The 144179-nt window shown below is 39.0% G+C and overlaps 1 protein-coding gene across 6 annotated transcripts; it reads left to right on the top strand.

The window, feature by feature from the left end:
• Positions 1-64723: 64723 nt before the first annotated feature.
• Positions 64724-124700, top strand: Lmo3 (LIM domain only 3). 6 transcript variants are annotated; one of them, XM_051173214.1, is made up of 5 exons: positions 68110-68322; positions 68527-68592; positions 73816-74029; positions 113757-113882; positions 124517-124700. In XM_051173214.1, exons 3-5 carry the CDS (start codon positions 73824-73826, stop codon positions 124620-124622), a joined length of 438 nt encoding a protein of 145 aa, XP_051029171.1. In that variant the 5' UTR covers positions 68110-68322; positions 68527-68592; positions 73816-73823; the 3' UTR covers positions 124623-124700. The 6 variants fall into 6 exon arrangements, with proteins under 6 accessions (XP_051029172.1, XP_051029171.1, XP_051029170.1 ...); XM_051173213.1 differs by having other exon boundaries at positions 68110-68417; XM_051173215.1 differs by lacking the exons at positions 68110-68322; positions 68527-68592 and adding an exon at positions 64724-64850.
• The last annotated feature ends 19479 nt before the right edge of the window (positions 124701-144179 follow it).

The following is a 144179-nucleotide window of genomic DNA, read 5'->3' as shown; positions in this document are numbered from 1 at the left end:
TTTTATACTTTTATGGTGTGATTGATTATTGCAGAGCTTTACTGAATTCATTGGTTTCCACAAGTATTTTTGTTGAGTCTTTAAGATTTTCGGCATGAATATATGATCATGTGCTCTAAACAGAGAGAACTTTTCTTCTTCTTCTTCTTCTTCTTCTTCTTCTTCTTCTTCTTCTTCTTCTTCTTCTTCTTCTTCCTTCTCTCTCTCTCTTTCTCTCTTTCTATGTGTGTGTGTGTGTGTGTGTGTGTGTGTTTTCCCTTTGGCTCCTGTGCTCTTTGGGTAGCCTGAAATCCAGCTCCCAAAAAAAAATTCACACTTATTCTTTTCTTATGAATGCCCAGTCTTAGCTTGGCTTATTTCTAGTCAGCTTTTCTTAAATTATGCCACCTACCCTTTGCCTTTAGGCTTTTACTTTTCTCTATTTGTGTATATATTTTCAGTCCTTCTTACTTGCTGTGTGGCTGTGTGTCTGTGTGGCTGTGTGGCTGTGTGGCTGTGTGGCTCTGTGTGGCTGTGTGGCTCTGTGTGGCTGTGTGGCTGTGTGGCTGTGTGGCTGTGTGGCTGTGTGGCTGTGTGGCTCTGTGTGGCTGTGTGTCTGTGTGGCTGTGTGGCTGTGTGGCTGTGTGGCTCTGTGTGGCTGTGTGGCTGTGTGGCTGTGTGGCTGTGTGGCTGTGTGGCTGTGTGGCTGTGTGGCTGTGTGGCTGTGTGGCTGTTTGGCTGTGTGGCTGTGTGGCTGTGTGGCTGTGTGGCTGTGTGGCTGTGTGGCTGTGTGGCTGTGTGGCTGTGTGGCTGTGTGGCTGTGTGGCTGGCCCCTTCTTTTCTCACCTCTTCTTCCTCCTTCTCCTCTTGCTCCTCTATCTTTTCTTCCCAGATTTTTCTCATATTTATTCTCTTTACCTGCCAGCCCCTCTATCATTTCGTCTTCCTTGTTATTGGCTGCTCACCTTTATATTAGATCATGCTGGTGTTTTGAAAGACAAAGTAACACAGCTTCACAGAGTTAAACAAATGCAACATAAAGGAATGCAACAACACGTCTTTGCATCATTATACAAATTTTCTACAGCATAAAAAAAATGTAACACATTTAAAACATATTCCACAACATTTCCTAATTTGTCTAACCATTTTAGCTAGGCTTTCCAGAATTAAGTTGAATAGAAGTGTCATTAGGAAACATCGTTGCCATGTACCAGTATTTCCAGGACAAACCTCTCCCATCTTCCCATTGATAATGAGATGAGCAGTGTGACTCCACACTCCTTTTCTCACACTCTGAGAACTTATACTCTAGGGGATATAGACATGCAATACCAGAGAAGGTTATAGCAATTATATCAAATATGCTGAGGTCATAAACACGGAATGAGATGTATTGAGCTTCTAATGACCCTCATGCTGATGACAACTCAAATGAGAATGAGAGAAGAGTTCCATGTGACTGCAGCATGGACAAAAGAGGTTCAGCATAAACCTAGAGGACCTAGAGGACCATCATCCCTTCTTCATGTCACTAGCATATGATTTCACACCCCTTCCTTATATGGGTTCCCTCAATTTTAAATCAATTATCATGGCAAAGAATGTCTTATATCTCAGCCTTTTCCTCAATTCCCTGAGGAGTTTTCTACTATATTATGTTGGAATATGGTGTCGACCTCAGGCTAGTCCCCTAATTCCTAAAGTTGAAACATTCTATTTAACCACTGACTTCCCTGTCTAACTACTGTGTCCTGCTATAGATGTGAACTAGGGTTCTTGATGGACAGTTCACCAGAACCAATTGCAATGGGTTATGAAACCATTTCAAAGGGAAAGAAGGCAAGAGAAACAGATGATGTTTCTATACATTATTGAACATCACTTAGTAGTAGCCAGTAGACTGCAGGATCAAGGGAGTAAATGTAATACTGAATTTCGATTTTCATAAATACCTCATCCATATTGTTTCATTCAGACTTTGACAGAAGCTTATTCCTTGTGTAAATCTGAAAGTCAGTCATTATATTAGTTGCACTATTCTCCTTTCAGATGAATAATGCTTCAAGAGTTTAATAAGGGCACAGTGGCCTGCCTATAATCCCAGCACTCAGGGGGCAGAAACTGAGGCATCCCTGGAGCACACTAGCTAGCACAGTTAGCTAGAGTTTCAAAGAAGAGACCTTGCCTTGGTAAATAAAGGGGAGAGAGATCAGGGAAGACAACTAACATCATCTAGTCTAAACATGCGCACACACACGCACACACACACACACGCACGCACACACAGTCCATACATGCAACCACTAGCACACTCGTGAACATTGTATACTGCCTTGGGTATCTGTATGTGTTATTCTTCTGTTTACTAAAACAAAACTAAGAATAACAGCACCTACCTCATAAAATTTGTTATGAGAACAAATGAGCTAATATGCATAAATGACTTCAAATAAATAGTACCTAGAAAACAGTAAGGGCACAATAAATACTAATTAGCATTGTAATTACTACCGATGCCTAAAACCAGAGAAAAAGTAAAAATTCATATAAAATATAAATCCCCAAAGCAATATTATGAAATACATATAAGTACTTTAGTGATTAACATTATAATGTCCTAATGTATTTCTCACGATTTATAAACTATTAAAAACAGAATTCATGAGCTGGAAAAATGGCTGAGAGCACTGGTTGCTATTTCAGATGACCGTGCTTCTATTGCCAGCACCCAATCCTAGTTTGTAACTGTCTGTAAAGCCAGTTCAAGAGAAATAATGCCCCCCCCCGGGACTCCATGGGCCAGATACGTGGTGCACAGACATGCATGCAAACCACCTATTACACATAAAAACCAAAAGATTTTAAAGTAGTGAAAACATCACTCCAGTTACCACAGCACAGCCACGTCATTATTGTGTTGAAAGCATCAAATGGTATTTGCCTGGTTTAGCTTGTTTTACTGAGGACCGCTCTAAAAAAGATAGTAAGAAATGGCTCAAGAAGAGAGCGTGAATGGTTGTACCAGCTGGCGGCAGAGAGGAAGAGTAGGCTGATGTGTGCATTGATGATGCAATGAAACGGGCTAATTAAAAGCAAACAATCAAAACAGCTTTACCATTGCACCAGGTGTGTGCATCCTTTTTATGAGTTTATGGGTATTTCTTTTAATCCAAAACCAAGTATCATTTCAGGACTACATATAACACATGGATAATGCCTTGATCTAATTCTTTCAACACACTATGCTAAGCTATGAAAACAGAATGCACTCAGCAGACGTAATTTTCATTAGCTAATAAATGAAAACATCGTTCCTTATCTTATGTGATGGATGTATTAATTCATTTCTACAATAAATCTCATATAATCATTTCTGGCCTAGAGAGGTGGGTCAGTGGCTAACAGCGCTCACTGCTGTCTCAGAGGACCTGGACTTGTACCCACATGGTTACCCAACCACAGGTAACTCCAGTCGGAGGGATGAAGCCCACTTCTTACCTCTGTGGGCCCTGCAGGCAGGAAGTGCACATATATACATTCAGGTAAACACTCGTACACATACAATAAATATTTTATAAATTTCAAAAAAAAAAAAAAAAAACCACATAATGGCTTTGGCACAAAATAAACCTTAAATGACCAAATGGATAAACTAGAAAAGAATATGTAAAAGAAAAATAAAATAGTTTTAAACTAGTTAGATTGACTATTAAATCTAACACTGATAACAGCTGAACTATGGCTATTATTCACTCTAAATTCAGACAAAATATACCCATTTCTTTAACACGACACTGTACTTCCTCCCATAGTTGAGGACATCCATTATGTGTTAATGCAACCAACTTCAATTTCAACATCTTGTACTACTGTAGAAATTAAATAGATGTTTAATACATTTCTTTTTGTTCATTTTCCAGTTTTAAATGTATTATCCAGAATACAGAAGAAATAACTTTTCCATATCATCAAATTTTATCTCTGTCCTTCTCTGAATTCTTTTCATTTTAAATTATTTCCCTCTGTCCCTTACTGTTCTTCCCACAATGTTTTTTCCCTCTAAGTAAATAAATAGAAAAGAAAAATAATCAGGTTTACAGTAAGTCTAAGATCCTTGACTTTTTACCAATATTGACAGGGCACCAAATTGAACTTTAAATTTGTGTTTCCAAATAAACACCTACTTACAAGGACTGCATTGAAAGGAAACTAATGAAATTCCAAGGTGCTCTGGGTGGCTGTTTTATTCTGATCGGTGGTAGATTGCACTATTGACCAAATGTCAGACAAGCAGCGATACAATGATTGAATAAAAGTGTATACATAATCGGAGCAGAGAACTTTGCCAGGACCGGCGTTGTTGAATTTCTCATAATGCTACAAGAAATGCTTTTTTTATATATATATAGATATACATACCTCTGCTCTGAGTGCAAATAATATGCTTTTCTTCTTTCTGGGCCCCCTCCTAATTTTAGTGTTGCCTCCAGATAAAATAATGATGCAAGGTGCCGTAGCTAGAGACACTGATGGAATATTTTCAGCCTAGATATTAATCTGTTATCAGTTCTGTAGGTGTGAAATGTGATGAAGATGACAGAGAATCATGCTCCACAGGCCTCAAGTAATTTGCACCAAAGATATTTAGATCTATCTTCGGGCACTGCAGATCAGTTATTATGGGAGGAGAAAAGCCCTTGGGGAGTCTACCTTGAAACATATTTCAAATGCCAGGGGAGTTGCTTGAAAATTGGGTAATGAATGAAATTCTGATTGCAGAAAAAATCACTTTGGAATGTGACTGTTGCAGCATACAGCTACCCTGTGTAAACCTTAAACACTTCACTTAGCAACTTGGGCTGAGTTGTGCAGATTCTACAATGAATCGTAAAACTGATTTCTGGCTTACTCCTTTTGTACCAGTCAGTTGAAGTTGGTTAAATATTGGCAAAAGACACTCATGGTTATGTTTCCCTCTAATTTAAAAAATGTCATGGTAAATTCATAATTTTTGACAGCCTATAGATAGCTTATAACAACTTCATCAAAGAAATTTCATCTTTGTCCTCATGACTCTTCTTACATTGGAGAATGCTTCTTAAACTCTACTGAGTAGTCCTCAACAATTATAAAGTAAATCCACTTCTCAACAAGGTTATACTTTCAATCTTAATCATCAAGCTGGGATCAGGAAATGTCAAAATTGTTTCCTCTTAGGAAACGTCTCTGAAATACTCACAAATGATTTACCAGTGTAGCCAAGTGATTGTTTGGTACCCAGTCTTGTTTTTCAGGAGGATAGCATGGTTATTTACACAGGCAGGCATCTATTACGAACACAAGTACAGGTTTGAAGCAGCACTCCAGTTGGAGGAGAGACAGCTCAGCAGCTAAGAGTACTTTCTGCTTGTCCACAGCACCCAAGTTTGTTTCCTTTCCGAGAAGCCATGAATTCTGGGTGGCTAGCAACACCTGTAACTCAAGCTGAAGGGGTTCTGTTGTCCTCTTCTGGCCTCCACAGACACTAGCATTCATGTGCAGATACAAAAAGACATGCAAGTTATAAATAATTTAAAAAAAAAAGATACTGAAATCGTCAAGAAGACACCCACATCTGTACATAAAACTCAAGGCATGAAACTGAATTGTATAATTCTTAGATAATGTCAGAGCAGGACATATGTCATATTTGCTTTCAGTAGGTAATAAATCTTGCAGACACTATGCTTGTTTCTTTTGTTTGTTTGCTTGCTTGCTTTTGTTTTTGTTGTTGTTGTTGTCTCTTTTACTATGTGGTTCCTGGGAAAACTCTGGTTGTCAGGCTTAGTGGAAAATGCCTTTACCCATTGAGTCACCTTGCTAGCTTTAGAACATATTACAGGCTATAAAAACAATTCTGAAGCTATAGTGGCTAAAACTTAATTTTTAACTTTCCATGCTGGATATACAGATATGTCACCTTCCAACCCTCCATGTACGTATGTGTGTGTGTGTGTGTGTGTGTGTGTGTGTGTGTGTGTGTGTGTGCAAAAGCAAACAAACAAAAAAACCTTTTGCCCTGCTGGGCTTTGCTTCAGTAACTCGGTGGTTGGCTCTGCCAGGACGTGGTCAATCGTCATTCTATTAAGAATCATCAAGCAGGGTGTGGTGGCACATGCCTTTATTCTTATAGTTCCAGCACTTGAGAAATAGAGACAAGCGAATCTGTGAGTCTGAGGTCAGACTGGTCTATGGAGTGAATTCCAGGACGGCCAGAGCTATTCTGAGAAACCTTATCAGAAAAAAAAAAAAAAAAAAAAAAAAAAAAAAGAGGGGGTAGGGAAGAAGAAAAGGAAGAAAACCACTGGTAGACAACCCTGGATCTCCATCCTTCACCTCTGCCAGGCTCTTGTTGCTCTAAGGGACCCAGTGGGGAAACTGAGTCTTTGTGTTTCAAGCTACCAGGGTGTCTGAAGCCACTGCAGTGAGAACAGTCATTTAAGTTTATCCAGCTGTGTAGGAGATGATGCTGTGAGGCATCTGACTCTTGAAATGTGAAATGCTTTGTTTCTTTTTCTTTTCTTTTTTTTTTTTTTAAGTCTCTGTGGCACATTTGTAAGAGAAATGGCTACCAACCTAGGATGTAACTCTCCATGAGACCTATGGAGCACTTTAAAAATGATTTTACTTATATGTTCTCTCCTATAGTATACCCTGAAAGTCAGTTTCTCATCTCTCCTTTTCTCCCGATTACTTCCTCCCATCCCCTCTCCCCCAGATCTACTCTCCCTTTCCCTTCAGAAGAGGGCAGGCCTCCCAAAGATGCCAAGCATACATAACCTATCACGTTATGATAAGACTAGGCACATCCCCGAATATTAAGGCTGGGCAAGGCAACCTAGTAGAAAGAATGGCAAAAGAAGTCACTGACAGCCTCTACTCCCAATGTTAGGAGTCCCAAAAAGAACACCAAGAGATCCATACAGGCTCCCTGATTGCTGGTTCAGCCTCTGTGAGCCCCTATGAGCCCCGGATTAATTGATTTTGTGGGATGTTTTCTTATGGGGTCCTCAACTGCTCTGGCCCCTACAATCTTTCCTTGCCCTCTTTTACAGGATTCCCCAAGCTCTGGGTATTGTTTAGTTGTGGGTCTCTGCATCTGCTCCCACCAGTTGCTGGATGAAGCCTCTGTGATGAAAACGCTAGGCTCGGGTCCATGAGTGTAGCAGAGTTATCATTAGAAATCATTTCATTTTACTGATTTTTTTTTTTTCGGCTGGTCGATTTTCGTTTTATCCTAGGTTTCTGAAATACCCGGTCTCTTATTCCTGAACCTTCAGGCAGTGTCGGGGTGGGTCTCAAGTTGAACCAGTTGTTGCTTGGCTACTTTCACTAGTTCTGTGAAACCTTTATCCTAGCACATCTTGCAGGCAGGAAAACTTGTAGATGAAGGTTTGTGGCTGGATTGGTGTCCCAGAATTACTACATCTAACAAAACTTTCAATCGTCATATATAGGAAAAGCAAGGTATTCCATGATATAGTCAAATTTAAACAATGTCCACAAATCCACCTTCACAAAAGGTATTCAAAGAAAACCTCTAACCCAAGGAGGGTCACTTCACCCATAAAAAATACAAGCAATACACACTCTCTCACCAGCAAAACCCTAAGAAGGGACACACACACACACACACACACACACGCACGCACGCGCGCGCACACACACACACAGTGTGTACCACCATCACCACCACCACCAACAACATAATAACAGAAATTAACAATCATTGGTCATAGATATTTCTAAATATCAACAAACTCAATTCCCCAATAAAAAGGCAGACTAGCAGAATGGTTGGGAAAATAGGTAATGTATTCTATCTTCATAGTGAGATTTATCATCCAAATCAGTGTGTGTGTGTGCGCGCGCGCGCGCGTGTGTGTGTGTGTGTGTGCGTGTGTGTGTGTGTGTGTGTATGCATGCATTATCACTGATCATGAGTCCTGGAAGAAAGACCTCAGATTACTCCTCAAGCTTTTCAGCCTAGAAAGACATCTGAGCACCAGAAGGTTTTCCATGAGTCCAAGACCATAGATATGCCTGCAGAGCTGGCAGGCCTGAACAACTCTGTGGAGCTGGAAAAGAAAGTAAAGGAGAGAGTGACCGGGGTAAGTTCCTGCGGGAGATCAGCTCAGAATGACTGGGAAACGGCGTGAACAACACCGTTGTAATGAAACTCAGAACATAGAAGCCAAATCTCTCCAAAAGTACTTAGACGTAAGTACAACGGGGGACGAGGCAAGGAGGGGAATGGCGCACAGAACTCGAGAGCATTTTGTGCACGAAAGCAGGACATGGCTGTTACGTTCAAGGCACCAGTGAGAGAAGCGGATGTCTGCTACAGTGTGGAGAGAGGAAACAATGCGACGCCAAGCGCTAAGCAAGAGAGGTAGCAAAAATTTGACTTTAATTCCAAATGATAGCAGAAACCATATGAGTGAACTTAAGGACAAGAACTGCTTTTCTAATGTAGCGTAATTTAAACGTAATGTGTAGTTAAGAACATGAATGGAGAAGAGGGTGAAGAGGTGGCTATTGCCATGCTGCCAGTGAGGAATAGCAATGGCCCTGATCAAGGTGCTACTGATGAATAATATATGATGATGTTTGGACACTGAACACCTTGGGAGATACTAATCAGTTAGATAATTGGGTGTTGAGGAACAACTTTTAGGATTATATAAGATTGCCGCTTGAAAAGATTGTCCATGGAAAGATTGAATCATACCGTTAAACGTCCAAGCAGAGATTTCAAATAAGCAGGTGCAAACTCTACACTAGATGTTAGGCAATTAGTAAACAGGTGCTGCTTAAAACTCATTCGGGGGAGCCAGAGATGGCTCAGTAGTTAAGACCATATATTGCTTTCTCAGAAGCTCTGAGTTCACTTCCCAATACCCATATTGTACATCTTACAGCTACCTGTAGCTCCAGCTTGAGGGTCTTGTGCACCCTCTTCTGGATTGTCACACTGGCATTGGCACACACACACACACACACACACACACAAAGATAACTGAAAACAAATCCTTAAAACTATTACACTAAAGGTTGGACAAAATACTCAGGGCTGGCGTGGTTGCTTTGAACACATAAAGTCTTGGGTTCAATGTCTGGCACTGCAAACATGTGAAATCAAAGAAAAACAAAGAAATGGATGCAGATGGAAGGAGAAATGTTATTAACCTTAACTTTTTTTTAAAAACATTCAAACACGGTGGGAATGAATTGAAGAGAAAGAACAAAGGAGATCAAAAAAGATAACTGATACGTTAGGTACAAAAGATGATGATGTCAATGGAGAAGTTTTTAATCTCCTATAATGTTAATTATTGCTACAAATAGACCTTTCATTCGCTCAATTTGTTAGTGATTTAGAGTTAGGAAGCTCTCACCTTTAATGGTTCCCACATAGAAACTGATCACATGACCAAGATCAGACAGGGGTTACTGAGATGAGCTCCCCACTGGAGTTAGAATCAGCTCCAGATCCAGCAAAATCACTGTGTTCTTGAAGAGAAATTGATGAAGGCGTGCACTAAGTCTTAATTTTATAGTTTTTATGAAGCTCAACTAACATACCGGATATACAATTGCCCCCCCCCAAATGACTGGATCATCTTATTATTTTAAATTTGATTTTGCATTAAAATTTGGTTTGCTTTCGTTTGTTTCCTGTATGTAGATTATTTTTCTTTTGGTATGACCATGCTTTCTTTCACACAATAAAGCTATCACAGAACAGAATAACAGAATTACTAAAGAATCGCAGAATGAAATCTTTATACAATATATATTTAGTATTTTTAAACATTTTATTGCCTTTTCCTCTTGTTCCCCCCAAAAATGACAAAATTGATATTTTCTCCCTCTATTTCTAACGCAAATCCATGAAAAGTCTTAATGACTAGCTAAGACCTTGAAAACTCCACCCTCATTTAAGTCCATGTTCTCACGTGGTAGTGTTCATTGGGCATGTATTCCAGTCTGAACAATAGACCCAGTCATTAGGGCCTCCCAATTTTAAAAGCAGTTTTTCAACTTCTAAAATCCCTTCTTAGATGATCTGTGAAAAGTGCCTTCCACACTCTGAGGAAGTAAAATGCAGAAATGTTCACATTCATGAGACAATAGCTCTGACTGAATGCCGTAAAATGAAATATGCTCTTTCAGTTTTTCTTTCAAAAGAAAAATTGCATAAATAATACATCTGGTTCTTGCAATACCAAACAAGCACAATAGCTACTTTACAGCTTTCATCTAAATGAAGGCCATCTTTTTCATTTCATTTTATTATGGAACCCTTAATACAATATCACTCCTTCTGATTGGCCATGAGGCGCCAGATAGATGGCATCTTGCCCACTGCCAATGGAGGTGCTAATAACACTAGAGTGTCGGGTGACACCTACACAGTGAGTTATGAGTTGATAAAAACTGAAAACTAAATAAAATTTCATAGTTCTAGGGGTAGCTAATGGTTGGTTTTGATTATCAACTTGACAAAACATAGAATCCCCGAGGAAAGTTGTCTCCATGAAAACTTGTCTAAACCATGTTAACTGGATTGAGAGGATGAGTCTACTGTGGGTGACATCACTCCCTGGAAAGGGGATCGTGAATTATATAGGTGGGGATGGGGGGAAACAAACTGACAGCAAACAAGCATGCTTACCCTGATAAACTGCCCTCTGCTCTTCGCTGTGGATAGCACATGACCGACTGCCATGACTTTCCTAAAATGGTGGGCCCTGGAACTGTGAGCCAAAAGAACCCTTGATCCTTAAGTTGCTTTTATCAGGTCACTTTATCACAGTAACTAGAAACAAAATTAAGAGAGAAGGCCCTGTCTCTTTCTTGGAAAAATTCACGTAAGGCCTTACTTCATTATAGAACCAAGTCCACCTAAGAATCTGTGAATCAATGAAGAAAATAGAAATTATATACATACCAGACCTGACTAAGGATATAGAAGCCTGTTGATAGACTGCTATAGTAATTTAGCTTTTTAGCAGTCTATGTTGGAAATATGGGGGTGGGCGGACCCAGGTATTGTTTTGATTAAATCTCTTTTTTTTTTTTTGTACCTGTTTTCAATTCAGGCAGGAAAGAATTGTTTAGGGGAGGAATGAAAATAATGGCAAAATTAGATTTTCTAATTATTCGTGGATTTAAATTATCCTCACTGCTGTGGCCTCTGTCCCATGACAACAGATAATTGAGAGCCGGCTGTAATTGACATATTAAGGCGTTCTTTTATTTAAGGCAAATAGAAGTACACATTTAAACATTAGGCTTACCCTCTAGGTAATCAGAAGCACATGGCAGATAGCCACCAAACAGAGGTTTAAAGGGATTTACTGACTTGGAATAAATACAGTCCTGTAGAGGGAGGGTAAGGAAAGCTCAAAGTAACCCATGGCTAGCAGCTGTACTGTATGGACTTAGCAGCACAAGATTTAATTGCCCATGAAAAGGAATTAAGTAAAGCAGTGTAACCTGTGATTTCTTAGCCTTTGTGCTGGTGTTTCTTTTGAACAGAAGGGCCTTTTCAAGGCTCGCTGTATGATTAAATATAATCTTAACTTTATTTGGAGGAATGTAAAAATACTCAGAGTGTGTGATGACTTTTTTCCAGGCTAACAGAAAATGAGTCAAAACTTGATACAGGGCTTCACTACACTATAATAGGAGGTGGGTATTTGGCAGGAGTAGGGGATTCCATCTGCAAACTGATAACAAATCAGCTGGGTGATCTTATGCCAAGCCATTGTGTATCTTGCTGTCTTGGGTTTCTAAGTCTCCTGAGTGGGAATTATGTGTGTCCAACTAACTAATAGGTGTAAAGTGTTAGAGGAATGTGTATAACAAATGCACAAGGAGTCTTAGTTTTGGAGATGGCTCAATCAGTAAACCTGAGTGTGGACCTCAGTACCTATGTTTTGCTTTGTTTTGTTTAAAAAAAAAAAAAACAAAAACATGAAGGTCAGTGGCAGATGTGACCAAGACAGGGAGATTCCTGAAGCTCATTGGTCAGCCAGTACCACTAATTAGCCTATTAGCGAGCACCAGGTTATTCAATGGGAGACCTTGTCTTAAAAGATAACATGGAAAACTAAATGACGAAGGCACCTGGATGAGGCATTGGCACATGTACATTAATCTATATGCTCACTAACATACATACATATACTATACACATGTATACCACAGAAAGAAAAGTGTATTAGAAGGAAAAAATATTAACAGTATTTTGTGGTTGTCAGCATTATATCCCAGTAAAATTAAAAAAAAAAAAAAATCAAATTGAGTTACAAATTACTGCTACTGAGACAGAGTTAGATTTGGAGAATTTAAAATATATTCAGCTTCTAATATTTGTGTTTGCTTTTATAAAAGGCAAATTAAAACACTGGCAAATGCCTTTTAATTTAATTTTTAATTCTTATCCCTTTAGAGACTACACATAAAATATTCATTTATCTTCCATTTCACTTTGATAATATATGCTTAGCAATTAAGCACTTGATGTGCTAAGAGAGAAAAGTATTTAGGTTAAGCATGAGTTCTTTGTAGAAAGCCAGCTTTGCAGGAACTTAGTTATACTTCTTACTCTACAGAAAAAGATGAAGTAAACTTCTAGTTCTTAGACCCTTAGAAATATCATGTGTCCCTGCCCCCTTCAATACATCGCTGACATTAAAAATACACCTTAATTTTATCATTCATACACAAAGTGTTAAGCAGTTAGGAGGCTTCTCTGGCTATGCATTCATGCCATTTTAAGTCACATTAATACCCAAATATGCAAATAAAAGCCATAGATTTTTCAAAAGTAGATTGGAGTAAAACGTCAGTAAATACAATGAGCTGTGGGTGTATAAAACTGTTATAACAGTAGCATTAGTGGGCTTTCCTTGTATATTTTAATCTACTTTTATTTACAGTAGTTGGTTAATTATTACATTAAGTAAATTGTAATATTTTTAGATACCTAAAAACTAATATAAGGACTTGGTAACAGATCAGGGCTGAAGACGAAAGACAAGCTTTTTTTTTGTTTGGTTTAGGTTTTGTTTTGCCTTGGCTTTGGGTTAGTTGGGCTTGGTTCTGGTTCTCTCTATGTAGCCCTGGCTAGATTGGAACTTGCTACATAGACAAGGCTGTCCTTGAACCTTGAAGTGGGATTACAGGTATGCGCTGAAGTTCTGATTTTCTTGAATGCAGTCGTCCTCTCTCAGAACCAGATGGTTCATTTGCTCAGAGTGGATGTCTCTTTGCAATAATTCCAACAGGATGATGATGGGAGATGCCATTATGTATATATGTTTCTCATACTGGTTAATAATAAAGCACTGTTGGCCAATAGGAAAGGAAGATAGGAGGGACTAGGAGACAAGGAGGAAAGAGGAAGTAGTAAGGAGGGGTCAAGACAGAGAGTCTGGAGAGAGCAGTATGCGGCAGCCGGCTCCCGGTAAGAAGAACACGTGGACATACATAGATTAACACAAATGGGTTAATAACTAAGGCAGAGCTAGCCAATAAGAAACTAGTACCTGGCCAATAGCATTGTATCAAATACAGAGTCTCTGTGCATTATTTGGGGCTGGCGCGGTGGCGGGACAAGACTGACGGGGGGGGGGGGGGGGGGAAAAACCATACTCGTTACAGGATACCATTGACTGTCGTTTTTTCGTGGGCCCAATCTGGTCCCATTATGGTGCATCTATTCCTTTGTCTCTGAAATAGTCATTGACAACTTTACCTATAAATAATTGTAATATTTTGAGAGAAAGTCTCACTGCATGAACAAGTTTGGCCTTGAATTCCATATCCTTCTGCCTTAACCTCCAGAGTGCTGGATTCCAGGCATCCATACACATAATTTTAAATGAAGACACTATTACTGACTTATTGCTAAAGCTTCATGAGGCTGCAAGATCTGGATTGGAGAGAACAGTGGAAGTGAGAGGCAAAGGAGACTTTATTTGTTTATATTTTCTGCTTAATAGAAAGGTTGCAAAGTCTGAAACAGGGTCCCTGGGCTAATTCTAGCTTCACAAATCATTATAACTTATTGTTTAAATTAGTCATACTTCCTCAGCCTAACACAATCAAAATTACTCCTCTCAAGAATGGTTCTACCTCAACTTGAATGTATAACCACAATTTATTTTCCCCAGTATAGGCATTGTTCTATATGAGGCAATAATGTACAGGTGTTGTGTTATAAATTAATGATATTAATTTCATGAGTAGTTTGTGAAACAGAAGATGTATGCACATTTCGATATAAATTATATAGAGCGTGGTGGAGTTTTAGCTATTGGAGGTAGAGCTAACTTCATCTTTGCAAGCACTGCACACCACATTAATGTGAAATTAGTTTATCATTATATAAAGTTTCCTTACTTGCTATTTACCTAGTATCTGGGAATTGAGATGTATTTGTATCATGGAAAGCCTGTGCCAGCATGGTGATGACTCACTAGCCATACTCCTGGAGCTCCCTGCTCCACTGATAATTTTACTGCCTGGCAAAGGACCACAGGAGCCTGGCATGCTGGCTCCGACCTGTAATCCAGCTACTTTGGAGGCTGATGTAAGCGGAGTGCAAGCTGAAAACCTGCCTGAGCGCTAAAATGAGTTCAAGGACAGCCTAGGTAATTGAGTAAGACCTTGACTCGATATCATTTGAAATATTTTAAGTGTAAAAGGAGATTTGGGGATAGAGCTCAGTGTTACAGTGCTTGCCTAGAATGTTCAAGGCCAAAGACTGACATCCCTAAATGAGAGACAGACAGACAGAGAGAGAGAGAGAGAGAGAGAGAGAGAGAGAGAGAACAGGGATTTTGTCAAGATTTGACCTCTTTATTAGTTCATGGTATTATCTACAAAATAGTAAAAAATATTGCGTGTTAAAACTGTGGGAAAAGCAAAAGTAAAGCCTGACTTCTAATGAACTGTGTAGTTCATGTATATTAATAGCAACCCTCAAATGTGTTGATGAGCAGGTAGCATTATATAGATGTATATGAACTATACTTGCAGTTCATTAAATGCACTGATTATCAGGTAGTGTTGTATAGGTGTATATGAACTAATGCTGTGTAGTTCATGTATATTAATAACAATCATCAAAAGCATTGCTGAGCAGGTAATGTTATATAGGTGCACATGAACAATACTTCGATCAGTACTAAACACTCTCTACAGAGACACTAAAAACAGAGTCTGATACAACTCTCAGAGTTTCTTGACTGCAAAGATGTTCTCCATGTTTAGAAGTAAAATGCCCCCCCCTTTTCTGTAATAAAAAGAGGTTGGATACCCTCTGAAGGGGGAATTATTTCCTCGTTGCAAAATGGATCTAGTCTTTGGCTCCAATAGACCTTAAAACTCCTAAATATATGTTTCCTTTACCTTCACAATTAATGTCAGAATGTATGTTTAAAGTCCTATTAACAATATTCTCTCTCTTATGAATTGCCGTCTTTTCTTTCACATTTTCATTTATCAAGGTTATAATAAATTATATTGTAAAGGGTAACATTATCCATGTCTGTGAAAGATAAACTAAATTAAATGGACAAACAGATTAGATATAAAGCAGGATATTAAGAGATTATGGGATGACTTCCCTCGAGATCTTTATAAACAGGGCAGATACTCATCTACCTAAAATAGTTTAGGTAAAGTATGCCTGAAGCTAGCAGGATAAAGCAGAGAGATAACTTCCACAATTCTTCCCCAGCTATATTTTCTCCCAAGATTTCATTGTTTGCCCTCTATATCTGTACTAGCATCCTCTTAGCTTTCTGAGGAAGCTTTTAGATAGTATGACTTTTTGATTTGCTGTTTTGTTTTGTTTGTTTTGTTTTTTTCTTTCTTTCTTAATGTTAGTAGACTTTCCAGCCAAAGAAACAGAATAGTAGTCCAGGAGAATTACCACAATTAAAAAATGTTAAATACGTGAGCCCTTCATCAAGACATCATGGCCAGACAATCAAATGATTATGGATTTTAAAATCTCAGTCATGTAAGTTAAAAAAGGAAAACAAAACATCATATGTACCACATTATTATATTCTTTAATACTAAACAAAAGAATAAAACTTACTCCCTCTTTTAAAAATATAGAAACAACAATCCTCAAAATAAAACTAACCTCAATGAATGGTTAACAGGATCCAGGCCCATCAGCCTCATGAAGGCCTGCTGAGACACAGATGGAAGGAAGAGAAATCAGCAAGGGAGAGGCGCCCCCTGGAGGAGGGCAGTGGGGGTGGCAGGACATTTGTGATTGCCCAGGAACATAGGTGGGATCTATGTCCATTCCTTTTATAATTTTTTTTTCAGCATTGAATTATTATACGGAAGCATACAAATTTCTGTATAGAAATGGGTAATTAGTTATTGTATAAAGCTTACTGGGGGGTTTCATTACATAACAAAAAATCCAGATGCTCTTTCTGTAAAAGCATCTTTTAAAAATTGGACTAAGATGGTTTCCTGGTAGTCATTCATGCACAGACATTTCTATTCTAAGTATTAGTGTCACCAAGGATACTTTTTAACTGGATTTTATCTATATAATTATGACATTTTCAAGTATTCTGATAATTTCACTAGTTCCATATATGAGTTATCTCTTTCACTGCAACATAAATGAAATGGCTTACACAATCAATCTTTCTCAATATACCAAGTCGAGGGTTTCCCCACAGTCTGCATTTCTGAACTGGTTCACTATTTATTTAGGATATAGCCGTAAATTTTTCTCTGGAATGCAGGTTTTTATACAGCCAAGAACGTTTGTAGAGTGAGAAACCAATCAGTAGAGATTTCTAATTGCATACATTTTGGCTAACACTGTGAAGTATTGCTGACTGGAGAAAAATGGCTCCCTATCATGCATGAGGAGCAACATTCATCTGAAGGCCATGTGATAAGAGACCATTCCTGTCTGTCTATGAGCATATATTTTTGTGTATTAATGATTGGCTTTCCATAACTCAGATTATCTGAATTAATGTGAAGTTTGCTGGTTTTGTACTACATCAGAATGGTGGGTACAGAAGGATATGTAAGAATCACAACTTCAAAATGCACAGGCATTTTTTTTAAAAAATAATTTTTACAAGTGATTTTCATTTACCACAAAGAGAAAATAGCTGTATGTCACAAACACATATGCAGCTAATACCAGAATCTACATGACGTCCTTCTATATATATATATATATATATATATATATATATATATATATATTTCTCTTATTTGTTGATGAATAAAACACTTTGGCCGATAGAAGCAGGAAGATAGGTTGGACTAGGAGACAAAGAGAATTCTGGGAAAGGTAGGAAAAGAGGCACCAAAGACAAACCCCATGGATGGACAAGAAGGATGGGATGAGCCAGGTGTTCTCTGGTAAGACAAGGCCATGTAGAAATACATAGATTAGTTGTTATGGGTTAATAATTAAGACAGCGCTAGCAAACAAAAAGCTCTAGGCTTCTGTCAACAGTTGAATAATTAATATATGTCTCTGTGTGCTTATTTGGTGCTGAATCTGCAGCAGGACCTGGCAGGAAAGAGAATCCAGCAACATCTACATGTTGTCATTTTATCACGGTGGGAAACATAGAAGGAAAATGAGCTGAAAGTCGGTTGTTTTTTAATTAAATCACTGTAACACTGATAAACAGTTAGGTGATATGGCTATCCATTAGCAGAATGTAAGTACCCCGTATTTATATTGTTACTTTGTTAAAAGTAAACTGAATATAAATAATTATAAAAACTGAAGTATGGTGAAACATTTTGTTTTAAAACTTCAATTCTAAGGAAAATATGTTATTATCAGGTATTCGGCTATATTTTATTATAAATGAAGATGAGAGAAGATACCTATGATAATTTGTGTACCACTGTGAAACATGTATGCAGCCAAAGGTGCTTACTGCTTTATTTATCTTTAACTTACACTATAATTATTTGATGAAACTTTTCCCATGTAATTGATATGATCCAAGGAAAGAAAAGTTATCCTTAGGGAAATGTCATGCTTCTTACAGAAATCATTCGATATGTTTAGAAATAATGCACTTTCATATAATTCATCTATCACTTTCTGTAAGGAATGCATAAATAATCAGTATTCTTGAATAATCCTTAGTGGGGACCTCAGTCACATTCTGTAAGTCATTAGCTCAGTTAACAAGAATTCAATGCCAAAATTGCATTGGTGTCTCTAGACTTTCACCCTACCCACCCACAAAGTAAATGAGATATTCATTTCTTTGTGAACAGTTCTTATATTCATTCATGTTATATAACAATGTAAAGCCGGAGTCAAGAGATAAAGATTCTTTAAGACTTAATGCAATCTAAAACTGATAGGCACGGTAGCCATTTTATTCTCCCAAGAAGCAGGCATTTGGCTCTATTCATTTCGACACAGTCCACGCTTGAAAACTATGTGTGGCACAAGGTATCGGCAAAGACACAAGGAAAATATTAAAATCAGTGTAGGAGTGACAGGAGAAATGGAGAAAGACAGATTTCTTCAGCCTGATCCTTCACGATTCCCTTGTAGTTACTGAGTGTATAAATTTCAATCCCGCCGTACAACTGAAGGGGAAAAACATGATTATCATATCACTCAAAGCTCAGCAACCTTAACTTCAGCTCAGGATAAATTCTCTCTCTATGAAGGGGCTTTTAATACTCTTCTTCTTAACAGAAGCATTAAATTCTGTACGATTAAAAACGTATTCACCCTTGCTTTGTTAACATAGGTTTGCGTTTGTGAAGTATAGCCATATCTTACCCATCATGGCAAAGATGTAAAGCAAAAGATGTCTTCTAATCAGATTCTTGAAGCCATCTTTAGAAAACATGAAAACTGTGAAGAGAAATTGTTGTGGCCCCTTCGGCTTCTCCACCTAATACACCATGTTTTTCTTACTAGCGAGGAGTAGGAAGCTGTAAGTAGACATTATTAGAACTGCTTGGTTTGGGGGTTTATTTAACAGAATTAGTGGGTAGCTAGCAGAAGTATGAGCAAAGAGAATGATTCCTAGTAGACCAGAGCCCTGTAAAAAGGAAATAAAATGAATTTGTCACCCTAGTATCATAACGAGATCTTGAAAATTGTTTCTAAAGCAGAAAAACAAGGCAGGAAAAACCAGTTAAATTAATAATAATCAATCCAATAATCAATCGTGGGCCGGGGAGGAGCTTGTGGAGGAGTTCTCCCATTCCTGCTGAGCTCGTGGATTGTGATGGCTACGGGTGGGAGGAATTGGACAGCGGGATTTAGCATCAGAACTTACCATATACTTGTATGAAACTGTCAGGGACCAAGCTCAGCACAGGTTACGTAATAATAACACAGCACCAAGGTAGTATCAACGGAATCGTCATCTCTTCTTTCCCAGCTTAGGAGGATGACTATGACAAACAACAGTCTAAGCCAGCGAAGCCGAGCCGTTTTTAAATCCACCCTCTTTAGTACAGTTATTATTTTTTAGTTCTCAAAGAGTCTTCTTTCTCCGGTACATGTGCTTGGCTCTCATCAGCACTAATGGGAATTAACAAGAAAATGGACCCTTAATCATTTCTCTTACATTATGGGAAGGCATGATTTGCGGGCTTGATTAGAGTGGGAGCTGAAGATATTACAAGGATTTGATTCTCTTCTAACATGTCCACTGCAGTAATTCAACTGGAAAATCATTAGGCTAAAACCTCCTTTTAGATACTTCACTGCTGGCATCAGTACAGAAGCGAGTGGACAAAACAATGCAGAAACATGAACAGTGTCCAGTAACCAGCTATTTACCAGGGGAGAGGTTATTCGATCTCTTTGGCACGCATTTAGTGCTTGTTTGATATAAATTACTTACAATACTGCTCTCAAAGTAAAAACTTTTCTTCCTCGCCCACAGTCAGTTCAGGAAAAGTATTTTGACCTAAGGTTTTAAGACTTAAACACTTCTAGGAAGATTTATTGTTGTGTGGCTGTGGCGTGTATTTGAAAATTCAAACTGAGAGCAGACGCTAATCTATGTAAGAATGCTTCAGGCAACACCGAGTGTGTGTTCCTTGGAGCAAAGCGGACTGAAATCTGAGGACAGAGGCTCCCTAGTGCCTGTTATCTGAGGACACTTGCCATCACTGTGGGTTCTTGCTGTCTTTATCTGTACTGTTTCCCGCGCCCCCCCCGCCCCCCCCCCGAAGACATGTCTGAATCTTCTCAGCCCCTCCCGCCTGCCACAAACCACACTCTTCTGAATCTTCACAGCCCCTCCCGCCTGCCACAAACCACACTCTTCTCGGTCTCTTGCATTTCAGTGTCTCTCACGATGGGGGTCGCAAAACAATCCCAGTGGGGAAAGAATGTCACTTTAGATGGCCACGATTTTGTGTTTGTTGTTGTGGTGGTTTGGTTTTAAATTGGGAGATTGGTATGTGAGATGACTGCACTTCATTCTTTCATCTTCAAGATGGCTAAATGTTTAATTGCAGAATGATTGCAAGAATATTCTCTATATTCATCTTCCAGAAATTTTGTTGTAGCCAAAGTAACAGAAATTTAACTCCCAGGAAGGCTCCTGTAAAGTAAGATAAAATGCTGTTTTTGTCTTATTAAGAGTTTTAAGAAAATTAATTTAACCTTAACAATAAGAAAACAGTGAATATCATTATCCAGGAGCAAAATATAGTTCAAGTTTAGTAGGTGCTCCACAAAAATTGGGCTGTCATTGTAAATCTCAAATATTGTACCTGTCATAGAATGAAGACCACAAAATGTTCAGTAGCATGTAACTTGAAACACTATAATAAACTTTTCACCTAACTGTAAAAAAGGTACCTTAAAGATAGCAAATATCCATGACTTTTATACTCGAGATGAGATCCAGAATAAGTTTAAGCCTTCAGTAATTGGATTCATTTCAGTAATAATCCCAAAACCAGGGGTTTAAAGGGGCTAGAAAAAAATAGAACAGTAGCAATATGACAATATTAATTTCCCTAAGGTATATATAGAATGAAATATACTTAATCTACAATTAATTAATAATTACAATATTTTATTTAAAATGACACCTCAATAAAATACATATTTGTGATCATGAAAATTTATTGGTTATTTGAATGGTCACACAAGTTATATTGTGAGATAATATGAAGGTAACACAAGTTAGAAACTTGGCAGTTGCTGCTAAGGTTTATTTGTCTGAGTAAATGTCTTGCTAATAGGGCAGGCTGGCCTGGAACTTACTATGTATCCTATGCTGGCCTTGGAGGTTTTGTTGCTTCAGCCCATTGTTCAGGGTGAGCGTGAGGGAGGGGACAGATGAGCACTGCCGTGCTTACCTTGTAACAGGCATTTAAACAAGCTAAAAGCTAAATGCAACTACATCTTGAAAAACAAAGTAAATGTAGGAAAGCAATAATGAGGTAGCAATAGGTATGTATTTAACAAACAAAAGAAAGTTTAAATAGAAAAGTAATAGGTCATAGCGGTGAAATCACACATTAACAAGTTTGTCCAGCATAAGACATGATATTAGCAATATAAAAACAATGTATAATTTTAAAACTGTGACAAATGACCAATAATTTATGTGATAAGATACTGTGCTAAGTCAGTACAAAAATGACAAATATAGAGCATAACAACACATGCATAATCTACAAGAGAAAATAAAGAATTAACAATTATAGCAAAAACTACTTTTGCTAAGAAAGTATGAAATAAAAATTAAAACAAAATCTCATTATATTTAATTTATAAAACAGTTCTTTAAACAACAATATAATATAAAAATTGTGCACAGAAGTATAATTATTTGATATATAAATTGGTATGAATTGTATGGCAGTAGTTACACTGAAAATTTTATGTACGTTATTTTATATATATAGTAATTCTACAATAAGGAATTCACCTTGAAAAAACAAAACAAAACAAAGAAACAAAAACAAACAAACAAACAAAAAAAAAACAGTAACTTAAGTCCCTTACAAGTTTCACAAAGAAACTTGTGTTTCTTAACTATCCACAAAGATAGGAGTACCTTTCATATGCACAATATGACTCTCATGGGGCAACATTTCAAAATGTCTTTTAAACTAAATACATGAAAAATGCTCAGGATAAAGAGGACAAAAATATATAATAGCAGGTTTATTTAATGAATGGCATTTTTGTAAAGTAGAAATCTGGGATCAATTTTTGATTATACTTATTTTGAAATAGCTACTAAATGTAGATAGAGTAATACAACAAACTCTAATGGCACTCGCCCAGACATAATACACGCTGCCCCCTGTCGTTTTAACTTCAGCACAGTAGCTGAGCCTTAATTTGCTATTACAGGCGGGGATTGCAACTCCACAGTTACCTCCCTGCTTCTTTGCCAGTGGCTTGGCTACTGGGGTCACAGCCAGATGGGAATTCTGTACCTATATGTGCAAAATCTGTCACAGCCCCTAAAGGCAACTTTAACTAAATCTCTGTTGTCCTGCATATAAATAAAACTTGAGGTTCAAAGGCTGGAGTGAAAACCCGCCAGCTCAGAGAGGTTGAGTAGCGACTAGCTGACCTTCTCTCCTTGCTGGTGTCTCCCCAAAAGAACCTCCTCTGCTCCACCAAACAAAAAACCCCACGCCACGCAAAATCCCTCCCTACTACTTGCTCTGCATCTCACTGTATCTTCCAGATGCCTTCAGATGATCTATGATCACTTTCTTTCAACTAGTTGCCAGCTCAGCCTCCTGACCAAGGTTAGTTTTATTTAGTTAATACAAATGCAAAGTTGGGGTTCACCTTTGCACAGATGCCAAGGAGGTCATTCAAAAATGCATGTGTAGCTATGTTGTGTTCGCACACCCTGTGACCCCTAAGGCCCTCCAGGGGATGTTGCTCATTAGATATTGTCTGAATTCTTTTGGGGGAATATTTTATGATTAGACTCAAACGCTTTCACTGACTTTTTCCTCCTGCCTCATTTCCATTAAGATGTTTGTATTTTTTTTCTTTGTCTATGATTCACGGTTCCTAAATAACGCTCAGTCTTTCTGTGTTTGTAATTTTGCATAAATGGTAGCTACAGTTCGAATGTAAAATGCCAACTATGCACTTACATGCCTGGAAATTTGGTCACTGCCTTCTAAAACAGCATGTTTTGGAAGGCCATGGAAGTCTCAGTAGGTTAGTAGAAGGCCATGGGTCACTAAGTGCAGGACTTGAGGTTTTACGGGCTGACCTCACTTCCTGCATGCTCTCTCTTTTCTGACTGTAGATACAGTGTGCTACACTGCCCCATGCTCCTGCCATCATGTTCCACCGCCAAAGTACGGCTTTACCTCTTTTCAAACTGTAAACCAAAATATACACAGCCTCCCTTCTGCTGTTTCTTTTCAGGTATTTGGTCACATAATGAGAAAAGTAACTGATGGAGAAGCAGATTCCCTAGTATTTCCACTTTACTTTCTAAGTGCTTATTTACAAATTCTTAAAGACCTGTAATTGAGATATATATATATATATCAATTCATTGTTTCATAAACCAGTTGCTTATAATAGTTGGCATGAGTGTACTAAAGACCATTTACATTCATAATAAATTCAAGTTACAGAAAACTGATTTATACCACAGGAATTAAAGAGTAGGGTTTAAAAAAGGCCAAATATATCAGCTATGATTTATGTATTTTCATATTTAAGGTTTTTTTAAATATGCTATAATTTAAATAGAATTAGTTTGTTTTTTAGCTTACTACTACCTTTCTTTCTGATTGATTTCTAAGCAACCTTCCATTTTGTGCTAGTATATCATCAAATTGAAAATAAGATCAATTTAAGTCTTTACTATAGTAAACATTTGTCAATCACCGCATCTGGTGGAAAGGTAAGATATATTTGTTTTGCAAAAACAAACAAGTGGTAAAATCTGGAACAACTTCAAATATTAAGACATCCCTATTTTTAAAAATATGGGCACATTTCTTTCATTTATTGATGAAGATATTATGGTCAATAATTGAAGTCTAAAAATATGAGGAAAATGTTCTCACTAAATATTCTTTAATGCGGGAATTTCTTCAAGCAATGTGACTTTAATTTTTCATTATTTTCTATTTGTGAGTTTAGCAGTTAAGCAATAAAATGAAGGCATAAGTCACATTGGGAAAAAATACAAGATGATTTTAGCATCAAAAATAGAAGCTACTGCTACTTATAAAGTTGTAATTTAAATAAAATAAATGTAATAACAAACAGAATAAAATATTAATGGCAGAGATAAAAGAAAAGGCAACTACAGCTTAAGAATTCAATGATTCTCTATTCATTTAAGATATATAGAAGCATTAAAATATTGTTCAAATAGATATGTTTAAAATTATAGTATGGTGAACTTATGATTTATCCTGAGTTGTTGATAGCATCCATCAAATCTCATGTTTTATTCATGTGTTGGGCAATCGCTATTGACAATTAGCACCTACTAATTCCAGACTTGTTGACTTAAGAAGTCCTTTCATTTACCTAGTTTTATTTGATTTACAGAGAAGACCTTTGTAAACCAAACACTTAGCCACATGCCTAGATACAGAAAAGATGTGTAGAGGTATGTGTGCTTTAAAAGGAGAACAGAGATTCCAGTATTGTGTGCATTTCAGACACCTGCCAAATGAAAGGAGATATGGGTGGCATATAAATGCATGATACATGGCACCAGGATAGATAGAAAATATATGGTAAATGAATGAGTGGATGATAAGTAGATGATGACGAACATAATAGCCAGAGATAGATAACAGATAATGCCCTGGTTAGGGTCACTATTGCTGTGATGAAACACGATGAGCAAAAGTAAGTTGAGAAGCAAAGGGGGTTTAATTTGGCTTACCCTAAGATATCATAGTCCAGCACTGAACAAAGTTGGGACAGGAAGTTAAGGAGGCCTGGAACCTAAATGCAGGAGCTAATGCAGAGGTCATGGAGAGCTGCTGTTTACTGCCTTGCTCCCCATGGCTTACTCAGTCTTCTTTCTTTTAGAATCCAGGACTACCACCCCGGCAGTAGTCCTAACATAGCTGGAAGCTCCCTCCTCCATCAATAACTGAATAAGAAATTGTCCTTCATGCTTGTCCATTCTTACGGAGGCATTTTCTCAACTGAGGCACCCTCCACTCTGATGACTCTCTCTTGTATTAAGTTGCAACTTAAAACTACGCCAGCACAGATGAGTGGATGGATGAACAGATGGTGACAGATAAGTTGGTGGTACATTTTTTGATAAATGGGAGAACGGATGTGTGATAATTTGAGAAGATGACAACAGAGTAACAGATATGTAATAGATGAGCAGTGTAATGAATAGTTTTAATTGTCAGCTTTGTAAAATCTAGAATCAGCTGGGAAGAACGTCCCGATGAAGGACTGTCTACATCAGAAGGCTGTAGGGGATTGCTTTGATTGTATTGCCTGGTATTGTAAGACTCTACCACCATCTGTGGGTGGCACCATTCACTGCGCTTGGGTGCTAGACTACATGAGTGGAGAAAGTGAGATGAGCATGAGCCAAATGTACACATTTACCCTCTGCTCTTGACTGTGGACATGAGGTGACTAGATCCCTACAGCTTCTGTTCTATCATTTGAGTCCTGAGGCTTGAACTCACATCTTCCTGGTTAATGGCAATAGCTTTTAACCATATTCCAGGAGCCTAGGGGGAAATGTTGTCAACTAATTTTTAATATATTTCTTCATCATCATTCATATAAAACATGGCCCTTATTCATTCACTTTGCTCCTTACCTTGTTTATGTCTACATCTTCCATTATGTTCCTTCCACGGATTTACAAGGTTTTAATGAGATCCAACTTGGCATACTTTTCACTTCATGGGTCATTTGTGTTATATCTAAAAGCTCCTCAACAAACCCTTAGACTGCCTCCTGTGGTGTCTTCTAAAATTTTATAACTTTGCTATATATGTTCTAGCCTGCGATCACCTTAGGGCTAATGTTGGTATATGAATTGGATTGAGGAGGATGTGAATATCTAAAATCTGCAGAATTTTTTTTTAAAAGACAATCTTTTCACTATAAAACTGTTTTAATTACTTTGTCAATAATAAGAGTGCCATGATTTTGTTTCTTTTTTCATGATGGTCATTCTGTTTTGCTGACATTTGCTTAAGACAGAATGTTGTGTTATAGTCATATAATAAACCTAGAGTTCAAGTTGTGTTCATTCTTTTTTGACCTATAGTTTTAGTTGCTTACTTTTTACATTTGCATATAAATTGCAGAATAAGAATGCCAATACCGAAATAAATCAAGAGATAGAATCCTGACTTATATTGCAGGGATATATAGCTCAGGTTGGAAGCTGGCAACCATGCTTCTTGCCCAAAATATAAAATACCTCTCTACGGACCAACAGGATGGCTCAGTGCATAAAGGTGCTTGACTATAAACCAGACAGCATGAGTTCAGTCCACAGGTCCCATAAAGTAGGGGGACACTGACCTCACCTCAAGCAAGCTGTCCTCTAAATTCTGACTTCTTCATGTGCACCATGGTACACACATACCCAAAGACAGGCTCCTCCTTCTCTCTCTCTCTCTCTCTCTCTCTCTCTCTCTCTCTCTCTCTCTCTCTCTCCTTCTCTCTCTCTTTTTTCTCTGCCTCTCTCTTACACACACACACTCACACACACATACACTCACACAATCAAAAGTATTTAACTTTTACAAATTTTTAGTTATACCTTAATCAAAGCATTCGGGGGCAGAAGCAAGCTGATCTATGAGTTCAAGGTCAGCCTGGTCCACATTATAAGTTCCCAGCCAGACAGCAATACATAATGAGACCTTATCTCAAATAATAATAATCATTATTATTACTATATATTATTACTATAATAATAATGATGTTTAATTAAGTATCTCTGTATAGACTTATCTCTTATATGGATTTTTATTTCTAGATAATTTATGTTTTACTGCTGATTACATGGTATTCACATTTTAAATTTAGGATTGTAGTTGGTATATAAAAAGGCATTAGCATTTGTATAGTAAGCCTTGTGTCTGTCAAGGTTTCTGTTTCTGAGGACTTGCTGTTGTCATTGCTGTTAGTTATTGCTCTTTGTTCTGACTTTTTTTGAGGTATTGGGACACGCACAATCAATTATGTCATTCTCAAACAATGTTGTTTCTTCTTTAGTGATGTGTTTCTTTTCCTCTATTTTATTTCCTCTATTTTATCACTGCTTCATAGAAAAGTCTGTCACATATTCTATAGGGCACTCAGGAAAATGACTGCTAAACTTTGCCAAGACTAGGTAGAACAATCCTTCAAAATTCCTACCTCATAAAAGAGTTTCCCAAATATTCTGGGCCTATAGACTAAAAATTGGATGCCCCAACATTGCATCAGAACCTTGGGTGATGGTTCAGGCAGCCAATGTCTCTGTCAAAGGTTTTGAAGTGGCTTGCATTACACTTCCTGTTTACACAGGTGATATTATATCCTTCTGGGGTCTTTGTTGGAGTTAAAGACTAGGTAGTTATAGTTTAGTCTTCCTTAGCTATTATAGAAGGTAAATTAGGTACAGAGCTCTGAACTCATCAAGATAGAATAAATAATGGAATATTTTCTTCAAATATGCCAAATACATATGCATTGGACATTGTAAATACAATTCTTAAATTCATAATTGTTTCTATTGTTTATATTTTTACTATGTTACAGTTAAAACCTTTTCTTTTTATTTAGACAAAAAGGGGAAATGAGGAATATTCCTTTACACTGTGTAAAAATATGTCACTGTGATTGATTTAATAAAAAACTGAATGTCTAATACCTAGACAGAATTTTCAGGGTAGAAAGGACTCTGGGAAGAAGAGCAGACACAATAAGCCACCAGGGATTCAGGGCAAGCATCAAGGGCTTTACAAAGCAAAGGTAACTGAGCCCCATAAAAGAACATAGATGAAAAGATAATGGGCTAGTTAGAAACAAGTTTAAGCTGTCAGCTGAGCCTTCATAATTGATAAGGAGTCTCTGTGTGATTATTTGGGAGCTGAAATCAGGACAGAGAAACCTGCCTACACTCTACCACGACAACACACACAGTTCTTTTCCTCATTTTCAGTGTTGTCTCTAGAGTTTGTGGCACTATTTGCAGTTCATATATGTCCACTCTCAGACAAGGGTGTGCTAATTCATGTGTAATACGAGCTTCTCTGTAGAAGAGCATGTGATGTGTCTTTTTTTCTAGTCTGTCATCATTCACTTCACATACTCTTGTGTTACAATCACCTTGGGCAGAACTGTGTTCTTACTACCAGGTGTTAGATACAGTGTTTGACGACTGGAGGACTATTGTTATTTTAATAACACAGCTATGAAAATGAAAATACTTAATGTTCTTAATGTTTGAAGCTTTTCTCCCTTCTTCACAAATTCCATATTTTCACATGTTCCCAAGCATCTTATCTGTGTTGCCTAGCTCTTAAGAAATTTCTGTTAATACGTTTCCAACCAGGTCTACTAGATGCAAATTCTGATGTTTGTTTTTGTTTGGTTGGTTGGTTGGTTGGTTTGGTTTTCTGTGTAATACTGTTTCTCTAAGAAAGGATTACCTTCTCTTTCACTTTAGAAAAATAAAATTTTAAATTGTTGCATATGTGTGTTGACTTTTCTTACCTGTCTGATTTGTTATGATGTCTTGACATTTTACTACATGAGGTTCAAATTGTACAGTTACAAGCCACTATGTCTGTAGCAAACTTCATGCACTACTTCAGGTCTTTGGAACATTTTAGCTTTAATGGAGCATCACTGATTTTCTCAAGGCTCGTCCCTTTCAAATCTATCTCCAACGCTGCTGTCAGAATGACTGATCATAAACTGACATTTAACATGACTTACTTTTTATTTCTTCATTCTCTACAGGAAGAAAATACAGAGTGAACAGGCTAATGTGAAATAGAGGCCTGTGAACCTGTGTTACCCACTAAGCTTTGGTTTTCTCAGAAAAAGCAAAGCTTTCACTCCTGCCATTCAGAATTAGTGGAAACCTTACTATGTGAGGCTCTCAGGTCTCAAGTAAACATAAATAAAACATGGATAGTAGGTAACAGTTTAAATCATGCGAAGGGTTTTGGCTTAAGGAATGAAAACACGTTGGTAGATGAGAATGCTATCTCTAGAAAGATGCTCTACACTCAGCACCGCTACCAGACAACACTGTTTTCAAACACCTGCTCAAGGCTGTTCCAGAATAAGAAGGGTAGACTTTTTCTCCCTCCATGACAACTAAGTGCCAGAGAATGGACAGAGAATAGACAGAACAAAGCTTCTTAAATTTTAGCATTTTCACAAACCCCCCTTACCTGTGAAATTCTCAAGTGACTCAGTGTGTATATATACTCAGTGTGTATATGTGTGTGTGTGTGTGTGAAATATGTATATAAATCAAACATTTGCTGATGAGGAACTATTCAAACTTTATTTTAAAACAATTCTTTGGTATACATAAAATTTTACAATTTAAAAATTTTCAAAATATTCATATAGATATTCTTGTTTGTTTTTACATGGGGAATTGAATCTTGGCAGAACACACTGCAGGGCATAGACTGTCTTCAACCTTTATTTGGGTGGAGATGATCAATAATTAGATTTTATAGTCATTGATGCTGAGAAAACCACTTGACGTAAATGCTCAGTACAAAATTGCAGAGAGGTGTTTAGTGCCATTGAAGAAATTGATGAAATTTGTGTTCTAATCCCAAGCCAAAATTCCTTTCATCTTTTATAGAACCCAAGTCGGCAACTCAAACAGCTGTTTTTGAAATCAAAGATTCAAGCAAAACACAATGTGAAGACAGGCTAACTCAGTACTTCCTGGCAGGGTTTTGAATTGGCTGTGGGTACATGACATTCTTACCAAGAGAATGAAAATTCCTGTTCTTGATGTGAGTGTGCTTCTTATATTAGCAGTTGTATATATTACTTATGATTTATTAAAGCTTACCTGAGGATTCAGAAAGCTAAGTCAGCCACAAGTCACAGAAGCCAGGCACACTCCTTTAATCCCAGCAACCAGAACTAGGAGGAGGTGGTACACACCTTTAATCCTAGGACCAGAATTAAGAGATGGATCTCTGTGAGTCCAAGGCCACCCAGATCTACACAAGAGCGAATCAGTCTAAAAGAGAATTTTAGCTCACACCTTTAATACCAACATTAGGGAAGTATGTAAGACAGAAGCAAGGTCTCAGATTCCCTTTCCTACCACACTGAGGAGAGGCGGCAGTTTGAGACTTGGTGAAGAGCCCTTTCAGCCTGAGCTAGAAGTGAGAGCTAGTGACTACTTGCTTTGCTTTTCTGATATTCAGCTTGAAGCTTGAACCACAATATCAGTCTGGATCCTTTTATTTATTTGTGTTACACTTGGCAAAGAACTAAAAATCAAAGTATATTTGCATGAAGGACCTTAATGCCATCTTCATTTCAAATAGCCCGAACGGGGAGTCAATCTCAATACCTACCATTAACATTTCTGAATGGATACATAGACTTGAGTCAAAAGCAGGAAAGGATAAACCATGCAGAGTCAAAGAAGCCAAATAATAAAAGATGTTTATTGAGGTTTTATTCATCTTAAAAACACAATTATCACAGCTACTAATTAATCTATAATGACAATAGCTGTCTGAAAATACATGTAAAGAGAAGGAACCATAGAAGAATTGAGGTATTACAAGAGGTTATGGGAAACTTGGAACAGTAGCAAACATGCAATTTTCTTTTATGTAGGAGAATTTTTACAAATTTGTTAAGTACATACTTTATTTTTGTTCACTGGATGTTAATTATACATCACCAAAACTGTTTAAAGTAGTTACCCCTGAAGAGTATAGATGGTTGTCTTAAAATCTAGGAAGACAAAGCCCTAGCAAACTTATTCTGGAAGAGTCCTCAGGGCAAAGAGGAAAGAGGAATGAGAGAAACTCTGGACATTGTTGGATTCTGTCAGTTGATCCTGAGGCTCAATGGCAGGGGAAAAAATGGCTGCCAGAACTCATGAGTTGTCTGTGATAAACTTGAGGGTAAAGATGTGGTCAGAAAAGAGACTACTGGGTTTTTAACCCAGGAAAGTTGTTAATATCTAGGAAGAGATTGTAAATCTCTCCTTTACCATCCACAGATTGATCGTCTTAAAAACTTTCTAGCAGTTTCTAGCAGAATTCTACCCCACCCAAACCTGGAATGATCTTACCTGCTTCTTATTCCTGTCATCCAAAGATACAAAGTCTCTGACTATGGTCTGTCACCTCTTGATCACAGTCTACAATAATTTGATACTTCTTCCCAACCAGTTCCCCTTTGGCACCTTATCTAGGTCTGTGCCTTCTGGAATTCCATTGCTTTTTAAAAATTATTTCTCTTTGTTTTATTGAAAATAGATTATTTTCTCTCATAGTGTTTCCTGATGGTGGTTTCAACCCCCCTCCACTTCTCCCCATTTTCTCCCACTCCCCTCCAGATCCACTCCCTTTCTGTCTCTCATTAGAAAAGAACAGGCATCTAAGAGATCACAAGCAAACAAAACAGAGTAAGAAGAAATGAAAACTTCCACAACAAAGCTGGACACAGCAACTGAAAAGGGAAAAAAGAGTCTGAAGAGCAGGCAAAAGAGTCAAAGACCTATTCATGTCATAGTATGAATTCCACAAAAACAGTGAGCTGATAGGTATAATATATAAACAAAGGAACTGGTGTAGAGCCATGTAAGCCCTGTGTTTTCTGCTTCAGTCTCTGTGAGCTCATGTGTACCTTGCTTAGTTCATTCAGAGAGCCTTGTTCTCCTGGTGTCCTCCATCTCCTCTGACTCTTACAATCTTCCTGCCTTCTCTTCTGCAGGAATTCCTAAGCTCTGAGAGGAGGGATTTGATGGAATTTAGACTCTCCAATTTAGATTCTCTCTCTGCATAATGCCTGACTGTGGGTCTCTGCATCTGTTCTCATCATCAGATGGAAGCCTCTCTAATGATGACTGGATAAGGCACTGATCTATGTGTGTAACAGACTATCATTAGGAGTCATTTTATTGTTTGTTTTCCAGTCATGTTTGGTTTATGCTAGGTCTTTAACTTATCTAGTCTCTGATTCTTGGTTGTCCAAGATGTGTCAGGTATGCCTTGTTTCTCATGGACTGGACCTTAAGTCAAATCAGACATTGGTAGGCTTGTACTACAAGTTCTACATCACCGCTTCCTTACATATTTTGTAGGCAGAACAGATTATAGATCAAAGGTTTTGTGGCTGGATTGGTGTCCACATTTCTCTTTCAGTAGCCTGCAGAATATCTTCCCATACTAAATAGACTAGAATGTAAGGTGAAGGCTCAACCCTACCCACAGGGACACCTGCCCAATCATGTTCCTTGAAGCTTTATTCCAGAAATTGAAAACAACCTAAATGTCCCTCAGGTGAAGAATGGATAAACAAAATGTGGTACATTTACACAATTACCCCACTGTTAAAAAAAATCACACTATGTGGTAGTGGCACATGCTTTTAATCCCAGCACTCAATAGGCAGAGGCAGGCAGATCTTAGTGGCTTTGAGGCCAGCCTCATCTACAAAGCAAATCCCAGTACAATCATAGCTCCTCCACAGAGAACCCCTGCCCAAACAAAAAATTCTAAATAAGTACCTGCATAAATTTTAAAATGTCATCATGAAATTCACAGACAAATAGATAAACTAGGAAAAAAAAAGTATTCTTAGTGGAGTACCCCAGACTCAGAAAGAAAAATATGCTATGTATTCAATTATAAGTTGGTACTGGACATTAAGTAAATGGTGACCAAACTACAATCTAAAGTTCCTGAGAGGTAACACTGTGGGGTCCAAGGGAGACACACAGATCTCCTTGAGGAGGGAAATAGAATAGATTTTGTTGATGGCCTGGGAACAGGTGGGCGGGGTGGGCAGGATCAGGTGGTGAGAGGTGGAGTGAGAGAATGAGGGGAGAGGTGGTGGGAATTGGGGGACATTTTGGAGTGGTGTGGAAACATAGTGCAGTGGAGACTTCCTGGGATCTATGTAGGTGAACCTAATGAGGCCTCCTAGTAATGGGGGATATGGAGTCTTCAACTGGCCATCTCTTGTAGCCAGGCAAAGCAACCAGTGAAGGGACTAGGGAGCATTCAATTGAGTTGTGAGCCAAGGGGGTCCCATGGAAACCCTGAAACAATCCAGGGTGATGCTAAGACAAAGGTTCCTCTCTGCGAAGTAACAGTGGGGCCCCGTTGCTGAGGAGAACACCCACATGAACTCAGTGATCACGGAGAAGTCAAGCTGGTGAAATTCTATTTCTTTATATACAAGTTATTCTTCATCTTCTGCTTCTTCTCAGAACATTTACCTGCTTTTCCACTTTCTCAACGTGCCAAGCACTGTGAGGAAGAAAATAGACACCCATCTTAACTTCTATTTGTTTGATTTTTTTTTAAGTGATAATGTCACGCATTAGTTGTTATTGTTGGGTTCTTGGTAGCTAGCTACATACTCTTGATATCTCCTTTATGTGCTATGTATTATCCCCCTGAACAGAGATCTAAATTCATTAAATATCTAAACCACTCTAAATGTAGTAATGGTGGTGAGTACCCCCAATATCATGTGCACAATGTACCCAAGGCCCTGGTTCCACAGCCACCTCAGTCCCAATGAATTATGACCCAAAAATCAATCAACCACAGTAACCAGGATTTCCATTCTTACTGTTCTATAAGGCAGAGCATCTGAGTATAACAGAACACAATGGTTAGTAATTTAAGTATAAGAACAAAGGTGTACTGAGCTATAATGCCAGTGTCTTATACCAGGCTTTAGTTCCAACTGAAGTGCATCCAACTCCCTCTTCTGGCCTTCGGGCGCACCCGAACAGACATACACATAATTTAAAAAATAATGTTAGAAAACAAATAAAACACACCATTTTGATGAAGTTTGGTAAATGAGACAATGATGTGAAAATATAGAAAGAGGTTCGAAAAGCAACAGGACAAAGTTTTATGTTGGCAGATAGAAGCGTGACTGTTATCGCATGTTCAACCCACCGAGGAAAGCACCCATGACCAGGGCCAGCGATGGGACACTCTGTAGCTTGGTACTCTGCCAGCATCTTGTGACTATCAGAAGTGGCCAGAATAAATTTGTTTCTGGATCAAACTCTTTGCAAGACTAATTGTTTACTCAGAATTCAAGGAGTGTGTGTCCTGAAGCAAAATTCCTCACTGCTTTCTCCTTCTGGAGACTTCATCTTTCAAACTAGTCTCAAAGGTCTGCTGAGATCTTGTCTGTCACAATGAATAGGGTTAAGTAACCATATCTTTCTTGTGCCATCTTCTCATACCATTATAATACTTATGTGAATCATTGCCTTTCCTTTCAAAATAACCAGTGCCTTAGAAGAAAACATGGTAATCCATTTTACGGGACATTCTCCAAGCCAGCTGCTCACATATCATTGGTACAAGAGGCTTTAATACAAAGGTCATGACCTCTTCATTTCCACATCTGCACTGAGGCCTCTGAGTTACATAGAATTTATACTGTTTTCACTTTGTATGAGTGAATGGAGTTAACTTTGGATTAAGGCTAAAAATTTAAAAGACATACTATATGAAGTAGGCTCAGCAGTAATTCCTTCTGATGAGCAGAGTGGGTGTGAGCCTACACTCTCCTGCCACTGATAGATAGCATCTCCAAATCTCCAACACCTTTGGAGAACATTGATGCTGAATGTGTGTGTGTGTGTGTGTGTGTGTGTGTGTGTGTGTGTGTGTGTGTCTGTACCTGCTAAGATATACATGTTAAGATGCACGGTCGGTGTGGTCAGAATAGTGTAGAGTGCATGAGAAAAGGAACCTTCCTCATCTTGGATCCTATAGGGATCAGACAAATGGGCAGCTGATTCCACAAAACAGCACATAAAGATGCTAGAAAACAACTCAGCATTTCAGGGGACTTGGGTTCAATTCCCAGTGTGCACACATAGTGCCTCACATCTGCCTGTAACTCCATCCCAAAGCATTCCCCCCCCCTTCAGACCTCCAAGGACACTTCTCACAAGGTATGCACAGACATGCATATGAGCAAAACACCCATACACTAAACAATATAAATCTTAAAACAAGAAGAACATGAGATAGTTAAGAGAATGCCAAAGTTGGAATTCAGGCATACCTTGATTTTGTTCAGAGCAAGCCAATTCTGACCAAATATAAGTGCCACGTATCAGGATATACAATACAAAGTTCACCGAGGTTCTGGAAATTTAACATGATAACTTATGTTGAAATGTGATAATCTCTGTTTCCCAGACTGTTAAGACATAAAATGACACTAAGAAATTATTATGGCTATTTAATTGAAAACAACCAAAGAGATATGTTTAATTACTAGGCTTCTGGGTAGATACAGAAAGGAAGTGAAAATGAGATTTTTAAACAATGGCAGGCACTGGCCTTGTAATTATAGGTTGCCAGCCTTGACGGCTACTGTTACTGCTGTAAGTTCTCAGTTCCGTTTGTCCTTCCCACAGTCTGCACGTCATTCATAAACCTGACCAGGATGTCTCAAAATGTTTCCACACCTGATGACCTTTCACTAGAGAAAATTTTATGTGGTTTGGGTAAATAAGTATACCAATCAAATACTTACAGATAATAAAGCATAGTAATTTTACTTTAATGTATGTCTTCAACATATATAATATAACATACCATTTATTAAAGCTGAAAACAATCTGTACACGGATGAGACAGAATAATAATAACTAAGAGTAGCAGTTTTTTTAACCTAAACAACTTTGTCTAAAATTTTGACAATACAAGAAATGGCACATTCTACACATTTTTCAGAGTTGATGGATGTTTTGATTTGACTCATGTTACTGAATTGTATAAAACAGCTGAGGTATAACCAGGGCTATTTCAGAAGCTTCTGGAAACACTGTCCTTCTGCAAAGCAAAAATTCATTTAATGGCTTGTTTCTAAATGAAACTCAAGCCAGCAGCAAATCAAGCACAAGTTTTTACAGTGGAACAGTCTGACAAACGGATCCACAGATGTGCTAATGGGACCCAAGCTTGGGACTGATAGTAATAGTTGGGAAGAGACTTAATTTCCAGGAACAACACCACCACGTGTTTGGAGGGGCAGAATAGAGTGTGGAGCATAGAAACATTGTCATTTCGGGCAAACGGTGGTCTTTACTCAGAGTCAGATATTTCTGACAGAGTTCCTTCGTGCTCTGCAATGTGACAGCATGTGCCACACTTGGTGAGAGTGTTGTGCATTTGGAAGCTAGGCATAACGGAGTCACACAACACAGGCTCACCTCACCGCATGCACGCTTGACTTTGAACAAGTGCTTGATCATCACCGTGGGTTCAGAAACCTTTCCACAATTGAACAAGCTGGAGGTAAACCAACTACTAGGAAGGAGAAAGGGGAATGACTACGTTGAGGGTTACAAATACGTGCTGTTTGAAACTCGGTTTGCTTTTATGATGATGGAAAAAACCCTGCCCCTCCCCACACCCACAGGGATGGCAATCTTTCAAACAATTACAGTTTCTTGGTGTCCACCATGGGATCCTTAATGAACATACCAATTATAAAGCTATAACCTCCAGATCCAACAAAGAATTCAGTGAGTCAGCACACAAGGACTGCAAGGGGACTCCATGGGTAAAGGACTTTGCTGTAGCTTCAAGGACCTTACTGTAGCAGGGGAGAACTCACACACGCACGCACACACACACACACACACACACACACACACACACACCATAGCACAGGTACATACTACACAAATAGTACAGAATATAATTTTCAAGAAAACTACAAACAAGAGAAGAGGCTACCAGATGACCCTAAGTCGAACCTTGGAATAAAAGCAGGAGCTATGTCCTTCAGTATAAAATGAATACAAGCAAGTATTATGTTTAAAAAATGTTTGACTGTAATACTTATTCATATATTCATATGCACATGAATTTATGTTTATTATTACTAAGGTATAAAGTTTCCAAAACATAAAGGAAGTTATAAAATATCAAATGAGAACGGCATAGTGACATTAATTCCACTACCAGGAGCTCTGTGACGCTGCGTCCAGCCTGATCCACAAAGAAAGAGAGTTCTAGGCCAGCCAAGGCTTTGTAGTGAGAAACTGACTCATTAAATCAATTGACTAAAATCATTCAAAGTAAGAAACTTTAGTGAAAATACCAAATCTAGACTTGAGTGGGTCCCGAAGCTTACACAGTCCAGATGTCTCACTCTAGAGGAGGAAGCTGTCACAGAAGCAATGCAGCCTGCTCACCGTGACATAGCTCCGAGGCAAGATGGCGAAAGAAGCCCTGAACCCCAGAGTGAGGGTTTTCTTGTGTGTTTGTTTCTGACTGTTCTTGTTTTGGCAGGCTGACTAAGGTACATATGATTAACATGCCTGACACCTGTTTCTGTTTAGACTAAACGTTTATATGTTTCCAGTGATGGGAAAAAACAAAGAGTGATGTCTTATGACACATAAACATTGTGAAAGGCTACAATGCCGGTGTCTCTAAGCAAAGTTTAATCTGAGAGGTGCTACGCCTTTTCATGGGAGCAAAGGCTACAGGTGTTTTTTATAGAAGAGACGGCATTGCCCATCATACTGAAACATGGACTCCTTCCTTCGTGGGAAAAAGGGACCTGAGAAACTAATTTACAAAACAAATCCACAAATTAGTTTTCTTCAGCTTCCCCTCAAATAAATAAATTATAAGTATTCAATTCCAAGCTTTAGAAGCCATACTAAGAATGTTGCTACCCAATTTATTCCCCACATGCCCTGGTCTTAACTTGCTCTTTAGTTTAGGCAAGTTTAATTTGACCGTATAGGCACTTTCAAGTGAGCTTAAGCAAAAGAGAATTTACTAAGGCTCCAGCTGAACTCAGGGAAATTCAGACTCAAACCACAGCAAAGCCCTCCAGCAGGCAGGTGCTTATGGGTGTTTCTACATTTTCTTGTAGCTGCTGTTACTTTGGAAGTAAAAATGCAATCACATTCTTCCTGGTGCTACATCATGCCTGACACCGTGCTTGACACAGTCAACTCCTCACAAGTGTTTCTTCTCCTAAAATCCTGTGTTATTTTTCGAACTTGACTTTGGACAGGGTCCCAGGCACATACTGTTGTTTGAACTCAGCTTTCAGCTCTTGTTAGCCAGGATCGGCTAAAGGATTACTCAGGTGTTTATTGACACAAATACCCTAAAACACAAGTTTCCATAGTCTGAATTCAAGTTAAGGGGATGTATGGAAGTCTGTGATTCACCTTCTCCAAGACCAAGAATTCAATCTCCTCCAATCTTCCATAATCTGACAGATGGTGCGTGAATCTCTCTCTCTCTCTCTCTCTCTCTCTCTCTCTCTCTGTGTGTGTGTGTGTGTGTGTGTGTGTGTGTGTGTGGAGGGGGTGCTATTTCCAGGGACATTTTCTTTGGAAGCAGTAATGTTTAAGAGACCGCATCTGAGATTGGTTTTTCTTTATTTCTGTATATCACCTTTTTTCTCTCTGGTGAGACAAAATCCTTAAAGGAATTGAAAATCAACTTAGCTTTCATATCCATAGTGGTCCCTAATATAACTCATTTATGGGGGCTCAAAATCATTTACAACATAATCATACCTAACAGCCAGCATAAAAATATCTCAACAGCAGTATGGTTGTTTGAGACCAAAAGTATGAAAAACAAACAACCATGAAAAAAGCATGGCCTATTTTCCTAAGTATGTGTGTGTGTGTGTGTGTGTGTGTGTGTGTGTGTGTGTGTGTATGAGTATGTTTGATATTGAATGTGTGTATATGAGTGTGTGAGTAATGTTTAGTTTTCATAGGAGTTTGTTTATGAGGGTTAGCATATTTATATATATGTGTGTGTGTGTGTGTATGTGAGTGTGTATATGTGGTAGTATGTTTACCTATGATTGTATATATTGAGAATATGTGGTAGTATATATATGATATGTGTGTGTGTATTTATGAATGTATATGTATGTGAGTTTGTGTGTGTTTGTGCTTGTATATTTCCTGAAGAGCTGGGGATCAAGAGTACTCTATTATGGTTCAGTAGAGAGATTTTGACTTTAATATTTCATAGCTTGGCATTAAGACTTACTAATGCAGAGTGTGTAGTTTTAGACAAAGACAGAGATTCTAGAAATAATTCCAAAATAAAGCCAAGAAATAATTTGCATATTAATCACTACTTTTTCTCAAGTGCAAGAATGAAAACTAGTAAGACATTTTCAGTCAAAGTTCATCTCAGGGTACCCCCAATCTGAAAATTCTATATTTGGAATCCCTAACTCAAAAGCAAACCTATGGGACCAGAGTTTATGCTTAGTGAGATAGTGCATTTCAGAGACACGAGATCTGAGGTAAACAATCCTTAACTCTCCAAATGAAAAAAAAATTAAATTAAAATAAATGAATACTGTAGCTGTTAAGTGAGAATATGCAAGACAGGGTAATGGCTTATAAAGCAACATGACAAAGATCAATACCTGAAGCAGAAGCAGCTATTGTTTTACTTCTAGAAAATTGAAGATAACCACAATTCAGAATTTATCGTCTACAGGATAAGCAGTTTCCAATTTCACGTTAAAAACATCAATATAAATATCTCAAATATTTCAAGTACCATTTCTATCAACCAGGATTAAATCTACCTTTCCAGTTCAGAGGGCAAATGATTTTAAAACATTATATATTTGTCCTCATTTTATAGTTCATTTATAGAAAAAAAAGTGATTGAGCAGAGGAAAGGACACGCTCTGCAAATGTGAGGACCTAAGTTTAAATCCCAGTATTCACCTAAAAATAAAAAGGGCCAGGTGTGGCTGCTGGTGCTCCAAACCCAACACTAGAGGCAGAGGCAAGCAGATGTCAAGGCCTTACCTGCCATCCCACACAACATAATACGTTTCTGGATCAGAGAAAGATCCTGTCTCAAGGGAATACAGTGAGGCATGGCAGAGAAAGAGGACCGTTGGTTGGGCACCTACAGGCACACATACCTACACACACCACATGCACACAACAGACAAACAAAGAAACAAATCAAGCTAACGAGTTGCACAGGTGATGATATTTCTTACGCTAATTTATATAAGTGGGATGAAATGTGATCACCCACAATGTCATAGGGCTTTAGAAATAGAATGGACGCACCTATGTGATAAGTGACAAAGTTTGTTTCCTTTCATCTGAGCACTGACATACGGCAATGATGGTGTTCATGTGTCTACTCCATAGCATCGCTTAAATGTATCCATCTTCATCTGACATATAAATAACAAAATATAGCATTATCCTTCCTAAGAGAAACTGACTGTATGAAAGTTCGACATATGGGGAAATGAAAACATGCCCACAAAAGTCAAGGAGAAGCGCTTATGATATGACATTAAATTCTAGATCTAAAGTTGTTCTGGGAATAGTTATTTACACTGCTGGTAAATTTCATATTACAGGTCCCATTCTATTGAGTACTTTCCTCTTATTCCCATCATAAAACACACACACACACACACAAAACAAACACTTGTCTAAACACAAAAATCCTATCCTAGACTTCTCATATCTCTGTGTTTAAAGTGCCCACAAATTGCTGCTACCTGTAATGAAATGTGTGTGTGTGTGTGTGTGTGTGTGTGTGTGTGTGTATGTAACCAATTTTCTTAATAAGGAGGAATCAGATTCAGAAAATTTGTGTGAATTGTGAATGATTCAAAAATATAATTTCATTAAATCCAACCATATTTAATACTGAGCTAAACACGTTATTTTAATCATCCAGTTTTCCATTTACTATATATTTCTCCTAAGGTTAATATACCACAAGCTATACCAATGAACACACAAATCCTGTCTTTATTGTGTAATTTAGGGTTTATAATTGACTATTTTCCACCCTTATTCTGTTTTCTTCTACAATATAACTATTCATAGAAAAAGACCAATATTAATACAGTTCATTTACTGTAGTGCACCCCATTACATATCAATAAAACACTCATTATTGGGTCTGGAAAGATTGCTTAGCATGTGAGAGCATAGCTTTTACAGAGGATTCCAGTTTGATTCCTCAAGCCCATGTTGGACAGCTTGCATCAGCCCCTAACTCTATCTTCAGGGGATCTGACTTCCTTTTCTGGCCTTCTCCAGCTCTATACTCATGTGCACAAACCCACACAGAAATGAATATATACTAATAATTAAGAGCTCAACATATATGGCTTGATGTAGTGGTGCACACTTCACTCCCACTATGTGTTCCCAGCCAGCCAGGACTGCATACTGAGAATCTATGCAAAAAAATAATTAATTAATTAATGATGAACTATATTACATATATAATATTGTGCAAACCATCAACACATATGGATGTTTATCTACCATACATTGAATGATTTCATCTGCCATTAGAGAATATGAACTTGAAAATTCTCCCCCTCAAAACCATACTTGCCCCCACAAATATTTTAAGAAATCCAAGTATGTCACTTAATTTTATGGATCATTAATTTCTACCAAAGTCAGGAAGTCTCCAGTCACATGTAAGAAAGATAATCGCAAAGACTTGAGTTGTGGCCACAGCTATATTTTGTATACATGCAATGAATAAAGACATTAAGTTCATCCTCCCAGCAGGCAGATATATCAACTGCCTACGTCTTCCACCCAGGTGACAAATGAAAGCAATAACAACTGGCCTTTTTCTTCCTCATGTAAACTCTTACTCATGCAAGAACACACTCACAATAAATGCCTCTCCTACAGAAGCAAATCCTTACATCCTCCCAATCACACAAGTTAGTGGGTAGAGAAAAATGAATTGTAAAATGCATTATGCCACCATTACAATTGAACTTATGGTTCACCATTAGAATGAATTTAGTGCTTGCCCACTTTGAGAAATACCAAAGAATTTACCCCAGGCCTATATACTAGATCTGATTGAATGAATTGTTTCCTGTTGGTTATTTATTTATTTTTAGAGTTGATTTATTTTATGTATATGGGTATATTCATGCCTGTGTGTATGCGTGAGCAACACATGCATGCCTGGAGCCCTCAGAGCTCTGAAGAGGACGGTGAGTGCCATGGAACTGGACTTACTGATGATCATGAGCCTCTGTGAGCTTGAAAAGCAAACCCAGGTCCTCAGTAAGAGCAATGTGTGCCTTTACCCTCTGAGCCATCTTTCCAGACCCACTTGTTGCTTATTTTTCTTAACATAGTATTCAAGGGGAGTTCATGGGAGTCACTATTCTATTGCAGTAGCATAGATAGGAGAAAACTGTGACCCAAAGAATTGAATATTTTTCTTTGTGTGTGTGTGTGTGTGTGTGTGTGTGTGTGTGTGTGTTTATTAAGGTTTATTTTAAATTACCTCCTGCTTTTCCCCGGCAGATGTAGATTTTGAATGTGACAAAATGATTTGGGTCCTAGAAACAATTAGTATATTGCAGAATTTATTTTTTAGCCACATAAATTAGCTTGGAAACTATAGTTCAAATCTGCCTCGTAGTGTTTTGTTTCTTTGTTTCTTTGTTTTCTAAGGTAAAGGTGAGATCAATGCCAGGCAGTCACTGTGAGTTGCAAACATACAAAAAGCGGTTGCGGATAGCAACTGCCCATGGAACTATGGCCTCTGTCCTCTCTTCTGTGAAAGAACTTCCCTGCACATGGCCAGTTCCCAATTCAAGAGGTCATCTCTGGGGTGTAGTACAGAACTGTACCCCAGTTCCTCCACCAGTGGAAGAGTCCAGTAGGCCCACACCAAGATGATGTGGACTCACAAGCAGGGTCATATAAGCAGCATTATTAAACACATTCATGGTGAGACACTAGGGAACAGGAGAATCTAAAGAAAGGCACCACGCGATCTAAGAGTTGTGCTGCTGCGTCTCACTTTAAACATAAATATTCCAGGCAACCAAATGACACGTCATCTGGCTAGTGAGAGGTGAGAACAAGGAGAAAGTTCAATGGCTCATTTAAGAAATAACAGCACAAGAATTGAAACAATGCCAAGTTGCAAGCAGACAGACAGACAATAATGTTAAGACCTGCTTCGATCCGTCCGAAAGACAGGATGGCAGGGGAACAAGGAAGAAAAGATTTCAGGGAGACAGCGAGAGAAAATATATCATTCCGTGCTGAAAGAAAACATTGTCTTATCATCTGTCCTGCCCAGGGTAGGTGGGCTTAGAATTGAAGTCTTCTTTTTATAGCAAGTAAATCTCAGGGGTGTGTGTGTGTGTGTGTGTGTGTGTGTGTGTGTGTGTGTGTGTGTGTGCAAAAACACATGAAGGTTTTATTGTGATCATACATACAACAGACATGTACTGTAAACTGAGTTACCTCCTGCTTCATAAACCAGTATTTCAAGAGATCTGATAAATGTGAGTAATAAGTTAAAATATAGTATTATAATCAGTGGTATTAGCCTGTATATAAAATGCTCATACATTCTGGATCTAAGACCAGGACATATGAGATGATCTTCTGCCATTTGTACCTAATTATTAAAAAGATTATTCAAGGGATACATCGACCGTTTGACATTGATAGGTGATGTGTTCCTTATTTTTAAAAGAACATTTGAAAAACAATCTGGACTGATCTGGAAATTCCAGAATACCACCAATAACCAGAGATTTCTTAATTTCAATTAAAATTATACAAAAATAAAATTTTAACCTTAAAATCTTCAATGACTTGCTGAAAAAAAAATGTGTGTATTTTGTTTGGATTGACCTGAATATCATGATTCCCAAAACTTCGGTAAATTCTGTTTTGGAAATCACACTGTGTTTCTAGTTCAGCTACAAATGACATTAGAGAATGATCTAGTATCTTCCTTCCCATCCTTGGTACAGATATTAGAGGAAGCCTTCTTCAACCATTCAAAAACCACTAGGCCCACAGCATCTTTGGATTAGGATTATGAAACTTTTTTAAAGAAAACATTAAAAAAAAACTATGCAATTTTCTCTAATGTTTTATCTTAATTGCAAATATTTGTCTGCTAATTCATTATACATTCAGATTTTAATTTGGTGCCCAACCTAGATTTTAAGTTTTTCACTTTTCAGTTTCACGATTTCCATATGAAATCTGAGAGGATTTAGCCATGACCTTGTCATTACAATTCATCATAACGACATCAATGTCAACTTGTCAATGCTCTTAGAAAAATTTAAATACACAAGAATGATTAATCCACCCATTACAAAATCTTCAAATTTTGAAAAAGTGACATTTCTCCTTAGTAGTAAATGCTTATCAAGCAGAAAACTTGGGTTAAATTCCCAATGTTACCAACAGGAAGAAAAAGAAAAAAAAAAAAAAGACACTTTTTATCATAATAAAGCAGTTCTCTGAGATGTCTTAGTTATGCCAATTTTAGTAACCATGAGTGCATGTTTTCAAATACTTCTCTTGGGCTGGAGAAATGGCTCAGCAGTTAAGAACACCGGCTACTCATCCAGAGGTCCTGAGTTCAATTCCCAGCAACCACATGTTGGCTCACAGCCATCTGTAATGAGATCTGATGCCCTCTTCTGGCAGGTAGGCACACATTCAGATAAAGCCTTCCTACACATAAATTTAATATGTTATGAGAAAAAAAGCATCACCACACAAAAACAAAGAAAAATTTCAAAGACTTCACTTTTGAAAAATGTGAGGCTAAGTGTGGGTAGTGTCTAAACTTTAGAAAACAAACCAAAAGAGGATAAATATTAGACAAGGAAGGACAGATACAGGTAAAAGGAAACACACGTCATGAGAAAACGCACAAAACTAACAATAGTCTTTTTCTGTTTTTGTGATGTATATGTAAATTCAAATGGAGAGGGTGCCTGAGGTAGAAACAAGTTTTTAAAAAGTGTTTGGCTGTTTTACTTTATCTTATGAGTTTTGTCTGCCTGTCTGTCTTACACCAGGTATGGTCCTGGCAACTATGGAGGTCAGAAGAGGGGATTAGATCCCCTGGACCTGGAATTACAGACAGCTGAGAAACACCCTGTGAGTGTAGGGAACCAGATCTGAGTCTTCTGCAAGATCAGCAAGTGTTCTTAGCTGCTGAGCTACCTTTCCAGTCCCCAAAACAGCTATTTTGGCTTTCCAGACACCCAGCATGTGTTATTCTCAAGAGGCAGTGATTATATAAATCGGGCTTTCTTTTTTAATTTCACCTGTCTCTAGTGTAATAGGAATGAGGCGGGACTAGTCCCTGCATGAATACACTTAGAAAAATCATTTGTTTGTTTTAACTTGTACTCTGTAACTTGATTTTTCCCCCTTTTCTCCTTCTGTTTAAAACTACATCAAATCACTCTGATGTTGTGTTACTTAACTATACTGCTATGCAAAAGGCATTGAAGAAGAAGAAGAAGAAGAAGAAGAAGAAGAAGAAGAAGAAGAAGAAGAAGAAGAAGAAGAAGAAGAAGAAGAAGAAAATCGCATTATTTAGCATGAAATGGATCCTGATGCCTTCAACAATTATTCTGGGCACAAAATCTGTTCAGTTGAAGCTACATCATTTTATTTCAATGTCACTAAAAATAAAAGTGCTCCCATGGCTAAGCTGTGGTCACTAGAATTTAGTGGCTCCTTAGTTATATCTTAAATGTCATCTGCACTGCGTTGCAGTATAATGTGTGGGACACTCTTTGTCCCATCCCTTTGCCCTTGGGTTACTACTGCACAGAGTTTTCAATGAATCACACTCATTTATTTGAAGTTTGGAGGTTTATTATATAGCTGAAGATCAAACCACATAACCACAATGACACTAACTCAATGGCTCATTGAATTGCTAGCTGGGCCAAAAAAGCAATGACCAATGAACAACATTCAAATATCTTCATGAAAAGTTTCTTAAAAATGAAAACAATATTTACGTGCCATATTTTAATGGCATACCATAGAGAAAAAATGTCCAGAGAAATAAGAAATGTGCCATTCTTCTCAACAAACTCCTTTTTCAATCAATTATTCACTTTTTTTCTGTAAATTTTTATGGCTACTCAAAACTTTAAAGCATTCTTTAAAATCACTTATGTGACTATAGAACAGAATTTCTGTTGTTAAAGAGAAAACAATTTCTGCAAGCTCCACAGAAATGTCACTACATTATAAAATGAATAAAATAGAATACAAAATAAAGCTCTACTGGAATAGCACCTGAGGTGTGACATGTGACACCGGTTGCTTGTTACATTCATGGGTTCCTTCACTAGCCAACTCTATTTGGTTCCTGTGATTTTGATGGAGGAAAAATCAAAGGGAACCCTGAGCTCTCTGCCCTTGAGTCCCAAATTAGTTTAGATCTGTGGTGCCAGAGAGAGAATTTCTGATTTCAGAAAATACTGTAAATTTATATCAGACACTTACTCAATGAAAAATATAAGACAAATTCAAAATGTAAGTGCTGTTTAGTTTTACCTTTCCACTGTTGGCCTCTCTCTCTCTCTCTTTCTCTCTCTCTCTCTGTCTCTCTCTCTCTGTTTGTGTGTGTGTGTGTTTGTTGTCATTTATTTTTTCAATGTTGTTTTTGTTTTTGCTCAAGACAGAATTTCTCTGTGTAACAGACCTGGCTGTACTGGAACTCACAGAGATCCACCTGCCTCTGCCTACCGAGTGCTGGTATTAAAGCTGTGTGCTATTTGATGCCTATAAGAAACCTGAATCAGTAGTTAGGACAGATAATAATTACTCTTACTCAGTGCATTTTCTAAAATGATTTTGCTTTGAAAACTTTACCCTGAAGACTCCCCACTACAATTTTTACAGATAAGCAGTTCCTGAGTCCTTACCCTGAAGTATAGATACACTGACTGCCTACTTTTGAAAATATTCTATCGTTTTATAAACGACAGTGTTAATGAAAAGCTAGAGTACATTCTGTTAGCATACTGAAGTCCATGATCAACTTTTTGCAAGCTATTGTTATTTTCTACTATCCAAGTGTCATTTTCTTCTACTGAAACTATTTTAATTGAGATCAACTATTTGCCGTACAGCATTATAATTAAAAGTTGATTAATAATTGTGACCAGTATCAAAATGGATTAGTGGTTATACTTGTGTGTGTTTGTGTTGCATTAGTTATTTTTATATATTAATGCAACAAATAACCTGACAAAGTTATTTAAGGGAGAAAGGATTTATTTTTGTCTAAAGTTCAGAAGTATGGTCCTCCATGGGGAGAAGTTATAGTGGCAGCCAGTTGAAGTAGCCGGCCACGTTGTACCCAGAGACAGCAAGAATGACAAATGCTACTGCCCAGCACATCCTTTTTTCCCCATTTGTTTTTAAAATTATTTTTTCTTATTTTACTTTTTGATCCCAGTTCCCTCTCTCTCCCATGCCCCCTAGCCCCCCCTCCTATTCCCCACCCACTCCACAGGAAGTGAGGACTTCCAGGAGGGATCATCAAAATCTGCCAAGTCATTTGGAGCAGGGACTAGACCCTCCCTCCTGCCTCTGGGCTAAGGGAGTATCCCTCCATGGGGAATATGCTCTCAAAGTCTTTTGTGCACTAGGAATACATCCTGGTCCCGCTGTCAGAGGTCCCATAGACTGCCCAGGCCCTATTGTGCTAAGTTTATGAAATGGTAATTCCCCCAGTTGAAGGGGGGATGTCCCTAATCTAGATAATTACCCTAATCTAGATAAACTCTCAAAGGCACTGGGAGGCTTGTACTGGGGCATTCCAGATCTCAAACTGACCATCAGTATTTACTATCACACATGTATTCCATCAGAGCTACAGCCCCAGCCTAGGACATATATTCGGGTAGTTTGGAGTAAATTTTCTAATAAACTAAATTTCCCCATATCTACCATTACACGTATTTTAGTTTTGTTCTCTATACACAGCCCTGGCTGTCCTGGAACTCACTTTGTAGACCAGGCTGATCTCGAATTCACAGAGATCCACCTGCTTCTGCTTCCCGAGTGCTGGGATTAAAGGTGTGCTTACAAATATTTTAATAGGATGTCCTTATTGAGGCTTGGGAGGTAGCTCAGTCAATAAAGTAATTGCACATGCAAACTTGAGGTCTAGAGATCTGCTCCTCAGGGCCCACATAAAAAGCCCTATATATGGTGGTCTGTAACCTAATGCTGAGAAGGGAGAGACCTGAGAGTCTCTAGAGCTTGGTGGCCAGCTAGTCTTGTCAAATTAAAAGAGCTCCAGGTTTGGTGGGAAAGCATGTCTCAATAATAATAATAATAATAATAATAATAATAATAATAATAATAATGTGGTAAATAAAGGAAGGCCTTTATTTAATTTCTGGTCTCCACACGTATGTGTACACACACAGCTATGAACATGCAAACATCTGTACACCACACACACACACACACACACACACACACCCAATGTTATTATTTGTTTTCAGTTCATTTTTTTTAATCTTTATTAATATTGTATGTGTGATCTGCGTGCCATGCCTTGCATGTGGAGGTCAGAGGACAACTTTATAAAGTTGGCTCTTTATTCTCCCCTACGTACTTTCCATGGTCAAGCATGGGTCCCCAGGGTTGCAATAAGCTCCTGCTCTGCTGAGGCATTTCACAGGCTCAATAACATCTTGGTTAGGTCATGTCTAGTTAGTTATACCTTTTCTCAGTTTTACTTCATATAGTTACTTTCTAGAAAGTTCACTTACTGGAAATCACTCAGCCAAAATGTCCTTGGGGTTTAGATTACCAAAAATCCGTGTAGCCAAGCGTGGTATCTCTTGAGATAAGGTGATTTGCCACAAACTGGAGGCCGATCTGGGCTACAGAATGATTCTCATGGTAGCCTGAACTGGAGAATGAGACCCTCTGGCAAACAGACAAACAAGAGCTGGTTCTTTCCTTGTCGAGCAAGTATAGAATCACATCGAAGATAGAGGCTAAGACAACAAGGTGAAAGTTCAAGGCCAGTATGGGCTGCAAAGTGAATTTAAAGTAACACCAAGGCTCAATTTTAAAAAGTTAAAATGTCTGGGGGAGTGCAACACAGTTTCACAAAAAGAGAAGGGGAAGCTTGCTTTGAATTCAGGGTTGTCTGCATTTAAGTAATGTTCCCAAATCTGGAGTAACACACACATTCTACACCGAAGAGAAAGAAATACAGCAGAATGGGACTGAGAGATCACTATGCATGAGTCTTGAATGCAGAACTCTGTAGCGACCAATATTTCAACAGATTGTATTTTCTGCATCATCGCACTTCCTTTGTATTAAAAAAGCACTGAGTGTATTCTATCCCTTCTGCATAACCGGCATGAAACAAAAGCTTTGGATTGAACCAAATAAAGCATAAGAAGGAACTTGGGAGAGTTACACATCTCGCATCTCAAAACTCAGGAGACTGAGGCAGGAAGACCGGCCTGAGTTTGAGACTAACCTAAGGGAAACACAAAATTCCAGGGCTACAGAACAAATCCCTGTCTCAACAACAACAAAAAAAAAGACATTACTTTTTTAAAAAATTAAAAGCAGGATTTTTCTAAATCTGTAATTTAAATTTTTTCATTGTACATTCATTATGTATGTTACTGATTATACAAGGACATTTTCATATGAGCATATATTGGGCACACTGACAATCTTCTCCCATATCTCAGTTCTACTGCGCAAGCCTATTGAACTTTGCCCTCTTTTCCTTCCACATTCCTGCCATGTATCCATCCATAGGTTTATGAATCTACATAAAATAAAGGAAACGATGAGAGAAAATGTATTTATCTTCCTGACATTAGTTTTCTTTACTTAATGGATTGACATAACTGCATTCCTCTATTAGGTTGAAAAACTTCCTTTATGTGGAGTTTGACACATTTTCTCGCCCTTTTTCTGTTGTTGGAACAGCAACCTAGGTTGTTTCAATAACTTAGCCCTTGTGAATAAGTCCGCAATGAGCATCGCTGAGCATTTGTCTCTGTGATTTGTTGACTTGGAGTTCTTTGGGTCCACACTCAGAAGAGGTAGAGTTGGGTCATGTGGTAGATCCATTCCTCGTTTTTTTGTTTAACCTTCATATTGAATTCTTTAGTGGCTGGAGTGGTCCCTTCAGTAGTGTTCCGTTCTGAACACATAATCACCAGCATTTGTTATTTCTTTTCCAAACAGCTTCCTTTCTGACTGATGTGAGGTCTTTGGAATCTCCATGTAGTTGTAATATTCAATCTCTGAGAGCTGAAAATCAAACACATTTGCATATGTTTATTGGCTGTTTGTACTTCAATTTTTAGAACTTTCATTCATTAGCCTATTTCTTGACTAGACTGATAGACATATAGCTAATAAATAAAGATTTCCTCCAATTCCGAAAGACGAATTTTCACTCAACTGTTTTCTTTGCTATACAGAAGCTTTGGAATATTCTGAGGTCTCATTTGTCCCTTGTCATTCTTTCCTGAGTGACTGGAACATTTTTCAGAAATTCATTGGCTATGTTTTTGTCTTGAAGGGCTTTCTGTACTTTTTCCTCTAATAATATCAAAGTTTATTCACACGTATGTATACATGTGTATGCGCATGTGTATACACACGTATTTAGATCCCTTGCTCTCATTATTTACATCCACACTATATGGAGATATCCTGTTTTCCAAATACCATTTATTGAAGAAGTGGTCTTTTAGCCATTGTATATTTTTGGCACTTTTGTCTATAATTGGTGGTTTAATTTTTTAACCAAAAATATCTAGAATCTACTGAAGCTACCAAACAATTAAATAACTAATGTTGATGCTTCTCAAACTATTCTGTAAAGGAGGAAATGAAGGAAAGTTTCCCAATTCTTTTTCACAAAACCAGCATTAAACTGGTATCCAAACTAGAAACACACACACACATACACACTGGAAAAGAAAATTATAAACTAAGTACCCTGAAAAACACAGATACAAAAATTTAAATAAAATTCTTAAAAATCAAGAGAAAGACTACATTAGAAATACTGCTTACTGGGTTGGGTTTGGTGATGTACACCTTTAATCCCAGCATTTAAGAAACAGAGAAAAGTGGATCTCTGTGAGTTCAAGGCCTGATCTACTTAGGGAAATTCAAGACAGACAGGAATATATAGAAAGATCCTGTCTTAAAAGAAGACCTTTACCATGACCAAGGCGACTTCATCCCAGAGATACAGATTGTTCAGCTTATCAAATCAATAATTGTAATACAATATGTAAATAGATTCAAAAGCAGAAATAATATCATCATCTCAATACAGATACAGAAAGATTTATGACAAAACTCAGGATCCTTTCATGTTGTACAGGATAAATACAAAGAATATGTCTCATTATACTACAGGCAACATGTGACAAGCCTACAGGCACTATTATACTAAGTGGGAAAAATATAAAGCATTTCTACTATAACCAGGAATCAGACAAGTATATTCACTTTGTCTACTCATTCAATATTTGGCCTGAATTATTAACAGGAACATTAAGACAAGAGAAGAAATAAGGGATACAAAGGAGAAAGGAAGTCAAATTATCCTCATGTGCAGATGAGAGGCTTCTGTAAATCAGAAACCCCAAAACTCCAACTATGAACTCTTAATACCTTTAGGGTACAGGTTAACCTACAAAAATCAGTAGTCTTCCTTTATATCAATGACATGTTTGTGGAAATAATCCCATTCACAATTGATTGAAAATAAACTTACAAAATACCCTAGAAAAACCTAATGAAGAAAGTGAAAATCCTCAACAAGGAAAATTTGATAACCCTGGTGAAAGAAATTGAAAAAGACACTAGAAATTGGAGAGGTGTCCCGTGCTCAGTGATTGGAAGCATTCATATCGTGGAAATAGTTGCACTACCCAAAACAATCTATTTAGTCCGTACAATCCTCATCACAATTCCAGCGACATTATTTAGAGAAATATGAAAGTTCTTAAGATGGGTGGGTAAGCCTATGAGACTCCAGATAGCCAAAGGTATGATGAGCAAGAATAACACTGGAGATACCTTCATACGCGATTCTGAATTGTACCATAGAACCACAGTACCCAAAACAGAATGACACTGGAACGAAAATAGAAAATGAGATCAATGGAGTTGGAATGTGAATTTAGAAGAGGTGGGGAGTGTGTGGGAGACTGGGGTCCCAGCAAGAGCGCGGAAGAGGCAACCTGGTTGGGCAGAGTAGATAGCACATTACAATAACACATGTATAAAAACACCCATCACTGCGCATGCCTATTAAAGATTAAGTTTTATAAAAATTACAAAAATGAGGTACATATAAAAATATTCTGACGTAGAATGTAACAATGAAAAAAAAAGGAGATAGCTAGAAACTCCACCCTTGATTTAGATAAGGGTCATGTATAAGGTGCCCCCCCCCAAAAATCACATGGTATTTATTCCATATATATTCCTAATTTTCATGTATCAACTAAAACAAAATTAATAAATATAGGTAGAAGGAGCAAGAGAACTGTATAGCACCCGATGGTACTCATTTAGAGCCGGGGCTGGTGGCTCACACCTTTAATCCCAGCACTCAGGAGGCAGAAGCAGGCAGATCTCTGTGAGTTTGAGTCCTGGTCTACAGAGCAAGTTCCAGGACAGGTGCCAAAGCAATACAGAGAAACCCTGTCTCGAAAAACAAACAAACAAAAACTGCTCATTCAGATCAGTAAACAAAATTATATGTCAGTAATATTCCATTCTTTTTTACACCATTATTCAGAATTTCTGGGCCTTGGGTTTAGCTTCCTTACTGTCTGAACTGTAATAATTCCAGACTTAAAAAAAAAAAAAAACTCAATATTTAGTAACATTTATGACCTACACATATTCAATATGTGAGGAGATTTTAAGGCATTGGAATAATTAGTGTGAGTGACAACCCGAGAAAATACGTGGAAACCTGAAATAGAAAGGCAGGATGTAGGTTTTAGAAAAATATAGTATATTCAAATGGCGTCTCTGCCAAACACTGATGAATACTAATGAGATTTCCTGCTGGACATTTTCCTCCCTGGAGGTCTCAATTACCCCATCTATTAAATAAAAACAATCACAGCTTTTATATTGTTAGATCTTGTGAGGATTAAGACAAAATGGAGAGGGCTGGAGAGATGACTCAGCAGTTGGGGATGCTGGCTGCTTTTCCAGAGGACCAAAGTTAAGTCCCTAGCACCCATAGGGGGCAGCTTACAACCACCTCTCAAGCTCTGGGGATCTGATACCCTCTTCTGGATGCCATGAGCACCTACAAAGAGCAAATGTTTTCTTGCTAATACGGGTGTGTCACATACATACACATAAATAATACCATTTTTCAAAATTAACATAGAAAACATAGGCTAGGCCAATCTGTAAGTTACCCACGCAATAAATATTGGTAATAATTTAATTGAAATTTTCCATTAATTGTGTATTTAAACATACAAGTTCCCATGACACTAAGTTGTTTATTTGTTAGTTTGTTTGTTTATTATTATAGGAATTGGTCTTTGGACATCAGTATGGGCACAGCTAGTAGAACACAAGAAAAGGATCTATTAAGGCATCTCTTCCCTAAGCCTACCAAGCAACATGATACTATAAAAAAAAAATTGCATTCAGAGACATAAATATTTCTTTATAGATACCTTTGGTAGAAATGATTTGAATTTTTTCTCATATTATTTTAACTTAATGATTATCATTTTTTTTTTCATTTCAAACTATAAATGAGACTATCCCAAGTAAACTTTTATCATGGGGTTTTCTAAAATGAGGAATGTATAGGCTATATGCATGCCTTTACTATAATTGTTGCTATTTAAAAGCAAATCAAATTGTGAAACCCTGTTGCCAAAAGTCAAATTTCAATTCCACAGGACACCAAAGAACATTTCTCAGCCTTTGTTGAAACAGACATTTGTTTTAACTACATTACAATGATAATATGTCAAATAGAAAGTAAAGAACATGCTGGGAAGTGGTGGTGCATGCCTTTAATCCCAGCACTCGGGAGGCAGAGGGCAGGCGGATCTCTGTGAATTCAAGGCCAGTCTGGTCTACAAAGCTACACAGAGAAATCCTATCTCAAAAAATCAAAACAAGAAGACAGCGACAACAACAAAAAAGAAAGTAAAGAACATACAGAAACAAACCTGTTATGACTCTTCCATTAAATATATATATATATATATATATATATACACACACACACACACATATATATATGTTTATTTTACTTTATGTGTTTATGCACACACCTGAGCATATTATGTACACTATACATATGCAGGGGCCCCTGAGGTCAGAAAGGGCATTTGATCCCCTAGAACTGGGGTTGCAAATGGTTATGAAGCATTATGTGGGTGCTGGAAACTGAACTTGAGTCCTCTGCAAGGGCAGTGAGTTTTCTACGAAGCAGCTCTCCGGTTTCTGTGCTTACAGTCTCTATACTGCCTCACTGAATTCTTGAAGAATTGTAAATGGATCTCAAAAAATTACAATTCGAATTTCTATTTATTCTCAGAGAGGAACTTGATTGCCACAAAATCCACTTTCATGCAGTTTGGCATTGAAGTAATATTGATATCTAATAATATGTATTTAAATATGCAAAGAAAATAAGAAGTAAGAAGAGAAACATATATATAATTTTATTTCAAATATAATAATTTCTAATTACAGGAAAGACCATGTGAATATGTTCTACCATGAAAGAAACTAATTTGGAAAAAAAAAAAAAACAAAGTAAACCACAGACATTAATAAATATGCAGATGAATTATTTTCAAACACATACAAGAAATTAGGCTGCTAATAAAAAGCATTTCTAACTAACAGACTTGTGTTTCTTGCTCTAACAAATAGGTAGGGATCTTTTGAAATTAGCCCCATTTGTATCACACAATGTGTTAAAATCTTTAAGAACAGCTTGGCTAAAAGCCTCGAGCAATCTTGTTTACACCATTACCAAATCCTCGCTTCATAGATCATACCAAAGTAAATTTCAGCCTAGCCTAGTTCAAATTATCATAAATTCTGAATTATATTCAGCATTTAAAGCTGGAAGGGACCTCAGAGATCTTCAAGTGAGGTCTACGGTAATGAGATTTTCCTGGCTGCTACTTCTAAAATACATTCCATATGTATAAACAAATTCTTGACATTGTTGCCTATTTTCAAAAGTGTTAGTGACAATGATTGTTGTCTTTAAAAAGCCTTATCTTTGCAAATTGATAAAGAATTTTACATGTATTCAGAAGGCTTCACTGTTTGCATGATTTGAAATCATTAGCAGTATGTTGCATGGTTTGTGCTGTTTACTTAATGTTTTGTTTATTTATCATTTGATATTATTGGGATTTGCTTGCCCTAACCCTATCAGTTTGGGGGTAGCTGCCCCCAGCTAGCAGTCTAAACAGACATCATCTACAAATAAGGATAAGCAACCATTTTGAGGAGTTGTAAAGTGTCAAATCAGAACTGTGAGACGGATCTGAAATCACTAGCACTGGGAGCCACCATGTGGCTTCCTCACACATGAGAGAAAGCTCACAATTTCACCCTGGAGTTCTACTTAGATGTACTGCGAACTAGAGGGAATCAGAGAGAAGGTGTGTACAGAGAAAAGCGGAAATTCACATTTTGATATTTGAAAACTGGTTCTCTCCTTCCCGGGCGTCCTGAATGTATAGTCAAATTCATAGAGACTTGTCTGGAACCTTATGGAAAATTCACCAGAATATACTCTCAGTTCTGGCAGGAAGAAACGGAGTCTTAATCACGTGACGGCCGTATGCCTTCTTATCCCGCTCCCTCGTGTAAACTTCTTTAGTTATCCATGCAATAAATATTTATCAAATACCAACCAGGTGTCCAGCATATGGTATATCTCCAAGAGGAATGCAAAAGATGTGTTGGGCAGTTTACAACTTTAAAATGTATGTTTGATCATGGAGAAGAGTGTTCTTGTGGGTCAACTGAATAGTAGAGTAAGCATGCAGGGGCTGTCAGAGTTACATGGAAAGGAATACCCGAGGATGTGGAGCTCAGTCGATAAAGTTTTTGTCTACCATGCGCAAGTACTGTGTAACCCAGGAAGTGAAGGACATATTTGTAGGTGGGGAAGGGAGGAGGCAAGAAGTCAGAGTTGGTGTCACCCTCTGCTGTGTAAGGAGTTCCAGAGATAAAGAGCGCCCTCTGTCATAGAGACAGAGAGAGAAAAACAAAGAAACAGGGCCAGACAGAATTTTATTTAGAACAGACTAAAAGGCATGAAACTATATGCTGTAGTAGAAGATAAATCTAGACCTGAGAGACCCCCAGATGTAAGAAATGCCTGTGTCTCTGAGTTTGAAAAACAACCTCCACCGTTCTGCCCCAGGACTGGGGACCAACTCAGGAACTCCTGAGAGCTAGCCAGGTCCGTGCCATGCACTAAGCTATAGCCCAGCCTTCTGATCTTATGCTTTTTGTTTTTGTTTGTTTTGTTTTTCTTATTTGGTTTTGTTTGTTTGGCTGTTAGTTTTTGTTTTTATTAAACAAGATCCCATTAAGTTGCTGGCCTTTCTCTTGGCTAAAGCTGGCTTTGAACTTGTGACCCTCCTGTTTCAGCTTCCTCAATAGCTGGCATTATAGGCCTGCACCACAAATATAGGTATGCCTAATTTCCTCTGTACCCCACTCTTATTGGCCTGCCAGGAAAACAATTCCTGAAATATAAGGTGAATACGGAATACTCTCTCTTTGAACACATTAGCCTTACATAGTGGTCATCAGTCAAGCATGACTATTTAAATTTAAATTCATTAAAATTAATAAAATTATAGTTTCACATGTGGCTAGAGGCTGGAGTATCAGGCAGGACAGAGAGGAACACTTCCATCACTCAAGAAAATTCTGTCAGACAAATCTGTGTGATACTCTATTCACATCAAGATTAACCTTGAGGAAGGGAAAGACTGAGTTCAGGACACAGAAAACTTACTTTGATGGTCAGGGATCCAAGGCAGAGGAAATCTTCCTGTTCGAAATGCCTCTGTGGACTCAAAACGTACTTCAGCGTTTTCAAAAGCCCTTATGGTATTGAGAACTTGACCTCTTCAAAAGGGCCACTGGCAATGGGACCAGAATTCATTGTTAGTTCTTGAACTGGCATTTTTGGAACCTATTCTCTTCATAGGGGGAATATCTTGTTCAGCCTAGAAATAGGGGGAGGGGGATTCTGCCTCAAAGAAAGGTTTTAGAGTTCATTGACTCCCCATGGGAAGCCTTACCCTGTCTGAAGAGTGGATGAGGGCTGGGTTGGGTAGAAAGAGGGGTTAGCATGAAGAGAAGAGGGAGTTGGAACTAACTGGGATTGGTATGTAAAGTGAGATTTTTTTTTTAATGATTAAAAAAGATGGACCAATTGGTGTGAAGGACACAATGTAAGAGAAGTAGAAAAGGGATGAGCTGGAGGAATATGAACTAGCTCATTTGCAGATGCCAAATATCAGGATAAAATCTCAACAATCAGTGCCAGGGCAATGGCTCAGTGGATGAAGTACTTGCTGGAAACAGTGGGTACCAGAGAGTGGATCTCCAGAATCCATCGAAAAGCCCGGCAGGCATGGTGGAACATGCAAGAGGCAAGCACAGGACCAGATAGCTAACTAGATTAAATGACTTTCTCAATTGAGAAAAATCTATGTGAGTATTGAAAGGACAGAAGGATGGAGGAAGACACACAATATCAATATTGATCCTCCATATGACTATGAACACACATGTGCAAAGTATCTCAACACTGTTTCAGCTATTTGCTTCACGGTTGCTATGGGAAGACAGTATGCAATTGAATGGGCATGATGGTTTGTCAATAAAACTTTATTTCAAAAAAAATGAACACTGCCCAAGTACAAGAAATTGAGAAGTGTAAAAAGGAATGTAATTTGTGGGTTGACAAATATCAAGTGACATCTTGTCTGTAAACACAGGAAGCTGTCTCTTGGACTGTTAAAAGCTTGGGGTGGCTTGTTTTTAAGAGCAAATCCATAATCTCTAAATGGATGGATTTGACCTGGAGCCCACTCCACAGGTGTGGTCTCATCAACAGAGAAGCTTCCTCCTGCAGCAGGTGGTCATATAGTGAGATATTCACTTTGTCTGCTTCTATGGCACTGACCACGCCCATGGTGGTGGAGCCAGGGCAGAAGTGACCTATAGAACTAGGTCTGAGGCAGAGCCAGGGAGTGCTCTCTTGCTGGACTGGAGAGGAGAGCATCCAGAACCTGCTGGGGTTTATCTGTCTAGGTTGTAAGTTATTTCTCCCTGAATAAACACCTATTCGGCCTATCTGTTTATCCTGATCCTTATTAAACCGCTATATGGGAACAAATACAGAGACCTTCAGCCAGACATTATGCAGAGAATGAGAGACCTTAGAACACACATCCATAAAGAGGACGTCTCCATCCAATCCCTCCCTTTAGAGCTCAGAGAACCCCAAAGAAGAGAAGGCAGAAAGAGTATAAGAGCCAGGGGAGGGGGAGGACCCCAGGTAAACATGGCCCTCAAAATCAACATGTTCAAAGCACTTACGAGCTCACAAGGCTCAGGCAGCATGCACAGGGCCTGCACAGGTCTGCAGCAAGTCCTCTGCCTGTATATTATGGTTTCCAGTTAACTGTTTTTAATGGGCTTCCCGCGGGTGTCAAAGAGTCCATTCCTTGTGCCTTCTCATAGGCTCTTTTCCTTATGTTTGTTTTTCCACATCTAAGGTGTTACTTTGTTTTATTTTACAATATTTTATTGTATTAGTATACCTTAGAAGCCCAAGAGACAGACAGTGAGTAGATCTGGATGGAAAAGGAGGTAGGAAAGAACTAGGAGAAGTAGAGGGAGGGGAAATCATAAACAGGATATATTATGTGCAGAAGAAAAAAGAAAACACTTCACTTTTAATAGAAAGGAAAAAGGAAAAACTGATGGTAGTAGTTCCTCTGTTGAGGTTCGCTTTTCCTAGGTATGTCAAGAAGACAACTAAAGCTAATTAGGACTAAAATACAAGGCAAAATTCTGAATTGTGTCTTCTATGGAAACAAGAGGGTACAAGTCAAAAAGAAACGTACCGGCATTATGAATGCAATTTGTATGTGTATGTCATGTTAATACTTTTTCCAGGCTAAACTTTCTAGATTTCAATGATGGATTTTGTTACTTAGAAGAGTGTAAAGGTTTAGTCTTTAATTTTCCTTTCCTAGAGAGACATGGTGAAATATTTAAGGGTAAGGGGCACAACATCTCCAATGTATTCTTAAATATTTCAAGAAAAATATGCAAGTGTACAAAAACAAATAAATGCAGCAAATAGTGAAGTAAATAGGGCAACACATAAATAATAGATGAAATAGGGTAAATGGGAACCAGGAGAAGGGCCTTATACTGTTTGGCAATCTGGTCATGGGCTTCACATTCTGTTAAAATGCAGGTACCTTAACTTCCCTTCCTCTATAATCAGATTGATGACTACCTTAATTGCCATTATAGAGCCTTCATCCAGTAACTGACAGAATGCAGAGATTCACAGCTAAGCACTGCATGCAACTCCTGGAGTCCAGTTGCAGAGAGGGAGGAGAGATAATATAAACAAAGGGGTCAAGACCATGTTGGGGAAACCCACAGAATCAGCTGACCAGAACAAGTGAGATCTCACTGACTCCAGACTGACATCGGGGAACTTGCATAAGATGAACGAGACTCCCCTGAATGTGGGTGACAGTTGGGGACCTTGGGCAGTTAGTTTATGAGACCACTGGCAGTGGGTCCAGTAATTATCCTTAATGCATGAACTTGCTTTTTGGAGCCCATTACATATGGTTAAATACAAATAGTATTAAGTAGCATGATCAGGATTTTCTTTTAATCAACAACTTACATTAACATTGTAAACACTGTGTTTAAGAGAGACTTCCTTGTTTAATTCAAATCAACTTGACCCCCATTTAATAAAAATCTATTGTGAGAAAAACATTCCATTTATTCCTATGTGAAATGAAAAGTACAATTAGACAAAATATAAATTCTAGGGGTGTTTAGTTGAGCAGACAGTACAGGATATAATTACCTTACAATAAAGCACACAAAAGTTCAAGAAGTCCAGGAACTGAGCTGCTGGGAGATGTCATTCTGTAAACACATTTCTCTTATTGGATAATGAATAAAGCACTGTTGGCCAACAGGAGAGCAAAATAGGTGGGACTAGGAGACAAGGAGGTCTCAGAAGAGGTAGGAGAAGATGCAACATGTAGGACCGAGAGAGCAGATCCAGACCCTCTCTCCAGTAAGACCACGTGGAAACACTTAGATTAATAGAAATGAGTTAATATTTAAGACAGAGCTAGCCAATAAGAAATGCTAGTAACAGGCCAACAGCTTTATCTCTAATACAGCATCTCTGTATGTTATTTGGTGCTGGCGTGGCAGTGGGACCAGGCTGGCAGAAACCCTACTTGTAACCCTGAGCAGACCAATAACATGATAAATGACCCTAGGCTAAGTAGTTTAATTTTTTTTTAGATATTATTTATTCGCATTTCTCAAGAAGCTTCTAGAATCTAGTCGCCATAAGAGATGCCTTTGGTACCTTGTCACTAACACTTGCCCTGGCCTTCATGGGTTCCAGGGTCTAACCAAAAGAAAAAAAAAAGTGTGTTTGAACTTTGATTGAAATCCTTCTACCCATTTCTTGGATTGGAACACCAGAGTCAGGGTTCAAGATAAGACAATTAGACAGTGTAAATTCATTGAAAGTCAAGTACTTGAGAGAAATAAAGACAGAGTAGACCGTGCAGTTCTATGGCTACTGGACTGTATACCAGACCTGGCTCTCAGCCACACACAAATGTAAACTTTCCCAGCACAATCCAGACTCACAGAGGAGTAGTCAGTGAGTTGTAAATCAAGTGTCATGTCTTTCACATTGTATACATCCAACCTCCAAAGAATTCAACCAAGATAAACACATTAAATTTTGTCTCTGAAATATGAAGAGATGTGACAAAATTTTTTTTTTTTTAACTTTTTTGAAAGGATAGGAATAAATGTTGGCCTAGATTCCCAAAGACATTTCCATCTTAAATCCAAAAATATGGTTTGCATCTATAGATGCAAACTTACAAAAGTTGTTCAGGAAGTAGCTGGGTCACGACACTCATCTTTTAGTTGGTTTTCCATCAAAACAAGTCTATTGCTACACCCATGCAGTTGTGAAAATTCACAAATAATTTTGGTAGGCCATTTTGAATTCTGATGGTTTTTCCAAGTCTCTCTTTTGTTGTGCAGTATTATTTAGGATGAGAAGTTTGCTTCAGTGGGGTGACTCTGAGAGATATCTCAAGCCTACCAGGAAGGCTGTGAGGTTTTGCTGTTTGCTCTTATAAGCCAAAGTAGTGCTTGTCATAATAATCTGCTTTTCTTCTTAAACATGTTGCCCAGGCTAGATCCTATAAATAAGATCTCAGCTGCACTTTCTTCTCAAATTATTATCCATAGTCCTTTGAAATAAATAAACATGTATGTGTGTGTGTGTATATATATATACATATATGTATATATATGCATGCATGTGTATATGTGTGTGTACATATGTGTGAATGTGTGTACATATGTACATCTATGTGTTTGTGTGTATGCATTGTGTATATGTGTATGTGTGTATATATGTGTACATATGTTTGTGGATGTGTGTATGTTGGTATGTGTGTGTGGATGTATGGATGGATGAATGTCTATCCCATGGGAGGGGTGTCAGTGAATTAAAACTACATTTGATCGTTTAATAGTTAGATGAGTCAGATGGGGGCATGTGAAATATCTGTTATTTGTCAGCTGCTTGGAGGACCATGAGGAGAGCTAGAATGGACACTTTGCTGGGGGAAGTAATCTCATTTTAAATTGATGAACATTTTCTTTCTAATGGCTGCTAACAGAATGGTGTTTATTGTGTTTTACATTAGGCAGAAATAACCCCAGATAAAATATAAATAAATTGTGGGGCTCCCTCTCCCTTTTTTTTTTCTTTCTTATATTATTGAGATGTCAACCATTGGACTACGGGGTTTCATTTTCTGCCTCCTTGAATTAAGATACTGCTTCACCATTTCGTCTTTCTAAGGCCTGCCAACACCCTTGCTACTCCGTAAATTTGTTCATAAAATGTCAAAGGTATAAAATATAAATAAAAAATAAAAACCCTGCTGCAAAGCTACTCTTATAAGAATAAATGTGAAACTGTAAGGGATTTTTGCTGTTTTGTTTTGTTTTGTTTTGTCAGTAGTTGGACTTTGCTTTCTTCAGAAGTCTTCCTTGTTCATACAGTGAGGTTCTCAACTCAAGCACTAGTCATATGGAAGACAAATTTATTTGATCCATCACTGTAGCTCTGGTTACAGTACCTATTTTTAGGCTACACACTGGTATGTGTGAGGCAAGAGAATACTTGGAATTTATTTTTGAAAGGAAAAATTATAAGCTAGATAGGATTGGAATGGATTAAGCCCATTACCCTTTTAAACAACCCACCTAGTGTGAACCTACTGTGCCCAAGGACGGCTGTATGCGTGTGGGTGAACTCCTGAGAGGGCAGGAGTGGGCAAATGCCGAAGCAGCTTTTGGAGTTATTGGGGGAATTCCTCCTGAGCATTCCAACGCCATTTAAAACATCATGCAGAACCCGATGCTGCCGGCTTCTAAGTGCTATTTCAAAGCTCGCCAAAAAAAAAAAAAAACCACACACACAAATACTAACACTTTTCCTTAGGATACGTGTTCACATTCAAAATAAAGAAGAGTGAGTGACCTGGGTCCTGGAATAGTTGATGCCACATTTGTCTTCCATATTGGAAAATGAAAGAGAAGCCCAGTCCCCTGTGAAGAAGGAACTGTACAAGGAGCCAGGGTGAACTAACTGCTTAGCACACCTACCCAAAGAGACAGTGGGAAGGGCTTCAGGAGAGCCAAGAGTGGCCTGCTTGAAAGATGAGTGTTTGCCTTGTGGTCCTAAGCTTTTATTCATCTCAGCATCCAAATCCGGTGGGGGAAGCAGAGGGGTGGGCAGCTCACTCCAGTTCTGTACCTTAGTCCTTTGGGGATTTCAAAAGAAAACAATAACAACAACAACAACAACAACAAACAAACAAACAAAAAACAAGAACTGAATGTAGCTATGAACTCTGCTCATCTTCAAACTAATGGGTTCTCGCCTCCCTTCCCACAGCACACCCCCCCCCCACTTCCTAGCACCCTTTGTCCACTTTTATGAATTAAAACAAGCACACACACTTGCACACACAGGGAATCCTGCCATTAATTAAAGGACTTGTCAGCCCCAATCCCAGATCCTTACAGTGCAGGAAATGTGCCTCCTTTTAAGTGCAAAACCATAACATTACCATTTCCCCAAGTGCGCTCTGTTTTGGGCTGCTTTCCTAATTAGAGGGATGCTAACAGCCGTGCTGATTGGCATTATAAAAGCACCAGTTCGGCTTCATCTGTCCCAGGTGTGCCGTGTAATTTTTTTCTTCTCACTGGTTCAGAGCGGCACCTCTCTCCTTCATTGTTCCTTAAAGTTTTCATCTGAGGAATTAATACAGATAAAAAGACATTAGAAAGGAAGCGGCCTTGCCAGGGCTCATCACCCAAACCTTTTATCAAAAGTACAAACTATACAAGTTAGAAGATTTTTTTTTCTTTTTACCCTTTTGTTTCTGAGGGTTAAGGGAGTGGGAGGGGATGGTGTGTGGAGAGGAGAGCCGAGAGGCTGGGGGAGAAACACCGCTCTGTCAATGGTCTGAATGCACCATTAAAATTGGCGTCACTACAAAGGTTAGAGCAGATCTAACTGTCAATACAGTGAGGAGAGTGGAGTCCGGTAAGGGGGAGCTTTGGAGAGAGACATACTTTGATATTTTGGAATGTTAGAAGGGTGAATGTGAAAAATTGGAGGTTGGGGATCTAATTACCCAACCATAATTGGGGGCTAGGGAATAAGTTGCAGTCCTCTCAACTCACCGCAGATCAATTATGTTAAGAGAACATCTGTAAGTAGAACTTAATGAGGTCCATTAGAGCAGCATGTACAGCCGCCTTTAACAGTACTTGTCAGCTTCTTGGATGAGCTGAAGGAAGCTGCTAACTAGGGACCTGGCGAGGTGTTTAAATACTGGAGGAGCCTCTCTGGCCCACTCAGGGTTTGTATGCAGTTCGGGAAGAAAGTAAGAAAGAGGAAAGCACGCCAGAAAAACCAAGGAAGGCGGAAGCAGGAGCTCTTTCAATTGTGTGGCTGCATCTCCAGGCGTGATGGTGGGAGTGTGTGAGCAGGGGACCTTGTCAACCTCATTCCTCCCTTGACTGACATCTTTGACTGTACCTGAACTTCTAGAGGAGGGGTGCTGTCTTCCGCCCACCCACAGCAACAACCTGTCTGATACACTTAAAAAAGAAAAAGACTTCGACCCCACAGAAGCATCGGTGGGAGGCTACAGAAACCACTACTGAACATCCCCACACACCCAAAAGTTATCTGTGAGGTGTGTTTTGCAGAAAGAGACGGCTGAAAACTTGAAGATATATTTAGGAACAGGCACACACATACACTGTTTCCTCGTGCAAGATCTCTTTTGAGCAAAGGTAAGTAACATATGTCTGATTACCCCCTTGAAAACCTCCTCCCCCATTTCGTCACACATCCCCCTCACCATCCCCCTCGTAAAGGAATCATAATGTAAGGGCCCAGGAAAAAAGAGTGTACCTTTTTTTTTTTTTTTTTTTTTTTTAAGTGTTAGGGTATGTAGGATGGATTGAGTTAAATTCTCTCATCAAATGTATGATAAGTTGCAGGAACAGGGGGCAGGCAAAAGATAATCGGACCAAGAAGATGTGGCTCTCGGTGGCAATCCTTTTGCAAAGATTTCTGAAGCATGTGTAATTAAAGTGGGTAGTTTACTCTCAGGAAATGAAGAAAGTGCTTGCCTAGCTGGATCCAACCTTTAGCTTGGCTGAGTAAACAAAAGCACATTCCTCTTTCACTTTTTTTCCCTGGCGGGAGGGGCTGAGACTTTAGGGGTTGGGGGGCCAGGAAAACAGGGGTTTGGCTGGGGGTTAATGGTGTTTTGCACTAAGTGTCAGCACAAGATGATTAAATCCCACCTCCTGTTCGCCAGACCACTCTGTGTGCACTTGTATATTTCATTGTCGGTGAGCACTGATGATCACATCTGTACACATTAAGTGGCAAGCCTCTTCATCTGCTCTGGGTTTTTCTGATGATTTTTTTTTCTGTGAATAATTCATATGATTATGAAGGGAAAAACTGCTATTTTCTATCTCTCTCTTCTGTGGCACAGATTAAAAAAAATCTTGCTGTAAATTGCATGATTGGGGAGATAGTCTGCTTTCAAATAATTTAATTCATGACAAAACCTAATTACTGTCAGGTAATACCCTGTCAGCTTTAATGCATTTCATCAGTCATAATGAAAAGACGAGCATTTTATGACCCATCTAATTATCATTACATTTTAGGGGAAAATGAATGGCATGGAGCTGAATGTTAACTATTCCATTTTATTCTTTTACACATGTGGTTTAGCATATTATTCACTAAGTTCCTCTTCCCCCCCCCCCATCTCTCTCTCTCTCTACAAGTATGGGCTATGTGGTAAAACCGAGAGGAAAAGGAAGAATTGGGAGGGAGAGGAAGAGAATGGGATACAATTAGTGCTCTGGATATTTGTCCTTTTTATTTATTTATTTTTAGGTGCCAAAGTGGTTAATGCCTTTGCAGGTTGATGTTGATATGGGGGATCTTACTGCCACAGTCCAAAAGAGTACTAATTACTGAGAATGATGTCACCGTAGGCAGAGGAATAATCCCATCATTTAATTAGTTGAATGATTTAAACAAAGATTTGCATAGATGCACTCATCAGTTGCCATGAATTACGGAGAAGCAGTTGCCAGCGAGGGGTAACAGATCATACAGTTGGAGGGAAAAAAAAATCTAATCCTCCTTGAACATAATTAATTTAATTGTCCTCATTAGCTGTACCATTTGTTTTGATTTTATTTCTCCCTTTCCCCACACATACTTCTCCCTCCCTGCCACCCTCCTGCTTTTCTTCTTAGTACATTGGTTGCTGGAGAGAACAAGCAATACACACACACACACACACACACACACACACACACACACACCCCACCCAGTGTTTCCAGAGAAGCTGTGGTTGAGAGGTTGGGTAGACCTGCCAGGAGCTGTGTCAATGGGTGAGGTGTGTGTGCCTGAGTCGTCCTGCCAGAAAAAGCCAAAACTTAAGAAGTCTGCTTGTAGACTGAACAGCTGAAGGGTTCTCAGTAGACTGCCTGTCTGAATTTCCTTATTGTTCAGGTTAGTTCTGAGTTTTGTTGCTTTTGAAAGTGGTAAGAAAGCAAGCCACATACTCTTTGATTGTGAATGTGCTTTCTGAAGCTTGAGGCTAAAAAATAAGTTAGCCTTGTTGAGTTAGGACTCTGGATACAGGGGAGCATAATTTAGCATAAGCATTCAAGGAGGCTTCTTTGCTTAAAAATAAAATAAAATAAAATGGAGATCTAGGTTAAAGTTGATGTTGCAGAGGGGGAAAGGAACTTTTTTGAGGGGGTTATTTTATTATTATTTGTTTGTTTGTTCATTTAGTTCCACAATTGAATCTTTCTTGGCACTTAAAACATCTCTGCCTGTGTCATTCAAATTTGTACTATTTTTAAGTTTGATCTTTTGACAAGGCTTTGTGAGATCTGCTGAGGGGGTCTTCCGAGAGCTGCCAAATGGGGAATGCCAAGTTTGAAAACTTAGAAGAAGGTGTTTTGAAGTTGCTGGTGATCTACAGAGAAGCAGAATGAAGAGGGGAGATTAGGGGGTATGGGACCACTTTCAAGGAAACAGATTTAAAGAGAACGTGGAAGTGTCTTTCAAGGCCTTAAAATGAGTCTATGAAGGCAGGAGGTAAGAGGGGCAAGGCCAGGGGACCCACTTGGTTCCAAAGTGTGGCTTGGGGGTTAGCATTGAAGCAGGTTATGAATCCAGGCGTTCAAGTATCTGCAGGAAGTGTGTTTCAGTGGCCACTGTGGCTTCATCACCCTTTGTCAAGGTATAAGTTCACAGTCTGGCTCTTGAGCCTTACGAGAGAGGAAGAAATATGTGTGTGGCATTGCCTGTACTGGGTTTGTGTGCCAAGACTTTCAGAGCAGGGACTTCAGAGAGTTTCTGAATGGAAGTCACAGCCTGGACACATGCAGACCCGACCCTCCCAACCCTCACCCCCCCTCCCAAACATTTATTAAAAAGAAAGGACTGTGCTCCCCCCCCCCCAGTGTACCCAGGTAGCACTTTGATTCCCTTGGCTTTTAATTCTAACTTCCTCCACTGGCACAGTCAGTAACACATTCAGAGGGCAGTTTGCTTTCAACGTGCCCATCCGATTCCAAAATGCCCCCATTATTTTAGGAAGCCCTACCCTTCTCCTCCCGAGCTCTTTCGCGGTTCTTCTTGTGGGTAAGTCCAGGAGGTAGGGTCCTTCCTTCCGGGAGTCCAGTCCTGTAGAGGTCACACAGTCTCTGTGTGATGGGAAAGGGTGGGAGGGGATGGTCCCCAGCGTTTGTCAGGAGCATATGCATTGGGTTGTGCTGACTGCACTGGCAGGCTTGTCAATTTTCACCCTGGGAAATTAGCAACAAAGCCTGGATCTGTCTCGTGGCTGCTTTTGCACTTTCCGAGGGCGGCTGTACTTGACTGAGCTGCAGAACAGTGGGGAGAGAGAGAGAGAGGGAGAGAGAGAGCAAGCTAGCAAGCGAGCCTAGCGAGGGAGCCAGCGAGGAAGCCAGCTAGAGGGAGGGAGAGAAGGAAGGGAGAGGAGAGGGAGGGGTGGGGGCGAGAGGTAAATACTCTTAAATCGGAAGGGAGCTGCCTCCACTGTGGTCTTGACAGGCGCTGCCTGGGCTCCGCGGCGCTGTAATAACTGGGTGACCTTTTCTTGGGCTGTATTATGTCTGGCTGGGAAGGGATTGTGTTTTGCGGCTGAGAGTCGGGGCTCCCTTCAGCTCGGGCTCCTCGCAAGCTGCTGGGGTAAGTTGTCTGGAGCCAGGACCAAGAGAGACATCCCCCCTGGACTGCAGTTGCCTAAAAGAAGGACACCTGTGGCTCGCATGCAGTCCACACTGGTACTTGGCGGATCCTGGAGGACCTCATTATTTTAAACTTAAAAAAAAAAATAGAGATCCACCCCCCCTTTTTTTTTTCAAACAATGTTTCTTTTTGACCTTTCCCAAGGAGAAGCGCTACCAAGCAGCCTCTGTGCTCACTGAACACCCTCCCTTGTATCGCTTAATTGAGAAGGTAAGTGAGAGGCTGTGTACACACGCGTCGGCTTATTTGTGCTGTGTGTGTCTCCGGGTGCGCGCGCGCGCGTGTGCGGATGTTGGGTGGTTTTTTTTTTTTCTTCTTCTTCTTCTTCCCGGTCCTCTCCCAATGAAGCATAAAGTAAAGCGGCACCCGGACCATCCCCACCATCGCCACTGCAACTTTCACTGGCTGCAGGTCTGCAGAGACGATTTTTGTTTGTTTATTTTGTTTAAATCATGGGAAGCATCATTCTTTTTATGATGAGACACGAAATAGATGCCGGGCGGAAGGAAGATGAGGATGCCTGAGGATGAGGGGGAGCGTGCGTCTGCAGCGCGACATCTCAAGTAGGAGTCTAGAGCATAATAGACAAAGTTCATTGGGAGCTGCAGCATTCAGGCACCCTTACTCCGGAAGAGGGGTTGAGACAGTTTGCAAAGGTTTCTTTGGGGGGGAGGGGGTGCTTCCAGACTAAGAGAAGTGGTGTCAGTCTTGGGTATTTTCTCAGACCTCTCCATGCCTGATTGGTGAAATTCATGCCCTCCCCAAAGAAAGAGTTGAAATTACAACCTTGTTCTTGTCCACACCCCTGCTTCTACCCAAGGCAGTCTTAATAACAAAACACTGCTTCCATGCGTTGCAAAAGTGACTGTGTGCGGGCATGCAGAGAGGAGACAAGTGTCCAGTAGAGGCAGGTTCCTTGAATCCAAGTGCCTGCATCCTAACAGGTCTAGAGATTCAGCACATTTTAGCAGGGGCTACTCAGATTGCTGTTATGAAATGTAAGTCAGATTTATGATCTTTTTCATACCGAACACGATATGCTATGCTAACACTGCGTGTGACGGTTTAATCAAATCCATTTGTTACCAGGAAGCTAAAAGGGGCCGCTGGGATTTTAGGATTACAGGCAGAGTTAGGGAAGCATGTGGCTTTGTCATTCGCCATCATTTTACATGTTCCCTCGTCCCTTCCCCCACCGCCTGCCTCTCTTGCCACTAGACCCTAGCTCCCAAAGTGGCCTCACAATAGTGGATCCTCGGCCCTGTTCGCTGCTCACCAGATCCACGCTTGGGCCCTGAATCCAAAAGTGACTCCCCTCTTCTACTTCCTGCCCGTGGGCTTGGTGCTCCATGCGAAGCTGCAGAAGGCTCAGGCACGCCTAAGTCAACTCATGCAGAAACAGGAGAAAAGTTTTGGTAAGGTTACAGTCTAGCATAGATGGCACTTCCTCGGGGCGCTCAGCACTCGTGGCTAGCTCCAAAGCCTGCCAGCTCTTCTGTGGCTGAAGGTATTAAATATTATTGTTGCTACTGCTTTTAAAGACTGCTGCTTTCGACCAATTAATCTCACTAGGTGCCATAAATACTGGTACATCCTTTGCAAAAATGTCCCCGTACGCCTGCAAAGACACAGCCACAAAAGGTTGGATCATAAACTCCGCAAGGGGATTCTTTGTTAGAGTGTATGTATGTTTCTTATTTTTTTTTTTTTTTATTTTGCATGTGAGCTGCATCAAAATTGAACCCAGTCTTGCAAATCTCTTGTTGGCCTTTGCCAAGCACTAGCACTTTGCTGCCATGGTAACTGTAATTAAACTGATAAGAGTGGGGAAATGTCAGTATCTCTGAGCCTTGCAGCTGCATTGGAGAAAAAGGGAATCAAATTGGTTCCCAGCTCCATTGCTCAAAAAGGGGAGGGTGGCGGGAGGACACGGAGGGGGGTTGGGAGTTGAAGGGGCAGAACAGAGTTAAGCAGCTCTAGTGCCAGAGATTTGGGGACATCTATTTGCATTGTTTTCCCTTAGGGGGCTGCAGCCTGTAGGGGTGCTCTGGGCCAGTGAACAGAGAGAAACAAGCTTTTAGGCCCAATCCAGTTTTTCCAATCTGGGTTGGGGGGAGTGACTGGGAGTGGGATGAAGATGGGCAGGAGGAGAGAAAAATCTTTTGTTTGGTACTCTTGGCAATCGAGAGGCTGTGTTGGCCAAATTCTTTTAATCTATGTCATTGCTCCCAGCTGCGAAACCTGCAGTCCCAATTTTAGCATCCTCTCTTCCAAAAGCCCTTCGTGACAGAGCCCCTTCTCCTTTTCCCAAATTGTCCTCTGTAAATCTTCTGAAAGGGAAAGAATGCTTTCCATTCACTCTGTGTGATCAGTCCAAATAATGCATTGGTGTAAAAAAAAGAAGAAGAAGAACGAAAAAAATAAAAAACAGTGTGCCTAAGTGCTGCACATCTTTCATTATTGTGATTATTTTTTAAGCCCCTGTGTGTTGTGGAGTTGTGGTTACTTTGTTGTGTTAACTACTGGAGCTAAGACTGTGCGGATGAATGGCACAGAACAAGGGAACATAATGGATGCAATCAACCGTCAGGCCTTCTCACAATGCAATCCAGGCAATTAAAAGCTCACCAGAGTTTAAATGAAACGGTTCTACTTATTTCTGCACAGCACACTGCACAGGCTATTATTTATGTCGTTTTTTTAAAATTATGATTTCTCTTAAACTGTCAAATAACTCAGAATGGCAGGGTCTCAGAGGCAATAAGAATTTCCCTCAGAACAATTTGCACGCCAATCTAAAACTAGTTATGAGTACTGATGGGCTATGAGCAACTCGTGAAGTATCTCTTAGCCACGAACACATACTTCTCCCCAGACGTACTCTCTTGGATCAAGAGCAGAGACTGCTCAGTGCTTTCTGCTTTTTTAGGTGCCTGGCACTCAGGTAACTACCAAGTGATTGTTTTCCTACATTATATTTTTTTAATGCATAGAATGGAACAAATTTCATTTGCAACAGAAAAGGGGTAGTGTTCTTTTTAAAAAAGATATGAGGATAGAATAGAAAATATCAAACTTCTTTATGTGCAAGACCAAATAGAATGTAAGAGTTTCAGTTATTAATTGGCCTCTGGGTGCTACATTAAAATGTCAACACAACAAAAACGTTTTGTGAAGACAAGCAGTATAATATTCCTTGTGCCAAATGTTGGTATCTGCTGTCTTGGTTACAATTTATTTTGAATAAAGATAGCTGACCCTTTACACTTAATAATAATGTCACGAACATTGGAAATAATGGAGCTTAGCTTCCTAAGAAGAATCTCCTTTTTTATCTTTTAGGTTTGTGATGTAAAAAAAAAAAAAACGCAGACTTTGAATTAGATAATTAGGACGGTTACCTTTAGCATACCTCTGGATGCTTTCAGTCATGAAATCCGGACTTCCTAAGTAAATCAGAATCCCTCTTCCCCCCCTAGGTATATGACTAAGAGGCACCTGGGCCTGTTGTGCTCTGTAATTAATGGGACTCATGCCTTGTGGGACCTTGCTAGCAAAGGATAACTAGTTCTGATCAAAGAAACTTCATTTGTTAGAAGTTCTAGAGAGTGAGATTTAGCAGAGCTATCAAGGGTTATGATTAATCTACACTAGGCCTTTAGCTCCTTCAAAGAAAAAGAGCAGAAAGCAGGCTACAGGATACCACCTGCTCTTCTGGACAAATCAGCGGCTGGTCCACAGCTCAGAGCACCCCAGCGATGCGATGCCTGTTAGACACCCAGAACAGCGGCCCTGCTTTCTTCCCTGCATTCCCTCCTCTGGCACTCTTCCACACAAGTTGTTGTCTAATGAAAGCTTAGGAACGTTCTCATATTATGTGTGGTTCATGTGCCATTGGTAGCTGGGAGACGCATTCAGCTGTGGGCATGTGTTCATGCCTCTTTCCAATGTGATTTCCTTTTACAGGCAGAGGAAGTAATGAGGGTTGAACCCTTTATCGTACAGTATCAGAAGGAAGGAGAGGGTTTACCTAGCTTGAGAAATTAATCATAAATGCTTCATTTTCCCATCTGAAACTCTCTTAAATGCATTTGTATTTGGTGTTTTATATCTTCGTCTATCTAAGTTTAAAACTTTATGCCTACAAGAGGAAAAAAAAAGTGCTAAAGGGTGGTCTGTGGGTTGCAGGTAGACCTGGTACCGTGTCCATAGGGCCACTGTCACTCGGGTTTCAAGGCGCCCCTTCGCTTCTCTGCCTCCCTGTGGCATAGTTTGTGATACAAGGGAATTGATGATGTCTGCAGTATTTTATAGTAACTCAAATCCATCATTTGATAACAATGAAGCTTTGCATAGCTGGCCAGCTTCTCTCTCTCTCTCTCTTTCTCTCTCTCTGTCTCTCTTTTAAGGCTGAGTGTATGACACTTGGGGCACAATAAAGAAAAACTCAAAAGTGAAGACTCAATTAATTGAAAATATTTCAGTCAAGTTGTAAAACCCATAGAAGTCAGCTATATTCCTTGCTTATGAACAACATTCATCATTGAAATATTGAAATGTCCCCATATTTAATAATAGTATATGAATACTTTGTATACTTTGTATATGTATCTGTTTATGAATGACTGTGTAATTCTGTATATTCGTAGACTGCTATTGTTTCTTCTTTCCCTTATAAATTAGGTGTATACTTGTGGCTATCAATTTCATAATACTATACTTGTTTTATAGTAGAGCACATATTATATAATCAAGTGATGAGTTTTCAATATAAATAGGGACTAATGTGTATGAAAATAAGTACAACTTGCTATTTTTACATGATGAACACTTTGAAATACCAAGGACACAGAAGCAAGTATTTAGATGTAAGTAAGCACTATAGGACTGATGAGTTTCAGGTGTACTTATCTATAAATATTTGTACCGCTAGGCAAGGTTCTGAATGCCCCACATGGGTGCATACTTCCTCCATCACACACATGTTAAATGAGTTGTTTCTACAGTTAAGCAAAGCACAGTTTTCATACCCATCAGGTCAGTAAAGCATAAGCTAGTTTCAGTTGTCTGCTTTTCTAGGTTGCCATTAATGTACTCACATGTTCTTCCTGGGGACTCCATTCTCTGTGGAGAATGGAACAGTATGGAAATGACTGAAGGACATCTAACCTCCCATATCCAATGACAATGTCCAACACACAACCCCAGTTCATCACCGATGCTGCTTCATGTCAATGAGTCATCATATAGATTTTTGCGAAGTTTGAGGCTTCTTTCCAAAGTGTTGTTTGACTGGAATACAGCATGGAGGGAGGGAAGGAGGGCAGGAGAGAGGGAGGGGCAGAGGAAGGAAGGAATGCAGAGGCAGTGTTACTGCTTGTCTTTTCTTCTGTCTTTGAGTCTCAGCTCTCCTTTCTACTTTCTTTTCCCCAGGCATACAAATGCTCTCAGTTCAGCCAGACACCAAGCCGAAAGGTTGTGCTGGCTGCAACCGCAAAATCAAGGATCGGTACCTCCTAAAGGCGCTGGACAAATACTGGCATGAGGACTGCCTGAAGTGTGCCTGCTGTGACTGCCGTTTGGGAGAGGTGGGCTCCACCCTATACACTAAAGCCAACCTCATCCTCTGTCGCCGAGATTACCTGAGGTAGGAGTTGTCTTTGCACACCAGTGATGGCTGGGTGCCCTTCAAAGTACATTTGTACACAAATTTTTTGGTTTGTTTATTTGATTTCCTTAACTACCAACTGATGTTCTTGAAAGATGTTACCCTGTTAGCCTTCAAAATGTTGGCCCGTGACACACAAACTTTCCGTTTAATGGATAGCCAACAACTACAACCAAAATCTAGTGTTTTAATTTGGCTTGTCTATATTCTCTGGTGGAGGACTCAGTCACTCATCACTTACATTGAAAATGGCAGCGAATGCCAAGGATGTACGTAGATGACAATGGCATCCACGTAGCTTCTTTCATTAAAGCATAAGAGAGAGATGGAGCTGGTTGAATCTGGCAAAGAGAAATGCATCCATTGCATAGCTGAACATTTTAGCTCTGTACTTTTAAAAGTTCAACTTTAGTGGGACTGAATAATCAGGTTATTCAGCTAATTTTCCTGTGTCACATACGTTAGAGGAAGTCAGTTTTAAATTCTTGACTTGTATTCAGTAGTTATAATAGTTCAATGCTTTGGAACCTTGACACAAGTATACCTGTGTCTTGCCACCCCATGACATTTGAAGCTATGGCTTCAATGCTGAATGGCCTCAGACTCTCCTGTGGTTTTATGGAGAATGAAACAGTAAAGACCCCAGTGTTGATGGGAACCAGTGTCCACCCTCCAAAGTACAAACATCCAAATGGTCTCAAGACAGGGCGGATATCCATGGTTATGAGGGCCTGAAGTTCATTCAGCATAGCTTCCCTGCTTTTAGTCAACACAGAAATGGTACTGAAGGAGACGTATTTTTTCTCATGGGACTTTGTGATTTGACTTAGCTGCAAATTACTTATCTTAATAAAGTAGGATCTATCAAATTAGAGAAATGATATATGGCATCATTCCGGTTTTCATATTTGATACGATTAATCTTTTTTTTTTTTTTTTTTTTTTTTTTTTACTAGCCTGACATTAAGCTATTTATTTGAATCGTTTTCCTTATGACACAAAATTTATCAATTGGTAGTAACTCCTTCACCAGCCACCCTGGCCATTCTGGGAGGTGGTTCTTAAGAAATTTGACCTGTCTTTCCTTAGTCTATAATTCAGTTATTTAAAGGCAGATTTTTATCCTAATACATATATCTTTTGATCAATGGTAGTTGTATAAGGGCGAATCCAGTGTGGTTTCTTACATTCTTTCCTCCCCCGGCAGCACTGTTTCTGGCTTGTGCTTAGAGCCTCCTCACTAATTATAAGTACTTGTCACCACTTCCCTGTGTCCCCAGAGCTCAGAAGCACACAAGGTGCCAGCAATGGGAAGTGACTCTCAGGAGCCAGGGTTTCCCTCATTATGGTGGCAAAACTAATCAGAGTTAACTTACAACACGGATTCTTTCAGAACTCTTCAGTCTTTGAACTTTTCTTCTTTGAAATAAAAATGTCTCCTGTGCTCATGGTGAATGAGTGCCTCGTTTCCAGATAAAGCGTTTGTGTTTGCTTTTCATGATCTGACGTGTTGCTTTCCAGGTTCTCTTTGTCTGTGCTAACTGATACCCACAGCTTTTTGACTCCCTTTGACTTATATTTGTGCACAATTTCAGTATATCAAGTGGGTTTAGGTTGCAGTGGCGAACAGGGAGTGTATACATTTTGAGATGGGGTAGGCATTTTAGTAAGTAAAAAAGGCATTTTAGTAAGTAAAAAGGAAAGTATAAAGAATGTTGTTTGAATGCTTGGGATATTTCTGAATCAGAAATGTTGAGTCTGCCTGTTTCATGGGTAAAATAGTTATGCGTTTTCAATGTGTTGATAGCAGAGAAAGTAATCTTAGATTTGTTTTGCTTTATTCTCCTTATGGTAGATAACAAACAGAATACAGTGTTAACCTAGCATTTGATTATCTCAATTAACTGTTTCATCCAAGAGAATTTATCAGAATAGTTTCTGTATCTGGAGTCTTCATCTTTTTTTTAAAAAGAACAAAATGCATGTTACTTTTTGTCATTAAGATTTGTATTTCTGCTAAGCTTTTATTTTAATGTCAGTTAACTTAGTGTACATATACCTTACTCTTTCAAATATGGTTCCAATCACCAATATATTCATTTCTCAGAGACCAATCTCCTCTTAAATTGGTCATTACCACATTAATGACCAGTTGTTACATTAACAGCCTAAGGATTGTTAACATCTCAGACCAGGTTGTTAACAGCGAGCCTATTTCTTATTTAAGCTGAAGGTTTGCGTGTAATGTGACTTGGGCAATTTCATCAACACAAAAACTGTCGAAGTGACATGGAGAACCGTTCTGTGCACAACATGCTGTGCTATAGGGTATAGAATATGCCACAGATACTGTATGTTACATGTGAAAAGCATAGGTCTCGATGATACTATGTAGATGGTTCTCTAAGAAATTTACATGGTTGGATCCTGTATTTTAAATAAAATTCATTCTTAGATCAAAGACTTTGATTGGACACAGTCATTTACAAATGTTTATTAAATAACTACTATGTGGAAGGTAGAATTGGAAACAATGGCTAAAGTTAAGAATAAGGGGAACTATCATTAAGTAATGAGGTTTTGGACTCTAGCCATTGCTTTCAAACTTGCTTGCAGAAATATGTACAAAGCAGTCCATGAATAATCAAAGTTTCAGAATTAAGACTCTGTGGCTATTATGACAGTCTATTTTATTGTAAAAATATTCATAATACAATCAGTGAACAAATACTCTACTGTGTTAATTTTGCTGAACCTCAAAAATGTCTCAATTCCTATATATATATATATATATATATATATATATATTCTTTTTTATTCTTCATAGCCAATATTTAATCACTTAAAATCTGTTTTAAAATAGTTGCATTTTTGAACTTTGGGTATTATATATTGTTATAGTAACAAACAAAACAAAACAAAACAAACAAAAAAAACAAAGCCACAAATAAGCTACAGATTTAGGTTGTCCCTCAGAGTCACTAATTACCTAAGAAAGAAAATATAAAATGCTTATAAATTATTGGTTATTGGTATTTTCCAACCCCAGATAACTTTTTGTAACTGGGGAAGAGGGAGATAATTTTGCCAACTGTATTTAACAGCCTAATTAACTTTTCCCCTTAAAGAAGGAAAACAAAAACCAGTTCTTTCTAAGCAATGAGTTTTCGAAGGCTTGACACTGGGATAGTGTTACCTAATGAAACCATGCAAGTCCTTAAGTCCTTTGATTAGTGATGTGAGGTATTGAGTGATATGAAAATATACAGACTTAGCAGGAAACTGTCTGAAGACATAACCATCATTATTGTGATCATATGTCTTTCTTCAAGATTTTTTTTTTTTTTTACTTTTGTGACACAGTCAATTCCATTTAAGGAAAAACAAAACACTTGCCCTGGTCCAGCTTTGGAGCCCAGAGTGAGGCTGCTCACTTTCCTAAACTGGCTGGCATTGTGGCTTGCCACTTGACCTGTTATTTTGCTCTGAATATAAGATGTATGTATCCAAAGAGATAAAATGGACCCATTTTCACGACTACTTTCCCTCCTCTGGAACTTTCTCCATATAGAAAGAAAGAAAATATTGACTTGAAAACTCTGCAGTCAACCTACTGCCTAGCAGTACTGTGTCCAAAACCCAGAAATTCATTTGTTTAAAATGTGGCCACCACATTAATACATTCTTTCTAAGGTTTTAAGGCAACTTTATGACAAAGTAGGCAAAAAGCATCTCTAGACTCTAAATTCGAGTTTAAAATTAATCACAGCTAAGAATAGACGTTGTTGAATAAAAACAGCAGCAATTAGCAGGTATATCTAAGAGACTCTGGCTTCTGCTGCCAATCTTACTTCATTATAGAAAATGTGGATAGCCAGGTATTGCCAGAGTTTTAGAAGTGAGACTTTGTGTAAACATTAAATGTTCAGAAGTGGCAGAAACACCCCAATTCTTTACTTTTCAACCTAAAAAAAAAAAAAAAAAAAAAGATATCAGATCCTACTACTCCATCTTTGGGGCAGTTTTGGATTTTAGTGTTTGTGTAAGCCTGAAAATTCTTACGGTGTATTCTAAGCATTAAGTTGACACAGCCTAAATCTCATATCTCTTTGAATGGTGACTTTCCAGAGACTTGATTCAAAGCTGTTTGCTCTGGTGTCTGCCATGAAAGAAAGCTGCTTATGGCTGTTTCTACATAAGAAGCTGTAAAATGTCTTATATAAAATTTAATGCAATTTGCTATTTTTATATGTGAGCTTGATTTGTTTAAAATGAAACTACTGGGAAAGAGCGATGTTTTATGTCCCACCAAAGTTACCAATTAACCAAAATGATTGAAGCTTGCTATGCTGACTGCAAATTTTATATGCTTTAATATAATAATATAACTCTTAAAGAGAAAATTAAAATAAAATGCTGCACAGAGCATCAATCTAGCTATAACTTTATTTCACAATGATCATACCTCGTACTTCTAAATTTTTATGTAAGATTAAATTTATATTGATATATAATTATAGCCTTAAATGTAAATAGGAATGTGTTATTAATACTGTTTCATCGTGGTGTGGAATAAAATATCCATTCTTTTCCCCTCACTTTCGCCTTCTGAATATGAAGCAGATGGAAATATTTGCCTTAGAAAGCAATACATTATTATTTTTTAAAATAATTTTTTGTCAACTGAAGTTTCTTTCTAGTTTGAGAAACCTTACACATAAACTTTCCTCTACAAGCTTCATTTCATGATTTTAGACATTTTCCTACAGTCCCAATTTTTACAATATATGAATGTCTTAGTTGATCCTAGTATAATAAAATACTTCGATGCATGAACATACTTGATGCTATGGTCTGTTGAAAAATACTGTTATAACCTTTACATATTTTACATTATCTACAGCTTTACAAAGAATTGTAACTTTTCCATTTTGCATTTGCCATAGGGAAGTATTATTGAATTCTAGTTTAGACTATATAATATGCATAGAACAATATAATGAAGAGATAATAATTTCTTTTGATGCAACACTTAGAAAAATGTTCCTTGTCTCAGAAAATAATTGGTGGTTTATAGCAGACTTCCTGAGGGACAAGTACACAAAAACTATGCCCATTAGAAAATATTTAATCTATATGTAGAAATTCTTTCCTTTGTAAATTTATCCATAACTTCTTTCTCTTTTTAATTCCACTATTGCCCATTTGTAATGGATGGACATTTGCATAATTCATATAATTAGTATGTTTTGTGGATTTTTATTTTGATTTGTTTTATATTCTTTAGCTATTTTCATGGAAAATACCAACTCCCTGGGAATATTAAAATTACTCCACACTAATGTATTTGTCGGAGTTTTGTTGTTGTTGTTGTTTCTTTCAACATTTTATAATGCATGGAATACTTCAGTGAGGATTGTCTTTACGTGAACTTAGATAAGTTAGACATACCTGACTTAGCAAAAAATAAATAAATAAATAAATAAAAATCTATTTCTACGAGTATATTTAGGATTAAAGACATCCAGAAGAACTACATTTGAGAATTGCTAAACATGCTTATTTTGCACTTTATAAATACGTAGAATTCTGGGAAAGAATATCTATTTTTGGTTGCTCTTAGAAAATATCAAAGTAAGCCAACACGTCATTTATAAACTCACCATTAGCTTCCATTAAGTGACTAATAATACATCTTAATGCTGTGTTTGGACTGCATAAACATAATTTATTAAGGGACCTCATTTTGAAAATATGCTGAAAGTAGTAATTTCGTAAATGGTTTTGATGAATATTTACATTACAAAAATGTATTATGTGGTTCAGTTTTCTGCCTCACATAAAGTTACAGATTCTAAAAATAAGAGTTTTAGCCACCTAAATGATCACTGTGTTTTCCCTCACTACCCTCCAACCCTTCCAAGTCCTCTTTTGGTATGTTGTTTGAAAATGTCTCCTCAATTCCATCCCAGACAGCAGTTACATCTCAGCGCGGGCGCGCACGCGCACACAAACACACACAAACACACACACACACACACACACACACACACACACACACACCCTGCCTCCCAGTTAGCTGACACAGCTCACTCACTTTTATCAACTAATGTTAGCGTATATAAAGCATGAACATTTGGTGAGATCCTGACAAGAAGGGACGTGGTAGTAAAAATAGCGATATCTAATCCCCTTGCTCAGATTTGTTGTTCTCGTTTTGATTAGTTGGTCGATGTGTTATCTGTGTTTCTGTTAGAAGTTGCTCACCTATCTTCTCCACTCTCCAGTTTCATGGTGTGAGGAGCCTTGAAATCTGTTCGGTGCTGCTACTAGTAGCCAGCTAATTTCCTCATGCTGGAAACCACAGCACTGATCTGTTGCTCCATGTTACATCTTTGCTAGTCTAAGGGGAAAGACAAATTTTATAACACTAGGTTTATTCCCATTTGATGTTTATCTTCTGATTCTGTTTGCTCCAACTCCTCTGGAGTTTGAGTCTGTCTCCTCTAGTTAGAATTGAATGATGGAAACACAATTTATCTGAAAACTATGTATTTCCTCTGTCAAGTTATTTACGCAAAATTCATTTTGAGGGAAATTTGTACTATGAAACGTGATGTGCATTCAATTTTGTTAGTTTAAATTTCTTATTTTACTTACTGTTTCTCTCTCTTATTATTGATGCCAATGGTTAGTTTTGCATTAAAGAATTAGGATTTCAGGAGTCAAATACACATACTAAACCCACAGCTTCCTCCTATCATTAACATGTCCATATACTTGGGCCATCTTTGCTTTCTATCCCAAGCTTATCATAACAAATTTTAAGCATTATTTTCATAGTTATAAATCTTTCTGAATTCCTCTATGGTGTTAGCTTTTCATGATACGTAAAATATATCTATCTGTAGTCTTTACAAGTTTCAAGTAAAATCACATTTGAGATAAATAACCGCCCTGGACTAGTCAGATCCCCGATTTGAAGTTATAAAATTAACATTAAGCTATGTGTATTAAGTTAGAGTCTAATCAGCATGTGTTGTTATGATTCAATTTAATATTAAAAACTCTCCAACTGGGCTACTGGGAAAATAAAAGACTCTTATGAATTGAAGGATTATTTGCTGAGGAGTACATTAAAGCCATACTTAAGTGAAATTGTTATTACTGGAGCAATACAGTGGTGTCCACATCAAGCTCATCCTATTAATAAAACAGAAGATCAGTTTTAGCAAACATAAATATCAAATATGTGGAGGACAAGCAAGGGCGCACAGAACTTCATAAAGTGTGCTAATGCTAACATTTAATATTAATCTAAATACCACAGAGAAAAACTAAATTCCCATTTCATTAGTGCTACAGGATCTCAAAAGGCAACACCGAGAGAGAATCTAATTCTATACATGCTGGGGAATTCAGTTTCTAGAACTTCAGAATGTTGCCATTTTTAATAATAGTTCAGGCAGGAGTTCATAGCCATGTGCTTTTCAATTCAGTTTTTTATTTCTTTAATTTTTAAAAGTCTTACCTGTGGCAAGGTAGCACATGACTGTAATTCTGGCATGTGATAGTTTGGGACAGGAAGACCAACAGTTGGAGGACTGACTAGGCTCCAAGGGACCCTCTCTTAAAATAAAATACTTAAAATGTCTTAAGTAATATCACTTGATATAATTCTCACATATCATGAAACGTCAAGATTAAGCCATTTTATAATTCTTTATGATCACAAGTTCAATGCTTATTTTGCATCTACAAATTGCCCAGTAAAAGTGTACTCTCCCTAATCATGACATGTGAAGTCTGAGTTAGAGGAGTGGGCAGCTTCCTGTTTTTTTTTCCCCTTGGGTGAGTGGGAACAAAGAAAGAATTTGGACAGAATGATCAAAACTTCTAACACTAAGTATGAGTATGGATAGCTGTAGGCAGGTGTTCTCGAAGTGTAGAAGTGACAACTTCAACTACATTTTGAGCCTAATTTCAAAGCTTAGAAGGATTGCATATGAACATCCCATTAAGCAGTTACTTATACTATGAAAATTACAAACAAATAATTTTTGAGTATCAATATTTCATTGCTATAAATAATAGATGTAAAATGTAATATTCCCACTTGATTTTACATGACACAATACTAAAATGTAGTTATTTATATTTTACTATGAGAATAATCAGATATTCATTCTGAGAAATTTATGAAGAAATTACATTTAAAATTTTTCTATAACTGATAAATATAGGTACCATTCTTGCTATTATACTAAAATGTTTACTCCAGTTATGATCAATATAAAAAATGAGATGTGTGTGACTGGGTGAAATTAGAAAAACATGAGAGGAAGGTCAAGCTATAGCTGGGTAATAGAGAATTTGCCTAGTATAAGCAGGGCCCTGGGTTTAGTTCCCAGCATAAATAATAAATTAGAAAAGACAAGTTTCAGAAGGAAGGTTTTAAGAACAAATATAGACTTTGTGTAAAGACAGTTTTATAAATTAGAAATCTCTGGAAAAGCTAAGCCTCATAGATTTTTTTTTTTATTTATTTAGAATAAGATAAGGGCGAAGCTGTATTTGAACCTGTGTGTCTTTCTGCACAGATATTGGCAGGCTATTAATGGAGGTTACTATTGATATCTTGCAAAACATTTGGCATTCTTGTTCTCATTTTCTCATCCAACAAATATCATTATTCTAGGATAACAAGGCCCTGAGATATAATACTGAATAAAACATGAAAATAGCTTCTGCCCTTGTAGAAGTTTTTATCCTAATTAGACAGAGTAGATAATCATCAAAACAAGAATAGGTTATATAAGCATTAGTAACTATGGGGGAAATGAGGCAGTATGAAGAGCCTGTAGAATATGTGTATGTGTGTGTGTGTGTGCACGCACACACACAAGTGCACACCACTCATGTGTAGAGAGATGCAGAAGAGGGAGATGGAGAGGAAGAGAAGACAAGAGGAGATGGAGAAATGGAGAATTGATCTCTGCCTTGGCTTATACAGAAATGTACCCATTGTGACAGTGTCCTCAGTTAGGGACCTGAAGGAGATGACAGACCTAATGAGGGGCATGTACATGAAACACATTCCGAGCACAGTAAAGGATCAGGATGGAGACCTTGAAGTAGGAAGGCTTCTGGTAAGTTTGAGGAGCATCAAAGATACTGCAGTGGGCATAGTAAGATCAAGAGCCATAGAGGTAAAAGGCAGTCACGGTGAGGCCCCATGCTGCCTGTCATGCTACAGTTGGAGTTCCCCTTACGACTCTGAGTGTCCCACTGGCAAACTGTAGGCTCTGAGTAGCCCTCGTCAGTACCATTTGGTGTTGCAGAGTTCATGTACTGAATTACATGTCCCTCATTTACTCTAAGTTTTCTTTGGGTGTCTTTTTATTTGGGCACACTGATAAACCTTCATAGTTGAGTAGTAGCTGTAACATATGATCCAAAAACCATGAGAATGTGGTAATAAAAATCTGTAAGTAATCCATAGGCTCTTGTATAATTGTGTTTAATTTTAAGTCAACACCTATACACAAACGTTGATATGGTTGAAAGGTGATTTGAACCCCATTGGTATTTCACTCCCAAATACAAGAAGACACCCACCGCCGCAGAAAGGTGTGTCTGAAAGCAAGAGCTCTTACTCAGAAAGATGTCATCTGGCCAACAGATGAACTCTTGCCAGATTGCAGAAGAGACCTTTTCTCCATACTCCAGCATTAATAATTGCAGAGATGGAACTTTTACAAATGTGGTCAGTTTTCAACTTTTGAAATCAGTTGTATTAAGTTTGAAGTGGTTTTCAAAGATAAGCCTGGACCTGAGATTTTGCTTAGTGGTGAGGCTCTTACCTTGTATCCACAAGGTCTTAGCTAAGCACACACACACACACACACACACACACACACACACACAGAGAGAGAGAGAGAGAGAGAGAGAGAGAGAGAGAGAGAGAGAAGGTATGGAGTGCTTAAAATTTAAAAGTTCAGACTTATGAAGTTAAATTGTTTTCTAGGGAAATAAAAAACATTTACATTTGTTCTAATAAGCATACAGAACATTAAGCCAGTTTTTAGTAAAGATGCATGGTTACTGGAAACAACCTAGTAAATCACATTCTTAACACTACAAGAGGAACATTAAGCCGGTGTTGTTTACAATGAGATCATCTCTTACCCTAAACCTAAACACAGTTCACCTGTACTAGGTTCCCACCAGGAAGAGACAAACATTATTTTTTAAAACAAAAATATTAATATTTGTTCTTTAAAAAAATTTTAAGACTATTATTGTATATGGCTGTTTTGCACATGTGTACCTGGTGCCCACTGAGGTCATAAAGAGAGGATCTCCCTGAGACAGCAGTTATAGATGGTTGTAAGCCACTTTGTGAGTCCTGGGAATAGAACCCAGGTCCTCTAGAGGAGCAGCTACTGCACTGACCACTGAGCCAACTCTCTGATGCTCTAGCCTATTTTTTCAGGATATGCACAAATTGTGATTACTCCCTAAAACACTAAGCTGCTGAGTACAAGTCAAAGTTTTTGTACCTATGCATAAACCTAAAAGATAGTCTGGGATTTTGTCATCATCCCTGATGAGAATCTAGGCTAATGTGCCTTGAATCTCCCAGGAAGATACATTCGATGGATCTAGAAACAGTGGCTCGCTTCCACATACAAAAATTGTAATACATACTGTACACAAAGCTAGTGTTCTCCAAAGAGCTTTGTAAGATTTCATCATTACTGTCATTTTGAGTCCCAGGTATTTTTCCCTGTGGTTTCCAGTTGTCCCAGTAGCTGTTATACGTCTTACGGCTGCCATCTTGTGAAGATTAATTTGCCATTCCTAATCATTTGACATTACTACTAAAGTGGACAGAGTTTGCTTTGATTTTATTACTTCATCTTGACCCTATAGTTTGTTGATTGCTTAAATAAATTTATTAGAGGTCATTATCAAACAAAGACTGTCTTTGGGGAAGATTACTTGTTCATTTGATGGGACATGTTAAATGTTCTGTGCTTTTGATCGACAGTAGACATTTGCAGAGACCAATCATAGTTAACTCTTAAGAGATTTTAAGTTAATTATTTTTTAAAAGTTCACTTTATGTATTTATCTACTGGTGATAATCAGAATCTTTGGTTTTCACCACTCAGATTTAGTGTGCAGTTTTATCTTATATACTTTGTTTATTTTTGTTTTATTTGCTTGCTGTTTGTGTATTGAGCCAATGTCTCCTGGTTCCCAAGCTGCTGTCATAGTTGTTTTGTAATTATGGTTGAACTTAAATATCTCTTCCTCTTGCATCCACATCTCTAATGCTGGTCACTGGCTTGTACCATCATGCCCAGTTAACAGAGTGCCAAAAATCAAACTCATGGCTTTGTACTGCCATACAAAATCTCTACTAACTAAGCTGCACAGATATCCCTGTTGGTTTCTTTTTTCTTTTCCTTTTTTTGAAAGATTCACACTCTGGACCCCAGTCTAGCCTACAACTCACTGTATAGCACAACTGGTTCCCAACTCACAGCTCTCCTCCTGCCTCAGCCTATCCATTTCCTGAATGGATGTGAGCATGATGTATGTGAGCTGTCCCACCTGGCTTAATATCTCCTGGCTTTGACCACTTTGCTACTCACCACGCATTACTCTCCCACCACAGATGCTCTTGTCAGCATCAACATCAATAGCAGAACAGTCAGCTGCTACTGTTACGGCCAATTCATCTGCAAATACCAACTTATTAAAAAAAAAAAAAACAAGTCACACAAATTCACATCAACTTTTCAAACAGCTCGCCACTGGGCATGGTTAGATCTAGTATCTGGTTTCAGAGGTATTCTGAGAAACAGAACGGTGAACAGCCTAGATTTGAAATCTGTGCTGTTCCAAAACAATCTACCTGTGAACTCCTTTGTGAGTTACTCCACCCCTGTGGGCCTCCACGAACTTCCTGGTAAGTTGGGGTGCTATAACTCCACTGCTGTGGGCCTTCATGTTCTTCCTGGAAAGCCAGGGTGCTGTGCCCTTTCATGGATTTGTCGGGTAATCATCATGGGAAGGAGCTTGGTACATCAACTGACAGTTCCCTGGCAGCTTCTGTTGCTGTGAAGGAAGAATTTCACTGAGTTACAAAGATAAGGTAGTGGGAAAATTAAACATAAAAAGAACATTAAAGAAACAGATTAAGATGAGGCTTAAGAGTGATTAATAAGCACAAATATGAAAAGCTGCTACTATAATAAGATCTTTTGCTGGCTTTTCATTTACAAAGAAGATGGATGAAGAAATAGCTGAATATCATGTGCACTTGAGGCCACATAAAATAAAAAAAAAAAAGCAAAATTTCCTAACAGTGGAGATTATTATTAGGGCCAATTTGACTCTTTAGGGGAATTAGTGAAAATTGGATTTCCTCTGTAACTGAAGTGACAGCTTTCTTGGATATCTTATTTGCCCTCGCTAGTCCCATTTTAGCGTGTGCAAGTCCATGACCTTGGAAAGCACTCTAGTTAACGTTCCCTGGGGCAGAATTATAAATTCTAGATTGTTTTAGGTTTCCATAATAGTGTTGATTTTTATGTCATTTTCTTGAACGACAAGGGTGTCAGTATCTTTGTGTTGAATCTTTTATTTTTCAGTCTTCTCTACACATATTGATTGTGTTCTTTAAAACGATTAGATGGGAACCTTTACCTTATCTATATTTGTTAATCTGGGGAGGCAGGTAAAGGGATGGCTCAACGGTTAACAACGCCTGCTATTCTGGCAGAGGACCTGAGGTTTGTTCCCAGAATCCATACTGTATGGCTCACCATTGCCTGTAGCTCTAAGTCCAGAGGATCTGCTACTGTCTGTCTCTTCCAGGCTCCAAGACCACTGCACTCAGGGGCACCACCTGTCTGTACACAGACATGCACACATAATTAAAATCGATAAACTCTTCACTGCGAGATTCTTAAAATTATGGTAGTAATATTGAAATGAGAGAGGGATAGAAATTGAAGTGCTAATATTTTAAAGGACCCCCCCTAGGAATTTCGTACCCCCAGCTTTGAGTCCAATGCTTGATTGAAAGTTTCTTGGTAATGACATTCTGTGATGGGAGCAGGCAAATATGAGTGCTTGGTGTAGGAGTTATAAGGGAAAGCTCTCATGGTTGTTTGAAAATGATCAGCTCGCTTAATTATGAGCTAGTAGGTCTTGGTGTGGTCATTTAATATTAAACCAGGCCTTCCTTTCATGAATGCTGTGGTAACCCTGTTGCTATACCATAGCCACTGGCAATGTTAATATGAGGCAGGGTTCCTCTCCCTCTTCTGCAAACCCCTCTCCAGGACACAGTGAGATCTGTGACAGATAAATGCTAAAAGAACCCTGTGTACCAAAGAAATGTTTATTGCATGTAATACATATCATTGTTTGTCTCCTGTAGTGAAAAATACTTGTGCCGTGCTGTTAAAATACACTCCTGACAGACCAGTGCTTGCTATTATAGGGTTCATTGCTTAAAAAAAAATGAAACACTGACAGAAATACAATTTAAGAAAATTTGACACCAAGGGTAGTCAACCATGTAGGCTACTATTAAGGGGCCAAAACTCAAGGCCAGGCGTTTATTTTTAAAATAGCCACAGTTTATTTGCTTGTAGTAGGCCACGTTGAAAGAAAATGAAATCGAACTTGAGTTCCTTGCTCTCCAGTCTGTAGAAAATTAATGAAAGCAACAGTTCAATAAGATTTTATTGCAAAAATGTTTAAGTGAAACATTTTCAGAATGCTTGGGAATTTTTAAACAGTTACTTACCACTTAGAAAGCTACAACACTGTCTTGCGTAACAAATTGTTAGCACTGGTTCCTAAGCACACCCTGTGATTTTCTTGAAGTGGGTAGTCAGAGCTGGTTAAGTGGAATTATTTTGCTCATTGTGTGTGTGTGTGTGTGTGTGTGTGTGTGTGTGTGTGTGTGTATCTTATAAATAACTTTGAGATTGACAGCTCAACAGTATCCACAGTTACAATTTAAAATGTAAGTTACTGTCCAAATAGCTTTGTAGAAATAGAAGGACAACAGGATACATTGGATGGAAAAGAAGACTTTGGAGGAGAAAGTCACTAACATGAGATGCAAGGAGCTTTGTTGGATATTTGGAAGAATACAGCGTGTTCTAATGCTACCGGATGATGATACAGCATGGCTTCTTAAGCCACACACAATCTATTATTAGAGCGAGAACATGAATTCAAATGAGATGCATTACCTAATTTTACCATTTTACAAACAAATCTGTCACACAGTAATATTCGAAACCAACAGGGTATGGATTATTAACTCTATGTAAAAACAAAACAAAAGGGCTACAAAAGTATGTGATGGTGGCAGCCACAGGGTGATAAGCTCAGGTACTAGAGCAGCAGAGAAAAAAAAGTGTTATTCACTACTGTATCTTGAATTCTCTACCTGATGGCAGAGTCATATGGACACACCCATTAGCAGAGCTTCGGAGATGATTGTTCCTGCTAAAACATGACACCCAGAGTTGTGCAATATCAGTGCAGCTACTTACTGGGCCTGACTCTGATGGTACAACACATGGCTTTTTTGAAATTTGTGCTGTAGAAAGTTATGTGTGCTCTGTGTGTGTCCACATGCAAGTGTGTGTGCAAAGATATGCATGTGTGTGTACATAAGCCTGTGGAGGCCAGAGGCTCTTGCTGAGTGTCTTCTTCAGTTTTGGTTATTTTATTTTTGAGGAATGATCTCTCTTCCTCCCTCCCTCCCTCCCTCCCTCCCTCCCTCCCTCCCTCCCTCCCTCCCTCCCTCTCTCCCTCCCTCTCTCTCTCTCTCAGGAGCTCCGTAATTGGATATAGCATGTAGTTAGTGGCCCCTGAAATGCTCCAATCTCTGCTTTTAGTTCTGGGATTGTGAGTTGTAACAAGCTTTTTTTTTTTTTTTAACATGAATGCTGGGGATCCAAATTGAGGCCCTCTTGTTCAGTGCACCTAAGGAGCCATCTCCTCAGTACTGGGTAATGTGTGGCTTTACATTTGTCTGACTATAGTGCTGACGGCTTTGCACTGAGCTGAGAGTTGGAGCAGACAAGCGGCCCTGGGTAAGGAAAGCTCACGGTGGCCCACACTGTGCAGCCTCTGTCCTGTGAACACTGTGCAGCCGCTGTCCCGTGAACACTGTGCAGCCGCTGTCCGGTGAACACTGTGCAGCCGCTGTCCCGTGAACACTGTGCAGCCGCTGTCCCGTGAACACTGTACAGCCGCTGTCCCGTGAACACTGTGCAGCCGCTGTCCGGTGACGGCATCTTGGCACTGTGTTCTTCAAGCACTGCCTTCCCGTCTTGATTTTGCAGTGAACTGAAAGAACTATTCCTTCTGATAGTTTTCAGTATCCTAAGTTAGAGTGTTCTAGAGAGCGCTATTTTTTGTTTGTTTGTTTTAACCTTGATCTCTGTTTTGGTTTTCCAGGGCTTTTTGAAAAAATTATTTATCAGGGTTTTGCCACCTGCGTATGCTATGGTATATTTTAATAAATAGCTCAAAACACCAAACGTCTAAGGGTTACTCTTGTGGATGCTGAAAAAACATTTATATCTTAGTGTGTGAGTATTTGTGTGTGTGTGTGTGTGTGTGTGTGTGTGTGTGTGTTCATGTGTGTGGATGTGCACTTGGATATCTGGAGGCCTGAAGACTATAGCAAGTCCCTCCTTCACCTTTTGTAACCTGTTGTTAATAAAATTCCCATGCCCTTCTATTCCCCCTCCACAGCAATGGGATTACACACACACACACACACACCACCACCACCACCACCACCACCACCATGCTGCTGTGAGATTTTTGTGTGCTTCTAAAGATCTGAACCCAGAGCCACATGCTTGCATACCAAACACTAAATCAACCCAGGCATTGCTCCAGCCCTGCTGTAGACATTGTTTATCATATCTTACAATATACTACTAAATCAGTGCTAACAGTTCCCCCAGATTTGAGTATCAAGTAAGTTCCTGGGCCTGTCAGTGATTCCGTGACCATTTATTTGTATTGGGCATTGTGACTCAGAACTTTATTTATTTATTTTTATTTATTTTGTACTTCCCTCTTTTCTTTGTCTTCCAGAAAGCTCAGGTCAAATTACTTTCCATCAACAATTCAGAAGTGATAGATTTATAATCTTTAGAGTTTTGTTGTCTCTTAACCCGTATGTGTGTGTGGTTATTGTATGTATGTATGTATGTATGTATGTATGTATGTATATGGTTACTGTATATGTGGATTATTATACATGTGTGGTGATTATATGTGGCTTTTATAATATATGGTTATTATATATAGATTCTGAACTGTGGTATATAGAGGTATTTATATTTTTATACGTTTATTTCTAAGATCATTCAAACGAACTCAATTAAATTCTGGGATGGGTGGACTGCAGGAAGTAGAGGCTTGAGCTCAGGCCGTGGTGGAAGGGCGGATGGCTGAGTGAGACAAATTCAAGGGCAGGAAGAATGTGATCAAAAGACGATGTGGTAAAAGGAATTACCCAAATGTCACACATAAAGCAAAACAGCGGTGAAAGCGAAGGGTGTTGGGAAAACATATTGGGAGCATTTGAACTCATCCTGCATAGTATAAGGACCAGAGCACACGAACCTTTTGGAGTTTGGTTAATGTTTATAGACATATGACTAATTTATCATGAAGTCATCCATCCTAAAAAGCAAACATATACATGTGATCCTGATATCTTAAAGCAGCAATCAGTAACTTACTGTCTATAATGATTCTTTGATGTAAATTAAAATGAATTATTTAACTCACAGAGGGCTGAGCTGGGATTGCATACAAATGTCTTCGGGTCCATGAATATAGTCTGGAACATAAAATATATGGTAAGTCAGGGCTCATATAGCTCCTTAGAGGGAAAGCAATGATCAGTCCCAGCAGGCTGTGTTACTGTAGGCCTAATATTGCTCCAGATAAACTATTTTTCCAGATCTAGAAAGGAAGTCTCTTAAAATTAAGATGATAGGGATGACAGTGCATGGGTAGCTTGCAGGTAACCTCTTGGCTAGAATCCTAATTCTAGTTCCAACACATTTAAACATCTGTACAACGGGCTGGCGTTTGAAAGTTCTTGTAGCATTCTGAATGTTTTAAAAGGGGATCACTGCCCCTCATTAACATGTACCATTGCTACTTTTGCTTCAGCATGTCCTCAGAGCTTAGTGTAGCAAGAGTTCCCATTCTGCTTTGTGAGATCCAGGCAGCTCCTTCCAAGGCAAAAGGTTCCTTGCCTCTTCCCAAGCTTGGGTAGGTAATAGTTTCCCTGGAATTAAGGGAGACATTTTCAGGGATCCTCACTAGGCAGTATGTCAGACTCATGAAGTCATTCACATCTCACCAGACCTCTCCATCTAAAATAACCAGTCACTGAGTGTTACAGATTATTTTCCTGATTCTGTGACAAAAAAGCAACTAGGGAGGAAGGGTTAATTTCAGCTAATAGCTCACTGCTCATCATGATGGAAAGTTAGGCAGGAGCTTAGGCAGGAACCTAGAAGCAGGAAACAAAACAGAGAGCATGAAGGAATGCTACTTACGGCTTGCTCTCCATGTGTCACTTTCCTCGCGTTTTTTATTTATTTTATTTATTTAACCCAGGCCAAGTGCCCAGGGGTGGCATTGCCCATCTCAGGCTATACCCTCATATATCAATCACCAATCAAGAATACACTTCACAGATTTGCCCACATTTGTCAGCTGAGGCTTCTCAGATGACCCTAGCTTGTTCCAAGTTGAAGAAACTTTAACCAGAAAAACACATGTCCAAACTCGGCATTATGTCACACAGTGGCTCCCGTACTTGGCACTTGGAAGGGTAACATGGATGATCTTGAAATGAGGCCGGTTTGTGTATTTAAATACATCTGTATTTAAATAAAGGAAAAAAAGAAAATAATCTGATAAAGAAGAGAGGGATAGAGGAGGAAAAATTAGAAAGTAAGGAAGAATGGGAGAGGAGAGAGAGAGAGAGAGAGGATGCCATCACCCCTCTGCCAATCAATGTGAACCCTAAACACGATTTGTTTCTATTCCCTTCCTCTATCTGTATGTTGGTCTACTAGCACCTACACTTTTTCCCACTAAACATGTGAACTTCAATGTCCTTGTCAGGAGCATTCTAACATCCATAGTCTCAGCTAAGATGCTTGCAAAATCAAAATGTCACCTTGAGTTTCAACCATAGCTTCAACTGTAACTTGCCTCTGATTTTAAAGAGTTACTTTTCCTTCCAGGTGAAGCATAATAGCTGTTTTATATTCCATATTCTAGGAACCCAAAAGAAGCCCAGATAAAGACATCTTCACTCACTGGTTAAGAATAAATAAATAAATAAATAAATGAATAAATAAATAAATAAGACGCTCCCTGTAAAGAAGCTCATCCACTCCCATCTGCCTAACCTTTCACACTTTTCTCGCTGTTGTATTTTCCCTCCCCTCTTGAATCTGGGAGATTTTATTCAGTACAGCCACACAAATGAAGCCAAGCCTTAGTACCTCTCTGGGATACTGAAGATGAGCACTTCGTCTCAGGATCAACAGTGTCCTGTCCTTGCCCAGAACCTTTCTTCTCAGTAATCGGTACCCTACATTAGCATCCCATCTCACTTGTCCTATAGCTGATCCTCGTCTTCAACCTTCACCTTCCCTGCTATATATTTTCTTCCTCCAATTTAATCAAATATTTCAGTCTCCTGGCCTTCTCTGCCCAATGGAAACGTACCAGTTGATCATGCTGGTCTGAGCCTTCCAACATCATTTCCTGCCTCTTGTCTGTCTTCCAGTATAGAACTTACCAAGGACACAGTCTGGGAAATGGGCACAGGTACAGTAGACCCTTTGCTTTCAATGTAAGTACTGCTAAAACTCAACCCAAGAATCTGTAATCTGTACACTGACACTTCTTTTTTCCCTTGGGTTTTATCTCTAGCTTCCTTTTGCCACCATTCACATTTCATCTCCTTTTCAATGTATCTACAACTATTTTTATTGCATTCATCCAGATGACGAACAATATAAATTCTGTTCAAATCCAGTTTTATGCCCTTTGCTTCATTTAACCCTGCATTGTGAGTCATTACTTTGTAAAATATCTCCTTAATTTTTTTTTCTGTTTCTCTTTATGTTTTCCTGCCTAAGATCTTAACCTTCAATTTGTGAATACAGACAAGGTTTTTCCACTCTAAAATCTTTGCTTCTCATTCTTTCAAATATGTGCTGATTTTTTCAAATTCCTATAGTGTTTGGGATCCTCGTATTTTTTTTTAAGATTTATTAATTTTATTACTTTATGTGTATAAACATTCACCTTTATGTATATATGTTTGCCGCATGCATGATGACCACAGAGGTCATCATCCCCAGAACTGGAGTAGTGGCTGGTTATTTGTAAACTGCTGTATGGATTCTGGAAATCAAACGCTGGTCTTCTTCAAGACCAGCAAGTGTCCTTGACCACTGAGTTAACTCTCCAATTCCAGGGTTCTTTTCATGAAAAAAGAGTGTTCCATGCCTGCCACCCGCACTTCCCGCCTTTACTTGTTCCCCACCTGCGCAGATAGGATAGTGTGCCTCCCTCCTTTATGTTGCTGATACCGAACTCCCTGATATGCAGTTATTGATGCCAAACGTCATCGTCTTAAGAATCATCTTCCAGTCTTTTTTATCTTCTAACAGTGTTGACTTCTCCTTTGTGAAAGCTTTCTACTCTCTCAGATTCCACTATCCTATCCAATTTTGATGTACTCCAGGTGGTTCATCTCCATAAAATATTTGAAGGAGGGAGTGATTGCATCACGGGAACCCTAATATTATTGAAATATCCCTTTTTCTCCTGGTAGTATCTCTTGCTGTTGCTGTTTTGACTTGGCCATATAATCACTAGTGTTATAGGTTCACACAACTTCTCCCAGCTTCTCCTCTTACTTTGATGCATTTTATACCTCTACCAGCACCCACTACTCTCCTCTTCTGTTAAACATTGGGCATTTCACACCTCTCTTTGTATCCACAATTTAGTACTGAAGGGATACCTCAGATTTAGAACTCAACGTATACAGAGGTGTCACATAATGATGGACAGTTGATCCTTGCACATATACTTTCAATAACTGACATGATTTTTATGATATGTCTTTGAAACATTAAGAGCTTGGTCAGACAACATGAACATAGGTCAACTTGCAATGTGTCTCTACCATAAATTCAGCTACATTTCACAAACTAGAGGAGAACATAGCAAACTAATTTGAAATAACATTGAGCACGGTCAACAGTGTATATTTCTTTCAATAATAGATTTTGAACCACTAAAACAAAACATGTTACTAATGATCAGTTATAGATAATTAATGCTATATTTTCTATTATAAAATTTAAGAAGTTTATTTTTATTACAAGAAAATATATCCATAGCATAAAATATATAAAGCTATGAATGGACAAAAATGCAAAACAAAAGCCCTACAAGAGCTTACTGATATTTACTTTCCTAGCATTCTAAATCTTTTTAGATTTGTTTTTAAACATAGCTATGAATATTTATCCAACTGTCCAGCTGAGGTGATATCTTTTCATACTGTTTATAAGCTGATATTTTCAGTCTATTGTATGCAACATGTTACCATATTATCACTTAATCTATTATTTTATCTATATTTAGATTTCTTTATTTCCCCCACATACACACAAAGTCCTCCAAATTTAGTGTCCAAATCAGGATCTCAAGACCACAATTCATGTTACATATCATGTTCATCATGTCTCCTAATCTTGACCATTTCTGATTTTGATAGCATTCTTATTTATTGAAGATATTCTAGGACCTGCCACATAGAATGTTCTACCATCTATGAGATGGGGTCATCCTTGTGAGATGTGATCTTGTTCTCTTACCACTAAAAAAAAACCTATAAAAATATAAATTGCATAAAATACCAGTAACATTAAAGTATGTTTTCTTTTCTACAATGCATGATCAATGTTTTATTCTTTATATTGCATCCTGTCAGAAAACATGGGGGATGGTCTAGGCCCTGCTCCAAGTGATGTGACAGACTTTGAAGATCCCCCAAGGAAGACCTCACCCTCCCTGGGGAGCAGAAAGACAATGGGACTGGGGGTTGGGAGGGGGACAGGGGAGGAGGGGAGAGTGAGGGAACTGGGATTGACATGTAAAACAAGCTCGTTTCAAATTTAAATTAAAATATTATCATATAAAAAAGAAAACATATAATGTATCACTCTACCTGGTCACGAGGACAAGCCTCCCTGCTTTTCTCAGCCATTTCCCACTGTGACCAGACATTCACTCTACTGGGCCTTGTAACTTGCTCTCTGATTTTCTGTTTGTTTGTAGTCTCTCTCTCTCTCTCTCTCTCTCTCTCTCTCTCTCTCTCTCTCTCTCTCTGTCTGTGTGTGTGTGCTTGCTAGTGCATGTGCATGTACTTGTGATTATATGAATGGATTGCACAGCTTCCATGTGGGTGCCTACAGAGGCCAGAAGAGGGCATCAGATACCCAGACCTGCAATTTCAGGCTGTCATGAACTTCTCAGTGAGGGTGCTAGGGACTGAATCCAGGTCCATGAGAGCAGTTTTCAGCTACAGACCATTCATTTTTGAAGCTGGAATAACTGTTAACTGTTATCTAACTTAAAAAAAATTATCCCATCAGTCTGTCACACCTGCCATTATTAGCTGATATTTTCCTGGAAAGTATGCCTTTTCAGTCAGCAACTGAAATTTCTCACTTGCCCTGAAATACAGTTCCTGCTGGGAAAGCAAGAAAATAATTTGCTGGCTTCATACTGAGTTCCTTGTACAGCAAGTGGAATGGAGAGGGTAAGAGGAGGCAGCCTTGGCCTCTTCCTGCTGAGCTCCTTGTGGGCCAGGAAACCCCAGGTATGGCTTCACCGAGAGTCTGATCACTTGGGTATTGCCTAATGGTTGAGCTTACTCTAAAATCACAAGAAGAAAGTGAGCTTCTTTGACTTCTTTTTAAAATCTGAAGCCATACGGTGACATTAAGAAGCAAGATGACCCGTTCTGTTACATGTATGTTGTCATTTAGAGCTAACGGTGTACCATCTACCATCTCTGAATTGTCAGCAAGGTGTTAAGTGTCAGCGTTGGACACTTGATTCTCATCCGTGGCCTCAGACACATTTGATGGGAGATGTCCTTCTGTATATATGTTTCTCTTACTGGTTGATGGATAAAGCACTGTTTGGCCAATGAGTCAGAGAGATGGGCAGGACAAAGAGATGAGGAGAATTCTGGGAAAGGTAGACAGAGGAAGACCATGAAACAGTTACCATGAGGGACCAGGAAGATAGGACACCCCAGGCATTTTCTGGTAAAATAAGGCCATGTGGAAATACATAGATTAGTAGTTATGGGTTAATAATTAAGACAGAGCTAGCCAATAAGAAGCTCAAGTCATCAGCCAACAATTTTATAATTAATATAAGCCTTTGTGTGTTTATTTGGGGCCAAATGGCCTTGGGAAGCTATAGCTACACACATTAGATTTTTAACTCTGTTTGGAGGCTCACTGAGCAGTCTTCTGTAAAGCACATCCATTATTTTTTTCACATATTTTTCAGGTTTTCTGAGTAAATAGAGAAATTTGGGCAATTATTTGCTCTTGTTTTCTTAAACTTCTAAATGACTTCATCATGGTTGTCTCAAACACCTAAATAACATATGTGTAAGGGAAGATATATAATTTATTGTTAGAAAACATTTTGTTCTCTTTCTAAAATATCCCTATTGTAGTTTATGACTTATGTAATCAGTGTCTTTAAAGAAGAACTGAGATCCCAGATATTGTTTCCTTTGGAAAAATTCACCAATGTGCAATGATGTAATCTGTCAAAAGCACATATCAGGCTTTAGTAAATGATTAAGAAATTGTTTCTCTTTACTCATTTTATTGTTTGATTTTAAATGTGGATATTGTTTGTTTATCTATTACTTGTTTTCATTTTTAATTTATGTATATGGATGTTTTGTCTACATGTATGTAAATGACCCATGTGTGTGCTTGCAGTGCCCACAGAGAACAAAAGAGGGCATCAGATCCTTCTGGGACTGTAGTTACAAAGGTTATTAGATGCCCTGTGAGTTTTGGGATTAAACTCTGGCCCCTGGGAAGTACAAGTGTTTTAGCAGCTGAACATTGTTTCTATCCTCTCTTACTTCTAGTGAGAATTCAAATATATAACGATAAATGTTTTCCCCATGAATGTCTCTCTTTGGTCAACTAAATGTGGGTCTTATTGAAATACTTTAAAGTGTTAAGAACCAAGTATGTATCAGACTAACATTGTCTATTCCATCTCGAAAACACAACTACAACTACCTCCTCCTTTTCAAACTTTTAAAAATCTTTCACCTTGTTCATATTTCTCATCCCTCTCCCCCTTAAGATCAAAGAGATAGGCAGTTATTTTTAGCTTATATACTAAAGTGAACTAAGTAAAAAAAATAAAAATAAATAAATAAAAATAAAAGTCTCCAACTTGAGTCATTCCTACAACATTTGGAAATTAAGAAATCTCCCAAATGAACTTTCAGCATTAGTTTTAGGTGGTTATTCCATATTTTCAAAGTTTAATTAAAGTACAGGATTAAAAAAAGCATGGTTTCTGTTGCCTGGAGGATGTCTGGCAGATTATGTGGTTGGTATAACGGATAAGTAAAGAATACATATTAGATAGGGAAGTGTTTTGAACAAGGTATAAGCTTAATAATGGAAGTAAAATGACTTGGGCAAATTAGGTATAGATTGTCAGAATGTAGAGTGCCTCTTTAAGCCCAAATCTCACATACATAAAGATAAATTTTGTTTTTAGTGTGAATACGTCATGCAGAACATTTAGACATCATAATCCTGGTTTGTTTAGAAGAAAATCTTGGGAATTACAAAACTGCAGCAAGAAGCCACTGCGGGATGTCTGACTGGTATTACGCTGGCAGTACTGGGCAGCGTGAGGTATCAAACAGGTGAATAGAACAAGGAAGCCCACACTTGTGGAATAGTCATTTTCTGGTAGTATGAGTAGAAAATGTAGCTCTTTTTTTCTGTCCACCACTACAGCACCTAGAAAAAAATGCAGACAGGGAAATGCTATATTAGTGTTTCTATACTGTATATATAATTTCTATATACTATACTGAACATCGGGCTACTTAATATTGATTGGAGAAAGCAGAAATTGATTTCCTTGAATGCAATGAAGCAACTTTGTATTAGAAAATACATTAAAAATTAAAAATGACAATAATAATAATAATTACTGCTGGCTGGTTAGAGGAATGTGTCTTTGATAACTGTCCTTACCCAGGAGGGCTTTATGGGAGATTGAGAGGTCCTGGAATCTGGACATTTAGGAGAGGGGTCTTAAGTAAAGCCTTCTTCCTCACAATATAAAGGATAGTGACATGCCTTTCCAGCTGCCTGCCTGAGGTGGGTATACAATGTAACTCTCCTGAGTGGTTTTGTGTAATGGTGTCATGAACAATAAAGATGAGAACACACCCACCTTTTCTACAGCTGCTGAGATCAGAGTTCTGATTGTGGGCATCATGTAAACCATCCTGGATGTGATCACAGCTTTGTGCTGAGTTTCTGCAAGTAGGTGAGGGTGTTGCCTAGAGAGAGCCCAGTGCTGCCTCATGGCACAGCTTTGCCCTTTCTCAAAGAGATACTTCAGGAATGAGTGGGGCATGGTGGTGTGATTGCTCCTTTGTAACAGCTTCCAGACACTTTATTTTTTACTTCCACCTAGCATGTTCATTATTCACTGAGTTCAAAATGGGATTTAAAAATTGGTGGTGCTAATATGGTGAGCGTAAGTAAAATCCCCATTTGAAATCTACACATTAGACCTGGGGAGCATACTAATTTTCAGTTATATCCCTACCCTGTAATTCAGTAATTTTGGGGGCAGATGAATAGCACATGTGTTAGGTGCTGGGTGAAGGAGAGGGCAAGCTATTAGAGAGCTTATTATCCGGCAAGGACGAGACAAGCAGAAAGACGTGAGCTGATGTAAATTCTGAAAGATCATGGTGCCATATGAAAACAAGCATTTTAATACCTAAAAGAAGACGCTCACTCTGCCAGAAGGAAATCAGAAGAGATTCATAGATCAAGTGACATTTGAACTGAATATGGAGCACTGTCATCATCTTCTGCGTAGAGTAGATTTGGTGTGGTCTCAGCAGGCCAGGGGGAGAGGAAGGCCGTCAATCATAAATGCACTTGTAAAGGGGAGAGGAGAGAACATGGGAGTGAAATGCAGTGATGGGTGGTGGGTAAGAATTGAGAATGAAGGGCTTGAGACTCTGTGCTACTATCCACTTGTCCTGTGTATAAAGAGGAGCTATGGAAGGTTCTAGAAAGGAGATACGCACTGCGCCTGTGTCCCAGAAAGATTAATGATGACAGAGTATGCAGGGCAGTGAGGAGCAGAGCAAGAGGTGCTCGAAGAAAGGTTGTTCAGATAGCTGGTGTAGCCTACATGCAACAGAAGGGACATGCATACTGGAGTTGGATCACTAGGAAAGAAGAGGGTGTATCAGTGTATCAGCGAGTAAGCCACAGAGTTGGATCTGGAAGCCGGAGGAGAGAAGCAATCAAAGATGAATCTAGAATCTTTGGTTTGAAGGCCCTGCAGATTTTCCATCATTTGCTTTGGGACTGGAAATATCAGCGGAGGGGAATGCAGCTTGCAAAAGGAAGGGAGGCTGTGCAGAAAGAAGTAGGCGATTATGGAAGTGGGTCTTAGAGCTTTAATTATGAGCATACCTAGAGGTCAGAGAGTGGACCTTAGAGGTGATGCTCTTGTATTTCCTGTATGAGATTTTTCAGTTGTTCTGCAGAGAACAAAGTGTGTGTGTGTGTGTGTGTGTGTGTGTGTGTGTGTGTGTGTGTGTGTTGACAGGGTAATCTAAAGGGCTTAGTACATGGAGTCTAGTTGTGCCATTGACTATCTGTGTAGTTGGTGCATGGTATACAATTCTTCTCATCTTTCACATCCATAAAATGGGGAAACACGATACCGTCTGCCTTAATCACTGCAGTGAAGACTGAAGACAAGATAATCCATGTGAGAAACTTAACATAATGTCTGATAAAGAGATAGCACTCAATAGACACTGACTGTTACAGGCTAAGCCCTCACAACATTGACCAGATCTCAAATTGATATTGATTTGAGATGTAAATTTGAGATTTATTTTAAAAGTATGAGCAGGGGAAAATCTGTTGAATGACTTCTCTAATTTGCTGATACGTGATTATCTGAGAGGACTCTGTATATTGCTTTTGCCATAGACAGTCTCCCCTTGAGTGTGGAAAAATTGATCTTATACTTCATATATTGCAAAAAAGAAAGTTCCCATCGTTGTGGGGCTTTATTCATGTGGGTTTAGCTACTTGTTGTGAGTGCTGCAAATGATCTTGTTGAAGTTTTCAGAGAAAACTACGACAGTGACATGTGAAGTTGGGATTAAAACAAGGAAGTCCGTAATGTTTGGGTCATATAGCACCATGTCATCTTAGAAAGAATGCCTTTTCCCGGTGTGTTTCTGGTTGTTTCTTCTTGTTAGTAATTGTCACACTGGGGACCATACTTTGGTTAAGAGAGAGGGAGAATCCCAGGGTGCAGTGAGCAGCAGTGGGCTGTCAGAGCACATGAGCTCTGCCATGGTTCCATCATTGTTATTGTGATGGTGAGATCCTAGGGGGGCGCTGCTGCCTCTGCACTGCAGTTTACCGACCTGTAGACCTCCCCTATTCCATTTTCCTAGAATGAAACGCTATGACGGGGGGGGGGGGGGGGGGGGGGGAGCGGTGGCTCAATAGGTAAAAGCAAGGACTCCTCAACCAGACGGACCAATTTGGATCTTAGCAACCACCTTGAACTGTTCAAAACCCTTGTAACTGTACCTCCAAGGGATCTGAAAGGCATTCCTGGACTCGTTGGGTACCCATATAAACTCACACAGAGACGTCTGTGCACACACACACACACACACACACACACACACACACACACACACGAAATATACGAACAAAATAAAAATTCATATAATAGTTTCCTTTCTAGTGGCCACTATAGCTGATACGCTTAGAACTGTGTGGTATTGGTCTATGTGTACCCCATTGTTACTAAAGAGAACATGGGAATTTCCAGTAACAAAAATGAAATTTTAAAACAAGCAGAACTAAGAGGGGCCTTCATAATTCAGACTTCATTCTCTACCTGAAACGGACTTGTTGGTGAAGTGGTTTCTCCTTGTTAGAGATAGACCAGCAAGAAAATTCCATAGGCTCTGAACCTGCCAGGTTGAGCTGTTGGGAATATGGCTTAGGCTGTCACAGGAGAATCTAGATTGGAGAGATGCAGATCCTAGGCTGGGGGCCCAAAGGACAAAAGCAGACTCTCTGTTCTAGGAAAACTTCTGAGTCTAAAGAAGCTTTCTGACCCCAGTGTTCCCACCTATCCCATATTATTCATACACCTGCAACTTTAAAAGAAAATTGAAGAGATGTGACTTATAACCTTACAGCCCCTTCACCCAGCTGGACTGGGATATATAATGCAGCGTCTAAAAGCTGTAGTGTCTTGCTTCAACTTATTGAAGTGTGTGACTGCTGCTTCATTTTTGTTTGTTGTTTGTTTTCTTTGTTTGTTGTCGTTTTGTGTTGCTTTGTTTTTGTTTTTCTGGAGAGCGAACAGGCAGAGAGGAGTGCAAGGAACAGATTTCCAACAGGGTCAAGTAAGCATCAGGTCTCCAACATGCACTCAGGTTCCTCCGGGGAGGCAGAGATGCGGCAATTAGGCAATGGAGTGTTGCTCTTTGGGGCATGGACCCCCGCCCTGTAATCCATTCCTTTCTTAATGTGACTTGATCTAGACAGAGTGAAGGCCTATCAGGTGTGAAAAACCCTGCTGCTCCTGGCGTGGAGTGGCCTCCAGACGGTGATTTGGCGACGTCAATTCCGTCATGCTTGATTTGGACACAACGCAGTAAGGCTGGGTTTCTCTACCCCTGATCAACTTCTCAATTAGCAAGCTGCCTTGTGTAATGGCCTTGTTTTGCAGTCCCTAGGGGCTACTTCAGGGGTCATCAGGGTGAGAAGACTTGAGCACCAGCTCAGGCTGGAGCCAGGCTGAAGGAGCATCAGTGATTCCCTAAACACTGTAACCCCCTTTCAAGTTGTTTGCTTTCATGGGATTGACTCTTGGCACATTAAGAGGCTGAAGGCTCTGGTATCTTCTTTAAAATACCCCCTTATTGCCCCTGCAGCTCACAGGGATTTTTTGTTTTGTTTTTTTTTTTTGTTTTGACAGGCTGAGAATAAAAGAGATGAGTAATAGGTTAGTATTGTATCTGTGCATGTGGACACATGGCATAGAGGTGTGTACAAATAGCTCTGCAGTTGTCTTTCTGGAGTCTGCATAAGCTAATGAGCTAGAGCTGTCGATTGACCCTAATACCGCACTATTCTGTATTGGAGGGTATGAGTTCAAAATCCTTCCCTCTGACTTTACCCACTGATAATTTCTTCTTATAATTACTGTTCTTTACAATATTTTCTCTCTTAACCTTAAATAAACTTGCCCTGAACAATATATGTTAATTGTAAGTTTAAGTGTTGGGCATTTACAAATATACACCGAAATGTATTTATTTAATGTAATATTTTCTTCCCATCCATGATTTATCCAAATGATTTCTTCATCACTAAAATGCAAGACCTTTTTTCTTCAACAAAATAAACCTGGTTAAAGAAACACACTATAAGAACAAAATTCTCATATTTTTTGAAAACTATGCCATTTGCAAAGTAATCTCTATTTTTAAGTAGTATATAGTTCATATCTATTACTCCTTGCTTTGATCAGCTGTTCTGATATCCACCTCTTATTTCTACAGTTTTAGAAATTACATGTGCAAATTCAGATCAAATATAAAGTATTTGATTTTATATAATTCTGTCCTTTCTTTCTTGGAATGAATTATTCTGACATATATTTCATGAAGAGATTTTCCCAAAGTGATTTCCATGTGTTTCTTACAAAAATGTCTTTTGACACCAGGAAGATCATTATATGCCTAATAATTTATACATGATCCCAAAGATAGCTGAACTTGATGCATGAGACAAATTGGAAGTGGGATGTGTATTGATGCCCCCCATAGATATATTCCTATATGTATGAAGGATTTGACTCCTGGGTTTTGATATGTTTAATGACTAGTTAAAATTCTAGATACTGTGGCATAACATATTAGAAAACTTACTTCTGATGTTAATTTCTGAAGGTGATGGCATAAAAGAAATACACATACATCCTAGAAATGTAGCCAGTAATTTGGAAACTGTATTTTCCAGGTAAAAAGTTTGAAAACTACTCTGAAAGCATGATGAACATATAATATTGTGCAAGTATATAGGAATATACAGTTTATAGTTTGACTGTAATTTTTCCTAATTTTGTAACACAAAGATTGACTGAAATTCCTCTGCCATAACACAAGATTCAACATTGTGCTGATTCGTTTTGTATCAACTGAGAAAAACACTCTGAAGAAATAGTGGCAAATCCTTCCACAGGATTGTTTGGACCCTGTTATCTTTTTTTATCTTTTTAATAGTCTCAAAACACTCATCTAACCCTACTAATAATTATTTCTGGGTTTTATTTTTATAATTCTCTTATATCTTATTTTAATGTAAATATTTTAAAGGATCCTTAAGTATACACACACACACACACATACCACAATGCTAAATAAACATTTGTGTTGCTTCTCACTTCCATTGGATACTAGGAGATCACTACAAATCTAGTCAGAGAGCTTAAACTCAAGTTTTCAAATTCTTATCTGAATAATTCAGTTATAGTTAACTAGAACACAGGATCTTAGAATTTTAAAGTTACACACCTCTCTTCAAGGGTGTTTAGTTCAATCTACATGACATCTCTCTGGAGGAACTGAGCATCTAACATTTTTAAACGTTTTTATTCTGTTTGATCCTTGGCACTTGGTCACCGTGCTGTTTCTTATGGAGCCTGGGACATTTTGAACAGACACTTATTCTTGATTCATGAGTTCTGATCTAACAGGATAGCATCAAGAATACTTTCTGAAGGAACTTAAAAATAACTTATTATTTAAGGAATTAAAAAAATAGCTCTCCATTCATTAAAGCGATCAGGTAAATGATTATTTTGCCTCTTACTGCCAGATCTTATATTTGATATGGAGAAAATATAAAATAAATGTAAGTAATGAATGTTCTGTGGCTCATTTCAATCGTGTCTATGAAATTCAAAACTATGATATAGGTAATGATGTTTCTGCTATATAAACCCTTTAGTTCAAAACAAAAGGGCAGATCTGGGTTGCATATTTGGCATCCATCTTATTTGGTAAATTTAACATATCAAATAGATGATCACCACACATGCATTTTATTTTCATTCCTTAACAGAAGCATGAACACTTGAGTAGTTGTCTTTTATGAATGATCTCAATACAACTTGAAGTTAATGTCTCAACAACAGGCTCTCATATTACTTGTTGCTATTCAGCGTAGCAATTTTCTTGTTTTGTTTTTGTTTTTTGTTTTGTTTTAAGTGAGCTATAATAATTGATCATAGAGGAGAGGATTGTCTGAAAATTGAGAAAAATATCCCATAACCCATTCAAGTCCAAATTATCAGCAATCTCTAATTCGGAACCTCTGGGTGGAAAGGTACATTTCCACATCAGAACAAATGAGGTTTGCACTGCACCGTCAATCAGTCTGTCACCGTGTGCCTGGTGTCACTCAGTGGCACCTTAGGGAGCTGGGTGTAGCACCTGGATAAAAGGGTGGTTCTTTGAAACACGTTGAACCTGAAGTCTGGAAACATTCAATGGCTTTTTTGACAGCGGTGAAAAGGAAAGTCTTCCTCAGGGTTTCTTTCTCAGCTAGTGGTTTACCAAGTAGAGTTCCTTGCCTTGCCGTATCTTTTCATTTTCTGGTTCCCATTTCTTGGTCAGAATTTCATTTATTTGAAGCTAATCAGTCATGAGAGGGTAAAAATAATATTTCCAAGTAAGGTTCTTATTTGAAACTTTTATAAATGATGCATGAAAAGAAAGGTGTGAGAAGAAAAGATAAGAAAGAAGAAATTATATGTCTTGAAAATGTCTGGGAAAATATCAAAGGGCTTCAATGATGCTTTAGGAAAGTGGTATTTACCTTTCAAGTTTTCACTAGAAAGATGTCTTCAGTCTTTGGTAGACAAAGCTTCCTGAAACTTGTGATAAAATAGACTAGAACTTTAAATATTCTTGAAAGTTTTATTATAAAATCACCTAGAGTACCTTCCAGGTGGCTATTACTGCAGTTACTGTGTTAAACTTGAATAGAAGTTATTTAGTTCTACCAACTGCTTCCATGACTGTTCTGAAAATAGGGTATAGAGAAACTAAAATGCAGTAGTTAGTGGTGGGGCAAGCCTTTAATGCCAGCACTGGAGAGGCAGAGGCAAGCTGTTCTCTGAGCTTGAGGACAGCCTGGGTTGCAGAGTGAGTTCCAAGACAGCAAGAGCTACACAGAGAAATCCTGCCTCAAAAAATCAAAACCAACCAACCAAACACAAACAATAAAGTATATTTATAGGCATTTTAGGGTATTTTAACTTTAATGGTTCTAAGACTTGAACCCAGGGCTTTGTACATGCCAGACAGGTACTCCTCCACTGATCTATAACCATAGACTACAGATACACATATTGTTTTGGCTAATTTGTTCTGTCTTTCATTATGAACATGTTACAATTAGAACAGAAAGTCTATAGTTGTAAGATAAAATAGTTTTAAAAGAATCTATTTCTGGTTATAGTTCATATGTGTTTCCTTTGTTTTCCTGATATTCTTCTATTCTGCTTAGTATTTTCGATTCCCATATAACTATCTCTAGAATTGTGCAGAATCTTGTCTTTTCTGTATCACAACAACAAAAAACAAGCTTGACACACTTTTGTCCTTAGATTGTGTGATTCTATGAAATGCAGATACAATTGTCGAATTTGCCCAGAGATGTTATCCTCACCAAATGTTGAGAGAAAAATATTCAATTTTGTTTTCCTCTGAACAGTTTGTCCCAGGGGGCTGTGCACTGATCTAAACAGCCCTAACACCTGCTCATGAGGCTTGAGAGAGAGGCTGTGAGGGAAAACCCACGGTGATTTGTTAAAAATGAAAGTGCAGTGTTTAAACAGTTTCGGCAACTTTTAACCATCAGATGTGAAGGAAACAAAGGACTAAAGCTGGTCACACACTTCTGACAGGTCCCAGGCCTAGAGGCTTGTTCAAAGCAGCCTCTTCTCCTACTCAGTGAGTGCATGTGTGTTTGCATGTGTGTGTGTGTGTGTGTGTGTGAGCGTGTGTGTGTGTGTGTGTGTGTGTGTGCACATGTGTAAGCATATGGGGATATGGAGGCCTGGTGTTAGTGCATGTGTGGAGGCCAGGTGTTGTTTATATCAGGTGTTTTCTGCAATTGCTCTGAACCTGGCATAAGATTAAGAATGGATGTTTAGCATAAGAGTCAGAGCCCCAAGCCTCACTGAGCCCTACTTTTTGCATAATTGCTGGGGTCTGGGCTCAGGTCCTCATGCTTGTTCAACAAGCACTTTACTGGCTGAGTCCTCCCCCCCCCCCTTCTATGGTCCCTTTAACAGGGAAATACAAAATAGTACAGGAAGAGAGACAAGTTTAGGATGAGGAGAGGTAAATTATTCATGAGCCTGTGGTGCTTAATTGTACATCATGGAATATCTTTTCTCTATATACCAGGGCTAGGTGAGGACAAGGCAGCCAGAGCATCACCTGCTGTGTTTGCATATTTGTTCTGTTGTATCAATATAGAATGGAAAAGCAAAATGTTGTGAAAATAATAACACTCAACTGTCTGAAACTGATAATTGTTGGGGTATTGTCATCCACTCAAGTTACGGGTTGAGCTATCATGACTCACACTGTTAGCATATATGCTCAAATCTCTAGCTTATGTTTAGTCTTTACCTTTAAACAAAGAGCAGACATTTCTAGGGTCAATTCCAGTTAAAAAATTATAGCTCTCCCATTTGCTTGAAAGTTATAATTGACACATACTTGGAAGTATTATGAAAACTCAGACTACAGACACACACTGTCCAATACAAATCAAAGATCTATATAGCAACACTCCTGGTAGCAAAAGGAAATTTCTTTTAAAGGTAAAATGTATCTTAAAATGTTTTCTTCAATAAAGTGCATCCAAAGGTTCATCATCTCCACATACAATCAATATTGTCCAAAGAATTCATGAAGTAGTTTATGATTGTATGTGACAAAACTCAAGACTCATCACATACCAAGTCTAAAAGGACCCATATAGCCCTATGTGCTGGATGCTGTACCTGCCTCCCCACAGACATGAGGAAATGAATAGCTGGCTTGGCTTATTTGTTAATTGGATGTAGGTAGGAAGGCACCATCTCTACAATAGAACTAAAGCTTTATAAACAGGATGTAGAGTGTTCGTTGCAATTTCAACCTCCTTTTCTGAACTATTTCAATCTAAACTGAATCTCAGACCCAAGCTAGAATGGAAAGTGTAAGTGCTTTATGCCAAGGATTTCTTATGAACGATCTGCTTTGTACAGATGAAATGCCAAAGTCTTACAAATCTCATGTGAGTTTAATTGTAAATGAGGGATTCCTTGAGTATTTCTTTGGTTTTTTTTTTTTTTTTTTTCTTTTTCTTCTCTGTCTAACACTGTACCTAGAGAAAAAGTTGACAGTGGCTTTCATCAAAATCTCCTTCCCAACTTAACTTTAACATTCCCTTTGAGTTTTTCCCCTAGTGCTGGGTGCATGCATTGCTCAAGCCTGGATCTGAATCTTCAAATCATTAACATTCTTTTAAACTACCTTAGTCATATATTGTTGCCAATATCTCAAGACTTAGAAAAATCAGATCTTCTTTCCTAAAATGTAGAAACGATTTTCAACCTGGTTATTTCCATTTTACCCATGCTGGTTTTGTTAAACAGTGTCTGGCAGACAGCAGCTGGTGATAACCAAGTGATATGGGATGACCATAGAGCCCCTTGCTCTTTGGTGTTACTCTGCATGATTCAAGGACATGAGGTGAGCATAGAGGAGTGACAGTATTGAAAACCAACACACTGAACCTTTAGCCTAAGTCATCACAGCTATACTGTCCTATCCAGGCTGCCTAGAACTAACTTCCCCACACCCCTAACCAACGTATGCTAATTAAAAAAGTACTACAAAGACTGAACTTAAGACAAGTTATAAGTGCCATAAAATACAAATGCTTTGTGATGCCATGCATGGTGTAGTCAATAAATAGCCCCAAGTGCTTGTAAGTGGGGTGCATGTCCATGCCATTAATACACAGTCAGCGTTCAGCTTTCCCCCTTCACCTCTAGGAAGCATCTCCACCTTCTCTGTGCACTGGCGTGTACTCTTAATTGGAAACAAACCAAAGGCAAATTAGGAGCGGGGCTCAGAGTAATGTGAAGTGTATCATATGTCCTCCTCTGTTTAGTTGTACATGTTTAGAGTTTTCTGACATTATTGATTTTAAATTCTCACAACATCCTCATCTTCGCATTGTTAAAACTGACGTGAAGAGCCTCCAAGAGAGGGATGAGTAAGTTCTATCTTCTTCACCTTTTTTTCAGGCCTGAGATTTTTCAAGTTCAAAAGGATGGGATGCTGACAGGGAGCTCATTTCCCAGTGCTCCCTACCTTGGTTTAAGAAGTGAACTTGGAAAGATGATGAAAAGTGTGTTTGCAGGAGACAAAAAGGCAATCGTCCTTCTCGGTCTGCGGGAATGTTCCATTCCTGCTGGCATCACAGACTCAAGACAGATTCGGCAGCCTGCAGTCCAAACTGGAAGTTCTTTTTAGTTGACCACTCTGTCATATCTGTGGAAAGCAGGGGGACCTTTCTCTATTTGTCTCTAGTTACCCTACAGAGAAGGGATTCTAGGCATGTGATGATAATTAATTTAGTCTCATCCTGAAGATTAAAAGGAATCTTTAATATTACATTCAGGTGTGGCTAAGTACCTGGCTGGAGGAGAATTTTTTCTCTTTGTTCAGAATCGAGGCTTATGGCAACACTATTTGTTTGTGTATTTTCTCCCAAACAATAAATTAATTTGAGTCAAATACTGTTTTTCATAGCTTGGGGAAATTTGATTTAGTGATGTGAGCCACTGACCTGGTTTTGAAAAATCCATAGAAACATCTGGTGCTGTGAATAAAAAGACACTCATATACAATGAGCACTAGTTTTCCCCAATGCCTGTCGTAAACCATATTTATTATTGCTATGTTAAATGATTATATGTCTTGAGGTTTTCTCTAGCTCCCACCTACCAGGAACTTTGGAAATGAGTATACTGTAAGCCACCTGATTTACAGCAATGCCACCAAAGCTGCCCCACATTTAATAAAAATGCAGAATTGCCTTGATGACTTTAAAAAAATACACATGCATACGTTAGCTAAGCATTCACAGAATTCCTGAATATCTCCCTGTATGGAGGTATCACCCAGTGCGCAGATAAAGCTGAGCTGTTCCATACAAAAGCTGTCTGTTTGGTTTTTATCTTGTCTGTTTTTAGATTGCCAATACCAGGTAGTGAAAGCAAAAATTGGAATAGACAAGGAATACAGGTATCTTTTGGATGTTTAGAAATAGTGATAGGCCTGGATGTGGTGCCCATGACGCCTGTCACTTTTTGTCTGACAAGTTAACTTTTGATAGTATGTCATCCACAGGGTGATAGCCATATTGCTTAATGCCTATTTTGAATATAAATATTATGGGACAACCTAGCCCATAGGGAGGCCAATTAACCCCAGCTGTGCCTGAACAGCCTCTAAGATTTTCTAAAATGAGTGAAAGAAACCAGTCATTCTCTGTTTTTAGTCATCTTAAATTCACAAACTGGTGCAACATGATTTATTTTGGTCTAAACTTCCCAATGACAGATTTTTAAACAAAGGCCCATTTGTTCTAGCGTACTATAAAGAGCATCTAGGCCCCTCTCTTATGGTGATGGTGACATTGCAGCATAAACAGCATAAACACTACAAGCAAGAGTGTCAGTCAGCTTCATGAATGAGTGAGGGAGCAGCATCAGGGAGGGTTCAAAGCGATGCCTGGGACGAAGACCTTTTGTTTAAAGGGATCTTATAACTAAGCCGCTCTTCTGGAATATTTCCCAGATACACCTGAGTATTGTGAAAGTGAGGCCCTCAACAGAAATACCTTAAGTTTAACTGCCGTGTGAAAGGGTACATTTTTGTCTGAGAATCCAGACAAAATAGTTACCAAAGGGTACCATCACATGCCTGAAAAAAATATATAAATATTGCTTCATTTCCTTGTACAGAGAATCATGGGGTTCACCCCTATGACCCCCAGAGAAAACCAAGAGCATGAGCTCAGCTACAGAATGAGCTCTTGATCCTTGGACAAAAAACTGAGGGAAAAGTCTAACAAATGCATCGTTTTGCAGTAAATTAGATCAGATTTCCGCATCTCCGCACTCAGTCTGTGAGCTGACAGTTCAGTAAAATGTTCCCTTGTAAGGTTCGCCCTCCTAGGAAAAGGGGCAATAATTCATCATTAGGATTTCAGAGTCCAGGTGTAGATGGAAACTGATGGAGCCTCCAGCGAGGCAAGGAAAATGCACGGAAGAAGAAAATTTTATCTGAAGCCTAATTCCCTGGTTACAGCAGAGAATAATTAAGATAATATTGCTTCAAGAGTCCTTTAATGATTAAAAATCACATATGCAGAATCCATAAATTGGGGGGCAACAAATTGGAAGGCTATAACGCCAGAGAACTGTTTTGTGCACATTGTCATGGAAAAGTGTACTGGTGGCAGAATGCTGTACAGAAGCCACCAGAGACTAGGACCATTCCAAGGACTTTGTTTAGATGCAACAAATCATTTGTCTGTTATTAACCCAGAGCTTGTAATTATGCAGATTGCCATAGATTTTCCTGGGCCTGGAAGTGAGATTGAGGGTTGCTCACAGTATAGCAGGCAGCTCAGGGCTGGCCATGCATTACTGAACTTGCCACATTTATCATGTTGACTGATGGCAGCAGAAGCAGGTCTCAGGTCCCAGTGGTTAATGTAGTGGGTAATTAACTGTCATTTGCCTAGTAATAGGCTGATGATCAATGGTTTGTGTGGAAACAAATTCTAATCAGGTAGCTGATAAATGCTCAGCTAGCAAGAGCAATTGAAATTGGGGGAAACTATGTCCAGAATTTCAAAATGGCATTGTGTGTATGTGTGTGTGTGTGTGTGTGTGTGTGTGTGTGTGTGTGTGTGTGTGTTTATTGGGTGTGAGGTAATTCTTAACAATACCCCTATCTCATATTAGTGAGATTTTATATGCAAAAACATAGCGATATGCATATAATAGGGACCCTTTGAGTTTCTTTATTTCTTAAAAATACAAGGGAACAGAAGTCACAAATTACACAAGTAAGTGATGTGTGACCTCTGAAGAAATGGTATGAAGTATACTCAGAGGTAAATGTGCCGTGATACAAGGAACTAGAAACTTCCGCCCACAAAAGAATGAGATGAAGCCAGGCATGGTGGTGGACAGCTGTGATCCCAGCACTCAGGAGGCTGAAGCCTGAGGACTGAGAGTTCAAGACCAGCCTGAGCCTACAATGAAACGCATCACACAGAAAGAAAAATCAAAAAGCATAGGGGAAAAGATCAAAGCTTTACTTTGTGCTGGTTTCATTTTTAATGATGTTGGGAGTAGACCCACAACATTACCTTGTTCCATGAAGTAATTTTTAAAGAAAGCCTATTTCTGAAGGTATGAATTGCAAACTGAGACTATGAAGATTATGTAAATTACCTTATATCATCGCCCAGGCCAGCCTTGAACTTACTATGTAGGTGAGGCTGACCATGAACTCCTGATTCTCCTACCTGCTGGAAATACATGTGTGTGCATCCAGCAAGATGAGCATTTAAAGTTTTAAACAATCTTTAAGGAAGGGAAGTATTTATGCATCTTGAATTTAATCTTGTTGCAAAGACTCTTAGCTTCTGTAGCTGGTACCCAAGAAATGCCAGGGAGCCTTTTAGGGGGTGTGTACTGCTTCATCCTCAAGAGGCTAGTGTTTTTGAAGAAAGATCCTAACAAAAACAGGCACATGAGAACCTGTGCTACATTTTGTCAGACTCTTGAGCATCACTGTGACAACCCTGTCCAAGTGTCATCATTAGGTCCATAGCAGGAAATGGGTACAAATTGAAAATGGATTTGCTCACCTTAAGTGAGGACCTTTGGAGTTTAAAAAAAAAAAAAAAAAAAAAAAAAAAAAAAGAGTCTCTGGCGTGGTTGTATGCAATCCTAAAGTTCAATAAATGAAAGGCTAAGACTTTGGAAAGTGCTTTTTTATAACCAAAACAAGCTTTCTCCATAGCACCTTTGAATTCATTAGTTTCGAACTGCTTTTAATTTCGTCTTTCCCAAGAGAACCATTATATTTTTTCTCCCGTCAGCCTGATGCTGGAGAAAAAAGAAAGCTGGCAGATGGGCTGTTTTTCTCTGAGCTCATTCCCTAGTTTTAAAAACGACCTTAACCACTGCACACAAAATATTATTCGTAATAGACTCTCACCACCATTAACAACTTTAAAGAAACTTGTTTTAAATACTGCCAGTACACTTCTCGAACCATGTTAAGACCCTTTTGGTACATTACAATGACTATTTCTAGGACTCTTCAGCAAATAAGAGATACACATGTGCGTGTGTGTGCATGTGGTGTGTGTATGTGTGTGTGGTGTGCATTTTCCCAGATTATTGTGTTAGCTCTGATAGTATATTTCGACTTAGCTCTGAACTGGCTATGTACAGCTCACAGCCTCATTTACGGTAATGTGTTACCTGAAGTACATAATCACAGCTGTAACTGTTCTATAGGGCCAGCATGTGCACACACCTCCGTATGTTAGAATCACTTAAGTGGCTTGTTCATAGGTGCTCTTTAATGTCACTGGCGAGCCTTTTAGTAATTAGATGTCAAAGAGGAGCCCATCAGACACATGGGGTTCTTTTTCACTAAAATGCTACTATGTATCATTAAGGGCTGTTATACTTCATTTATATTGATACTCCAACAAGCCTTTTTTTTTTTTTTTTTTTTTTTTGTTTTGTTATGTTTTGTTTTTTTTTGAGCAAATTTACCCTGTTTGACTGCTGTTTGTTGCAGATGTGTAAACATCCTAATGTGTTTGTCTTTTCCTTTCCTCTTAAACTGAGTTGCAATTTTCATCTGGAGAGGTCAAGGGAGGATATATTGTAGAAGAATATATATACTGCTCAGATAAAATTCATCTATGAACATCATAAGGCATTGTGTGTGGATGGATGGCTTCAAAGCATGGATTAACAGCTTCTCAGTTTGTAAAGCCAGGTTTCCTTAAGTTGAAAAAAGAAATGTTTATTGTTCTAGGCTGTTCGGTGTAACGGGAAACTGCGCTGCCTGTAGCAAGCTCATCCCTGCCTTTGAAATGGTGATGCGGGCCAAGGATAATGTGTACCACCTGGACTGCTTTGCCTGTCAGCTTTGCAACCAGAGGTGAGTACATTTAGTATGCTTAATTTGACGTCCCCAAATGATGCCACTAAGTAGGCTGGGTATTGATTTAAAGTAGGTGGGAATGATCGCAGTCCACTTTGTTAGACCAATTAATCTTAACATTCTGGGGTTCTGCAAATGTGCACTCGATACCAGAAACAAACCACTGCAGGGAGAGCTTTTTAGACCAACTTCAAAAGAAGGTGTTATGTGACAACAACTGGACACAAATACTTCTACTGACTTCAAGGCCCATCCTTAGGTTCTTGTTATTGTTGTTCAAGTCTCTTTGCACGGGGACAGTAACACTGTTGGTGAGCAAAACACGCCCTGTAGAAGTCTGAGAACCTGGGTTCAGCAGTCTTGTCAAGATGGTCAACTTAGTACATTCCTGTCACTTTGGTCCTCTTACAGAAAAATGTGGCTAGATGGGGACAGTGGTGGGGGGAGATGGGAGAACCCCCCCAACCCCAGAGCTTTGGAATCAGCTAACCTGGAACATCCAGCAAACAGCAAGCATTCAGACAAAGCAGAGGGTGAAGACTGACACCAGAGTCTGTCCTCTTGACTTCTACACATGTGCTGTGGCAGCCATATGTATGTGCATGCACACACACGTACACACACGTACACACACACATACACACACGTGCACACGCGCACACACGCTCACATCTACCTCTACCTTTGCCCTGTTGTGTCACTCTTTTAGAGACAAAGAATTGATAACAGGAAGTTTGTTTTCATCTTGTTTGTGTGTCTCACTTCTCTTGACTCCTCTGGAATTCTAAGCATGGTCTCTACACACTCTCAGTTACCTCCAATCTCTTTGAGAAGGAAGACAAATAAAGCTAATATTTAAATAATTACCAGCATTGGAAAGACAACAAAGGAAAGAACATTGCACAGATGTCTAGAAAGCAAAGTTGTAGCCTGGCTTCTGCTACAAACTGGCTGTGCAATCTTAAGCTAACTACATCACCTCTCTCCATCCTATTTCTACATATGTAACACTTGATTAATCAATTTCAAAACTCTTTCAAATTAAGAGTATAATAACTCCTGTACTTTTTTTTTCATAAGTTATACCACCCCATGGAAATTATTCTATGGTGACACCCTGTTTTTCATAGGCAATGCAGATTTTGGAACACTATAAATATGCCTACTAGGGCCAGGCATGCTGGTCACACAATAAATCTCAGTATGTCAGAGGCAAAGGATTGCAGATCTCTGTGAGTTCAAGATGAGTCTGGTCTACATAGCAAGTTTTACAACAGCTGGTGCTACATTATGAGACCCTGTCTCAAACAGCAATCAACAAACACAAAAATGGCAAAACTATGGCAAAAAAATGCAGTATTTAAAAGTTGTAAAACCCTTGCTAGAATTTCAAGAATTGTATAGTACCTGTGAGAAAATGCCCATATAGTGTGTCATCAATGAATATTGCTTTGTGTTCTGCACTTAGGTAACTTTCTCTAGAATGTCCTGTTTGACTCAAAGTGTCTTCCTGAGGCCCTGTGAAATATTAGGATATGATGCTTGTGTTGAAAACATATTAAAAGTCTGGCCCTACCATGTATTAGCTAAATCATTAGCCTTGTGCTTTTCAATATGTTATTTAATCTCTCCAAATTGCTGCAATTCTTGTGTCAATAAAATAGAAAAACAAATACTTGTCTATATTTATAATTTGCCCTGTCCAAATAATATCCCAGTAGCTTGGTATTTCTATTAAAACTATAGCCCAGTAGAGTCTCTTACAAATGTAGGTGTTTAGAATATTGTGTGCTGTAACTCAACATCTTGCTTAGGCATTAGTATAGGGAACCTTCATGGGTCCTGATTCTTCCAAACAAATGTTTTATATCCACAAGGACACCAGTTTAAGGTGACACTTAGCCTACAATGAACTAACAAGCTCACATGTTATTTTTTTTATAAAGAATATGGATGTATACAAACACAAATATCCACGCATGCATCCAGACATTCTTATATGCACGTGAACATGTATGTGTACACATGTTAAAGGTATGTTAACCACAATGGTAGAATACCTGTGTTCACTTGACTCTTTAAGCGGACAAATATTCAAACCTATGGCAGGACAAGTTCATAGGAAGATAATTAGTTAGCCAAGGAATACAACAATTTGAAAGCTTAGGCTAAATATTGACCAAATGATCTTCATACCTATTATTCCCCACACCAAAATTACTCATGATCTCACACATCCTCCTTGACATTGGAGCTTATTATTTAGAAAGAAAGTCTTGTCACCTTCAAAGCTGAAAGCTGCTACCTGATTATAATTTTTAACTGGTGTTTATTTGCTGACTTGTAGCCCTTCAGATTTTCCTCCTCTGGGAACTCTTTATACCCAATGTCCATTTGCCTACTAGGGCAGGCTTTCATATTTTATCTACATACTGCACTGAAAATGAAAGCATCGTTCAAGTGCTAAACTCAGCCTAAATCCCATTATGATACAAAGTAATTGAAGGTGGTTAATGCTATTTACAAATCATAGACCAGTTTTATTTCATCATGGAAATAAAAAGTTACATTCACAATTAAGCCTGTCTGCTCAGTGGAACTCAGTCAAGTAAGACAAAGGCTCCTAAATTTTGACTCTAAAAACTGCTCACATTCTTATGGCTGCAAAACAGCATTCCAACCTCATTACAGAAGCACCTAATACATTTCTATGTCTGCTTCATTTATTACCTGCCGTAAAGGGGCTGAATATCTTTAGCACTGGTTATGCACAATTAGCACTTGGTGATTGTCTTGTCATTGTGGTCCTTACAAGACAAACTTCCTCAATGCAGGAAGTCAGCTCATCTTCATCAGTCAAGTGGAGCTCACAGATGTGGTCCACAGAAGGGTTCCAAGATGGAGATACTTCTCTTCCATTGAACTTGCATGCTGTGTGGACATGTCCTGACAAAGCCTATGCAAAGCTTTGACCCAATACTCTGTTTATCCCCCCAGAAAAACAGAAAGGAAAGAGGTCAATCATGAACATTTCCCCATAAGCAATCTCTGCCAACATTTCAATTTAAGGAGTTATAGGAGTATATCAAATTTATTCAATAATCAACTCAATTTTGTTTTTAAGTATGTGTTTGTTGTATGGATTTATTTATCTTCATTATCTTCACAGTCCTGGGGATTAAACCCAGAGTTTCATACATTCTTGACAGGCACTCCACCACTGAACTACGCCCAAGGCCCTCTTTTTTTCTTTTCTTTTGAGAGAAGGAACACTAAGCTTTCCTATGAAATCACTCTATAGTGATCTTAAACTTGGGATCCTTCTGCCTCAGCTCCTCCACGGCCACCCCCCCCCCCCCGCCACTGGCAGGCATGACAGACTTCTGCTGCTGGACCCATTTTCTCTTCACTTTTAAGTCAAAATATGAAGGCCCAAAGTATTTCAAAATATTTTTAAAATGGTAGTAATAAGGGCTGGGGAGAATTCTCATGAAATAAAGGTAAAATGCGTACCCCAACAGCAAGAAGACCCGAGTCAGATATACAACACCTATATATAAATTCAGGCAAGACGTTGCAGCACTCTTATAATCTCAATGCTGGGGAAGCAGGAATAGGCAGTTCCATGGAGTTGGTGAATTTGCCCCTTTAGCTGAATATGAGAACTATCTTTAAAGAAGGTCCAGCAACGTGGCTGAGTAGATAAAAACGCTTTCCACCAAACTCGAGAATCTGAGTAAGAGTCTTGAAATCCACAGTGTAGAACTGGCACCCTTATGCTGTACTCTGACCTCTGCACATGTATTTAAATATCAACACCCCCCAAAAGAAGAGACTCGCAGTTATTGTTTCATGAAATTGGAAGACCATTCCAAGGTTTCTTGATAGTAACAGCAATAAATAATGAGGAGAGTACTAGAGGACACCCAGTGTCCCCTGGCTTCCATACATATTTGTACATCAGTACAGGAATACATACACACAGACAAAGTAGTATGTATGTACACGAACATGTGCACATACATGAATTTGCATATGCATACACCACAGAGACACAAAGCAGTAAGACTAGCATATGCAGGTCTACGCCTTTTCTAGCAACACATGATTAAAAATGTGGATTCTGTATTTCAACTATAGAAGTATCTCCCTTTAAAAAGGGAGGACACGGGGGGGGGAAGGGGGAATCGTTCTGTAACTTAATTTATGATCATTTAATTTTCATTTGGAATTGGAAAAAATATCTCTAAAATAGGGAAATTTCTTAAAGGCTGAAAAGTTCCCCCACAGAAAGCTTAATAATGATGTATCTAGTTCCTCTCTGTCCTGACAGCCAGCTCCCAAATCATGATACACAGCGTTCTTATTAATTGTGAATGCTCAGTTGACAGCTTCGGCTAGTTTCTAACTAGTTTTTATAGCTTAACTTAACCCGTATCTTTTAATCTATGTTCTTTTATGTAGTCTGATTACTTTTACTTTGTAAAGCCCATCCTGCCTGTTCTGTGTCCCGGGTGCCTCCTCATACTCCACCCTTCTTCCCAGCGTTCTTTCTGCCCTGGAAACCCTGCCTTACCATTGGTCATTCAGCTTTCTGTTAAGCCAATCAGATGGTACATATTCACAGAGTTCAAAAAGAATTGTTCCATAAAAGGGGGAAAAACGGTCTGCGTGATTTCTCTTCTGTGTGGTATTTAACTTGAAAATGTTTAACACATATTACCTTTCTGCTGTGTGTACGTGTGTGTACCATACTGCATGTTCAGAAGTCACAGGATAAGCTGTGGGAGTTGATTGTCTCCTTTCTTCCTCCCTGTGGATTCTGAGGATCAAACTCGGGAGCAGACACAATGACCCTTGGAGTGGATTCTCTGGCGCAACATTTGCTTTTCTGTTTTAAGGGCTGAAACAATGCTAGGCCTGTGAAAGCTGCGGTGAATAAAATTTAGTTTCTTTAAGAAACTCAAGTGTTCAGCACTCTGGGAAAGACAAGATATCAGAGACCCACAGAAGAGCTTAAGCAGACTTAAGTCTCTGGTGAGGGAAGAGGCATCTGTGTTTTTCATGTTCAGAGACCAATGTGTTTACTTTTCAAAAAGGAGTCCCCACAGTCCTGGTTGGGCTTGCTAGGTGGGCAGTTGTCCTGCATTCCAGCTCCAAATGCCACATAACATAACATAACATAACATAACATAACATAACATAACATAACATAACATAACAGCAAAACCAGTATGGTGACAGGTTTGTAATCCCAGAGCTGGGAAGGCAGACATGAGAAGATTCCTTAGGTTCCCCGAACAGTCAACCTAACCAAAGCAGTGTGTCCGGTGTCTCTGTGAGAGACTCTGTCTCAAAAAGATTGGTGGATGGCTCTGGAAGAGTGTGACCTGCAGTTGAGAGCTGCCTTCCATACTCAGAAACACCCATGTGCAGAGAGAGAGAGAGAGAGAGAGAGAGAGAGAGAGAGAGAGAGAGAGAGAGAGAGAGAGAGAGACCTACATGAACACCAGAGAAAGAGAGAGGAGAGAAGAAACGAGATTTTGAAATGTACTAATTTGAAATGGAAAATATAATTTAAATTTGTAGTTTTTAAGATTTATACATTTGTTCATTACCTTTAAAATATACATATATGTGTATTTATGCATAGCAATCTCATTTAATACACAAAATGACCATTATGTAGATAATACTTTTAGCCTCTGGGGTAGGCAAACAAATTGGAGTGCAGAATTTTTTTATTATTTCTCTGAGATTTTAATTATAACATTCTCCCTTTCCTTTTACTTCCTCCAAACACTTCCACATATTCCTCTCTGCTGTTTTCCAAATCTGTCTTACTTTCCTTAATTGTTGATATATATATTTAAATACATATATTAATAATATATATACTATATATAATTACAGACTGAAAAAGTTGCCATTAATTACACACACAATAAAGTTGCTAACATGGAGTTTGGAAAGCCCAGGAGGCTTTGAGCAGATGCAAAGAACTACAAGGAATTACAATGATTAGAGCAAGAGAAACAGTCTTCCAGCGGGAAGAGCACACCAGTTTGTTGGTTATCCACTGAAAAATGGTCAGCCCGAAAAACATACATAAAAGTAATATTATACAGACATGGAAGATGTGCAGAAATATTTAAGTCCCTGCCCAAGATAGTAAGTGATCAACTCAAGATTTAAGCCAAGCAAGTCAGGATTTTACTCTCTGAATCAGACAGATTTCAAAAGAGCATGGTGTTTTCTGACTAAGACTATGTAAGTATAAATAGATCCTGAAGGACTAAGGTAAAGTTGACTTTGAATAATTTGTAGCAGGATTCCGGATATGGATAGCATTCCTTGGTACTGAGAGGATTGTAAGGGGTGAGATACGCAATGACAATTGGGCTGTCAATGGGAAAAGACAGGAAATTTGTTCACAGGTGTAGAGATTGGCAAAATGCCTCTTGCTAAATACTGCAGTATGGAGCACTCCGTCCTTTAGTGGCTATGAATGCTGAGTGGGAAAAAGAAATGTTGGGAATACATACCAGATTCCTTCTTCTTTTTAAATATTATAAAGAGAGAAATTAGTTATAATTGGACATCACTGACCATAGGGAAACAAGACCACTAAGTTAACATTCTTACTTCTCCCAGTGCATATTACAAACGGAGGCATCTTAAAGCAGGGTATCGATAACCTGCTCCAACGGGAAGGGGTGGGTGGCTCGAGAGTGAGGTAAGGGGACATCAAGGAGGTTGAATTTTCAAAGAATAAATAAAAATTGTAAAAGGGGAACTGCTCTACACTTCCTGTTTTAGAACAGAAGTTCATTAATTACACTTTATTATTATTATTATTATTATTATTATTATTATTATTATTGCTTCTCAAAACTACAAAAACACTATGAAGTCAGCTAGACAAGTCCTTAGCTGGAAATTAACTGCATTCTGAATTCCCACATACTAATTTCAGGTTAGTTAATAACCCAATTGACACCCTTTTTCCTTCTTTAGTAATTTTTGAATGAAGATAAAACTAATGAGAGATGACCATCCCACAAGCACTTCAGACTGCATGATGAGGAAGATGATGAGTAGGGTTTCATGAGGTTTAGCCTGGATTGTTAACACACTTACAACATTTTTCTGACATCACCATGTTCAAACTTTTTTTTCCCTATGAATGTTAAATCTCATAAGAAGCCAGTTATATGATGTTGGAAATTAGCTTTTCCTTGTAAAATTAAAGTTACTGCTTCTTTTTTTTTTTTTTTTTGAGCATTCAATATCTATACTGTTATTTATCGAATTTCTTCATGTCTGTATATTTGAGTATAATCATGTTTGAGTGTGTGTATGTACATGTGTACACATGCACTCCTGTATGTTGTATGCATGAACACTTGTATGTGAATGAGTGCACAGGTACGTGTGCATGGGGAGGCCAGAGACTGACAGTAGGTGTCTTCTGTAGTAGTGTTCTCTCCACTTTACTGTTTTGGGCAGAGTCTCCCATTGAACCTCACTGAACCTCAAGTTCATCAGTTCAGTTAAAACAACTGATCAGCAAGCCCAAGGGGTCCTCCTATCTCAGCCTCCCCAGTTCTAGGGTTATAAACAAGAAGCAGCACGCCAGGCCATTCATCTGTGTGTTAGGGACTGAACTCAGATCTTTATTCTTGTTTGGCAAACACATTACCATCTTCCCAGCCTCTATATGGGACATATTTTTAGGGACAGTGATGATCTCAGTTGCACAGCTATAATGGGCTCCTAACCGTAGCTGCCACCACTGTTGACACTGTTTTGTAAGTTAGGTGTGACTGTGATACTTTTCACCCATGATCTATATCATCTTTACCTTCATGTATAGATTGAAATGTACTTATATACTTCCCCAGGTGTTAAGATGTTAATTATGCGACCTTTCAGAGAGGAGTATTCTATTTTGATGTATTTCCTCTCACGTTTAGATATTTCATCCGTTTTTCTCTGTGCGTCTCTCTCTGTACTAGTCAATGGGATATATGATAGATATATCTCATTAAATGGTAGTTAGATTTATGAAAAGTGCACAAGAGAATACAATAATGCAAATATTGTGTGTCTGGGTGTGACAGTTCATCCCTGTAATAGTCTTCTCCAGGCCAGGCCGAGGCATGATGACTGCTGGAAGGTTGAGGCCAATGCGGGCTTCAAAGTGGATTGTAGGCTGGCCTAAGTAATAGGACGAGATTCCATTCCAAGGAAATGAACACTAATAAACAAACAAACTTACATTCACTCTTCACATTGTCCTGTCCTGGGTGAAAGAACAGACCAGGAGCCAACAAAAAGCTGACGTGTCTTCAGTTGTCCACCCCATTTCCTGAGGCAGTGTGAACCCAGATAGGCCTTTGGCATTCTGGTAGGAGCCCAGGGCATACTGAGCTGCTAGGCTGGGTGCGAGAAACAAGTCTGATCATTTTACATGATCAAAGGGGGAAGCTTTGTCTTTGACACTGTAGAAGGCTAAATATGGACCACATCCATTGCAGTTTGTATTTCTGCTTTCCCTGTGCTTTTCATGGCAACTCCCTCTAATTGGATTTGGTATCTTCATCTCTCCTACAGAAACCTTAAGTAGGGAAGGAGTGGCATGCACCCATGCCTTCATCAGGTATGTGACAAGCAGACCATGCAGGCAGGCCCCCAGGGCACCTTACCCACCTACAAAATAAAATATTCCATCTTGAAGGACTCAGAGCTCAGAATGGCAGGACGCTACAGGCCAGACAGGATGGGATGACAGAATCCTGTCTCTATATGTGATGACTAATAGAAATCAACTTCCTGATAAGAAATTAAACAAAGATAAAGACAATGACCATTGAAAAAAAGTCTTCAGATAAATTGCATTGTAGGAAAACCAAGTCAATAACAGGAAGCAGGCAGAAGTGCTTTGCTGAATGTATTTATTCAAATAGACTATTATATTATTAATGAGGTGAAATTAATTTCAACAGTAATATAAATAGATTGTCTTGAACACTCATTAAATACGCCTTTATTGCTGTTTCACATAATTTTTCATAAAAGATAAAAGCCAAATTTGGGTTCCTAAGGGTTGTCCAAATCAAAGAATATTTCCATTTATCCAACATGTCTTCATGGTCATAAGAGCTACATAAAGCAATTTATTAAACATCACTGTTTAAAAACAATATTTAAAGCACACAAGTTAAAGCTAGCAAAAAAGGAAAATATACTCAAAATCCAAAATTTAAAAGATGCAGCAGCAAACAGATCCAGGATTTGAAGATCAGAGCTAAGCCTCTACTTTAAACCAACATCAGCAGTAGGCCGTAATCCTGGGGAAGAAGTAAATTCCACAAATAAACAGCCCAATTTTCCTTTAAGAGGAGAGCTAATTCTTTTCAATCTACTTTTTTTTATTACACTATTTCCCCCCTCTATCTACTTAGCAAGTATAAGGATAAATTTCCAAAGCTGGCTGGATGGAAAATAAATAGATTCACTGTTTGTCTAGAATTCCAATCTTTGCGAATGTAAATAAGTCCAAGGGCCCCTCATTTAAACCTTTAACTTTGCAGAGCATTAGAGGGTGGCTTTCACCTCACAATTTAATCCATCCACTAAGATTTCTGCCTGAGCATCATTCAGAATTGACTATCTGATAAAAAATGACCACCACCAAAGGTCACAGAGGTCGACCTGTATAATTGCAGGGTTGTTCTCTGTCAACTCTACCAAACACTGCTGTTTGAACATTTAGTTGTTACAATTAAATATGTACACAGATTGCCCAGGAGTTACTTTATTGTTCAATGTACTGGAAACAGCACAAGCATTTACTTTTGACCTGAATTGTGTCCATAGTATCACCCACTGGGAAACTATATATAAAGAGTGCTTATTAAAGACATTATAATCTTGCACTTTAAACAATGCTTCATAAACTAAAATGCATGGTTTTCTGCTGGGAGCTGGTTTTATTTATCACATCAATATTAGGAAGTTCATCCAGGTTATTCTGTCTTAATGGGAAGCTTTCTAGGAAATGACATTACTATTTTATAGCTGGGGAGCTTGCCATGGAGGAAGAAGATAGCTCATCCTCAAGACACTCAGGCAGGCATCTTTCACTGGACCGTAGACCCTTTCATTTCTCTAAGATCCAGTCACATTTTCACAACAGAGTTAAAGGGAGCCTGGGATAGAAAACTTTCAAATGGTCCATTTCCTATTTGTTTGTTGTTGTTGTTGTTGTTGTTGTTCACTGCAACGCCTTTTTACGGTTTGCATTAACTGGACAAAGGAACAGTATAAAAATCGCTCATGACTGTGACCAGTAAGACCTGATGTCGTATTTAATTTCACTTTAATAAGGGTGTATATGGATCAAATATTTTCCTTTTGTCAATGTGGTATGGAAAAGAAAAAGAGAAAAAGGGAAGAAATAAGGAATATCACCATGGGGTGTTCAAAATGTGTACATTTATACGTGAGGTGACTTTTACAGGTTGTGTGCAAGTGTTAATAAGTGACATAGAACAATTTTAACTTTTATAATGGAAGTAACTCTTTGGATTTCAGTAGTCTTACACACTATGTTTGTATACTTTCAGATTTTGTGTCGGAGACAAATTTTTCTTGAAGAATAACATGATTCTATGCCAGACAGACTATGAGGAAGGCCTATTGAAAGAAGGTTATGCACCACAGGTCCGCTGATCCGTCGGCATCACCCCCGACAGCACAAAGCACTACATCCTTTATCTTCTCTGCTCACACATGTATATAAGAATCGACACAGGAACCTACTAAATAGGGTAGTGATAGGACCGCAGGATGGCCATATGGGATACAAGGTGGACCGCATCTGTACGTAGTGAGATTGCCCCAGCTCAAGAGTTGAATGTTCATTATTAAAGACAGAAAAGTAATGTATATATTGCTGGATTTTTTTTTTTTTGCTTGCTATTCGTTTTTGTGTCACTTGGCATGAGATGTTTATTTTGGACTATTGTATATAATGTATTGTAATATCTGAAGCACAAATGTAATACAGTTTTATTGTGTTACCATTTGTGTTTTTGTTTGCTTCTTTGTATTGTTGCATTTAGTACAATCAGTGTTTAAACTTACTGAATATTTATGCTTTCTGTGTCTGCCAGCTGTTTTCAATGAGCTGTACCTTTCTAGTGAGAATTGGAGAGCAAACGTCACTGATGACACACAGATAAAGCAAGACTATCACCATTAGAAAGAAAAACAAACAAATAAGTAAACACATGCAAAGCAGTTAGTGACATCCCCTTCTTATGGCTTCTACAGTTTGGTGTATTCATGTTCTCATGATGACCCCTATTTTCAGGGGACTAAAGATCAGCTTTAAAAAAATATATAGAGTTCATCTTTAAGCACTTTCATTTTATACCAACGTGAAAAGTGCCATTTTTAGAATGACTTTAAGGCTTGGTGATGTCCTTCTAATATTCTTTATTGTGTTCCTTACGTTCACTATAGATTTATTCTATTTCTCTCTCCCCCCCCATCACACACCCTTATGTGAACTAGTGCCTTTGGGTAGCATGTAAAATTTTTTCCAAAGGGTTACTCTAAATGAAAAGGGTATTACCACATTTATGACATGATTTTTTTTTCAAATTTTAAATCTCTTACATAAATGTTGTCCAGGTATCTCCCTAGGAAATGGGGGTTACTGTCTTTGTGGTTAAAGAATTGAGGGCGCTGAACAGAATTTGGGTGTGGATTAGGATGATGCACATTGAGACTATGCCGGCATTTGAATCAGATGGTGATCTGTCCATAGCAATGTAATTACAGGCACAGGATCTTACAGAAGGGAAACAAAGGGTTGATAAAAAGTTGAGAGCTGTTTGACGGTTGTGTATTTCACCTGCCATTTCCTGTTCAGGACACGTTGTTGATTTGGTTTGTAACACTTTCTCAGCCCCTCATGTTCTTTGCCCTCTTTCTACTCAGATTATATGTAACGTTTGGGCTAAAATCTGCCATTACATTTTTTTTTTTATGGTGAAGTGTTTCCCCTCCTCCCCCACCCTTATTTAAATGATAGCTGATGAAGAAGAATGTTCTAGAAACAGAAACTGTGGGAAATGATTACTTAAATTGCAATTAAGGAAATAAAACCAAGAATATGGTTCCCTCCTCTGCTCACACTTCATTGTTTTGGTTTTGCATTCTGCGGTGGGACCGATTTTCCACAAATACTCCATACAGGCACCATAGACCGTATTTGCTCTCAAGCAAACTCCACACCGTGAGCTTCCTCACTTTGTTCTTCATCCCTCATACAGGAACTGCCTCCCACCTTTGTATCACACATTTGCCCTGCCAATGCATTACTGATGGCCATTAGATGTTCTATCTGCACTCTTGGTCTCTGGGGCCAAAGCACAAAGTGCAAACAATGCTGGTGTGGCTTTGAACCACCGTGAAAGATAAATTTATTAGGGAAATGCACGAGAATCTAAACACTGCTTCGTGAAAAGAGTGGTTCTGTAAAAAGTGAATGATAGGAATATTTTCCAAATGCTTCGTTGTTCAGGGTGAGCAAGTCCCATCTCCTCCAAACTTGAGGTATGATGAAAAATTGTGAAAGTATCTATCCATTTGGGGCCCACAAGGCGTTGCGCATCTCCCTCCCAGCTGCATAAGTTTGTTTTGTGGGAAGATAAGGCAGGCTTAGCTTAAAACATACAAAACAAGATTATACAAGAGGACACACAGCAAGTAAGGGTACACAGCAAGCAGTTTTCTTAGCAGCCTTGCTGGCTCTTCTCGACAGTCGTTTTTAAAGTTTACATAAAGTTTGTCCACATGGTTTTCAAGTGACCCTCAGATTTTTCACATGAAAAGGGGTTTTCATATTATCTCTAACAGGTTAAAATATGTGTCAACTGGGAAGAGACCTCTCTCTGTGTCTCAAAGTTGTTCAACCATCCATGCCTTCCCTAAATCAAACAGGGCCTACATGGCTTCTGCTTAACCCTTGGGAAAGACGCTCACCTGGCCTAAAGGTGAAGCCCTCAATCTCTTTAAATTATCTTTATTCTCCACGAAACTATGAACCAAGCCAGAGGCAAATTTCCAGCTTTAAGCTGTCTTGCATCAAGCTTTAAGCTAGTTGTCCCAAGGACACGAAGCCCCTGACTTTTCTTTAGTTCTTCTCTTTGTGTTTTGTGGGCCCTGTGTCATGGTATCCAATGCCCCAGTAGGACACCTGCCACAGCACTTCTGAGTTCAGAAGCTGAGAAATCTCTATTCTCAGCAGGTATCTCTTCAGCCTGCTCAGGATGAGGGACCAGGCAACCACCATGCCACCAGTACCCTGGGCAAACCTGTAGACCTGTGTTTGCAATTTCACTTTCATCTTGCCTATACATATCTGGACTCTTCTGTTCATGTCTCTAAACATCGAGATTCATGTTTCCAATAAAAAGGGCACTTCACTGCCTGATTGTACTTAATCGGCAAAGACAAAGATGGTCTGAAAGAAAATCATGCGTTGTCCACATGAAAATGGAAAACTGCCTTTCTCAGGTTAAATCCCAACAAGCATAAGGAAGGTACCTGAGTTCCTCCTTCCGATGAGAATGTTGAAGAGCCCTGAAGTAGGAGGTTCTCCGATATTTCGCTTTTGTGGGAAAAAATAAAATTGTCCAAAGTGGAGGTAGCAAGTGCTGGATATGATGTTTTTGTGCATTTACATACATTTTAAGTGATCTTGCTGAAAAAACTGTGTTGCTGTCAGCCGACTAAATTTCAGATTTTCTACAAAGCGAGTTAAAACGCAAACGTCAACCAAACCCCATGCTTTCAAGAAAGACACGTGCCTTGGTGGCCCAGTTGAAGCAGGGAGGTGACAGTGGAATGTCTGGAAAAGCATGCCACCCACAGACAGTTTTGTCCTATCACTTTAGGCAGATTGCCCTTTGAACCATCACTTACACCATTTCACAGAAATGATACAGGCCCAACATGTCCAGTGTTCACTTCGTGAGTTGCAAAAGCAATCCGCATGTTTACTGTAATAGGCCATTAACACAGAATACAATCTAAGCAAGAGCCTTTCGATCACTACTTTTTCTTTAAAAAATGCCATTATAACATGTTTCTTTTTTTTTTTTTTTTTTTTTTTTTGTTTTTGTTTTTGTTTTAATGTGATTTCAATTCTGGGAAATAAGAAACAAAGGATTGAGACAGTCGCTGTTTCAGATGAACTTCACTGAGTGCCTACTTTGTGTCAGGCCTTACTTTGTATATTTGTTTGCCTGTGGACAAGTGCAGACAGATCTCATGTATCCAGTCCTTTAACCATGTCATTTTGAGTGTTGACACTCATCTTAAACTTTCCCAGAATGAGCACGCAAATATGAATACCTTGTAACGACACAGCATGTCATTGGTGTGAAAGCCTCAGAGAATATCTCAAGTAATCGATGTGTTCAGAGAATTATCTTACCCAAATTACTCATAAACTCAATAGCACATAATAAAAAAAGAACATCAATTAATTAATGAGTCACCCTCAGATTGCTCTGATTACTACGGAGCTCAGTGGTTATGAATGGAGCCATCTCTCCTTATTCATTGTTTATGATTAGGCCATTATTTGGAGGAAACCAGTTTCATATTTAGCACATGCCTGTAGGTAATTGCATGATTAGTGTCATGAATGAAGAACTCAGAGCGTCTGCTTCTTCTAAGACCTCATGAAAACAAAGAGAACGATTTTCACTACAGCTTCCTTTGAAGTCAAGCTGTTACTGGGATGCCATCTCTCCAAAAACATAGTCATGCATTTATAATAAAGATTTAGAGCGTCCATACTACACGATGTCTGAGTTAGCTCTTACAGCACTTACAAGTGAGTCTTACAATGCATTTGCACATGTGAGGTTTAATCTCAATAATAGCCCCATGAGATTAATATATGCATTGCCAGTGCCAGGTTTAGAAATGTTTTCTTAGCCCCAAAGGACATTTCTGCTTTTGGTGAGCTGGGTCTGGGTGGATTCTTGGGAACAAAGAGCAATAGAGAGAAGGATTTTTGAAAAGAATAACCAACCAAACGTGCTACAAAGTCACAAATGAAACTTCTTCAGCCATCTTGGTAAATGCCATTCCAGTATGCTTACAGAATAATTACAACAGTTCCCCTAGGTAAGTGAGAAACATCTGTTGGTAACACATAGCAGGTGCTAACAATTACACATACTGAACTTTTAAAAAATGTTTTTAATTAAAAGAATCTCATTTAGTGAAGAGATTGGGGGGAGAAACATGCTAAATTCAAAGATGTCCCTGTTTTGTGCATCCAGATCACGTTATGCACAAAGCTGTAAGACCCGAGTCACCCTGCATCATCTGTGGCTTCTGTTTGGCTCAGATCGTTGCAATCAGAACTGGAGTCTAATGCATCACACTTTTCACACAGTCAGTATTCTGTTCCTAGGATCCACATCCTCATGAAATCTGTATGGTGGAGCTGACGAAAGGACGCTCGGGTTTTATAGGCAAGGTGACTGCCATTAACTAAACCAGACTAAGTGGGCACAGTACAAAGAAAGGAAAGGAGCCAGAGATGTCAGGGAACAGGGAACAATCCGTGTGTGTTATGCAACATTTCCATATGATGTCTCTTTGATAGATCTTAATAAGCACAGGCCACATTTACTGAGCAGCATCATGAGCTGGGTGGCTTTCTGCAGCCTCCAGCTGTGCGTAGGTATATAAGAACTATGTGCCAGTTTTAATGATTTTTTTAAAAACTTTTATTTATTACTTTGGGATTGTTTTTTCCAGTGTTAACAAGTCTTACACAAAGTCAAGTAAGAGGATGAGCAGAGGTCCTAAGTGGCGGCCCCAAGGTTTACACACAAGGTTTCTGAATGCTGGCCCTTCTAACGGTGTCACTTTCTGGGTGGCAGTTGCTATCTTTTTGTTAGCATTTTCATTATTGTTTTGGTGGCCTCTCAAAGTAACCAAGAACCCCCAAGTGGTATCTACGCATGAGCAAAGTTTTCAAATATTTCAGAGTTAATGTAGTCATTAAAGAAGAAGAAAGGTGTCCTGGGGCTCTAGCTCAGTTGGTAGAGTGTGTCTAGCATGCACCAAGTCCTAAGTTCATTGTCTGAATTTCATAAACGGGGAATGGTGATATACACCTGCGACCGCAGCACTCTAGGTGGGTATAGAAGTATGGGACTTTCCACAAAGCATCAGAAATCATAAGACATCCTTGGTTACCTAGCAAATTTGAGACTAGCTTGAGCTATATGAGATGATGTTTCTAGAAAAGCCAAAAAGAAGCAGAAGAGGAGGAGGCAGAAGAGGAAATTATTTAGCATAAGAATGATCATATCTTTCCAAGTAGCAGTCTACATGGAAAGTCTCTCAAGCAGCCCATGGAGGCCTTTGCTTGAACCCGCACAGCCTCCTCATTAAGACTAGTGGCCTCTTAGCACCACAGTGTTGAGAACAAGAGGGTGGTCTCAGTTTAACACTATATGTAGACCGAAAACAGCCACTTTGTGTACCCAGATGAACAAGCTTCAATGACGTCTAGCTAACCAAGTCTGAGAAGTCATGAAAATAATTGACTGTATGTCAATATTTGATATGTTATGGGCCTTTGAAACATGAGATAAGGTTGAGGTTAGATCGTCAGGAATAGCAATGTGGGTCAAGCTAGGCTTGAACCACAAAGGTCTTAGGGGGGCTGCATCCAGGTCAATGCCAAACAGCTAAGAACAGCTCGTCTTAGAAGTAGAAAGGATACCACACAAAAGTAATAGAAACATAGAAGATTGTTAGTCACATTATGCAGAGAAAATGCCTTTTGCAAATGTCCGTGATAATACAGAGAAAGCTCTGAGGTATCTCTGTTTCCTTTGCACCAAATACCTGAAGCCTGCCCTCCCTCTGGTCACTTATGCATAGTGGGGTACTTTGAACCCATCAGTCAAATTGTTAGTTGAGTGGTTCAAATAGGAGCTTGAGCCAAATGAAGCTTCAGTGGTTTTGGTATAACAATAGAGTTTAAACTGAAGAGCTTAGAAAAACATGATTAAATTGGATATCATATTTTGCAAGCCTAGAAAAACAGCTCAGTGCAATGGTTAAGAGCACTTACTGCTCTTGCAGAGGATCCAGGCCAGTTCCCAGCACCCATAGGGTGGCTCAGAACAGCCAGAAACTCCAGTTCCAGGGAAACTGATCTAGAGGGTTCTTCTTGTCTCCATGGCCCTTGCAGGAAAGTGTTACAGATAAACTCGTGAAGGCAAACACCTGTGCATATAAAGGAAATAAGTAACTAAATCTTTAAAAAAAAATAAAAAGCAAGGGAGGAAGGAAGGAAGGAAGGAAGGAAGGGAATGGAAGGAAAAAAGCCTGTGGCTTCCACAACCAGAGTTTGGCAGATTGCCTCAGCCTTACCTCAAGTGACAATCCCTGTCTTCTTCTTAAAGGAACTGTAGTTTAGTGTGGAGAATCACAGAGACCAGGAGATGCTGTAGAATCAGCTTGGAAGCAGCTACTGACAGAGAGGTGGGAAGAAAGCCTGTGTAAAACAATGCTGAGTTCTGCTGGAAAGAGCCAGGCAACTTTATCAAAAAACACACACAGAGACACACCCACACACACACTTACATACCCATGTACACATGCACATACTTACACAGATACATGCACTTATACACCCCCAGACACACACTTACATATTCTCTCTCTTCCTCTCTCTCTCTCTCTCTCTCTCTCTCTCTCTCTCTCTCTCTCTCTCTCTCTCTCACACACACACACACACACACACTGGCATCTACCATGACTGGCTCTATACAAAACATTTCTTTATATATTTTTATTTCTGTTTGAGAACACTTGATATATGGAATGTGCTTGCTACTTTTTTTTAAGCTCAATTTATTAAAAGTAAAAGTTTATAAAATACAACTTTTCAACATATTTGTACACATCTACAGCTAACAAAACAAACCCTATAAATGTAACAAGTCACCTTTGACCACCAAAAGCTTGATCAAAATCTTAGTGTCTTCTAAAGATTTTAATCAAATCCTCTCTAAGATTCATGTGACTTAAAAATAGACAACAATTCCTAAGATGACTCAAGAACTGTTTCTTTGTATTTAAAACTGTAACAAACATCAGTAATTTAAAATGAATATGTCTACACTTTCCTTCTGAACTTGCTGAGGCTTCACTACTGGAATTCTTTTAAAGTATTAGAGTTTAGTTTCAAGGAGAGATTTGTACTGGGTCTGTTTTGGTTGTATGGATGCTGGCTGAGTCAACAGAAATGCTGTGCCCAAAATGATTCAAACTTAAACATTAAATTGGACAATAATGCAATGGTCAAATTTCCCTTGTTACAACCCTAGAACTTTTTACAATTCAAATCTTTTCTGTGTGTTAAGATTTCCTTGACCCAATGCCTTTTCCACCTCCAAACTGATATGCATGTTCACGTTGTTGGAGTCTTAAGATGACATTTTAGTATCTAATTAGAAGCTATGAGACCATTTAGAGATTTTTATCCCCTAAGAAATAAAAACTTGAAACTATGTAGTCAAATTTCCTATTACGACATTTGGTGAATCCCTCTTCTCACACAAATTATTGGATCATCTTTGGGATTGATTGCCACGCATTACCAGGCATGTTCTTAGTGCCCTATGATATAACCATTCTCTATGTGCAATCTTTTCTACTTAAAACAGAGACAAGGGCTGGGTTCTTGCCTTTGTTCCCAGTACTCAGGAGACAGAGTCATGGGGATTTCTGTGAGTCTGAGACCCACTTGGTCTACATAGTGAGTTTCAGGCCAACCAGGGTACATGGCAAGATGTTTTTTGTTGTTTGTAATTATATATGTACCAAATAGAAGAAAGAGGACACATATTCTATTCCATGTAACAATTTTATATCCACCATTTCAGCAAATACGTTCTCTGTGCTTTCAGAGACTGAGACACAAGGCAGGTGTATTTAGTATCAAGTCGTGTTTAAGTGTTTGTGTGGCAGTGGTGGTGGTATTGGGGTTCCACACAGAGTTTTTATTGTGATGTCAAAGAGTCTGTTTTAACAGGCAATGCCTTAGGGAAACCGGGAAACCAAAACCACAGCCTTTCGGGAAATGCAGAGGGCATGCAACAAGGCAGAGGGGTAAACTCTTGGAGAAAAGGGAGCTCAACCTGAAAATTGCAGAGCACAGACCGATGTGTTGCAAAACAGCAGGGACAGAAACCACTTACACTGAGGCAGCGTTGGTACTAAACAGGGTGAGCTGGACACTGTGAAGATGGGAACGGGGAAAGAGGAAGAAGTCAAGAGTGGGACACGTGACCTAACCCTCCACGTGACAATTTCCATTCCCTCTCAAGGGTGTTTGACATGATCACACATGTGCTCCGCTGTTACCAGTTTAGTTGTACCTTGGTTATTATTTTTTTTTTAGGTAACATTTATTATTGCTTAACTCAAAATACATTTAATTTTTAAAACTACGTTTGGTGTGTATGTGTGTGTGCCACAGAGTATTTAAAGAGGTCAGTTTTTGGAGTGTGTTAAAGACGGAACCATGAGGCCACATCTGCCAAGTTCTGTTGCTTGCTGGGGCTGGAACATGGCCCCCTTCTTCAATTACATCTTCACCAGCTTTGTTTTCCATTGTCTCCTGTTCTGCCTACACCTGGCTGTTCTGGAACTTGCTCTGTAGACCAGGCTGGCCTCAGATTCAGAGATCCACAAGCCTTTGCCTCTGGAGTACTGGGATTAAAGTGTGCCCCGCCACACCCAGCTCTATGCTCTTCTTTAATTTGTTTTTCACAGGTTGGAAACAGCTGTGTTGGGTCCTGCCCTGAGGTCACCACTCCCTTTATTCCATTTCTTAATCTGTCTTTCTCCTGCAACACAGGAGTTAGTTCCATTCCACTTCGTCATGTTCCTTTTCCCTTCAAATTTTATATTTCCTAATGAACCCTGCTCAGCTTGCCCCTATCCATTATAAATCCTTAGAGTTACCACTGATAACCACGTAGCATAACCTATACTAGGGTTTTCTGAGAGTTCCTCTGCCACTTGAATTAAGCCGATACCCTTCACTTCAGCCTCAGGCAGACCCTTTAGACATGGCAGAAGGCAGTCACTTTATTCACCAAGTGTCACAAGAAAAACCTCTAGGCAAAATACTAACATTCTTCTCCTCTGAGACCTCTTGAGCCAGCTCCCACAGTTCAAATCACCCTCAGCACCCATTGTCTTCCATGCTCCTTCCTACCAGTATGGCCCATTAAGCAGTGCTTAAAGCACTCTATTGATTTCCTAACCCCAAGAACCAAAGTCTGAATTCTTCCCAGCAAAAACATTGCCTGGCCTATCTCATCAATGTGCCAGTCCCTGCACAACTTTTGTCTTAGTTAGGGTTTCTATTGCCGTGAAGAGACACCATGACCATGGCAATATACAAGGAAACATTGAATCGGATGGTTTACAGTGCAGAGGTTCAGTCCTTTGTCATCATGGGGGGACATGGTGGCATGCAGGCAGACATGGTGCTGGCGAGCTACCTGAGAGTTCTATATCTCGCACAGACAACAGAAAATGGTCTATCTCACTGGGCGTGGCTTGAGCGTGTATGAGACTCCAAAGCCCGCCAACGCAGGGACATACTTCCTCCAACATGGCTGCACCTATTCCAACAAGGACACACCTTCTATTAGTGCCACTTTCTTTGGGGGTCTTTTTTTTTTTTTTTTAAATCCACCACACCAGCAGAGTCATAAGAATCCAGCAAAGTCCCCATGATTCCACTGCTAACTTTTACCATCCATAGAGTGAAGTTATCAGTGTCGGGGTTACAGCCCTTCCCTGGTGATTGACTCTCAGCAGACTGTCCCTGATGTGGACCTCACCGTTGTACTGCTGGGATTCCAGACTGAGCACAAAGGAGAAAGAGAACTACACACAAATCCCATCACTCTCTGCTTCCTGACTGTACCTTACCATTTGCCAAGATGGACTGGCATCTGTTTTAACTGTGAGCCCAAATAAACCATTCTTCCTTAATTGGCTTTGGTCGGGTATTTGGTTGGGACCGTGAGAAAGGCAACTAATACAGATCCCTACTATGTGAAAATGTTCCAAGGTAGAGATTTGCAGTCAGTCTTGAAGAGCTATCTGGAGATGGAGGGCTATGAGTGCTTGCACAAAGACTATTCTTGATTTAATTCCACAAAGAAATTAGTTTCATAGTAGCCATCTACATTCTGGATAGAAAGCTATAAAAGATCTTGTCATTGGGCTGGAGAAACGGCAACCAGTAAGAGCTCCTACTACACTTACATGAATCCGAGTTCAGTACCCAGCATCCGAAAATGGAAGCTCACAGCTACCTGTAACTCCAGCTCCAAGGGATCTCACACCGACTTTTGGCCTCTTTAGGAACCAGAAGATAAATCATTAAAGAAAAAAAAATCAGACACAATACAACATAACTAACGTCTAATTTCAGAAAAACTTACTCCAGCTGAAATGGTAGACTAGGGGTAGGAAGGTGGGAGTGTTGATGGTGTCCCCAAAGGGGGCTTCAACAAAAGAACAGTTGTGGCGGTTTGAATATAATTGGCCCCCATAAGCTCACAGGGAGCGGCACTATTAGGAGCTGTGGTCTTTTGGGAGTAGATGCAGACTTGTTGGGGGAAAATGTGTGACTCTGGGGGCCAGCTTTGAAGTCTCCTATGCTCACACTCCTATAGTTCACGCTACACCCAGTGTGAACACAGACTCTTTGGGCTGCCTGCGGATCAAGATGCAAAACTCTTCAGGTCCTTCTCCAGCATATCTGCCTGCATGCCACCATGTCCTACCATGATGATAATGGACCCTCTGAAACTGTAAGCCACCCCAGTTGAATGCTTTCCTGTGTGAGAGTTGCTGTGGTCATGGTGTCTCTTCCCAGTAATAAAAATCCTAAGACACACATGGAAAACGTGAGTACCCTGTCTGCACAGCAGCCATCTAGGACTAAAGAAAAGAGGAAACAGGTCTCGGAGGATGTTTATTTGGTAGAGTGCTTGACAAGCATGCAAGAAAAACCAGGTATTATCCCCAGAATCAAAACATGCGGCATTGTGGTTCATGTTTGTTATCCCAGCTCTCAGGAGGTGAAGACCAATGGATTGGAATATCAAGTGTAACAATCAAGGCCAGCTTGGGCTATATGAGAATCTTCTCCACAGATTATGTAGGAGAGACTAAAAAAAAAAAAAAAAAAAAAAAAAAAAAAAAAAACATTTTTAGAAAATGTAATAGCTGCCTGACAATACCAGGGATGGGCCATATGCAACATGTTTATAGTTAATGCAGCAGATAAGGGGAAGAAAGAGTAAAGGACACACCCTTTCTATGACTCCTTGGGTATAAAGAACACTATATTTCATGCCAGAGTACAGAGATACATTCCTGTGTCAAAATTCTTTGATCTGGGCTGGGGAGATGGCTCTGTAACAGAAAGCACTTGCCACTCAAGCTGGACAGCCTGAGTTCAAGAACTGATGGGGAAAGAAGGCACTTGTCACACCAATACTTCTGTGGTGAGACAGAAGGAGGAGACAGGAGAATCAACCAGTGCTTAAAATACAATGCAAAGAAATAACATGGAAAACCCTTCCTCACAACGAGGTGGGAAGAGGGAACTGATTGATAAGGTGTTATCCTCTGACCTCTACATCTATGCCTGTGACAACCACAGACTAGATAAACCTCCACTTAAAGGGTTACTTGAGTGTCTAAGGAAAAAAAAAAAACAGAAATAAATGCTAATGAGTAGAATAGCAAATGTTTTCAGTTCCCATGCAATACTCTTTCACCGTCATTCTTACTAATGCCCTGTGGGGCATGCCTGAGAAAACCTTCACCTCACAGAACTGTGCTGATTCTGAGTGCAACTTTCTGATATCATTGTAGTCTGTGGGGATCCACGGGAATCAAGGAAGACATTCTGCACATTTGTCACGACTGGTGTGACGTTCTTCCTCCTGTCTCCTTATTCTTCCTCCCTCCCTCCCTCCCTCCCTTCCATCCTTCTTCCCTTCATCTCTCCCTCCCTCCCTTCTTCCCTTCATCTCTCCCTCTCTCCCTCCCTCCCTCCTTTTTTCTTTCTCTCTCTTGGAGTGCAAATAGAAGTTAGGTGCACCCACCATCTAAAACCCAGACGAGCAAGGGAAACTGACAGAGCCTGAAAGAACAATGAAATTGTGTTAGCACAGGGTCAGGACAAGTCTTGGGCAGCTTTGTACACTCATATGTGGTTTACTTCTGAATATTCTGCCCTTTGGCTGGGCTACCTCTTGCCTTTTTGACTGAGTTTCTATTACATCCAGCCAAGAAAACCTTGAGTGATGCACTTGTCTTACAGAAACCTTGGAAATTATAAGAATACATTTTGGGTTTGCACCCAAGGCTAATATAAAGAAGGAAGTTTTGAGGGGAGTCATTGTCACCACAAACATATTATGGCTTCATCTCTCCTAATTTGCTTCCCTGATGTCACAGGAGAATGTTAATCTTCTAACAAGAAAGCATGAAGGTGAAATTTCCAGTGTCTCTGTCTTTACTCTCATCTTACACAGCCCTGAAAGCCTGCACTGAGTCTTCAACATCAATTAATAACTGAATATCAGGATATGGTCATTTATCTAATTTTACATACGGCCATTGGAAAAGGCTGAGGTCTTATTAGACTGTCATAAAACAACATAGGAAGAAGGATTCAAGAAACAGCCGAGGTATTTTCAAGTCATTAGTTGGAACCACAGACAGATCAGAGAGAAAGCCATTGTGCAAATGTCAGGCTCTTCCACCTTGAGGAGATAATGTCAGATGTCGTCTCTGGATGTAAGAATGCTCTCCTGTTCTCCCGCCAAGTCCTTTCTAGAAACCATTCTGTAGATCACCCTCATCTATAAGCTGTCCTCTGGTCCTTTGGGGAAAAATGATCAAGTAAAATATTTATTGTATCGATGTAAATATGTTATCAAAAGCCAGCTATTTAACTAGGTTTTTACTTTCCAATCTTTAAATACAGATACAGTGGTGTGGCAACATAAGAAGCTGAATTTAAAAAGAATTATTTTATATGGAAAAGTAAAGTCTCCCATATCGCTTTGTTTTTCATCTCCAGTACATAGATATGTACACAAATTTGTGAAATTCATTAATATTATTTTGTTTGGTTATGGTTTCATTCATATGCTCCTTAAGAAAACTTCATTTTTAAAAATCTACCTTTCAAGACAATCTTCTACTTCAATCTGTCCATGTTCAAAGTGCTATAGATTCCTCTGTCTGTACAAAAGATACTTTAATAATTAACTAACTCCCAAGGCATCATCTCAAGAGCATTCTCTCACATGCTTCTGGGAACACTTATTCAGTACTTTCTATGCACTAATCGCTGCGGGAATCCAGAAACATGTGGAGAAGAGTGCAGAGCAAAGGCACAAAAGCGTCAAGATACATAGGACATTTTTTAAACCTTTCAGTAGCTCCCAGCATGCAGGGAAATAAGAGGAATATAGCTCCACGGCATGACAAGTATGAACAGGGTGTTCCGGAATAAAAAGAGCGAGTAGCTACAGTAGGTTAAAGAAATTGCAGTTGGCATGTAAAGGACTTATACATCACACTGCAGTAGTGGGGGCTGGAATATAGCTCAGAGTTTAAGAGCAATGGCTGTTCCTCTAGAGGCCCCAGCTTTGGTTCCAGCACCCACATGGCACCTCACATGATCAGTAACTCCAGTTCCAGAGGATCCGATGCCCTTTTCTAGCCTCTGCCAGCACCAGGCACATGTGTTGCACAGATATACATGAAGTCAAAACACCCATATATATAAAATATCTTGTTTATCTTGCAGTATACAGTATATACATCTCTAAATCTATAGCATTTTAAAGTGTATGTGTGTGCACACGTGTGTGTGTGTGTGTGTGTGTATGTGTGTGTGTGTTGTTACTATAATGAAATACATGAGGTATATAATTTGGGGGATGGGATGATTGATCAGCAGTTAAAAGTACTTACTGGCCTCGCAGAGAATCTGGGTTCAGTACCCAGATCCTATGTGGAAGTTTGAAATCATCAGAAACTCAAGTTCAAGAGGGACATCACCTTCTTCTGACCCTCTGTAGACACCAGGCATGCATGTGGTGCATGTACACATATGCAATCAAACTATTCATACATATAAACTAAATATTTTTTTAAAGAGGGAGAGGTTTATACATTTCATACCACAAGCTCTAGTGAGCATCCCATGGTAAGTAGAATTGTGGATCCTAAGTGACAAATAGACACATCACAAGAGACAGAAAAGCAGAGAAAGGAAGAGAGAGAGAGAGAGAGAGAGAGAAGAAACAGAGGGGGTTAGAGGGAGATGGAGTGAGGGTTATCCCGTGATCTCTCACTAGATTCTCTTGGTATTTATTCTACTACCTTATGATGGGAGATGTCATTCTGTAAATATGTTTCTCTTATTGGTTAATGAATAAAACACTGTTGGCAAATAGGAAGGCTAAATAGGTGGGGCTAGGAGACAAGGAGGATTCTGAGAGATATAGTAGAGAGGAGTTAAGTTGTAGGGACTTGAGAGAAGAATTCAAGACCCTCTCTCTGGTAAGATAAGACCACATGGAAACACTTAGATTAATAGAAATAGGTTAATATTTAAGACAGAGCTAGTCAATAAGAAACACTAGTAACAGGTCAAGAGTTTCATAACTAATAGATTCTCTGTATGTTATTTTGGAACTAACATGGCTCTGGGACCAGACTGGTGGAAAAGTGCAAGTAACAACTTTATTACCACTGTACTACAAAATCTTCAACACAGGAGCCATTGGGGAACAACACATGTGTAACTACAGAACCATGTGTACCTGAGTGTGTGCATGTGTGCTTGCATGTTTGAAGCAGATATACTGACTCAGTAGATCTCGAAATCCATCCAAATGTGGAGGCCCTTCACACAGAAGGGGGAGCGTCCCTAATAACTACAAAATATGACAGGTATAAAGACAGGTCAGTTTAATACTTTAGGAAGTGCAGTTCAAGTGGCCTCTGAAGGTTGGGGTGGTAACTGGAAGAGCCGCTGATGTGGACAAACACCTTGAGGATATGGAATTCTCTTGTAGAGGATCCTTAGAGAAGAGAAACTTCCAAGACACTTGGGAAGGAGTTGATTGGGAGAAGGTGGCAGGTTGTTAAAAAAAAAAAAAAAAAAAAGATGACTGTTTAGAATCATTGCATTCATATTATATTGCCTTGAGATAGAACTTGGAAACACAACTATTTATATTATATTATATATTATATTATATGTATTTTAACAGAAAACACACTCAGGAAGCTAAAGAAATTAGATATTTGTGCAATAGGGTGGTAAAGGCAATGTCCTTTACCCTTCAAATTTTATTTTTGAACAAACTATTGAATCACAGAACAGATCTTACTTTCATAAATCAAAAAGGTCTACTTAAACTGTTAAATCTGAAAGAAATCAGAATATTTCTTACCCTAACCTCATCAGATTAATTTTTATGTGGCATTATTTCAAAACCGTCTTTGTATTTAACACCTAGACAGAATTCTAGTCAGAATTACCAATGTTTCTGTCATTGCTCTATGATAATCAAGTGCTTCTTTTTTTAACTGCATTATATTCTCAAAAATTTCTTTCATATATTGTAGGCTGGGGATACATCTTATCAGTTCAAAACAGGTGTACTGTAAAGAATCTAGATTTGATTCTCAGAACCCACATGGTGGCTCATAATCACTCATAACTATTGTTAGAAGGGATCCAATGACCTCTTGTGGTCTCTACTGGTACTAGGCACACACGTGGTACACACATACATGCAGATAAAACACTGATACACAAAACCAAAAATAAATACATCTTTTTTTTTTAAAAAAAGACTATGCAACTACAACTAATGAAATCAATCTTTCTGAAACTTTGGATTGCTTTTATGCATCCTGTCTTTTTCTTTTTTTCCACAACATGAAATACAATAGACTTTGATATCAAAGTTACTGGTGATCATCTTGCTTCTGAGTACAAAATTCAAGGCAGGATTGAGAATGTCTCTCACTGGTAGAGAGCTTTGCCTAGACTGTGGAAGACTCTGGGTTTGATTCCCCACAACCATAGGGGGAAAAGAACCCAAAACATAAAATGGATACAATCACTTGAAGTTAGATGTCTCTGACAAGGAAATAGCTCATTCTATGAACTCCATGCAACCAATAGGGAAGCTAGTCTGTCCTGGTCCCCAGGTAAACATCCTGAGTGCATGCAGCATCATAGAGGATCTGCCCAGGCTGCAGCAGGAGAGTCAGTGCCCTCTACAGCAGGCACCTCTCGCTACAAGCCTACATCCTTTCTGTTTCGCTTTAGCCTTCAGTGGTTACAGAAAATAAAAAGGTGCTAAACAAACTGTTCTATGAACAAGAAAACTCAAAATACTCGCAGATCATCTCAAAATCATTCTTCAGCCAGAATAATCCCCAGCCCCTGACCTTTCCTCAAAGGTCTTACTTTCCTAAAACTTAGATAATCTTGGTGGCTTTGCTCAAAACATTTTTGATGCTTCTCACACATATTTTTCCAGTTGTTGAGCTCAGGAGTCACAATAGGCTGGTGTGGAATATATGAAGCTTGTATTAATGAGTACCACATTATATATTGTTGGTGTTCTATAGATGGTATATCTATGAGACATCAACCTTCAGCATCTCTCCATATACACATCACACTAGTGCATGCACACCACACATGCACACATATCACAGATACATGTGCACCACATACACTACACATGCAAAAAACTATAAATGCTGGAGAGTTGATAGAAGCTAATATGAAGAGGTATCTAGGCAATGAGGAGACAAAATAGAGCCTCAAAGTAGAGTTATTAAACCACTGAAAAACCAAAGACCTAGGAAGAGAGCTTAACAAAAGGACAGAAGATTCCAGGATTAAATTAAAGGTCAACGTTCTCTAAGTATGAATAGTAAGAACACAGGGAGGTTCTAGAGTAGAGGGAACTATACCCATGATAATTCAGAAACTCATATATCTAACTTGACCTGACCATTGTGATCAGATCCATTTGCTTTCATGTATATGGAAACTAATTTCACAATTGTTCAGAAAAAAAGAGAAATCCCAAGTTGTTTGGAATGAGAACCCCGGACAGAGGGGAACTTTTGGCAGACCCCAAATGCTCCACTCTGTGTCGTAGCTAAAATGGCTCTTTCTCCTGATGGTGGTATCAGTGGTTGTGGTTTGAGAGGTCCTGGTTTCCTTCCTCACATATTAGTGAAAAACATCTTTAGCCTACAGTTTCGATGGATCATTAAACCACACTTACAGATTCTTCTCTTGGACTGCTCTGAAGTTGTGGGGTGCATGCCAATTTTTTTTTCTTTTTAATGCCCAACAACCATTTTAGTTTGATTTCTTTGACAGAGACTAGCCCAGATTGAGAGGGAATGAAACAACTTAGCAAGGATAGCCTTGGCGCTTTCTTATGCCCCAAGGTAACAAAGAATAAGATGACAGCGCCCCTGCGCTCGGAATCAACAGTGGAAGAGACAGCTTCCTGCCCACTTCTTGAAGTAAAACAACTTCAGGAAACAGTATGTACCGGGGAAGCCAATCTGCCCCTGCTCGAAGCTCCCTGTCTGTCCTGCAGAACATCAGTGCCTATTTATATCCCCACATAAGAAACTACCTGGGTTTGAGTTGGGGAAGCTGCAGGCACCCCAGACTCTTTGGTGGTCCCAGGAGATGCCACGGGCTGCTTTCAGTTGAAGTTTTACATTTTAAGACAGTATGGGAAGAACCTGCTTACTCCGATATTGACGAAGGCAGAGCCCCTTGCACCTGTTAGTACTTGTCCCTTATACTTATGTGACCCATGCAGCTGCTCATTTCAATTAGCCCAGGGCCAGCCTTAGCGCTCCCTTACAGAAACGATGCTTCACTGCAAAGCGCCTCTGTGCATTTGTACTGGCATGGTTCCAACTCACATTTGGCTCCCGTGCATCCCACCAAGCTGGTTCCCTGAGAACAAGGTCAGACTGGACATGTGAGTCTTGCAAAACTAAGAATTCTTCTGGTTCATTTAACGTTCCCTTTTTGCTTTCGCTTGGAGACACCATTTTGCCAATTCTTTTCTATACCTGTGTTTTTCTTTACCCTCTCTCTCTCTCTCATGTATCTCCCTCTTTCCTCCCATCCCCTCTCCATACCCAACAGTGTGACATTTGCTACACACAAAGACATTTGTTACAGCTCTGACTTTCTACCCTACAACCACAAACAGATGACAGAAAAGGAGGGTAATAGTGTGAAGAATCCGGATTTATCAAATAGAACCTTAGCCTAGTAAGAGTTACCCAGCTTGTAGCTCTTTAGCTTCAATGGCATTTGTGTTTAAACACCAGTCTGAAAGGGATCTCAGACCTTCCCACTGTAAGTCATCATTATCTTTGCCATCTCGGGGGTGGGTGTTGCAGGGTGATTTGTGCCAATAATCCCTTTGCCTGAGTTCCACAATGAGATCCACTAGTGCAACTCACTGCCCAAATGACTGCTGAAGAAAGGACAGCCCCTCTCCTTTAAACCTACCAGACATTACTTTTCCATATGAATTCTCTTGAATGTCATCTTTTATGCCCTGCTTAAGAGAGGCTTAGCGGCATTTCGTTACTCCCTTTGCAAGTCTTCACTCTTGCTGGCATAGGCAACTCAACCCTCATGGGCAAAGACCATTTTTCCTTTAAGTAATATTGTAATCTTGCTGGGAGATGGTTGATATACGCCCAGTGCTGAAAAGTTGTTAAGTAGAGTATTAGTGATTTGTTTTAAGTCTTTGTTTCAAATAACGAGGGGTGGGTACCTTTAAATTACTTGCCTCACAGATTACACTCAGACAGTGCAATATCTTGTGGGCCGTGGTGGAAAGGGTTCCTTTGCTTTGCATGATGGAAAACCAGGCAACTCATTGGGTCCATTGTGTGTCTATACACACTTCCCGAGCTGCATATCTGGGGAAGGCAGAGGTGTTTAGCAGCCTCCTCTGCCTCTGTCAGCTGACAGAGTAAATAACTTATTTCACATTTGCAAGAAGCTCCACTTCACAGGGCCTCATTTAT

This window comes from Phodopus roborovskii, unplaced genomic scaffold, assembly GCF_943737965.1.
Source record: "Phodopus roborovskii unplaced genomic scaffold, PHOROB, whole genome shotgun sequence".
Taxonomy (NCBI): Eukaryota; Metazoa; Chordata; class Mammalia; order Rodentia; family Cricetidae; genus Phodopus; species Phodopus roborovskii.
This window is presented reverse-complemented; position numbering and strand designations above follow the sequence as displayed.

Coding starts and splice junctions, on each gene's coding strand:
- Lmo3 (XM_051173211.1), top strand. CDS start 69,773: ATGCAGAAACAGGAGAAAAGTTTTG. Junction 74,030..113,756: donor TGTCGCCGAGATTACCTGAG/GTAGGAGTTGTC, acceptor TTATTGTTCTAG/GCTGTTCGGTGTAACGGGAA. Junction 113,883..124,516: donor TGTCAGCTTTGCAACCAGAG/GTGAGTACATTT, acceptor GTATACTTTCAG/ATTTTGTGTCGGAGACAAAT.